Source organism: Chrysoperla carnea, chromosome 1 (assembly GCF_905475395.1).
Source record: "Chrysoperla carnea chromosome 1, inChrCarn1.1, whole genome shotgun sequence".
Lineage (NCBI taxonomy): Eukaryota > Metazoa > Arthropoda > Insecta > Neuroptera > Chrysopidae > Chrysoperla > Chrysoperla carnea.
In genome coordinates this window covers 86,089,122-86,211,017 of record NC_058337.1, presented here as the reverse complement: position 1 = coordinate 86,211,017, position 121,896 = coordinate 86,089,122, and the positions used below count along the sequence as shown (strand labels likewise).

The 121,896-nt window shown below is 28.4% G+C and overlaps 5 protein-coding genes and 1 pseudogene across 5 annotated transcripts; 4 read left to right on the top strand and 2 right to left on the bottom strand.

Annotated features, from left to right (window-relative positions):
* Positions 1-15,510: 15,510 nt before the first annotated feature.
* Positions 15,511-30,103, bottom strand: LOC123304999. Its single transcript, XM_044886582.1, has 5 exons — positions 29,974-30,103; positions 19,749-19,841; positions 19,466-19,613; positions 17,345-17,637; positions 15,511-16,032 (listed from the first exon to the last, which is right to left on the bottom strand). The coding sequence occupies exons 1-5, from the start codon at positions 30,068-30,070 to the stop codon at positions 15,884-15,886; spliced, it is 780 nt and encodes a 259-aa protein (XP_044742517.1). The 5' UTR covers positions 30,071-30,103; the 3' UTR covers positions 15,511-15,883.
* Positions 30,104-36,639: 6,536 nt separating this feature from the next.
* On the top strand, positions 36,640-55,088 carry LOC123291745 (the record flags this gene model as incomplete). The annotated part of the gene is made up of 5 exons (XM_044872150.1): positions 36,640-36,667; positions 50,299-50,539; positions 50,602-50,735; positions 54,163-54,315; positions 54,875-55,088. Coding segments are annotated over 5 exons (717 nt in total), but the record flags the coding sequence as incomplete, so codon positions are not given.
* A 7,042-nt stretch (positions 55,089-62,130) lies between these two features.
* Positions 62,131-75,813, top strand: LOC123305311 (protein takeout). Its single transcript, XM_044886998.1, has 5 exons — positions 62,131-62,412; positions 69,871-70,111; positions 70,696-70,829; positions 70,896-71,045; positions 75,665-75,813. The coding sequence occupies exons 1-5, from the start codon at positions 62,337-62,339 to the stop codon at positions 75,811-75,813; spliced, it is 750 nt and encodes a 249-aa protein (XP_044742933.1). The 5' UTR covers positions 62,131-62,336.
* Positions 72,795-72,978, top strand: LOC123291158 (annotated as a pseudogene).
* A 13,412-nt stretch (positions 75,814-89,225) lies between the features above and the next one.
* LOC123305023 (protein takeout-like) lies at positions 89,226-103,626 on the top strand. Its single transcript, XM_044886622.1, has 6 exons — positions 89,226-89,429; positions 95,657-95,752; positions 95,811-95,952; positions 102,155-102,288; positions 102,510-102,659; positions 103,329-103,626. Exons 1-6 carry the CDS (start codon positions 89,345-89,347, stop codon positions 103,478-103,480), a joined length of 759 nt encoding a protein of 252 aa, XP_044742557.1. The 5' UTR covers positions 89,226-89,344; the 3' UTR covers positions 103,481-103,626.
* Positions 103,627-107,140: 3,514 nt separating this feature from the next.
* LOC123302705 (protein takeout-like) lies at positions 107,141-114,578 on the bottom strand. Its single transcript, XM_044885754.1, has 4 exons — positions 114,417-114,578; positions 108,286-108,517; positions 107,929-108,212; positions 107,141-107,339 (listed from the first exon to the last, which is right to left on the bottom strand). The coding sequence occupies exons 1-4, from the start codon at positions 114,490-114,492 to the stop codon at positions 107,185-107,187; spliced, it is 747 nt and encodes a 248-aa protein (XP_044741689.1). The 5' UTR covers positions 114,493-114,578; the 3' UTR covers positions 107,141-107,184.
* Positions 114,579-121,896: the final 7,318 nt, after the last annotated feature.

Below are 121,896 nucleotides of genomic sequence, written 5' to 3'. Positions count from 1 at the left end.
GAATGACGTTCACCATCTCTATGAAAAACTAATATAATGTAGAATACTATATTTAGAAAATATATAAATAAAAATAAAAATTATTTACCATATAGTTTCGATAAAAAACTTAAATAAATAACTCGTTTTAGCGATGATTTTTGTGGAAAAGATATGAAGACTAATGTTAAAGGCATATGTCATAGTGTGTGTGTGTATATGTATACTAGAAACAGTAGTGAGGAACTACAGTCTTATGAAAATAATATATGGTATATGTATAATAGTCATAGCACAGTTAATGCACTGAATGATAGTATTAGTCCAAAACTTTTTGACTGGACGGTCGCGGAGGAACTACCTTAAAGTGTCAAAGCACTTATTTGCGTTTCCACCAACAAGAACAATAATATTTAAAAAATAAAATTTATATTTTTAATTTCATAATTAGGGATTAGGTTAGAGTGGCTGTCCTGGTGTGGGACACACTTATTCCATAGAGTCCATTGTGATACTGAAAAAGGGTTTGTCCATTCCCGGCCACTACTCCATGAACCATTGTGGCTATTTAAGAACAGCAGGAGAGCTTTGACGTCGACGGACTTTAGGATGGGCAGGTCGTCAAAGAGAGGCTGACTCATAGTCCATCTCCTCATGACAAGAGCTGGGCAGTGACAGAGAAGATGAGACATTGTCTCCTCCTCCTCACCACTGTGACAGCTCCTGCAGTAGTCGTGATACACTACCAGGCCCAAGCGTTTAGCATGCCTGCCGCCCAACCACATTTAATTAAGGCTAAACAACCAAAATATTTACATAAACAGGTCAAAGATCTTCAAATGGTACGGAGTCCTTGCAAAATATAATTTTATATAAAAAATATTGTTACGATTGTGTTCTTATTTCTCTGACTAAAAGAAAAGAATTTTTTTTAAATATAATAATAAATAAAAAAAATTATAAAAATATATTGTAGAGTTCGTACAAAACGAAGTGGCACCGAGCAAGAGAGAGTGTATGATGTATATGTATGTGCACTCGTATCTACACTCTCTCTTGCTCGGTGCCACTTCGTTTTGTACGAACTCTATATGCCATTAGGAAATGAAAACATATTACACACATAGTTAATTTGTACGAATGAATGTACATACAAGAATGACGGATGTCTTTTAAATATAACAAGAAAAATGTTATCTATGATTATCATCTCTTTTGTTAATTGTTTCATTGCATGACAATATTGTGGGACATTGCAAAAAAACAGAAGTTATGATGATTTTTACGTACTTAAAATTTGAAAATTATGTCTATTTTGTAATATTTTGCACAATTTTGTGAAAATTTTATTTGTTACATCTTGAAAAGATCATACATAAGTTTTATAACAAAACTATTTAATGATTTTTTTCTTAAAAATTTGCATGGATACTTGATCTGAAATTTTAATAATATTAACATATTCTTTGAGTAAAAGCCTATCGATAAAAAAATTTTGAACCTTGAAATCAAACATTGTTGTCATGCTCGTACATCCTTAAAAGGCACCTCAAGCTTATTTACGGTTAGATGATTTATTTCTGAATCGCTCTTTTTTTTTACTTACAGAAATTATTTTCTGCTTTTTAGTTCAGCTCGTTACAAAATATAAGAGTGTTTTTAAATTATTATTTGTTATTATTATGGAATGTTATCTGCGCTTCCACCATCAAAGATATTTTAGTTAGTCGCTAAACCTGAAGATCATGATCTGGATTATCGGACAAACTTATTAAATTATTGTATTTTCGTCAGTCTTTGATAAGTGTGCCAAGTTTCAATTCAATCGGAAGTTCTAAGTGGATGAAAATCACGTTCAAAGTTTCCGTTACATAAATACATAGTCAAACCTGGGTAAGTGAGAACTGGGTAAGTGAGAAAACTCTATAAGTGAGAGTAATAGCCAAGACCCGTCATTTTAAGCTCCCAAAACCATCATTAGCGAGAAACAGAAACCTCTGCAAGAGAGAGTCGTTTTTCCCTTATGGAACTCCGTAAGTGAGACTGTTACTTATCTATACCTCTATAAGCGAAAGTCGAGCTTTATTTATTTATATTATTTATGAGGAACTATAGCTACAATTTACTACATTCGTACTTGCTGTGACTTGTTATTGCTACGTACCTCTATAAGAGAGAAACGCTATCCATGTACCTGCATTATCGAGAAACTCGGGATAGTGAAAAAACCTCTATAAGCGAGAGTGGGATTGTATTCCCTTGAACTCTCGCTTATCCAGGTTTGACTGTATTTATTTCATTTTAGACTTTTTTGTGCCCCAGCACTAAAAAAACCCTCCCATTATACCATATTGAAAATTTAAACCAATTTATTCTTCCTAATTAAATTTAAACATATAACTTATATTTTTGTAACCTCCTTTTAATTTCCTTTAATTATTATTAGAATACTTGGGTGTTTGAGACAAATATAATGATACCTTAAACGTTGAAAGCCACTGAGCCGTTTGGACGATACGAGGTGATAAATAAATATATTTACAAACAAATATATATACATACATACAAGATACGTGCAAAAAACATAACCATTCCTTGACAGTCGGGTAATAAAAAGCGTATTAAAAATTTTTTTTAAGGGTCATTGTATACTTATAGTATGTCATAACTGATCTGATCAGTGATGTTTCTCAACTTCCCAGAATTTATACGCAATGAAAACTTCTGTTTATTTTGATAACCATTATACTTTAGCCTAGTCAATTATTTTATGTTTTTAAAGAGCAAAAAATGAAATTTTTATTATGTTTTTAAAGAGCATATTATTTTCAATATTTTTATAACTTCAATTAATAGGAAAATGCAATTGAGTAGTTTTAGTTAAAACGTATTATACAATAAATTAATGAGTAAAAATATCATAATTAATGTTATACGAAGTACATATTTAATTTCATAATAATTAATATAATTTAATAACATTTTTAATAATTTGTAATTTAATACCTGCATACAATTTATTAATTAATAGAACATTAAAATATTTGTATTTCAATATACACAAAACAGTTTAATTTGAAGTTTTTATTATCAAAAAAATACTATTCTGGTACCAAGCAATAATTTATTAAATAAAATAAAAGAGCATATCTAATTAGTGAAATACTTCTACAAGACCTGACCTTGAATGCAGTATCGTATGCAAAAGGTCAGATCGACCTTAAAATTTGTGTATGCAATCTTTTTGTCAAAATTGAGTTAATTTCGAGATACCTACTGTACTTTTCATTTAGAAAAATAGAGAAGATTTTAACTAATTCTAAACGAATAAGTTTAATTTGAAATTTCGGCTATAATCACAATTATTCAGCCATGATGATGCTTATATAATCAAAATTTTAGATAACTTAAACCAAGAAAAATCATAAACTTAAGAATAATAGCAATCTTCAAAAACATAGGTCGATAAATGTTAATGAGTAGGTGCTACAACTTTAGTGGTGCAATAATAAATTCGAAAAAATTTTAGTGTCAAATTTTTATGGAATGGAGAAAATATTCTCAAATACTAATTTTAGGTAAAGATTAAAACGCTATACGAAAATTAACGCATTTTTAAGGAATATAATTGATACAGTACAAATTTTAAAATGAGCTATTGAGGTACAAAAATTAATGAGTTTTCGCAGAAATACAGTTAGTTGAAATTTTAATTTTTTTTCCATTCCTTCACTCCCATCCTCTCCCTTTTTGAAATTTAAAATGGCACTTCCAACCTTGTGATACTTCATTTGAAAGCGCATAAAATTCTCTATTTAACCATGATACCGAAATAAAATCGATCGATTGGTTCTTAAAATGGACTACACAGAAGATGGAGTAGATTATGTTTTATCATCTCTCAATTTAGGAATATGCCACAGAATGCTGAATCTTTTAATAATATGTTGCGCATTACCTCTTTTATATTTTCTTGCATGTAGTGGTATCGAAAATTATCGCCTGTGGGAAAATTTCTACAAATCTTTATATGTAGATAGAGGTTATGTCACATTTAAAAATAAGGTTTTTCTTTTTTTACCGACTTCAAATAAAAAAGGAGGAGGTTATCAATTCGATTGTATTTTTTTTAATGTGTGGTACCTCAGAACTTTGAACTGGGTGAACCGATTTTGATGATTCTTTATCTATTTGAAAGCTGGTTCTTTAGCCCATTTCAAGTATGCACGACAAGAGGACGAATAACTCAATATCACGCCAACCGATTTCGATGATTCTTTTTTTAGTGATAAATTTGTTAGTGTACTTCAGATTCACTAAAAATCACAAAATAAAAAAACTTTTAACAAAATGAAAACCGCCTTCAAAAGAAACATTTTCCAAAACAAATTAATTATGCACTAAATAGTAAAAAAATAACGATAATTTAATGTAGTTAAAATTATTGTTATTTTTGGAGTCGGTGTTAGCCAAGCTAATGTAGCAAACTGTTCTGTCAGAGTTGTTTCCTTGGCTGACATCGACTCCAATAATAACAATAATTTTAACTACATTATATTATCGTTTTTATTTTTTGGTGCATATTAATTTGTTTTGGAAAAGTTTTTCTTTTGAAGTCGATTCTCTTTTTGTTGAAAGTTTTTATTTTTATTTGGTGATTTTATAACAAAACAATAGAATTCAAAAATTTTAAATTGGGGTCATTGCTCATTACACCAGTAACTTAAAAAGAATTAACAATACAAAAATTATTAAGCAATTCTCTTACAGTACATGGGTAAAAAACATTTTTGAATTAATTAGTATGGCTCACATTGTTTGGTATCACTAGTGGTGGGTAGTATTAGTATTGTTATTATATTTTGTATACTTTTTTGATAATGCCATGCGTAGGCTCACAACTATTTTATTAATGAAAATTTTTGTTTGATAATGAATCAATAATTATAAATTTTTAAGCTATTTTTGACTCATAATAGCATGTAAACTTAAATATTATAGTATTATGACGTCATCGAAAAGTTATGAAATATCGTTGTATTATTACGTAATGAGGTAAATGTACCATACTACAGGATGTTTAGGCATAACGCGCAGAAGTGTCGATAGTGGAAAAATTGGAAAACAGCGCCGATTTTACTGAAAATTATTATAACATGTTTATAGGACCCCAAAGAGCATACAACCAACATAAAGTAGTCACGGGGGGGGGGCATAGGGTCACAGCGGAGTGCATATGTAGCCCAAATGATTATTTTGAAATCCTTATTTCGTCTTAAACTTGTCATCTAGTAGATATTTTTTGTAGCTGATTGTGAATTCGAAACACAACAATCTGTACCGTATTTCGAAAATCGTGAAATTTTTTATGTACACTATTATATCAAGGTTTTAAGAGTTTCTAGAGACTAAGTTTGGAAAAAAATATTTAATTTTTAGTTACTGGCAAAAATGGCACGATTTTCGGTTTTCCGAATAACAGAATCCGTGTAATCTGACATCGGATTCGTATTCAGCAACCAAAAATACCTACTAGAGGCCTACATTAAGATACAATAAGTATTTCATAAAAATTTTGGGCTACATATTCCCCCCGTTGGAGACCTATGCTTTCCTATACCTTGGTTAAGTTTGCTGAATGTTCCTCGGGGTCCTGTAAATACGTTACAAAAACTGTTTCATTTAATTCGTTCGGTGCTGTTTCCCAACTTTTCCATGTATCCCGGCATATTAACTGTATTAACCATGATTTGGTTTGTGGTAATGATTCATTAGTTTTTGACATTTTACCACGTCTAACCCTTTAATTTAGTTATACTTTTAAATCCTTCATATTTCCATAGTTTTTTTTGTTATCCAAAAATTGATTTAACAATAAAAAAATTTTAGGACCAAGGCCTATTGCATTTAGAAATTTTCTAGCACTGCTTATGATGTATCATAAATGTAAAATTGTAAATGTGATAAGCCATACATCATTGACAATTACCAAATAAATAAATAAGGATAGTAATAATAGTTAAAATCTTTTGTTAACGCTAGTTTTATTTCCGTCAGTCGAAGTATATCATTGTAACAACCTGCTTGCAATGGCTTGATTTACGTTAGTTAAAAAATAAAAAAAGTTTTATTTCTCTTAATTCTTATATCCGCTTTAACACCACAGATAAGTTAAAAAATAGTATAAAAATTTGTCCGATATCTTTAAATTTGACGACTCACTAGTAAATGTTTTTAAAAAAACTAAACCATAAAGATCACGTTTTTTTTCCAATTTTTAGTAAAATTGTTAGATTGAATCATAAGTTACTAAGAGTTAGATAGTTAAATACAATTGAATTTAATCCTAAAGCGAGTTTTAACGCAACTAAAAAGTGATAATCGAAATCTGATCAAAACTGACCCGGATATGATGGAAGGAGCTCTTTTCAAAAATCAATATTCCATAAGGCTAGACACATATGTGTTACAAAAATAAGTGATTAGAATGGCACCATGTACTTTTTTTAAAAAGATACCGCATATAAGGCATTCATACATCAATCATTTTTATAAACAATGATGTTCAAACATTATGGTATTACATAAGAATGTAATGGTGAAAAAATTTTACTTAGCACATTTAGATTGAATTCAGTTCATAAAAATTTCCGCAATTTATATCATTTTATTACTATTTACGACAATTATCCTCTTCCCTTCTCTTTTCATTTAAATTTATTAAAGAATTTTTGAATAATCTGTTATTTTTTTAAGGTACGGAATTTAATATCACTAATTATGACAAAATTTTCTGAATTTTGAAATATCCAATTTTTGCCTTTTATGTGATATTATAAAATAATGTAGTATAAGAAAAGAAAAGAAAAAAATTTTACAAAAAAAATTAAGAAATTAAACCTTTAACAGAACTAATTGCTTTCATCTTCCAAAACCCTTTCTTATACTTAATGCTGGATAATATTCTTTAATGTCCTTTCATCATAATTATAGTGATAGCTACGGTTCCTTAAATGTCGAATTCGTCATATTTGGTTCTTAAATACTGCCCAGCTCGGACACTTTGATATTTAATTTTTATGTATTTTTCATTATCAACGGTAATGTCACCAATCTGGTAATGGTGGCCAGCATGATTATGAAACGAAAGCTTCGTTTAGGTTACCATCAGAATAAAAATTTTTATTGATAACAATAGGAAAAATTACCTTTCGGGTGGAGTATTGGGCCTTAAACACCCGGCTTTTTAGCTATCAAATTGTAAATTATCCGCATAGAAAACACAATTCATTCAAACAAGAATTTATGAACGTGTCTAGGTTGGCTCACATCAAAATCATGTATCTAAGAAGTTATATCATTCTTTATCAGTGTAGGAGTAGCGTGTTTATAGAAACTGCATTTATTTCTGAACAACACTGTATATATATTTCATATTATTAATAAGTAAGTAACATTGTACTTAGTTCAATTAATTTCATTCTTATTTGGTTCATAACAGTGTTTTTTTTAAAGGAGATAGAACGGAAATGACGATATAAATGTAATAACAATTTATTATATCTTTTTATATAAAAAAAAAGAACGTGTGTACGTACAGTTTAGAATTATTATTATTTTAAAATTTGAATTTCAAATCATATTTGTTTGAATCTCATTCATATAAAAAAAATGTGTAATTTCTTTAATATCCGATGTGTGATAATAAATGTACAGAAAATGTGGATTTTGTAGGTAAATCCAATAGTTACAAGGAAGCACATGAGTTATTTTAGACTGAGAACTATTGAACTGCTCTTTCTGTTGTTGTTTATTGTTTGAAAATTTACATGTATACTCTTTGCATATATATTTCAAGAAAAATCAACCTAGCAGAGCTCTTGCGGTTGCTAATTGATAAGAAAATACCATAATTTCTTAGTACGACAGCTTTCTATAGTACGAGTGCTGAACTAGTAAAAACAAAAACGTATTTACTAGTAATAGTCGCAGAAACGAAACACTAAAAACAGCCAAAGTTCGAAAATTTTGAACAGTAACTCGGTTTTGAATGCGGTTTTCGGCATTCGATTCGTTAGAACGTCCGAAAATTTGGTGACCTAAATTGATTTATGAGAAATCAAAATATGCAATTTGCATAAATAATATGCATTTTATAATTGCATTTTAAAGTAGTCATAATATATACTAAATTCACAATTCGGTTAATAGTGAGGAAAATGAGGAACCTGGTGCGCAGGGTAAACGGTATCCCCGTCGCGTCCTGGAGTTTTCGGAAATTTCGTTATATAATCGGTCCAAACTTGTGACACGGGGGTTTTTGAGGTCGCTGAACACGAATAGCACGACAAAATTGATGTCTGAGGTACCTGGTGTCTAATCCTGTGGCAATATTCGTGTTCAGCGATCCCAAAAACCTCCGAGTAACTTTTGAATCATTTTTTCACAAAATTTCTTAACTCTTTAACGAATCGAATGACGAAAACCGCACTCAAATCCGACTAACTGTTAACATTTTTTGAAATTCATTGCTTCGTTTCTACGACAATAAATGCAATAGCAACTGCAATCACAACCAGGTGCCAAATGATCTTCATTCTTACCTTATTTCGATAAGAAAATTCCAGCCATTTTTTAAAATTAACTTTTTTGTGACGAAAGGGTAGGCACAGAGTTGCGTTTCGGGTAGGAACAGAGTGCTTTCGGTTAATTTTGAGTCTCTGATAGAATTTACTCAATGCTCCAGTCATCGACTCGTTTCTAAAAATAACCAATAATACGCAATTAAACTATGATAACTGAAAAAGAAATTTCGGCGCTCGCGTTCTAGTTTTGCCTGCTTTAATTAAAAGTATTGTCATGTTAAAATGTTTTATTTTCTGTATACCAACTCTTTATGTGTTTCATTGATTATTCGACGATTTATTTTGCTCATTTATTATTAATTTTATACTGAATAATATACTTACATCTTGTAAATAGTTTAATAAATCAGCGGCGACTGGGAAATTTATAAATCTTTTGTTATTTTAAAAAAAATTTTACCCTTTCTCTGTTCAGTAAAAAAAATTTATCGCTCTTATATTGAGAAAATAATATTTGTGAAGGTCTGCTTTTGAAAACACTGTAGGTATTTTCTAAAACTTAATACTTTATACAAGGCAATGTATAATAATTCTTCAAAACGTGCTATAGTTGCTGCCCAATATCTCGGCAAGGCTATATTAAATTAATAAAACTCACCTAACGATTACGCCCATTAAGTAATTCAGTTAAGAAGTAAGAAAGTTACGAGTAGTAAATTACCTCCATCGAGTTTCCTTACTTATTGCATATAAAAAATATGTGGAAAATAATAAAACCGTGGCAGCCCTAATATTTTCCTACTTTTACTAATAGAACCCTATACCATCGTATTCGTAATGTAATAATTAATCGTAATTCGTAATTAGCTTCATTTTGATATGTAGGGTAAGACCTAGTTTCTAGAGTCAAATGTACTTTGAATCATTCGTTATTTTTCAGAAGATATTGAATTTAATTGAGCAGCATTTATATTGAAATGTGAGTGTTTTATGAGAAAGCAATTAGACTGAAAACTGATTGTCAATGTGGTGTTGTTTTCGAATAAACTAAAAATAACTTTTTTTTACGAGAAAGTAAAAATTTTATTTTTTTTGATTTTCTATTAATATTAAAAGCTGTTTATAAAAGTTTAGTCCCAAGTTTGTAACGCTTAAAAATTTGGATGCGACGAACAAAATTTGATGATTCGTGTCCATAGTCTGTCTGTCTGTGGACACGATAAATCAAAAACGAAAATAGATATCAAGCTGAAATTTTTATAGTGTGCTCAGGACGTAAAAAGTGAGGTTGGGTTCGTAAATGAGCAATATTAGTCAATTGGGTCTTGGGTCGGTAGGATCCATCTTGTTAACCGTCAAAAGTAGTGGATGCTTGTAAGAGAAACGTGTAGTGTTTTAATGATTCAGTCACACACATTTTATGATACTGTTCCCTTGGGTGAACTGTAACGATTACATGTTATAAGATCAAAGGGTAATCGTTGGGCGAATGCCAATCATAACGCATAGCCTTGAAGTGATGTGAGGCGGCAACCCTAGTACGCTTTGTATAATTAGTTATTTAATTTTGTAGGTCCAGGTAGGACGATGCATTAGCGTATGCATTCATTGGACGAGGTTCAACAAAAAGATTTGTTGCAAATTTCAGATAAATATTGGATATGGAACCTGTGTACAACTTACCTACTAAAACTTTTACGTTATAATAGTGTGAATATACGTGGAAGTGAAAAAGTTTCTTAAAATGATTTCCGTTATTAGAAAATTAAAATGATTCACGATCAGCAGTTTGTAATAAAAATGAAATACTGGGTATTAATAAAAAAAAAAATTACATATGTTTGATTCACTTTATGTGGAATGATTAATAATAAAATTCTAGTTAATTATGTGATTGTTTTCTGTTGCTGCTGTTATTTAGCTAAAAATTATGATGAACTCTTTTGTTTATTGTTTTCATTCTTTATATTTTAATATTTTTCCCTCTTTTTTTATTGCTGTATAAAATCATATTAAAACCATATACCTAGCTATCATATCAGATAGGTATTGTAAATATTAACATTACATTACATGAGGTATTACAAAACTATGGAATTTACAATGATTCTAATCTAAATGCAAATCTATGAAAACTTTTCTTAGTTGAATTTCTGCCCGTATTTATTTTTACTCTACGTCCAAATGGAGTAATAGAGATTACTGATGAGCCAAAGATGAAATGGATTCTTTATCGGGAAAATATGTTTAACCTTCATGGAAACTCTTATCAGAACTTTGTCCCCTCTATGTGTTAGTGAAGTTACACACTGACTCAAGACAAAGAGCCACCCAGTTTTCAAACTCCAGAAGAAGGGGTTTGTAAATACAATCATTCTTCATACTACCTGTGTCTAGTTAAATGCGAAGCAAATTAAAAGCTAGTAAGAATATGTATATCATTTATTCATTTAGAGACGCTCCTATTCACCACTTACACCCTCCATACATCACCCAATTTAGAAAATGCCCTTATAATATAAAAAATGTCAACTTTTAAGACAAATGAACCACATCTAATCCTTAAACCCACTTGTCCTCGCTTAGTCCAACCTCTTAACATTGACATTACTTCCATCGGACAATAAGGCAGGCGACTTTCGGCTACGGAGCTCGCTGGCTTGCTCACAAGCCTGACTCCCCGGTCGAACATTTCCCCATATAACAGGAACAAACAGTCTATGATATGTAAAAAGAGCAAATTAAAAACCAAATTAGTAGGGTATTAAAGAGGGTTTGCGGTGAAAATTATCGGTTTTTAATATAAGATGGAAATTTACGTCAAAAGTAAAATCGACTAGTTTGGTTTTTAATCTGCATCTTTCTATGAAAAAAGGAAATTTTGAAGGTGTTTTTACTCATTTTTGGAGTAGTGCGACTTATCTTAAAATTTTTCGAAGCAATCAGTTAATTTAACTCTATTACGCGTCGAATAGAAAAACTTCATCATTCTGGCGAGCAAGGAAATGAAATGGGTAGTTTTAGGTGTGTTTTTTCTATTTTTAAAAGCAATGAAAAACGTTTACGTCGAAAAATTTGTAACAAGATTAGATCTATGTTAAGTTTAGTCTTTTTGAACATGAAATCTTGAATTTTTTCTACTTCTGTGTTAGTTGTGTGAAATCAATGTTCTACGATAATGAAAATTTTTGTATTACTCTATCTGTATAATTCTCATATAAGTTAATTATTTATGTTTCTAAAAAAATGCAAAAGAAATGTAAGTGCCTACAAAGAGTACTACAGTAAGTATCATGGTAAAGTAATATATTAATTTCTCTCTTGTATTGTAGGAAATACTTAAGCGTTACATTTCTTTTTTGTCGTCTTTTTGTTATAAAAATTAATAATAATTGTAAGTTAAGAAATGTTAAGAGGGAAACAGTTATAATTTTAATAATGTGTTCATTTTTATTAGAAATAATCTTTAAACATACATGTTAAGTACAGATTACTATCTAGATTGCATGATATATTTCTTCTTCTCGAGAGTTTGGTACCAAAACTTACCTATTTTATTTTTGATTCTAGAATATGCATTAACAATATTTTTATAAGACGAAAAATTTCTGGCTGTTTTTCGATTTGACGCTTTGTTAGCGAGTTATAGGGCTTTGTTAATATCTTTTTTAATCTTTACTTGACGAATTTTAGGAAACTGAAATTTTTATAATAAACAAATACAATTTACTATATTTTACAATCAGACCATCTTTTTGCTGAGCTTAATATTTACAGAACGGGAATATTCTAGAACACAAAATTTTAACATATTTCCGAAAAAATTGTAGTAATTAAAAGTTATTTAAAAGAAGATATCAAATTTCGAAAAAAACTTTTATGTTTGGAACGTAAATGTAAATTTTTCTATAAATAATAAACCTAGAAAAAATGATGTGACGGTAAATTGTAGTAAATTTTATTTCCTGTAACTTTGTTTAAAATTTTTTTTTATCATTCAAGATCTTCGTTAGTTGAAGAAGATTTCGTTAGATCCATTTTTCCACCATTTGTCTGTTTTACATTATTCCTATATAAAAATATAGCAATAGAATTCAATTTGATTGAAGTAATATTTTGAGACATCACTTATCCAAAGTATGTACCAACACTGTAATTTGATTCAGCTTTTTTCCAGAGTTCCACAAAAGAATTTGAAGTTCCAGCTATCAGGGTACCGCGGTAATATTAAAGATAAAAAAATTGACATTATTTGATGCTTAAAAATTATTTCATGGTAAAGAGGATTTCATTTAAATCACTTCAATGAATGTAAAAAAATTTAAAATATCCCCACACAATCTCTAAAAGAAGTAGAAAAAAAATTCATAACTTAGAGACTTATAGGCAATAGATATAACAAGTAAGTTATGCTCTACATATATTCATATATATTGAAGTGATTATTTCACATGTATTAAAATTTTATTTATTTCACACTTTAGACAATCCGTTCTACTTTTGGTGAAACCGAAAATCCATAAAAAAAACTTTATATCAAAAGAAATTAAAAAAGTTCTAAATGATCCAGTATTGCTTTATTAAAGTTTTGGAATTTCAACCATTTTGGAAAGTATGGCTTTACTATTCGATAAGGTGCTAGCTTCGAGTTTTCAGGTTTTATATAAAAGTTTAAATAGTGGTTAATTTTTATACCATGTATATGAAATATGCATAGTATATTAAGTTTAGTCCTAAGTTTGTAACGCTTAAAAATATTGATACTACGAACAAAAAATTGATATGGGTGTTCGTAAAATCACCTAATTAGTCCATTTTCCGTTGTTTGTCTGTCTGTCTGTCGTCTGTCGGTCCGTCTGTCATCACGGTTACTTAAAAAAGAAAAGATACATCAAACTGAAATTTGTATAGCGTGCTTAGGATGTAAAAAGTGAGGTCAAGTTCGTAAATGAGCAACATAGGTCAATTGGGTCTTGGGTTCGTACGACCCATCTTGTAAACCGTTAGAGATAGAACAAAAGTTTAAATGTAAAAAATGTTCCTTATAAAAAAATAAACAACACTGTTTATCCGTGAGAGCGCAAATTATTCGCAAATTGTATAGTATGTATATATGGGAATATCAGTTATAAATGTGTGAGATGTATGTATGTGTAATGTGACAGAGTAATCAACACTGTCTATACATGGTATTTCAACAGTTAACTCAGTCAATTGTTGGTTTTCACTTGTTCAATAATTAAAATTTAGTGATATAATTTTTTTAGAAAGCGAAGGTCTTGTTCTGACAAATGATAACATAATGTGTCTTTAATATATTTGATTTTTAGTTAATTTTGAATATCCTAGCTCTTATTGGTCTGTTGTGTTATTAAAGGATGGATTTCTTGGTCTATTTCGACAAGGGGTTTTTTAGCTAAATTTGAATTTAAAAATCTTATGAACTTTTTGTTTATCCATAAGATTTTACAAGTTCTTAAAAAATTTTGAATTAATTTTTTGCTCGATTTTTCTAGAATTTACTCTGGACATTCGAATTTAGGAGATAAAATATGTATACTGCTCCTTTTCATCTGCTGCAATTTAAATTAAATCTCAAGTATCAAGTATGAAAAGATTTATACTTGACCCAGTTAACTTTCTGAATAGTAAATGGTATGACTTGCATACACTAGTTTGCATACATATTTATTACAAAATTTGTGTGGTCAATATGTGTAAATAATTTACCAAAACCATTTATAAAAAAATATTTTATTATACAAAAAAAAATAATATTTACATTTTTGATTAAACAAGTATATAACAAAAAGATTTATAAAAATTATCCTTAATAAATATGTAGGCAATTCAATTTTTTTACATAATTAATAAGAATCTAGATACATTTTAAATAAAATTTCAAATCCGCCTTCAGAAATTTTAACATTTATAGTGCCGCAGAAATCAGAGAGTCTGTAAAAAGAAAGCAGAAATACTACTTTGGTAGGAATATTTTTTTGCAAAATTTTGCTCATAATTTGCTGCACAGGAAGTTTACAAGTTTTGCCTTTTTCCAAGATCTCTTTTCGGATTGGTTTTGTGAATTTTGTTTACATATTATTACTACATATGCGTAATATTACTTGAAAAATTAAAAAAGGTCGACAACCACTGAATATCTAGTAACTGATTTATATGCAAAAAACTTTGCAAATTTTTTCCTCGAACCTTAAAGAAAAAATTTTACAAGAAACATTTTTTTGAATATGAGCCGGGAAATGTAAACAGTTAAAAAAAATATGTAAAACAAATCTTGGTAGATCCGTGGGCCTTAATGAGTTACGAAAAGTCTTCTGGCAACTTTTGAACTGGTATTTGACACGAGTTCCATTACAGCATTGCATTTAAAATATGTGTTTCGTGTACAATGTAATCACCTGAATATCAATTATTATTCTTCAAGATCTGTTACGTCTTGATATATGCCACTTTTTGACCAATTATTATTGAATATTTGGTCTTGCCCAATCAAGAAAGGCTCGATCAATTGATATTATCTCATTCAAAGAGAAAAGCAGCTGGGCACTCTTGATAAGTTTATTATCTAATTAAATTAAAATTAGAAAAAGAAGAGCAAAATCGCTAGAAATTATATCGTCTTGAACGTGTTATATGACTGGTGATAGTCGGAATATAGTCGAGATACGATTTATTTGAATTAAATTTGATTTGGGTATAGTGGAGGATTTGAAATTTTACTAAGAGTTAAATTAAACTTAAATTGTCTTGAGCTTTTAAAATTTGTAAAAAATCTTAAGACTAGGTTATTTAATTATTTATTCTATCTTTAAGTAGAAAGTATTTTTAGTTTTCGTCGTTTTAATGAATTTTTCACAGAAAACAGGCAAGATTGTTTAATTATTTGCGTAACAAAAAAATATAAGGTACAAGAAATCAGGCACCATTTGGTTTTTATTTAAGTACGACGCATATGCTAATAGTTTTATATATCAACAATAAGCATTTTTACAACAATACATACATATGAAAGAGAAAAAATATCTCAAAAATCATTGTAATCGTTGGAGACGTTGATTTTAGATCCATGGTTTCTGACGGATTTATTTGACTGAAATATGTTTATATTTTGTAAATTTACTGAAATAAGACGTCAGATATTTGATATCGCAAAGTTTGAAGTAATGTAGGTACATTTTACATTAATTCAGTGTTTTTTATTTTATTTTAGGAGGCAAGTTGACTGTAGCCAACTTTTAAATAATGAGTAATTATTTACAACAAGGATGTTTCACGAAGCTAAGCTTTCAGTAGATTGTCTAGGGAAATAAAATATTGAAATCGAAATCCTTAAATGATCTATTAAATATTTCTGTAAATGCTGTACTGACTAGATCATTAATTAATGGCCGTGTAACCACAAAACCTGGTTCCCATGTTGAATTAATTATTCGGTCCAGAATAGTTTCTGTAAATAAATAAATTAAAAATTATTAAAAAAATTAATAATAGAATTAAAAGCAACCCAGTGACGACAAATAATATTTTTTGTCATAAAAGTAAAATGATATTGAATCTCCAATTAATTCCATGGATGCATTTTTTGGGTAGAAATGTAGGGTGTTTGGTTTTTGGATGATATCTTTAAATGGGGTTTTATTTAAACCCTTTTCAAATGGATCTTGATTCATTGATAGAAAATGGATAACAAATTTTAAACAAGCTATTTTTCAGACCTGAACAATCTGATGGCAAAATAAAAACCGACAAATTCTCAATATCATTTTTGGAAATATTAAACTCTTAACGTAGTGTTGCACTAATTTAATATGAAGATAGCACGATAAGTAAAGAACAAGCTTTCATTGTACTAAAAAATAGAATTCTTTTTATGAATCACATGAATATTTGTACAAGTTTTACCTTTTCTAGTTTTACAAATAGTTATGTATGAATGACTCATAGAAATAATAATTTTCTATTTTTAAGTACAATAAATGCTTGTACTATAAAAAGTTATTTTTTAACTTTTAATTTAAAACTAAAAAATGTATTTATACAAAATATGGTGGAAGCGATGGGCAAATCAGGTCATGCTTATCATAAAAATACATTGTCATCCAATTTATGCATTATTTAATGCACTGTCCCCAAAGAGGTTATATATAACATAGAAGCTTAAAAGCATAGGAAACGCAATAAGTGAATTATTGACCGTTAAAAAAGGGACCGTCTTCCCTCTTTGTCTTGCAGCCTATCAAAGCGAGAATATTAATATTTTGAATTATTGTATAAATAAGTGCATGTCTGTGTATTTCATAGAGGTAATATTAGACAGACGAAGACAGCTATACGCATACTTTTTTAGGTCTCTCTCTATGACGATTAATCTTTTGATGGCCACATTACGGTTCTATGTTATTGCTTCTTTGACTATCCCTCATCTTGGACAGTACGCCATATTGGATTAAGAATGACATCACTTAGCATTGTAATCCAAACTAAACGTGTATGTAAATTTTCATCGATTGTGGAAAATTACTTTAATATTCAGTAGCTATATTTAATCTGATCTAACATACATAAATACGTACGTACAAAAATTAAGTTAAATAAAAGCTTATAATAAGCTTATAATAGTTACGAATAAAATACATTCATAAAGCGGTTCGGCTTATGCTCTTTATGCTGCTAACTAAATGTTGGTTAATTTTTAAGGACTACAATTTCTCAAGGGCTTGGGCTACTTAAAATGATTTTAAAAACTAATCTCTACTTACCAACAAAGTTTATACCTCGTACTAAATTACTGATATGCAAGCTTAAATTTTTAATTGTTTGAACATTTACATTTACTTTTAATGGTGTATTATAATTAATTTTACCGCTGGACATTTTTACTGGTTTTCTTGTAATGGTTGTTGTTTGTACCAGATCGTATAATGAAAGGTTCCAGTGTCCTTTATTATACATTTTTCTACCTAACATAGTACCAACGAATTCATATTCCCCAGACAAATGTTTATCTGGGAAACTTTGTGTATATTGTATTAAATTTTTTGTAAAATCACTCCTAAAACAGTAAACAAATTTTATTAATTATCTTTCAAGTCCAATCTTAAGGAATAGGCGTGAATCCAGGAATTTTGGGATAATTTAACATGTTTCCAGGAAAGTGTGTAAATAGAAAAGGATGTTACTATTACGGTGACTTCATACACAAACCGTGGATGACTTAGTGTAAATAGTGTATACAAAAAAGCATACTTAGAGATCAATTAATTATCCACTTTAAAAATATTTAGCACAAATTTACAGAAAAGAGAAGTTGCATGTTTTTTTATTTTTTTCCAAAGATTACTAAAAATAACTAAGAATTGAAAATGGTTTTTCTAAACTATAAATTCAAGCGGCAGTGACGTCAACATCTTGCTTTCGTAGCGCCATAATATCATGAATAATTACAAATGGTTTGTGTCTTAGCTGGCTTCCACTATATTATAACGCAAATTTCCATAGGAACCGATTGGATCACAGCCTCAACGGAAATTAATACGTCACTGCCGTTTTATTTATTCAAAAATATAACTATTTTTTATTAATAATTAATAAAAAAACGGAATTATTAATTTAAAAAAAAAAAAAAATATTTTAATGTACATACTTTAGGTGAATTAAGGATGTATGAGCATGGTAGTGGGGGCACAAATTTAAAAATAGATATTTTCAATTTTGATGATAAATTTATATTATTACTTGACGATATAAGACGAAAAGTAAGAATAAAATTTTTCGATATCTGGCTTAATTTTCAAAATATCAAAAATTGAAAATTTTGTTTAATTATTTAGCTTTCGATATTTCGAAAACCAAGACACATATCGAAAAATTTTATTCTTATTTTTCGTCTACATTCATGAAGTTATAACAAAATTCATCATCAAAGTTGAAAATAAGATAAAAATAATTTCAACCCTTAATCTACCCTGCTCTTACATCCCTTATATGGACGGTGACACTTAGTTTTTTTTCTTTTCTAATTCATTGCTAATATGTTTACTTTCTATAAAAAGTTTTTTTTAAATTTGTTTTCATTCATTCCAAATGAAAATTATCAAAAACTTCCAAAATATGTCGTTTTTTGAGATTCCTCCATAAGAGCCAATGTATTTTATATCGATTTTTAATGACTTTTTCTTAAAAATTTGCACGGTTACCTAAGCTGAAATTTTAACCACATATTCTTTGAGTAAAAGACTACCTACAAACAAATTTTGAGCCTTTAAATCAAACATTGTTGTCATGCTCATACATCCTTAAGTATTCTTTCATTTATATATCAATTTGTCACAAAAAAAAAAAAAAAAAATTTATGCAACTTCTCTATTATGGATAAACAGATATGAATATTAATAAATTATAGTTCGCGAGTATAGAAGGTTTCAGTGGCCGGATATGGCGTAAAGTGCTTCCAATAAGTCTAATTTGAATCAAAATTGTCGAATTTTGATAAGAGTTCATAATTATTAGTAGTATCTTCCATGAAAATATAGACTTGTGATGACAATTCTTTGATGATGACAAACATTTGATGCCAATTCTAATATAAGGTCAGAAATGAACAGAATCTCTTAAATTTGCCTACAAAGATTTTTTCTATGATAGATAGGTAAAGAACTACATCAAAACAATTGATATTAGGTTCCATGTGGATGGTCAGTTTCATTGTTATCTCTCTTCTGATGCATCTTGGTGTTAAAAAGGCTGTTAAAAATCGTAGCTTTCCTTCTTTATCAAACAAAGTTATCTTACTTATTTAGTATATTGGGGCACCTTTTTATCCTTGTTAAATTCTATGCCTAATTTTGTTTTTCATCTTTAACTCTTTACCATAAATTTACCTAAATCTTGTAACTTGTGACAAAGTCCATCCTGATTCCGTAATATTTTTCAATTTTAATTTATAATTTAAATTATTTCCACCACGTATTTGGACAACTTCGTCAGCGTAAAATGGATCAAATGGTGGTATATTATACTCTGGTACACCTAAAAAAATAAAATAAATATTTTGAAGAGTTAAATTATTAGATCAGAACATTTTAGAAAGGTAAAATACGGAAATCTTACAAACACATATTTTATGTATAAGGAAGTTTGTAAATGTTATAAAACATTAAATACCTGTTTTAAAAAATGGCCGTACAGCATTTAATGCATCCTTGACACAATTATCAAAATTGGATTGACGTTTATTACATCCTCGAAAATAATCAACTGAAATATTCAAAAATTTAACTTGTTATAATTTTGTTAAAGAATAAAAATATATGTTAAAGAATTCAAGCCTAATACAGGGTAACGAATCGAAACGCTTTTATTTCAAACAGTTATACTGAACATAATACACAAGTTTCACAATTTTATTAGGTACTAGCAGATACCCACCCGCGTTGCTGGGAAAGTTCTCCTTTAGACTATCTCGTTATAGCCCTCACTTATCCACCCTTTTGTTCACAATTTTATGGATTTTAATTTTTTGGTGGGGAACTCTTTTAAAATTGAAGTTTTGCCTATGATACTGACTGACATTGTAAACTCTATAGGTCCAATCATTAAATTAACCTGATTTTTATACTTTTTGGATCAAAATTACCCCATCCACCGAGTTTTATCAAATTTCAAAACAAAATTTTTTTTGCAATTTTCTCGATTTTATCAAAGGGGTAAAAAACCCCTTAAAAAAATTGCAAAAAATAGAGAAATTTTTGTCATTTCCAATTTCGATAAAACTCAGTACAAAAGGTAGTTTTGACACAAAAAGTTAAAAAATCAGGTACATTTGACGACTGGTCGAATAGTTTTTGAGATACAGGCTAAAATCTATCCAAATATTGGGATATCTCAGAAACTCTGCATCCAATCATTAAATTAACCTGATTTTTATATATTTGGATCAAAATTACCCTATCTAAAAATAAAAATTTTGGAATTTGCAAGTTATTATATACAAGTTTTTGATATTTCTTAATAAAATAAGAAAATACCGTTAAAAAATTTGACCATAAATGTGGAGTATTTATGACTGAGATCGGGTTTATTTTCTGACTCATATTCTATGTTTGCTATAAGAATACGTTGCTAAATTCTGTTTTGCTAGAAAGCGATACCGCTGTTTGTTACATGAATGAGATTTTATTTAAGCTACAAAAAAATCATCGAAATTCCCTAATGCATAGTACGTTACGCAGTTGAAACGTACTATACATACGCGAACTGTTTAATTGAAATAAAATAAAGATGAGTCTCCATGCAATAAGTTACAATAAATTTCTTAAAAATAAATTGTAGATATTTATCTTCTTAATTATATAATTCGATTATAAAGTCCAGTAGCAGTGTATATAATAAAAATAATTTGAAGAAAGTAAAAATATGAGAAATAATTTTTTATGTTAATATAATTATTTTGAAAAAAATGATCAAGTGGGAATTAAAATGATATACAGATGTTTTCATTTTAGCATTTAATAGTATGCAAAATATGTCGAATCTATTGACTGTTTCGTTGAGGCATCCATTAAGGTAGTTTGGCTATACATTCACTTTTCTTAAGAATTTGATGAAATTGCAATATAGCGTTAATATGTATGTATTTAATTTGTCGAAACAAAAAAAAAAAAAAAAAAATTCCCATCGATGGTGAAGCGAAATATTTATAATAAAAGTGCTCATAATTAACATACAACGGGACCGATAAAGTAAAAAAAGGCAAGTTTCGTGTATATCTTAAAAACTACTATTTAATAAAATAAAGATTTAGGAAAATTTAGATATGCTAATTTTAATCGACTTGTTTTTCTTGTTTTCTCGAGATAAACAAAAAAAAAAAAAGAAGCTTATAAATAAGCTGCTATGTACATGTACTAAGTATTATGTACAGTACCATTAATGACTGTAATGACGCACTACTTTATACTCAAATTACAAATTTTGTGAGTAAATATAACATGTTTCTCGATAAAGAAGAAATCAACATTATACATTTAATGAAAAGTATTTGAATATATTTTCGAAAAGCAAAGGTCATAAAACAATAAGGAGATTGGAACGTTTTTCCTTCCTCTAAGGTCAAAAGTAACTAAGGTTTGGCTCATTGAACCATTTTGTCTCCAAAAAAGTTGGGATACTGTATACAAAACTAGTACCTACACGAAATTTTTAATAGATAATAACTTCACATCATTGATAAGATAAGATATAAATATGTACGAAAGTCAAGCTTTTTATTTTGGAGAATTATTTTAATTTAATAAATTTAAAATCCGTTTTTTAAAATGAAGATAGAAAAACAAAAAGATTTCTGACAATAGGTACGGAATCCTTAAATACAACTTGTTCATGTATGTGTGCAAAATTTATAGATATTTATTATAATAAATATTTATTCTTATATCATATATTATAAATAACCAATTTTATATAATAAAATTATAAAAAAAAAATTAAAACTAGCTGTACACACAAATAATACTTTTAAAATTTTTAAATTATATAGGTTTATAAAACAACTTTTACATTAGGTTCATATACCTATTAATTAATTTAAACAAATAATTTATATTTTTAAGAAATAAAACAATTATTTTGATTTTGATCCATTTGTAATTTCTGAAATTTCGGTATTGACGAAAGTTGATTTCAACGATCATTCAGTTTAACAACACTCGTTATTAAGATGCACTATATTTTAAATAAGAAATTATTTTTTCTCTCCTTCAGGCGGGAAATGTCAACTTTCGCCTCGTTGTGCTAAACGCATTTACCGCATTTCACATTCCTCGAGCAGAAAGACAGTATTATACTCAACACGGAAGCAAGTAAAGAATGTCTCAGATCCCAATGTTTGTCAATGAATATGAGAACTGAGACATTCTTTACCTTTGCTTCCTAGATGTGTAATACACTATTGTTTTTCATTTATTAAAAATTCCATGTTAAAAATGTCATTAATTGATCAACTAGATCAAATATTCATCATTTTACTTGACTACTCTCATGGTCTACTCGAAATTTCTAAGTTTAATAATTAATTGATAGCAATTTGAAAATTTGAACTAAACATTTTCTTCAACTATTCCATTGAAATCACAATCTTAAATTGTTAATTATTATTACAGTCCATAAAGGACATACTATGTCTATGTACATGCCTTTACCTATGAGCTACTCCGCGATTCTGAGTTTTAACTAAAAGTCTGTAAATAGATTGAGAGCCAGACCAAAAAAAAATTATCTCAATTTAATAAAACTGATCATTTGAGGATTTGTTATTGTACATACACATACTCGGTCAGTCAAGCGAACGGTAGAACAGAGATCAGACATATGCTATCAAAACGGTTATGATTGCGGGGTATTTAAATGAAGTTATTAAAGCTGAAAATTTTTATACAGATTGTATATTGCATATAAATAACAGTTGTGACAGTCAGTCAGTAAAATGTGAGAACACAGCTGGCCAGTCAGCCCTATAAATGTATATACAATAATTAAATTAGATGCAATTAATTTTTTAAACTTGAAAATTCTTTTAGAGGAAAAAATACACTTTTTTGTGCAATAAAACGATGTCAGTATATCCAATTTTAGCTAAACCGCGTAGTCTGTTGTTTTATTCAAACGTCTTACTGCATAATGCAACGTAAATATATGGCCAGAATCGAAGGGAATACCAAACAACAACGAAAATGTGCAAATACCCAATACTATATAACATCGTAAAGTGAATACAAACAATTAATTAATTCATTATTATGCCCATTTGATAATAACCTATTTGCGGTGTTGTTTGGTGTTCGCATTTTGACTGACCGCAACATTACACATTTACATCATTAATTATTATCAAAAATTTTCAAGACAAATTAAGAATAAACTAAACTAAAAATTAAAATAATTAACAATAAGTATAATTTCTTCTATCAGGCTAAATCTTATTTAATGAAGAACAAAAATTAAATAATATATTTTGAAAAAGAAAGTGTTTTCTAAAATGCATGCCATAATATTTTTATAAATATTATTGACCCATGTGTTTTTTTGTTGTTGTTTATAAATATTAATAAAATAACCAATGGCTATTTTTTTTTAAATTACCATAATTTGTAGTATAATAATATATAAAAAAAAAACGTAAAAGAATTAGAAGAATTATTTTTATTCATAATCGCGTGATTGATAACCACTTTCATATAAATCTTCATTTTCGCTTAGTGTTATTAGTTTTGTGTGTTAATTTCACTTCTAATTTTCATGTCTAAGCTCAGAGAAGGTGGAAAAGTATCTCATCTAAATTGATAGTGTCAAGGGAAACATATTGGCTATAGCGATATCGGTACCTCAATGATAAAATGAGCAGGAAAAACAAATAAACTATTCTCTTTCCTATGCTAAATGCTAGCCCTTTAAGAAAATGGTGTACAGGTTTTGACTTTGTTGTACTCTGAGTGATTTTTAACAAAAGAGGTATTTTCCGAAGTGAGATGGATGATACTCATTGAGAATATCTGATCCTATACCTGCTCCTACCTTGAGAGCTAGATCCTCTGAAGAGTAAGAATTGCCCAGCACTGCTTTAAGCCATTAAGCACATTGTGGACCAGAAACACAATGTAATATATGTATATTAGTAGAATAAGAAAATTTGGAAATATTAATTGATGAGTTATAGGATACTCATTTAGGAGTGGCACAGAATAACTTGTCCTGAAAACTATACATTCATTTTTTGTTATCACGCGAAAAAAAGTACTTACGAGATTTCAATGGGATTAAAGTTATCCGTGGACTATTCGAAAGCTATTCATAAAGCAATCACGGCTTCGAGGATATTAGACTGTTATTGTGTAAAATAATAAAGGGCCATTCATTAATTACGTATGGGTTCCGAGAGACAGGGAGGTGGTTTACAAAATCTTAGATAGCCTTAGCGTAGGGAGTGAAGCTAAACCCTTTCTTACGTTATATTTTGTCGTAATTTAATACTAGAAATATAGTTCCATTTCGGATGCCGAATGATTCTACATTTTATAGAGTACACTTTGATTAATACTTTTTAAAACCTCAATTTTTTTTTTTAAATTTAACTTACGATTTACGGAATTAATATTATCAATATTGATAATTTTTTAGGTCGTTTTCTTTGGTAACACACAAATTTTTGAATAAAATTAGTAATTTTGTTTGATAAATGTCATAAATATTTTTTCCTTAAAATTAAATAACTTTAGAGATTGATTGCTTTACAATGAAAAGGTTGCTCTACATTTCAAAATGTGTAGGACTGATTTTAAAATTAAAATGTTAATCAACAATCAAAGTTCATTTTTCATTATTACATTTTATTGAAAAGTGGCCGCATAGTCACTTGGGCACCTACTAGTCGGAACATCACTAATAATGAGACTGACGCAAAATAATATATTGATTTAAATTAGTAATTTCTACAACAAAAATTAGCCAAATATTTGGTTAAATATTACTGTTTACGTAATCATTTGAAGTTCTAAATAAATAATAAATTTGTTAATAATAGCTTTTATTTAGCATAAGTAAATTCCAATATGTCATTCTATATTGACGAAAATACTTAACTTAATGTTCGAACAACATTGTGAAATATATTTAAAAATATTGCTAAATTGTTAAGAGCCAACTCAAAAAATAATAATTACGTACATTTAGAATATTTAAAAATTTAAATTTTAATAGCGTATGTCATGGACAATTTTATACCGAAAATACCTCTTAAGCTTTTGTCTAAAGCTCAATCAATATCAAATAGACTATATGACTAGTACGATCTACTATTTAATTTATTAAATTTATTAAAAATTCCAACGAGCGCGGCGCCTAATAAAACTTTCAGAAGGAAAGAAAATTCATGAATGTTTTTATCTATTTTAGATTCTACATAGTTTATTTTTTTATCTATGAGGTAGACATAAACATTCTTTGATTATAAAAAATATAAATAGAAAATAAAATTATTTTCTTGGCTAAGATCTGTAAGTAGGTACAGCATTCAACTTTTGATTTTCAAATGGACGACGATATCTTTTTCGAAAAACATTTTTGTTGCTGTGTACAGAAGGTCAAGTAATTAAAATAGTGGCCCATTTGAAAATCAAAAGTTAGATGCTGTAATTCCTAAGATGAAAGATGATAAAAGATTTTTTCATTTTTTCGCTTTTGCTCGTTCAAATAAACTAGATTGAAAATGACTAAATACATAAATTTTATTTTTTCAAAATTTCCCACCTAAAATAAGGGGGTGGAACGTTAAAAACTGTTTATCTGGTATAATGGAAATCACTGCACTCTATATCCCGAATATATTCCAAGGTTTCTCTGATTCTTTTTTCATGTTTTAGCGGTATAATGGCAAACACTTACAATCCCCCGATTTTCTTTAATTGCTTACTCTTTGGGCACTAGGAATATGACGGAGACACACTGGTTATACAATTTCGAATTCAAATACTTCGTTGTTTTGTATGTTAACATTTATTTCATCAATGTGCGTTGGTTATTAGTAGATTTATGTAAAACCACTTTGCTCGTTGTGTTAATTTTAAACTACTCAATCGGGTTTCATCCTTGGTTCGATTACACTGAATCGAAAATACGTAAAACTCAATCACTCAACAATTAAATACAGCTATTGTTTGTATATATAAACATCGAATATGTGTTTAATCCTAATAATACGTGTTTAATGTTGTGTATACAGTCTCGTTTAAATTCGTGCATTCCAATGCTGCTTTTAGATCGAGATTCTATTATGCGTATCCTTGCCGGGATGTAGGACAGTAGCCCAGGCATGTAATTGTACGTTAATTTTAAATATAATATCTCGATGAGGCTATATACTCCGGAAACTGGACCGGTTTTCGTGGCCGATTAAGTTCCATGAAATCGACCTATGGTTTTCAGCCTATTTTTTCTGCTGAAGCAAAAAATCAAGGTTGTTTTTTCGAGTTGAGGCGCGGTAACTTTTTATAGGAAATTTAGTTATTTATAACGCTACCAAGTATGCTAGGTAATGATTTTTTTTACTGTGAAATCGATAATACTATTCTCTAAAATTAACATCTCGAATTTTTCAAAAATATTGAATAGAAAAAATTTTTGGGAGAATACCGGAAACTAGCACTTTGTTTTAGACATATTTGATTATATCTCGAGTTCTAATGAAAATAGGAAACTCTACGTCTCATTTTCAAGCTAATGGTCGAAACATTTAATTTAAGTATCTTACAATACCCAAATATTGTATAAAAAGATATTACACCGGTTTAAATTAGAAAATTTTATGAAAAAATTACATGTAATTTAACGGCCAAAAATAAAATACCAATAATATGAATATGCCATCTTGTAATATAAATGTAATATAAATGAAAAATTTTCCACTTAACTCTAATTTGATTTTTCAAACTTAATCACTAACTTAATTTTTCCCGGAGATATGATCATTTGAAGTTAGATGCCGGCATTTGAATTAGGTGCATTTACTGTAGAAAACCATGGGTCGTTTTCGTGGAACTCAATCGGCCATAAAAACCGGCTCAGCGACTGGTGGAATAGGTTGAAATAGATCAGGATATTAGAATTATAGAATTAGACTATTTCTATATTAATAATTTTAAAATGCTTTATTTTCCTGCGCTTCTATCAACAAAGTCTTCGAAAATCGACCTAAAACCGTTATATATCTTTTGTCATGAGGGAACTTTTTATTTCTCTCAAATTTTTTAACATTTGTAAAGAAATTCAATACAATTTTCTCTTGCATTATAAGTAATCTTTCTTTTAATTATAATTACCCAATAGGGGAAAAGCCGTTAACTTAATTACATTCAATGACTTTTACATTTGAATTAAATTAATTATTTATTCATTTGTGCCTTTTGTTGCTTTTCTTTACTTAATTATGATGCGTACAACTGATGGATAAAATGAAAATGACAAATGTCAACATACCTATTTGGTAAATATATACTGATTTTTACAATTGTTTTAATATTACAAATATAATAATTTTTAATGAGTAATTAATGTAATAAGTAAATAAATAATCTTATAGGTTTTAGTAACCTATAAACAAAACAAGTTAATTTATACTTTAAACTAGTTTTGATTCATTTTTTTTATGGAAATTATACAATTATTATATAAATTGGTGGTATTTAATTTCCATAATAGTTTTGTGGTTTGAATCAAATTTAAAACTAAAAAATTCTAATTTTGATTAATAAATTTTTAACTGCCTAAATTTGTTTAAAAAGAAACAGAATAATATTTTGGAAATTATAATAACAAGAACCAATTCTGTCTAATTTTCATCATGCTGCTTCTTTTAATCTTTCAACCTTTGCATTTCATAACGGTAGTATAAGTCGCTTATCATTTCTAAAGACGTACGCTGGACTAAAGGAAATTGGTTGAAAATTATGATACGTCTAGTATATTATATTTTTGTTTATATGAAATGTCGTTGGATACATTTTTAGCTTAAGCCACAGAAAAGTGTTACGTGTTTAACGTGTGTATTTGTTTATTTGCGTGTTTCTCCGCGGTCAAGTAGCTTCCTAACGAATGAAGCGATTTTGATTTACTGTTTTATGTTTGAAAGGTGACTTGATCGAAAACGTTCTTATCTAAGACTCAATCTGGTCAAATTGGAGGTAAATCCAGGAGAAAACGCGTTTTTTTACTTTTCAAAAAATAGAGGATTAAAAATTGGAACAGATTAAATCTCTAAAACCTTGTTAGAGTTGTCAATTGGTACTTTTATAGAGAGCTTTGAGAGAAAATAAAATTGTTTATTTTAAAGAAATAAAAATTAGAAAAACTGTATTATAACATGCGGCCTTATGACCTAGAGTGCTCATGCATCTACATGTATATTCATACAAGTATGACCTGTGATCTCATCGTGACTTAATAAAATAAAAGTTTGTAATTTTCCAATTTTTTTATTTCTTGAATGAAAAAATCATCAATTGAGTTTAACATGTATTTGAGATCTTCCTTTTTGCACTATATATTTATATGTTCTTCACTGCACTTCCACCATAACTTTCATTTAAAGTAGGTAGTAGATACATTACATTGAGCCCTCTTAGACCGTGAGACTTTAAGGAAACAAAACTTTCACGATTATTTTTCCTTTCCTTAGCTTTAATCGTCGCTCGAGTATCGAGCTATAGAAATCAAATTGTTCGAAAACGTTTTTCTATATATGATGATGATGGTGAATACATTTGTTTTTTAAAATTGCATTTCATTTTTCAACCCTTTCGACAGTTGCAAACTTCCTGTCAATTTTTACCACATATCGTCTTTTCAATAATTTTGTTTCGAGCAATGATTAAAATTGCAAATTTCTTAATTTTTTAAACATGCGATCACGGTTTAATTTTCACCGCGGAATTTATATTCGTCTGCATGTTTTCCAAGCTCAACCTTAAACTTTTCCAAATTTTTATAGCAATTTCAGATCAATTTCATTATAAATGATTTCAATAAAAAATATTCCCCTTTCAAATTACCAACGATTTAGAACTTATCTGATGACCTAGTATTTTTAAAAAAATTGAAACTTTTCCAATTTCTATTTTTCAATTCGATTTATCGAATTTCCAATTATATTATCTCACCAAAATTTAAATTGTACCAACTTATTATTAACATTTGAAAAAGACTTTTTCGGCATTTGATATTCTGAAAACTTTGTAAAGAAAGCATACGATATCTGAACACTAAGAAAAAATAAGATGTCTAATGCTACAGCATTCAATTACTGGAGTTTTAATAGAAAATTGCGAAGAATGCTTGTGCATGTGCTGATAATTATCAATTGTATAGTCATTGTGTCATGATTTTTAAAATAAATTTCGATTTTTGTTCCAATTTCCTATATCAATTTTTGTATTATATAAATAAGTATTTCGTCTACCATGTAGTCATCATCAGTTTGAATGAGCTAATCGTAATTACTCTTATATTGTATGATACTCGTTGCTAATTTGGTAGCGACTGCGTTCATACTGACGATCAATAAATTGTGTTCAAAACACGTATTTAAATAATACAAAAATTGATCTGAAATTAGGGCAAAAATCGAAATTTATTTCGAATTATTCTAGAGTTTCCATTTAATTTTTTTGATAATATTCATAGCACGATTCTTGGTTTGGGATAAACACCAAATACAATTATTTAATTTTCAATTATTTGAAACTCTTTAAGACTTTCTCAAAATTAAATAATATTTAAAAAATAATAAATTGAACGATTTTTCAACAAGTTTATTATTAAATTAAATTAAAACGCTCCTTACCAAATTTTAAATTTCGTTGTTGCCCACATACGGAATGTGAATTTAAAACTATAACACATGTTGTAATAAAGATTAACAAATTTAACAATGGTCCCATTTTGCACTAAAATTATTTATCCAACCAACAAGCACACTATTTATAAAATAAAACTTACAATAAAAAATAAAGTAATAATACAATAATTTAATTACTTAAATAATTAATTACTGCATGTAATTATAGTACAAAAAATTAATAACTATTGATTTACAAAATCATAATATTATTAAATAAATAAATCTGTTTATTAAAAAAAAAAAATGTGTGCCTTCTTCTTAGTGCAAATGTAACTGCCATTTTCTGGTATCCCTACCATAATCAGTTTTAAATAATCAGTCAGATATAAAGTAAAGGTATATTATACCTATGTTCAATCACTTTTTCTTTCTTACAATAAAAATTAACTTGTTTGGCCATTTTAATTTCACCATTCTTATTATTATCGTATCAATTGCACAAGACTTAAGTAGTTGGAAGTAAATTCAAATAATTACATACTTAAAGAATGCCATCTATGTGTACATCTTAGTAACATTGTATGCCTAAGATGTTATGTATAACGTAGCATAATATTTATTGTGAAAAGGAATTGTTCACTATTGCAATAATGCGGTAGTAATATACTCCAAATATATGCATGGAATGACATGCACTCTAAACATTCATCAAGATACAATAATTCAATCATATTGGCAAAAGTAAGATAAATAACTTAAAACAAGTGAAAAAAAGACAATTGACTGAGTTACCATGTATAGACAGTGTTGATTACGCAATCGTTTGTTTTTTTACGTTGTAAGTAAGGAAAGATAAACAAACAAACACATACATAATATATGTATCGTATAAATTTAAAATTTAAACAGTAGGTACCTGTATATACATACCGTATAAAGTTTCTAAGCTAATTTGCGCTCTCACGGTTAAACAGTGATGTTTACGAAAAAATGTTTCAAAGAAAATTTGTTTATATTTTTTTATAAGAAACATTTTTTTTTAAGCTTTGGTTATATCTTACGGCTTACAAGATGGGTCCTACGGACAAAAAAACCTTGACCCATGTTTCTCATTTACTAACTCGACCTCACTTGTACTCGACCTCACAAACAGTCCAGCTATAATCCTACCACATTGAAACGTTACAATGGCATTGATAGCGTTTTTCTATGTTTGCAATATTCTGATGGAACCGCTCCTCATCCAGAAAAAAGTCCAAATGAGAATGTAAAAAGTGGATTTTCAAGCACATGTTTCAATCCAGTATTTGGAATGATGATAACATATTTTCTATGAGTTCAGCATAGTTGTCACTCCTTTTATTTCCTAAGAAGTTTTTTGCAACAAGGCGAAAATCATCTCAGGCTTTTTTTTCTATAAATGGAATATACCTTCCTTGACCTTCTTTGGCGTCACTTTTTTGTTCATTGTTTTTACGAAATTTTTCATCAGTCCTACTTTAATATGCAATGGCAGAAGTACTACTTTTTGTGGGTTAACTAAAAGAACATTAAAAAAAATTTTTTTTTCAGGCGGATGGATCTGGCGATGGAGCCACAACTTTTTTTTTATAATGCTCTTTTCTATCACGACTATCCCATTCACAAATAAAGCAACAAAATTTCGTATAGCCTAATTGTAGTCCAAGCAGCATAGCTACGACTTTCAAATCCAAGCAGATTTGCCATTGGTGTCATTGGTGTGCCACCATACTTAATCCGTAACAGAAGGGTTTTATCTATTTTTTTAATTTATAGAATTATCAAGTTCAGTGAGATTAGAACCATTAAAATCGGAATATGTCAAGTATCGTAAAAACTTAAACTAATAAATCATTTTTACTTGTCAATTTGTATTCAGCATGGGTAGTTAAGTAGAAATTTGTTAAAATTAGGTTAGGTTGGGTTATATTGGCAGTCCACGAAATACACACTTAGGCTATAGAGCCCAATGTGATACCATATATGTGTTTTACCACCTTTCCGCTGATAATTTCAATTATCAGCTCCTCAATTTCAGAGGCTGAGTGCACCTCCTTCATGCATATACTATGCACTACTTCAGCCCATTACAACTATTAACTAAATTAATTTTGTTGTGACGGCGGGAATCGAACCCGCTACTCTAAGCATACCGCGGACGGAATTTTTGTTAAAATTACTTTGAATACTTTTACGTTGTAGACCAGTGAATGATATAACAAATAATAAAACAGACATTGATGTTTAATTTTCCTATTTGACACATCTCTTCTCATATTTATATTCATTTTTTTATGTGTTCTGAATATGAATAAAATCAAGTTTAAATTAAAACATGATAACAATCCAGAAAAATTGTAAACCAATTTTCAAAAGTATTTAGCTTCTTTAAAATTGTAGACACGCATTTTTTGATCTTTTTATTGTGTAATACGAATTGGTAACTCTACTTTCACTGAATATTTATGTTCAATCAGTAATAAAATATATATAATATGTATATAAGTTCATGATCTTAAGATATTAGATAGCGGATTACATTACTGTCTGATATGAAGAGTATGTATATTGATGGTTAATAGAGTCTTCAAGATCTTCCGATTTTCCAATGGGATTTATTCTAAGTGCTCTTTTTGTATATAGATCTTCGTTTTTAAGACTTTTTTAACGTCAATTTGTTACTCACGAGAGATGTGAATGAAAAACAATTTTTTTCGCCGTGCCATCAATTCTCAATCCTCATATACATGTGTTCAAAACCCAATAGTTAAGGAGTGAGGTGCACTATTAAACTTTACCAAGAAAGTAAAGACATCGTTGAGTAGCGTTCATAATTAACGTTTTTTGTATTGCTAACATAAATATAATTAAAATTTTGTGTTAAAATGTCGCCCCACTGCCTGTCAACTCATTATTGCTCTTCTAAAAATTGAAGACGTAGCTCTCAGAGGAGGATCTGGGTCGTTTCGTATGGATGAAGCTGCAGATAAATAATTTTTTTTTAAATTTACTGTGAACGAACAGATGAAAGTACACAAACAGAACCGAAAACTTCCAAAGTTAAAATTTTTTGGTTTACACCTTTACATACTCACAAATTTCTCACAGTAATTTTTTTTTTTAATGGTAGTTAGTTTGAATAAAATTGAAAGCTAGAAAAAGTTTCAACCACATATATTATTTGAAAAATAAAAGTTTTAAATCGGGCGTGAACAAAATGCTCATAACGCGCATGTTGACGGGTTAATTATCTGAAAATATGAATATGATATTTTGTATGGCATTATTGATGCTACCGTAAGTTCTGGTTTATTTTTTCAAACATTCTACTAGTAAAACAACAAAAATAATATTCCTAATAAAAATTAAAACCTAAGATTTTTCGCTAAGTTGATATTTGATGAATTTTCGAAAGGACCCACCTAATCAAACCCACCATCATTAGGATAATTAATCAAACCCACCTTAGTAGATGTGTATTTGTATAAAAATTTTTTTAACTCTTTTGAATACGATCAAAATTCGAAATTTTTAAATATGAATAAAGAAATTTTTTTATTTACTTATGTTGTTTGAAACTTTACCCATAAAAATGTTAATTATATTTACTAGGCAACTTTCAATACCGTGTTGATGTACACTCTGTAGTAATCTTGTATCAAAAAGAAATGATGATACTATTTATCCTTTGGTGCGGTTTTCAATAATCAAATTTCGAAATATTCCTGAAAAGGGAATACTTTATGTTTTTATGTTTTTAGTACAAAGTTTGAAAATAAAATCAGTTTTTCGAAAATAATTGGACAAGGATGATAAATTTTTTGTAGGATCAACATTTATCAAACCAAAATTTTTTTTTTGTAATTTGATGAAACTCGGTGGATGGGGTAATTTTGATCAAAAAAATATAAAAGTCAGGTTAATTTAATGATTGGTTGCAGAGTTTCTAGTCCGTATCTCAAAAACTATTCGACCAGTCACCAAATGCACCCGATCTATGCACTTTTTGGGTCAAAATTACCTTATATGCAGAGTTTTATCGAAATTGGAGATTAAAAAAATTTCTCGATTCTCTGCAATTTTTTTGAGGGATACCCCTTTGATAAAATCGAGAAAAACGCAACAAAATTTTTTTTTGGAATTTGATGAAAATCGGTGGATGGGGAAATTTTGATCTAAAAAGTATAAAAATCAGGTTAATTTAATGATTGGATGCAGAGTTTCTGAGATATCGTAATATTTGGATCGATTTCAATCCGTATCTTAAAAACTATTCGACTAGTTATTAAATTCGCCCGATTTTTGCACTTGTTGAGTCAAAATTACCTTATATACTGAGTTTTATCGAAATTGGAGATTCGAGGAAAAAAATTGCTCGATTTTTTGCAATTTTTTTAAAGCGTGTAGTTGTGACAATCACATCACTATTTTGTTATAATATTAATATTATTAAAAACAACAATATTTAAAATTTGTTAGACGTATGGTAGTTGTATCACATTCTTGGCACCATTCGCTATATTTGATCTCGCGATGAGATTGAGACCAGTGTTCCCAACTTAGTGGTTTTACCACTAAAACTAGTGGTTTTTTTCTACTATTTTTCTACGTTTAGTGGGAAAATAATTTAAATAATTTAATATTTTAATATCATTTCTGGCAATATTATTGTTCTTTAGCTGTTTTTTAGTGGTTTTTTATCGCCTGTTTAGTGGGACTTAGAGTTGAAAGTTGGCAACACTGATTGAGACTACCTCATATTGGTTGGTATAAAGAATTTTTTTTTCAGTGCGTATTTTCGGGCAGTAATTGACGTACATTTTTATCTTTTGTATACAACTGACAGCGTTTTCGTTGTACTAGTGATGTGTTCATTTTGTAAGACTACGATTCAGTAACTTAATTAAAGTAATTGCACGTGATACTGTTTAGTCAGATATTAACAAGTTAATAAAAAAAGATGTATAAAAATTAATATACAAAAGATATTTAGAGCTAATCAATTATTTCAATATGATATTCATATACAGCATGAAAAGCGTGATATACTGAACAGTTTTATGATCTAAAATACTTTTTTTCAAAATAGAGCTTCGGAAAATGTATAGAAAAATACTTTTCTAAAAATTTATTCAAAATATTTTTCTTTCGCGTGGTTTTTGAATAGGATGTATTCTTGATTTAACAAGTGAAAACACACAATTGACTCAGTTAATTGTTGAAATATCTTGTATAGAAAGTGTTTAATATCAGTGCTCGCATTATTTTATCATTATAAATTAGAAGAGTTTAAAAAACCAACACAACAATGGCGACTTTTCGGTTGCATTTGTTGGATTTTCGAAAGTTTCGCAAATTTTTGGAAGAATTTTCTTGAATTTAAAAAACCACGTTTTCGTCATGAAGAAAATTTATCTCAGATTCTGTTTATACAAAAAAAAAAAAAAAAACTTTACCTTACGGCGCGTTACAAAAATAAAACATAAAAAAACTTTGATTTTTGACGTTTAAACTTCAAAAACTAATAAAATTGACGTATAAATTTTATCTTTTACGATATTTTTAAAGCATTAAAAACATTTACGTGATACAAATATTATTTTTATTCATAATTTTATTTATAACTTTAAATTCAATGAATATAAATAAGTTGCTAACTTGACTAGTCATGTGACGTTCGAACTACTTTGAAAGAGTTGACTTGAAAGATACAGAAAGAGGAAATTTTCATGATAAATTTTCGTTGCTGGTTTTGGATACTACTTACTATTAACGGGATACAGTTTCGTTAATTATCTGTGAAATTGGATAATATTTCGATTAATATTAGGCAAAACGGAATTTTTACAATAAGTTTTAGAAAATAAACTTTTCTACAATTTGTCTTCTTCTTTGTTTTTCTCTAAGTTTAATAAGTTTAATGTTTACAGCACTACCAACACTAATTTCAATTTTACAAAAATTAATTGAGATATTTTCAATATTACAAAGATAATTAATAGCCGGCTCCAAAAACTTTAAAGTAACCTTTGAATTTTATTCCTCTGCTCTTCGAATTCAGTAGTTTTAGACACCCTGTATAGGTTTTATATTTAATCCAGAATTCAGTGGTAGACATATTTGTTATCCTGCGAGCCGTGTAAAAACTAACAGATCATCAATTAGTACTCTAGCTCTATTTTTCGACATGTGTATACTACTGCAATTGTAAATGAAATAAATAAATGTCAATATACTTACTTACAATAGAAAATACTTATAATTGAGAAGACTTTTATGTATTTATTTATAACACAATACTAAAATGACGGTTAACAAGCAGTGAAAGTGGGATTTTCAGTAATAAACACAAGCTAAAATAAAAAAAATAAAAGAGAAGGAGGCAAATTTAATCTTGTAATATTTATAAAATAATATAATTATTCTTATCACTTTGTGCATTTTATTAAATAATACAATATTACTTTAAGAGTTCGGATATATTCTCATCTTCCGAACAACCATTGTAACAACGAAAACCTACCCATAAAAGTTTAATAATTTTTGGGTGGCTGGTTTTATAATTTTTTTGTTTTACTTCTGTTTTTTTGAGGTTTTTATCTTTCAAAAATGCTCCTTAAATTTAATTTTTTATGTTTGTGTGTATTTATTACAAAAATTTCTTCGACAGAAATTCGTAAGTATTTGCTTATTAATTTTTTTTATAATTTCACTAATTAATTAATTTATTTTATTGTATATATTCCAAATTAAAATGGGAAACACAAATCAATATAGCTTTTAATTTTTCTTCAATTGTTATTTCGAGATGAATAGGATCCTTATATTTCTACCATGAAATAAGTTGAAAAATCATACAGTTAGTCTATTGAGATTTTGTATAATTATAATAAAATATTGAAATGTGGTTTTCTGCGAATATTTTAAATTTATATTAAAGGATAATTTTAGAAATAAAAATTATAGCAAATTGATATTAAAAAAGTTTTCGGAAAATTATTTCCCAACTAGTTGAAATAATTTTTTTGTTTGTAGCCGGTTTTGTAACATGATTAAGGTTTAAGTTACAAAGCCGGGTTAACAAATTTTTCCTGAAATGAAATATTTGCTATTGCAAAAATATCCAGGTGTCTGTTCATAATTGATATTAGATAATTAAAAAATAGAGTTTATAAAAAATTTATTACATAAGGAAGATATAACTAAGCTGTAACGTCAATCAAATCATGCCACTTCTGTATTTCCCAAAATAATATATTTTTTCGACACAGATCATTTATAATAGATACCGTTAAACAATTTGGGACAGTTGAAGATTTCATTGGAGAATGGTTGAGTGTTATTATTAGGTATAATAAAAAATATTATTCAGTGAAAAATCTAGAAAGATGTACGATTTAAATGGCAGGACGGTTTTGCCAAATCTCCCTTAGATAAGTACCTATATAGAAATACATTACAAACTTTTATAAACATTATTTGTACTATTTACTGTAAGCCCTTTTTTTTTCTGCGTTAAATAAAATCTGAAAAGAATGAAACAAGCCAAGAAGTTTTTCTAATGATTTTAATAGTTGGGACCAATTTTTTAAAGTATGTAAACTACTGGGCTTGTTTCTTTCTTTTCAGATGTTATTTAACTCACTCCGGCTTTTTCATTTTTTTATTATTTATTTTATTTTAGACTTATTAGTGTCCCGGCACTAAAAAAACCCTTTTATTATAATTTATTAAAACTTTTAAAACCAATTTATTATTTCTTATTTTAAACATAACATGATAAGTCCCCGGTCTGACACATATATGGCGTCGCTAGTATTAAATGCATATTATTTTTATATAGTACCAACCTTCAAATGATTCGTGTCAAAATTTGACGTCTGTAAGTCAATTAGTTTGTGAGATAGAGCGTCTTTTGTGAAGCAACTTGTGTTATTGTGAAAAAAATGGAAAAAATGGAATTTCGTGTTTTGATAAAATACTGTTTTCTGAAGGGAAAAAATACAGAGTCCGGAAACTCATTATCAAGCCAAGTTTTTGCTTCCACTGTATTTTTTCCCTTCAGAAAACAGTATTTTATCAAAACACGAAATTCCTTTTTTTCCATTTTTTTCACAATAACACAAGTTGCTTCACAAAAGACGCTCTATCTCACAAACTAATTGACTTACAGACGTCAAATTTTGACACGAATCATTTGAAGGTTGGTACTATATAAAAATAATATGCATTTAATACTAGCGACGCCATATATGTGTCAGACCGGGGACTTATCAGCCAACCTATTAACTTATATAGGTATATTTTTGTTATCCCATCTTAATTTCTTTTATTTTGAAAACCCTATTCGTACCAAAAATTTGATATTTTGTCGATTTTTCTATCTAAAGAACACCTCTATCTAAGGACCCTTCGATTTTTAAGACGAATAAAACGATACCCTTATTTCCGAAATCCATTGAGCCGTATGGAAGATACGAAGGAATAAAGAAATTTATAAAACAATCACCACTCCTAGCGAAAAAAATAACCACTCCTTGAAAGTCGGGTGATAAAGAAAGGTACAGTTTTTAAAAATTTATCGACACCATGAGAAAATAACTCTTTGAGAAAATAATCACTTAAAATTTTCGTTGCTTAAAAATAACACATGAAAGACAGACATCACATAGAGTATCACTTAGTAGAGCCTTCCAACCTTCCGGTTTTACATGCTACAATTCGGAAAAGCTTAGTTAATATTTTTAATAGGGCTTCACACGAGACGAGACAAGGAGACCTTAATCTCCTCGTTCGCATAAAATTATTTTACTCTCGTTTTACCCTCGTCTCTAACACAAAAAGGCAATTTAAATTTATATCGGCTTTTTAAATTAGATTCTCCTTGATTAGGTAATTTACACGGTTTTGTCTCGAATATTATGATCTCGAGTAAGTCCCGGCTAGTTTTTTAAACAGTTCGGTCTCGATATTGTCTCTATTATTGTAATGAGTTCTGTCTCCCGTTTCTGCGAAGTTAAGAGTCAGCATTTGAAATCTAAAGCAAATAATTTTCGTTAACTACACGGTAAAAATTTTTTTTGTCGATATCACTATGTAAGTATAGTTGTGAACGTAATACTGTACTAGAATGGTTTTTATACTGTACAGTGTTGTTAATAACACCATAATTATGGATTTTACGGCAATATCATATAGAGTATTATCAGATACTTTTTGAGTATCTATCGATATACCATACCAGCATTGTAATAAAAGCCATAAATTTCTTACCGTGTATGTAAGTAGGCAATATATTATGTGTCTCATATTACTGTTTGTTAAGAATTGGTGTTTTAGTACTTTTGTTCGAAGATACTTTTTAGGACAAAGGATATAAATTTCTTAGTCAGTAAAAAGCAAAGAATAAAGCTAATTATGCAACCAATTGCATCATTATATTTAATAAGTGTAAAGAGTGACACTGAATATAATTTTACTAAACAATGTTTTGATACATTAGTAAAACCTGTTGATATTTTTTATCCTTTTCGGTTCATTCAATCTATGATTAAAATAACTACTATTTCTTTTGATTCCTAAAATAGAGTCTTGCATTTGAAAAACATTAATGTCAATAACCTATAGGGTTAGCAGCAATTTGATTCGTTCCAGGTAATTTTCTATGACTTTTCATTATGCCTGAATATAATAGGGTATTCCAATATGTTTGAAAAAGTACTTCAAAATGTTGATTTTGATAACAAAAAGCCACAAAAAATTATATTCTGGCAAAATTAACACGCTTTCTTGTCCTAAAACTAAATTTTAAACCTTTTTTATTCCGTCAAAAACGTTGTCATCCGTTTTGGTGACGTAATATTGGTAAAATCAACAGTCATTACTTCAAAACATTTCGAAGCAGTAAATCACCCCATAGCGGAACTCATACCACAATCCACTTCTATGTTGATTTTTGGTTGTTGATTCTCTCTTTCTGCGTTTCTAATATTTATGTCATTAAAAAAATGTGCTATCTGTTTCAAAAATTCTTCGCAATCATTGTCTTTTTTACTACACATTAGGTATCGTAATGAGAGCATATTAATTTTTTTTCCAAACAAATCATTTTCATTTCTTTAGTATTGACATTAGAAATTTTCCTTTTTTTTTTTGATTCTGTCAAAAAATCTTCTACCGCACTTGTCACTGTATCAACTATCAATACTTTCACTTTCATCAGTTTTTACCTTCTGTTTTATCAGGCCCTTAGTGGTTATTATTTGCATTTTTATAATAGGTGCAAATGAAATGCACTGATGAAAGAACACGGTTAAATTTGACAGACATGTACCCAGATGTTAACACTGAACTGACAGTTTTTGCCTTTATGACATTGTATCAGGACTCGCCCGTTTTTTAGGTCACATGATATACAGTTTAAAAAATACGATTTTTAATTTGAATATAATAAAACAATGATGTGCTTTTATGACTCAAAATCAGAATATTCAAGCATATTTCAACAATAATTTTTATCAAATTTCATAATTTAGTTTTCACTACCGAAAGTACCCTATACTGGAATATACCTTTAAGATTATAGTATTGGTTTCGTGTATTTCTGGCATCATTCATTAAAAAATACGCACCACTAATTGGGTCGGACCAGATCAATCCAAGAGCAATCCAAAATTTGATTTTCGAGGATAAAACGACATATCACTTACGTGGGTCTTAGATTGGACAAAATTTCGACACATATATAGAGTAAATTGAGTAAAAGCTTCCCACTGGAAAAAGTGTTGACAATTATTTACAATAGATATATTTTCGAAAAAGTATAGAACGTAATTATTTTGATCAGGTAAAAAGATAAATATTAATGAAAGTGAAATAAGAAAAGAATTTATTTTCATTGGAAAATTCTAAGATTGAATGTCCTAGAAATTGAATTTTTAGTATACAAAATATCTGAATTTAATTTCCTCCAGATAAATCATTTTATGAAATAAATACAATATAAAGTGCATTTGATTAACGAACAATTAAAAAATAAAATAATAAATATTATAATTGTAATTATGATTATAATTGCATAGAACAAATTTTTTATATAATTATTACGAAATTATAATTATTTAACATTCTTTTTACTTTATGTTTTAACTATTTTACGAGTACTTTAAAAGAACTCGTTAACCTTATTTAAAAATTCACTATTTTTGTATGTTGATTTTCTTTGTAAAAAATTTTAGTTCAACATCAAATATAGATAAAACATAAAATAACGTGTTTCAAAACTTGAAGTAGATTAAGAAGTTAAGGACCTTCCCTTCCTTATAGATGATTCTACGAAAATTATTATATTTTTTTTCTACATTTTTTTATATTTACGAATTAAATGTAATTCATTCAAATATGATTTTAAAAATGGTCAAATTCCAAAGAAATTTTCCATAGGTGGCTGGAATTTTATAAAATGAATGAATTCCTAAAATTCAGTAGAATCGGAGCAGAAAAATTTAAACACATCTTCTCAATAAAGTGAAATATAAGTTGGCACTTTTGACGTTGCACTTACATATAGGATATATCATCAACTGATATTAAGAAAAAAGTGTAATATATAAGAAAACTTCTTCGAATTTTTGTTATTGTACCCTGAAACTTCAAATTACGAATATTAAAATAGTCTTTGGAAGCTGTATTTTTTTTTTTTGATTTTTGAGCCTTTTTGGATTTTTTAAGAGAGCTTAACCTAAAAGCTTATGCTGCTATTCTCCAAAATACGAAAGTAACAATGTTCAAATAACATTTTAAAACACCTCAGCTTGTAAGAAACACCCAACTCTTTTAAAAGTATATTCAACATCGTAAAGAATAAATTGGCAGTACATAGTCAGTGTGGTACTGCAGTCGTGTAAGTCCGACCCCTGTAGTCCACACGACTAGCTTCCCAGAGGGGGAAAAACATTAAAAAAAGGTCTTTTTAGCCTGCCTTCATTGATTATTCTTCGAATGACGAAACACGATGATGTGTTTTACCCACCTTTCAGATTCTGTCTATTCATTTTTTTCCGGTTTTTTTATTACCATTAAAAAACGGCTCAACTAATTCTAAAACTCTTTCAGTTCTTAAATACGCGATTTCGCGTCGAATAAGCCCACTCACGTGTTAATGTCATAACTGGTTAGCGAGATAATCGAGGCGAAACAATCCGAACGAACATACGCACATACGTACACACACACACACACACACACACACACACACACACACACACACACACACACACACACACAGACATCACATTGAAAAGGTTTGATTCGGATATTGCGGCCTTGAAACCGCGGAAAAATGTAAAACTAGGTTTTTTCAAAAACGGCCCCATTACATTAACTTCCTCTGGGAAGTTAAAAATTATTTTATACTTTTTAGTCCACACTACCTATACTTGAGTATATTTTTATTAGTTATAAAAACCATAAACTAGATATAATTTACTAGATCCCTCGCTCAATAAACATACTTCTTCTTATCACCTATATCGTATTTCATTTATAATACTTTGCACACAAATTCGAACAGCGTATTTTTGAACACAAAATTTTAAAGCATTGTATATTAATTATAATAAGAGGTAACGCGCATGAAAATGTAAACTAATAACAAAAAATGATGGTTGAATTACAAGTCAACGTAAAATAAAAATCGGTGACATTACGGAATGTTCTTTTTGCTTTGCGCTGTCTAAACTTTCCGATATCTAACATGTTGAATTTTTCAACGATTAATTTATTAACGATTCGTGAAAAAATACACGACTTATATTCCTCGAATCATAGCGCATTCGCTACAAGCTGAATTTTTAATTTGCATTTCAAAGAAGTGATTAATCTCTTGTAGTAGTTACAGCATGTTGCAGGCAATGGATTGTAACATAATAATATTATCGTGTGGGTCGGGGTCATCCTTGTTGCATAAACATATTTATAAAGAAATAGATACATGTGTTCACTAAAGTATTAATTGATTAAGTAACATGATTACTTATTTCATTTATATATTGAAATTTTCATTGTTATTTACAACAGTTACTGTTGTTAATGATTAGAATATTAATTAATTATTTATTTAATATAATAAATACATATTTATTAAATAAATAATCAATGAAAAATTTTATTTATAAACAAAATCTATAACGTACAGTAGAGTCTCGGAAAACTGGATATTCGCAAACGCCCAGTAATCGAAACACTTTTCATCCGCCTGCACTTAGCACACATGGATCTATCAATCTATCAAAAATTGCATTGCTTGTTTGTTTATACATCTAATATATGATTCATTTTATAACAATGACACTTGTTAAATGCTGTGTATACAGTCTCGCTTAAATACATACATTCCAATAACGACTTTGTTTATAATGATATTTTCTATACAATGCAAGTAATCGGAACAAATACAGTATTCGGAAAACGCTCGGTTTTTATGAAGTTCCGATTATGTAGACTCTACTATATTATTATTGTTGATGTTTAGATAAACAATAAAAATAATTGTTATTTTTAAAATGCTTTGGTTTACTAGATGCGCATAAGTTTCAACATATTTCTATATTTATTTGTACATTGTGTCATAGGAACGACTAGACACACGAATAGTCCTCCATCCATACTCTCGCAGAAGATCCTCGCCGAGAATATTCACCAAAGTTAGCCGAAGTGAAGCACTCACCACCACTTTTTTGTTTTACTTCTCAAGTGTCTCATGGCTTTTTCTGAGCCCGAAGTGCCAACAGCTGCTCCTGCGGTAGCTCTCTGTGCATTATAACAAACCACAAAAGTTTATGAGCTTCACACGTAATCACAAGAATGTGGAGATGATACTTGCCTGAAGTCGGAAAAGGCGAGGTAACGACAGGCGAGACACCAAAAGTATCGCCCGACTTTGTGCTACTTCGCGGCAGTATGGTAGAGGCTTAAGCTTTTAGGAGTTATGGAATTGATTTACCTTCTAGCATTTTAATAAAATTATGTATTTAATGCGTATTTAAAAATCTTTGCTGTTTTACAAACTAACTAATTTAAGTACAAATCTTTTTTCATTTGTTTATTGACCTTACCAAGGATGTCTTGAATGCAGGTACAAATGTTTTTTTGTAAAGATGTCTCGACTATTTGCTTCTTGAATTTTTACATTAAAAAAAAAACTTGGCGTGATTGAATTTAAAACCTTTCTGTATCTAATTGAATTTTGGAGTGTAATAATACAGTCACCATTAGCAAATTTTTGATCTCAAGTTGACTGTTAACATCGTGAAATGGACGAACTGATTCCAATATGGTTATGAAGGTTGTCGAATGGGGATACATCTAAGCACAGGGTTGAATCGCTTACCTTATAATGACTTCTGGCAAACAGTAAAGAAACCAAATAGGCAGTCTGCAGTAAAAGCATGCGGTATCTTTTCTATGGCCACCGTAGATAGGTTGTTTGCTATCTTTTGTCCAACGACGAATTATTTTTTTCAGTCTTTGCTATTTTCTTTCAATTTTTTTTAAAATTGCACTCGTTGTTAAGAATATTCGTATGATAAAATTCATCAAGATTTAAAAAACTTAAACGGATCATTTTACTACAAAATCTTACCTATATTTCATTATATAAATTAAATAAGCCTTAAGAACATTACCAAGCATTAAAAAATTGTATAGTCAGTAGAAATATTGGAAATGACAGAATTATATATAGAAAAATATCTCCATCAAACTGAAATAGGTGAGTCAAATGAAAAAAAAAAAAAAAAATCAGAAAATTCTATTAAATAAATAAAAAATGAAAATATTAAGAAATTTAAAATATTCCATACATTTTCTATGTTACACACTGTATGTATAGCATTTAATTGTAAGAGTAATGACACTACACATTTAGATTAGTCACTTTTAAATTGCAATTCCTTTCAAAAAGATATTTGGTTGCATTTTTAGTTCCCACATTTTCTTACAACTACATGTAACTAATTATTATTTCAATGTTTGGTAGTACCTTTATTAAGTCTTAAATAGAAAAAAATTAAAACTTTTTATCGGAATAACTTCTAACAGTTTTCTATTTTACCAAATTACGTTTAGTCAGTGTAAAATTTTGTCACGCAGGAGATGTATAAAATATATAAAACTGCAGTTAGAATTTATAATATATTGAGGCATTGAGAATGTACTCTGTAAGGGTGGAAGAATCGGGGACTTGCGCTTCTTTTATATGGATCCTAAAATCATAATCTTTTAAATACAGTATGTCGCATTTAAGATGCAGACACGTTCATATTTTCGTTACTATTAGGAATATCGATTTTTACGAGATATTCTATTGTTTAATTTGAAAATATCTGAAAACTAACAATAAAAGGCTTCTCCCTATCATGAAGTTTTGCTACTCACAGTTTTATTACCTCAAAATATTACAAGATAATTATTTACAGTACTATTGATTACCAGCAATAGATGTGACAAAACTGTAGCCGCCTGTAGGAGTATTTCAAATTATTGGTTTGAAAATAATATCTTTGATATAAGGGCGAGAAGACCAATTAGTCCACTTGCCATTATTTTTACATTTAAACTACATTTATTTCATTTTTCTCAAGATGGGTACCAAAACGCTTTTTCAATTCCGCTTGAAATCGAGCACTGATTTCTTATAACCTTTTTATTGTATTTTTAACTATTAAAAATTAATGTTTCTAAAGAAATATCACAATAGAAAATAATACGATTATTTATTTTTTCCAAATATTGATTACATGTGTTCATTGATATGACATATCAATCTTGATACAACCTTATGTCACGTGACACAAAATTTCCTTTTCGCACCTCCACCATGAAAAATTTGCCAACTCACCACAATTTTTTAATTTTTATAAAACTGTGACTAGTACTTTTTTAAATACCTTTGCAACCTATCTCAATTGAGTTTAAATGAAATGTAAGTAAGAAATAAACCTCAAGGTTTGATGCTTTTGTTTGTATGGGAAATTTTAGTTAACTGTTCTCCATACATAAAGAGTCGTTTATAGAAATGCATATAATTTCGTAATTAATTGTGTAAACAAAAGTAATTAAGGAGATAAATATTTATTATTTCTTTATTATTATTTAGTGATCACCTTCAGTTTGTATTGATTTGTTCTTTTATTATATTTATATTGTGCAATTATTTTATTTGCACTTTGCAAAATTTCTTTTGTCAATTGTAAATTTTGATTTGTTTGATTGGGAACGGTTGTATAAATATATAAAGAGCACAAATATATTGAAACTAAGATTAAGGTATTGTGGACTTTGTCAAAATATACTGGAAAAATGTAATGATATACAGATAATAGTAACCCATGTAGAAAAACATTTTATATAGTATGTATACAGGCATTATATATATTAAAAATAATAATCATAAATTTATACGTTACATATATTATGTATGTGTTTGTTTGTAATATCATAGACTATATCCACTGAGGAATAGAAAGAAGAAATTATAGAAAAATGGTGTAGATCAAATATGTAGTTCAAGTATTTACTATTTTAACCACAAAATGCCAGTAAAACTCATTTCTGTCAGTTAAACGATTTTCGTTAAATTCTCAGATGAGCAGTTTCTCAAAGCCTAGTTTTTAATTTCTAGAAATGAATTTCCGGGATCCGTATTCTCACAACACCTGGTAAATTATCTAATCATTTCAGATGTTAATGTAAATCGTAAGAAAATGACTAATTTTCCAAGTCTAATATTAACAATAATTAAATTAGTGAATAATTATTAAATAAATACATTTTATAATATGTTTAAGATAGCCAAGTAATATAGGTATAATAAACTATTGTATTCTGTTGTATGTTGTAACTATTGCAGATCTAATATTTAATTTGAATAATTATTATAATAATTTATATAAATATATTATTGACATAAATTTATTAGCAAATATTATTATTTACTCTGTTATTTAATACTGTTCAGGTGTATGAATATATAATATATAAACTATAAACATGGTTTTAGAATGGCGAAGACAATTAATTTTGAATCGAAATGTTACATGAAATTGCTTGAAAATAGAAGATAACTATGATAGAAATTTTGTTATTATCAAAAGTAAAACTCTAAAACAAAATTCATAAATTTTCCCAAATTTTTTTTACCATCTTAAAATAAATAAACAATTAATTTGAGAAACTTGTATAAATTGTATATTTAAGTGAATTATATATAAATTGTATTTTTAACTGGATTAAGTAAATTATTTTTAACATCTTTCATAGTAAAATTACAAAAAAAGTATTTAAGAACATTAAAAATAAGTTAGAAAAATAACTCTTATTCTAATAATTAAGTTCGATTTCGATCAATCAGGCGTATACATTCTTCTAGACCGCTTAGAAAATTTTAGTTCTTAGAAAAATTATAAAACTACTAATACGGATTCCTAAAAACTTTTCGGCTACAAAAATCTACAAGCCTCATATTTTTTTTTGACACCCAATATTTCGGTTATCAGTTCAAACAAACATCGCAATCTCTATTTTATTTAACCATGAAATTTGCCGTAATTTGATATCACGATGATTGGCTGATTGATTGAATACAGAAGTAAATAGAAGTATCGCACTGAAAATTTATTATTTTTAGTCATGGCCTTAATTGGTTATCAAAATATTTTGCCTGCGTGATATATCTGTGAGCTCCTACATTAATGAGTCACAGTTATTTTATGTCCGCTCAGCAACACTCCCTTTATCCGAAGAGAGCAAAGCAAGAGATGTTTCTGAAATTTTAACATCTAAATGAGAACTCTAGGATATATCGAAATTAATTTCGATTTTTACCCCAATTTCCTAGATCAGTGATCTAGAAAATCGAAAATCAAGGAAATTGGGGCAAAAATCGAAATTTATATCTAAATAGATGTTATAAAATAACTATGTTTCTTAGGTACTCATACGTTCGGCGGAAGGCTGGACCAAAAAAAGTGTCCGACCAACATTTTTTTTTATAAACTTTATAAACTATTTTCTTGAAATATTAATAGTTCATTCAACGAAGCCGTGGTGGTGTATGTTAACATGTCTCGCTCCTCATGAGGACGGTAGTCGTATCAAAACCTATTCACATCAATAGATTTTGTTTAAAATTCTACTTTTTGATCTTTTTAGATTTTGATCTTCGATTTGGCAACCTCTGATTGCAAGTCATAGATGGTATAAATTATTAAAAAAGATTTTATTAACATTCCTCCATTGTTCTAGTTATTTAATTATACTTAATTTCTAACGATAGAGACATAGTTCGTGTTGAGCGTCCACGACACTTTTCATTATTTTTTATCCGTGAATAAGTACATAGCCATAAAGAAACATACTTTGTAATTAAAATAAGTAATTTGTGGCCCTGCAAGCTATTTTGTTTCACTAAAATAGTGTGTTTTAAAAAAAAAACATTTTGAAAAACAAATTTTTACAAAATTATTTTTCTAATCTTTAGACAGTTTGTTTTAGGTTCATCTTAATTATTATACGGAACCCTAAAACCAAAAAACTATTAACATTTTTAATGTAAAATTATTTTAAGGAAAAATATTTAACATTTTAATCAGGAAATTGTCAAACAATTCTTCACATTATTCTTAATTTATATAAAACAATTAATTAAAATATATTAATTAAAAAATTGATCTTTATTATAGTTTGAATAATTAATTGAAAAATTGATCTTTTCGATCCAAAATTGAAATAATTTTAATGGCATTAATAACATTTTACTAAACTTACATGTTACTAATATAATAAGTACAGCAGGTACTTATAAACACTTACTTATTGTTAAGTCAGTCGCTAAACATTGGTAACTTTCACCGTCATCATGTGTACACGCATCGAATCATACGTATTAGAAAGTCATTTAAAATTGTTAAAATTGTATTATTATGTACTTGCTTTATTTGAATGCCATTTATGACTTAAAAACATAGATCCAAATCGAAAAATTGGTATAGTATTTCTTAAATGATAATAATCAATCCTGTGCTTGTTGATAGTCTTATTGTAAAAAAAAACATTGATGCTATTTTGCAAGTTTAGTTATTAAAAATGACATTCATTAATAGTTCAGGTGCCAGTAGAAGTTTTAGAAAATTAGCATTTTTAATCGGAAAAAGTGTTGAAAATAAAATCGAAAATCCACCATACGGGACAAAAAACATAGAGTCTTATATAAAACGCGCCATAAAGGTTACAAACCTCTTCCAGCACCTGCACTAAAACGTAATAAAACAAACAAAAATAGGTAATCCATATAAGGTAACTGTTCAAGAAGTATTCCTCTTAATAAACAGGAAACGTACCTTCTCATGTTTTGAGGAAATGAAAATAGAAAATTTAGTTTTTTATACGTGCCCGTTTTTATAACCAGAGATCAACTTTGGTTATTAAATAGAAACACCTAATTTTATAAAAAATTCTTATTCTTTGTATAAAACAAGTAACTTTTGATAGAAAAGGTTTCTTCTTAGACAACATTGTTTTCGACATCAAATTTACTCTTACTGCTGCTAAATATTTTAGGAAAAATACAGGGAAAAAACTGTTTGGCAAAAGTGATTAAATATCGACAAGGATTTAAATGCCTGTTTAAAAATTAAAAATTTTTTTGGTGTTAAAAATCAATAAAAGTGGAAACTTTTAAGAAATCACTCTATATACAAATTAAACATATGACTTAATGTAACTTAATTGATTTAATCAATTAGTAAAATTAAATTATTCATTAAAATTTCCCTCTAAGGGCTTAACATGGAACGAAAATGGTAGATTATTAATAAAGGAAAAATTTAAATGTTATACGGAATATGTGACTATTTTTTAGGAATTTGATGACGTTATCGTATAGAATTTGATGACGATAAAACGAAATAATCATTTAATAACTTCGTAATCTTCTTTCATATTCTAAAATTACATTTTAAATCCCCTATTTTTGGATCATATTTTCATTTGCTGAAGTTAAGCTCGTTGATATTGTCCAGAATATTCAAATCTGTAATAAAAAATGTCTGATATATAATATTTAAAAAAAATGTTTCTAGTTTTTTTTGGAATAAATATAGCCTGTACAATTTATTATTTAAGTTGCAACCCAAATAGTGTCTTAATCCTGCTTTTCAACAGTGGCAATTCACCTTATTTTTCATCCAACCGTCATCCAGTTATGATATTGTAAGAAATTTCTTAACACAGTTTTCATTTTTATTACAGCCCCATATGTGAAGCAATGCCACGAAGAGGATCCAAAATTAATAGATTGTTATATCAAAGCGTTACATCATTTAAAACCATATTTAGCAAATGGAATACCAGAAATTGAGCTGCCATCAGTGGAACCATTTCAAATGGATGAATTGTCCTTATCATTAACTACTGGTCCAAATGGATATCGAGTATCATTAACTGAAATGGATATTTATGGTGCTAGTAATTTTACAGTAACTAAATTAAAGTAAGTCAATCTAAGAATCATATTTAAACATTTTAATTAATGATTATATTATTTCTACACAGGCTAAGTGAAAATGGTAAACCATTTGAAGCAGTTATTAAAATTCCATATATGAAAATTTTAGCAAAATATGCTAGTACTGGTGTATTAATTATTTTACCAGCAAGTGGGAATGGAACTTTTCATGGATCATTTGGTACGTTAAAATTAAAATTGCTTGGTATGCGTTACTATTTATAACCGTAATTTTGATCTAGTACCCGTTTTTATCATTCAGCGAACTAGCCCGCGTGTTTTTTCCCCAATGTGGCAATGGTTTACAGCCAAAAAATAATAATTGATTTAAATTGTAATTGTGTTGCTACTTACCATTTTTAATTTATTATGGGCATACAATCTTGGTAAAAACAATTACTCATATGATTTTAATAATACGGGTTACGCAAATGACCCTGGATAAATGATTCCATTATTACTAATTAAACATTTTTTTAAAAAGGAAAGTAAGTTTTAAAAATAAGATTTAGATATCAGATTTTAGATCACCGATATGGATTGGAATACTGTAATTTATTTAACCTGATTAGCAGTATGTTCCTAGGAATTAATTAAAAGAGGGAACTTTTCAATATTTTTAGTCATATTTTGTTGTTGCAAAAAGTAGAACCGAAAAATGTACAAAAATAGAAAAAAAAAACTAAATATATGGATAGCAAGAACTTTAACTAAATATATGGTTAGCAAGAAAATTATTGATTTGAGTCGGTAGTATATTTAAATTTTTTTTTACTTTTTAGTACATTTTTCGTCGGATCTATTTTTTACAAAAAATTTTACTTTTTATTAAGTTTTTGTAATACACAACTCAATATTAAAACTTTGAACAATAAATAACCTCTATGTACCCATCCTTAGAGAAGGAATTTTTTTTCCAAATTTATACCTATGGGAGCAACTTCAAAACATAACCTATCTAATTAAAAAAGAAATCTCAAAATCGGACAATTCTGTGAAAAGTTATGCGTGGCCATAATCAATATACGTAATTCAATTATAGACTGCAAGTTGAAGTGGCTTTGAAGATAAGCTTTGATAATTTTAAGTGGGGTAAACCCTAACGAAGCTCACTTTTATTTTGACCGTAGAACAGAGTTTTCCATTTAAAAAAAAAAACAACTTTGATACTTTTCGTGTTTTTTGACATCCTGCACATTACGAAAATGATTTTGAAATGTGTAGCCGTAATAAGCCTCCATCTATCTCAGAAAGAAAATTTTCTTCAAATCAAGCTAGCCTTAATCTTTCGAGTCAAATAACATATCGAAATGTATATCGAAATCAATGGTTTTTGAACAAAGTCTTATAGCAAAGCTATGGATTTTAAAATTTTCGATTCATAGATGGATACACATCGCGATTAAATTTATGTTTACCTAATCGAAAACGAAAGGATTTGTTGTATTCGTTTTTATGCATGTAGTATTATTTATTTTCACGTTATATCCAATCGCCGTTATTTCGTTATCAGACGATATATTACATTAAAAAAATTAATAACGATAAATTACGTTAAAAAAACGTTATCTCAGTAAATAAAATTTATTCTGCCATTTAGATGCTACGAGATAATGAAAAATATCATTTAAACACATTCGATAAAATCAATTAACACTTCCTGGCGTTCAGATAAAAGCAAATTTAAACTAATATGAATTGAAAATCTCCTACGCTTCAAGATTTTGAAGTCAGTCAAATTATTAAAATTGCTTCAAATCATTTTGAATGGGTCGCTGACTTTTGGAACATTCTGTATTATTATTACAGTATTAAGGTCCTATAACTCATATCTGCTCATATAGGTCATTAAATACCTGTAGGTAAACGAATATAATAAATATTGAAAATTTAATAATCGCAGATATACGCCAATTGTATAAAGATAAACTAAAGAATCGCATGCAAATATAATAATATATTGTGTACTACTTATATTAATGAATAATAATTAATATTATGCAATTTTATTTGAAAATATTAACGATTTATTATTATATTCTTTTCTAAATAATGTTAGATAATAAGCAATTACAATTATTAGTATACAGGCTGCACTTGGCAGCCTTGTCATACATTATATGAATAGGTACCTAGTTATTCGAATTGTTTATTATTAGAAAGTTTCGAGGTAAAAAATACTATCAATTCGCAAGTTGATCCCTTTTTATTTCAAACCCAACCAGGTAAAAATTGCCACGATAAGCAGGTAATATTTAGCATTTTTTAGCAGGCAAGTTTCAGTTCAAACGGAAGAAAGCCAGAATTTCAAAAATTGCAAATAATTATTAGGTCACTAATAATTGCGAAAAAAAATTTTTAAATTATTATTTAAAAAATTCAATTTTTTTTCAGAAACTTTGTTAAATTTTGATTTGGATAAACCAAATAATTTAAGGATCAATTCTATACACATTTTTCATTGCCGTGAAATCATTCTTTGATTGGCGTAAAACTTTATAGTTTCTTTAACTTTGGATATGTTATAGATTCATATTCTACATCCCTGGGTTCTTTTATTTTTCGAAAATAATGTATAATTTTCCCAATTTTCATTGTTCACACCCACGAACTTTTTCTAATTCCTCTGTACACTCTGCCCCAGAAAGTGGGTACAGGTTTTACCATTCTAAGTGATATAGCTGTAATATATCATACAGTAATATCACTTAGAATGGTAAAATCTGTGCACATTTTGTGATGCAGAGATACCTTGATGTGAATATGAATACCTTTAACATATAAAAATTTCAAATAATCGCAGTGCTTGAATTTCATTTCTAACTTTAACCATTCTTATATGGAAAACCGCTTTTCTTTATAAATTTTTTGTCCATATCAATTAAGAGGATTCTTAAAAAAATTATAAAGTTTCACGCCAATCAAAGAATGATTTCACGTCAATGAAAAATGTGAATAGAACAGTTTTAACAAAAACTTACTTATAAAATTCGCTTAAAAAATGAAGTTTTCTAAAATCGTATCTACAAAAAACATAAATTGTTTTATTGTTACCCCTTAACATGCATTTTAACCTTGTATCTTTTTTGATGATATTTTTTCCCCATTGCGATCCAAACATTTGAGCTTATTTATTATTCATTTTGTTTATTTTTTACTTAGTATTTTTTTCAAACACCGCTTTGACTCAAAATTAGAATATATCTTCACACAATACTCCTTTGACACTGAGATGGAGACATGAAGAATAATTAGTAATAAAAAACTTATTTAATATATATTTGCAACATTTTCTCGAACACTCTGTTTAAATTTATGTTGCAAATGAGTAATTTATAATTTTGATTGTACGTTTATAATTAATATTCAGGTTAATGTATTTTTTCAATAAAGTATTGTTTCATCAACATAGTATTAGGCTTAGTCAGCGGTGACTAAATGTAATCCCTTGGATTTATATTTAATGTTTTGACCACTAAAATTCTGCCCAAAAAAAAAAAAATAAATAAAACAATTGCAAACCTTGAAGAGTTAAATACATTTCTTATAAATATATATTTTAAGTAAAAAATTTTTAAATTAAAAAATGTTCTTTCTTATTTTTTTAGAGGATGCAACAGCTATTGTAAGAGGAAAAGTAAGTAATAGTCTACGAGATGATGGTCTCAATTATTTACATGTGGATACATTAAATGTGGACTTAAATGTACGTATGGCTAAAATGGCAGTGAAAAAAGTTTTCAACAACAACAGAATTTTAAGTACGTATTCTTTACATAAGGTATCCCAAAATTTTGTGACCTTTTAGTCACAATGATAGTAACCGTTTTCGAGATAATCAGAAAAGTATTTTATTTTTATACTTGGTATATTCTTTTGATTATTAAATATAGAATTACTTTTAATCTTATATTTCAATTTTATTGAATTCCGAAGAAAAGCTATTTCTCGAGTGAACTACCTTAAGTATTGGGATCGTTGACCCAAGAAATATTTACTTGTTAAAAGAACACTAACAGCCAAGTAATCGAATTTTTTAAAATTGTATATTATGTAATTTCTATTTTTTAATTAAGGATATAATTAAAGATTCAGAAAAAATTTTTAGGAATTTTATTGGATTTCATAAGATATTTCCAAACGAATTTTAACTGGTAGGTTTAAAATGATCTCCCTCTTAGGGAAATATAGCCTAAAAAATTCAAATAAATTTTTTTTAAGTTGGAGTATATAATACATTTTTATGAATATTTCTATCATTTATTATTTAAGTATGTCTTTCAAATATTTAATAAGTATTATGCATTTTTTTTGTTTTAGTTGAAGCAACAAATTTATTTTTACGAGAAAATGGTAATGAAGTATTAAAAGCAATGACACCGCAGCTACGTAAAAAATTGAGTGTTGTCTTCCAAAATATTGCTAATCAATTATTAACACATGTCCCTGTACAAACGTTCCTTGTATCAAAAGCATCATAATTTAATGAGAAAAAGATATAAGGTTGTAAAAATACTATTAATTAAAATTATAAATTTAAAAACTTATGTACCCTTATTTATATCTATAGATTAAAAAAATGTTACAAAATTGATTCGAGTGTTTTACTTCTAATTATCATTAATTATTTTAGTGAAACATTATTGATTCTCTTAAAGGCCATTTAAATTAGATGAAGCATAAAGTTAGCCTGTACTGTTTTATTAGCCTTATACTGGAGAGTCTGTAATATCTGATGAAATCAATCTAATCGTTTCAATAAGAAAAAAGCCGGTCTCTGGTATATAAATCAGAGGAAGGGGAACATCATAAAATTGCCTAGGGGACGGTATATGGTTGGTTTCACCCGTCTGATAACCAGGTGAGACGTATTTTTTATGAAATTTGATTGATTTTTAAATATTCCTATTATAGTTTTGGGAAGCCTATACCATTCTTTTCTTTATTAAATTATCATTTTCTTATTTAAGTCATTTGTTACCTATATTGACTTATCTGTACTTATGGTATGAACAGACCTACATCGATCTGTCAACCAATCGAAATTGGTATCAGAAGAAAGATAATTTAATTATCAAAATAATGGCATAGGTGCGTGCCTAAAAAAAACCGTTCATGAAAAAAATTAATTAAAATTAATTTAATTAGAAATAGCCATGCTAGGAGTCGATAGAAAAACTATGATAGTTATGAGTGAGTATGAGTGTTGAGTATGAGTTTTTATAAATCAATAAAATTTCATAAAAAATATGTCTCATCTGGTTATCAGATGGGTTAAGATCGATCTTATACCGTCTTTTGTACTTAAGTATTTTGAAATTTAAAAAAATGTACATTTTTTGGTCTGAGAGACCAGTGCGGGTAAGTATTTAATGTTTCCAAATAAGACTTTGTGTCTACAAACTGTGCATGAAAAAAAAATCACAAAAATAAAAAATATATCTGAAGTTTTTTTTTTAATTTAAAGAATGATTTTGTACATGTTTTATTCTAATTTAATTTTGAAGGGCAAAATTTTATGAGATAAAGAGCATGTTTTTATCAATTTCGATATCTAAACTAATTCTCTAATATTTTTTCTGCCTTAGAAATATAAGCCACAATTTTGGTCTCAGAAATCTGCACTGGTAACTGGGAAAGGTGTTTCGGTTTCAGGCGAGTGTATAGAAATGTGAATGGGGGGGGGGTATTTATTTTACGTTAGGTTACTGTAATTCTTTTGAATGATTGTTCATTAAAGGAAAGTTTGGCACTTGCGAAAATTCAGATTGGAAGCTGATATTGTAGTGTTATAAGAAATGAAGCACTTCGATTTTCTTTAAAAGACAATTTGTAAAAATATGACAAGTTTACAAGTGAGTCCAGTTTTTTAACCCTCCAAACACTTGAAACGTTTCTGCTTTGTTTACGTGTCAATAATTTTGCTTTTTCTGCCAATCTACAAAAAAACTTACCTTCTTGAATCCTCCAAAACGCTGGTAAAAACAAACCATTTTCACTCCATTCTTGGCTCACGGACTGCTATAACTCTCTCAATGAAAATAGAATCTGAGAATAATTATAAGTTCTACTCAATTTTATTTGATGGTCGAATCAAAATTAAATTTATTATTTAGATTGACGCATTTTAAAAAAAACATTTTTAGAATAATAATTAAAATTTTTTTTTCACTTCTTATGACGTATTAAGGAAAACAAATACCTAAAAATAAAATTTTAACTATTTTGTTCACGTTTCCTAAAATCATAAATTTTACTACAATTTAACCTACAGAAAACTTATCAATGAACCGACATAAAGTCCTGCTGAGAAAAGTGTCCAAAATTTTATGGAAATACATTTAAATAAACATTGAATTATTTCGGCTTTTATTTGACTACATTTTCATGTTTAAATTTTATAACTATTTTATTACCTGTTTAACTAAAAGTAAAACATTCTATTATTCTATTCCAGATATAGAGAACCTCTTAATTTGAATGAATTGACGATAAAGTAATTTTTATGTGTTTTTTTTTTTTTTTTGTTCCATAGAACAATGCCAACCTATATATCTTATTTTAGCATTTTGCATTTGGAATTAAGTTAAACTAAACGATTTCAAAACTTCAACTATAGAGCCGCCTGGCTCCAAAACAAAGCAACTTGGTACCAAGGTAAATTTAGCTAAATCGACTTATTTTGAGATGGAAGAACCGACTTACTAAGAGACAACCAAAAATTAATTTAGTTGGTTATCAAAGTGATTGTGTTTATGTATATTAAAAATGTACCTGCGTGTAGTACCGGCTACCTACAAAAAATCAGTTTCTGTCGGTACAATTAACTTAAAAACTGTTAATTGGAAACACAGCTATTATTAAGTTATAAAATCCGTGCTGAAATTTACTAGAAATTTACATTGCCCCCCGGAGGAAAAAAATAAAAATATAAACAATTAAAAACAATATATTAAACGAAATATTTATAAACAACACCATCAAAATCGGAGCTGTTATTGAGTACTGCCTAAAAATGCCTATAATTTTTGACCCTTGCAGTACTGATTGATTTCTTGGCTTATGATTAATCGACATTTATTTTCGAATACATTATAAAAGTATAAAGATTTATTATCGGTTGTTTTTTATTCTTTCAAATAATTGTCAAAAGAATGGAATTTCAATGAAGTGTGAATGTTGAATAAATGAATATTTTATAATTTTAGCAGACGAGCCTTATCACACGTAGGACAATCTTTCGATGCAATCATTAATAATTCGATACAAATATATTCATAAATAATAAATTATTGACATGTTTTATAGGATCCTTAACATGTACCTACAAGTATTCGTTTTTAATTATACAGAACCATTCATAAATAAATTCGATTTAAAAAACATATATGTACACGTATTCGTTTTTAATTTATTTTAAACATCGATAAAATTGACGTCAAATAAAAGTAATAACGATTCCTGCGAGTAGAATAATAAGGTGTTTTTTATGTATACCACTAGTTCGATTTACATCAAGGCATATAACTATCACAAGTATGACAGAGTACATGAGTTAAGCAATGCATCTAAGTAAGAGAAATTGCAAAAAGTGTATCGTGGCTTCGATGTCTTTTAAGTTATACAACAGTTCTTCTGTTGTGTGCCTGCAGAGAGTGGGAATAACACTTGTATGTAATATCTCTCACTTAGGTGCATTGCTTAACGTATGTATTCATTCATACTCGCGATATTTATATGCCTAGATGTAAATCGACCTAGTGGTATATCAATTTTTTTTAAGTTCATATGTAGCTAAATTCAATTCTTTTTGATTAATTCTTTTTTTTTTAACATGCTTTTATTGTCTGGGTATGTATCTATGAATCTATGTAACGGAATTTTTGAACGTAGTTTTGACCCTTTTCAAAAAAATCGGAATGAATTGGAACTTCTCACCCTTATCAAGAACCGGTGACAATATAATAATTTAATAAGTTTGTCCGATTATCTTGATCAGGAAAAACGAATAACTACAAAATCTTTGATGGTGGAAGCGCAGATAACATTCCATAATATTAATAAATAATTGATAAATTGGAACTTCTAATAACGGGCCCACTTCTTGTTTCAATTAATACGAAATGTTTTCGCCAGTTAGAGGGTTGCAACTTCTAGTTGTCAATAGGCTAAAAAACTAAAATGCATACTTTTGTAGCTAGCTGAGTAAAAAAGTAGAAAATAATTCCTATGAGTTCAAAAAAAAAATCAGTAACATTTTTAAATGTTCTTAAACAAACTATCGCTTGTTCTGATTTTTGCAATTCGACATTATTTACTACATGTTTATAATGAAATACATACCGTGTGATCATTTCAAAAGTACCCACCTTTAATAACTCTTGACTGTATGTGATTATTGTTTTGTGTGAAAACACGTCGATTTAGATGTCGGGGGAGAAGTTCAAAAATGGTACGTAGAGAATTTTAGGTTTCATCTCTTGACCCCCAGCTACCTCAACTTTGAAATTTCAAATCGCACCCCCTACATGACCATACTGTTTAACCATGATAAAAAAATGAAACAGATCGAATGGTTCATTACATAGACTACACAGAAGATGGAAGTTGGAAGGGTGGATCCCTTAATAACTCTTGTCCTGATATGAATATTATTTTCAGTGAAAACGTGTCGATTGAAATATCGAACGGATCGATTTTATCCCTAATTTTACAAATTTTTATCAAAAAAAATATTTTCTGCTATAATCTTCGTAATATACCGAAGATTAATTTGGTTATTTAAGGAAATCAACTTTAATTATTTGAAAGTAACCACACATTTCAAGCATGAAAAATCATAAATAAGTAATAACACACTGAGTAAGTCATTTCTCCGATGTGAAATCTCTGTTTCAACTTATTTTAAAAACTTTTGTAAATTTTCTTTAGATTCTTTATCTACATTTAGCAGGATGGTTGATCTATTTCCCTGTTTAAAGTAGATCATCTGAGAATGCATCATCTGCATTTGATATACTACTACGAAATAAATATCAATAATTTAAGGACGAGTTTTACAATATTAAATAACCTTAGTTGTAAAAACAAACTACTTTCACAACATTCAAAACTCTCTTAACCATGAATCGTCTTCCTTCTAGCTAAAACAATTTTTAAAACCTTGAATATTGCTCTATAAAAATATCTGTCAATACGCACGTATACAAAGTTTTTGAATTTATTACTCGTCAAAAATTCTCGTAACTGTGTATCGTCTTACTTCTGTCTAAGACATTATTTATCCTTGGTAAATGTCCTATAAAATAAAATAGCTGTGAATAGGCACGTATTTAAAATTTTCGAGTTAATTGTCTCAGTAAAAATAAAATCGATCTTTCTTGACTCTGAGCGATTTAATTCCGAAATTTCTCTTCCTGAAATTTATATTGATTGGTTAACTTCTACCGTGGAAAATGTCAGACGATATAACGACCGTATTCTTGACCTCTTCAACGTCAATGTTAATAATTGGTTGCTTTTAAAAATTGAGGTAAACAAAAAAAACCTTTATTTTTTAAATTTTATTGTGTTTATTTAAAGTCGCTTTGACAACCCAGGTCCTTGGCGACTGCACTTAAATACAATGTTTGGATAAACTTATAGGTGAACAAATTACAGGCGAGAACATTTGGTTTTATATATTAGCAGATTAGTTTCATCGATTTTAACAATTTGATCGTTTGAAGGCAATGGCGTTTTTTGTTGAGTGTAGTTGAAACGTCGGTTGGAATTTTGTGTTGATTTCTGAATTGGATGAGTCCTGGGCATGTCTCAATGATGTGGCTTACGGCAGCTGGTTCGTTGCATGCTGGGTATGTTTTGGGGTTGGTCTTACTCAGGAGGTGTCCATGAGAGAATGCTGTATGTCCAATTCTCAGTCTAGTGATATAGCACTGGTTCTCTCTTCTCTGAGTGTATGGTCTTGATTCACATACATTGTTTCTGCTTTTGTGGAAGTGAGACTGACTGTTAGACCAGCGAGTGTTCCATTCGTTGGTGATGTGATTCTTTACTGCTTTTTTTAAGTCGACGGCAGTTGTAGAAAGTTGTTGGGTTAGATCTGTACCTGTGATGTTGCTTCTTTAGCTTCTTTATCTGCTAATTTATATTAAACTTAAAACTTGTGCAACCATTAACATACAATGTATAAAACAAAGACCATAAATTAGCTAAAAATATTATGCAATAAAATCTAAAAATACCTAAAGGTTTTAATACCTAGATTGTGATTTGAATATATTTCAAAATTTAATAAAAGTGAATTCATCAAAACTGTATTCACTCAATATAAAAACAGAACGGTATAAGATGACGCTCACGTTTCCGAAATGGTAATGACGTTATTTTAAAACAATTGGCTCAATAAACTAGCCTTTTTTATTGTCAAGATCCGGGTTAATAGAAATTATTAGCTTTTAGTGTCCGATCGTGGGCCAAGCCAAAACCTATTTATCTCATTGCCGATTATAGCTTAAAAGTTCTAAGAATTTTTTTTTCAAAATTAGCTACAAGCAAAGCTTATTTAAATCATCTCTAGAAGTTGATCATAGACTTCTCTAGATGAGTCTCGGCCTAAAGCCCAGCCGAAGCCGAAGTGCAAGATTCATATCGCTGATCAAGATTCTCTGTATATATTTATAACAAGGTATACTAATTTTAGCCACAAGTTTGTTACGCTTAGAAATATTGACGATACCAAAAAAATTTGGGTATAGGTGTTCATAAAATCAATTAGTTCCTTTCTGTTTGTCTGCCTGTCCATCCGCAAGTCCGTCCATCAACATGACGACTCAAAAACAAAAACAGATCAAGTTGAAATTTTTATAGCGTGCTCATGACATAAAAAATGAGTTTGAGTTCGTAAATGAGCAACATAGATCGTCATCAATTGGATCTTGGAAATCAATACACATGGCTTGAAACATTTTTTCGTAAACGTAATGGTTTAATCGTGAGGGCGCAAATTAGTACCAAACTTTGGTGGTGTACATTTTCTCCTAAAGTATAAAATATAGGGAGTTGGAAATTTACAGGTAGCTCCAACCAGTGGTCTTGTGAAAGATTCTCGAATGAAGAAAAGTAACAATACAGACTCAGACATTCAGCACTTTCTATACAGGGTATTTCAACAGTTAACTCAGTCTTTTTTTTTTTTTTTTACTTGTTTTACTTTTGGATTTTTTCAGCCTACTACTTATTTTCCCATAGATATATCCATCAAATTAAGGGAAGACATCGTACCTGGCTATTTTTTCCAAACATCAGCTCTACTATACCTTCTAAGATAACTTTTCGAATAAAAAAAATTCATAAATTTATTATTATGGATATTTAAACCAAAATTGAATTTAACCACGGTCGCGTACAAAAAAACGTAAAATAAGTAATAAAAAAAATGTTTTTATTGATGACGCATTAAAGAATTGTAAAAATGGTAAAAGTTATGTGTATGGGAACAATTAATAACGCAGTGGGACTTCTCAATATATATAAAGACAATACCCCACTGTTAAGTGGTGGTACTGATATTTGTAAAGTGTCACGGTCAAGATCGTGTGTGGATCGAGTGAGTTGCATTAACACCCATCTAGAGAGCAACTCATTGTGGTAGAGAGGTCGATGATCAACAATTTCTTTTTGTTTATATTTTATATTTAAAAACTCAAAAGACGCCAAGAATTATAGTTTTTTTTTAGTATTTTGATTTGTGAAGTTAGTTTTTAAGAATTTTTTTAGAACAATGATTTATCCAATTTTCAAACAAGTTCATTTACTTTTGGTTGTTTTTGTTTCAACGACGTTAGCGTTTGATCAACGTAAGTACAAATTTTCGTTTATTTTCCTAGTTAAGAGCATAAAATTAAGGTATATTTTTGAACTACTAAAATTTTCCAATTTTAATTAAGGTACCTTTTGAAATTGTATCTGATAGCCAAAACATTAAAATGGCATAAGCAAAACTTACTATAAAAAAATAATCGCTTAGCTAAACTTACATTTAATTCCTATTACATCACTTTCAAGGTTTTTTCCAAACCCTTTGCTGCACAGTTGGAAAAAGTTTCACCCTTTTATAAGCTGAATAGGCTAACTATTAGGAATAGGCTAACTATGATTATTTTTTAATTTTGATATATAAACAGAGTTTTGTAAAATAAATTGACAAAATGAATGAATTTTTCGCCAATTAATGAATGTAAAATATTTGAAAAATGTTTTTTTAATACCCAAAAGCGTTTAATATTTCAAATATAATTTTAAACAAAGACAATATTATTATTATTATTTGAACTATTTAAAGTTTGAAATTAGAAATTTTATCGTACAATTTAAAAATTCACATATTTTTAAAGAGAAACTATTTCTTAGTATTTAAAGTGAAATAAAAAGATATCCGGAAGTGATATTGCGTATATTTTCTATAAAATCTTAATATTATTTATAATTTCTAGCAAATTCGATTTACCTAGTAATTTTCTTAATTTTAAAATTTTTTGTAGAAATTACTAATTTGATTACAATCTTGACCTATCATCAAAAATGTTTTTTTATAGCAACCGATCGAAATAATTAGTTTTTACAAATTGTAATCCCTGGTGGAAAAAATATTTGAAAAAAGAATAAGTCTTAATAAGTCTTAGAAACTTTAAAAAAGTATTAAGAACTCTGAATAACTCTAAATTAGACTAGCCCGAAAACGTTGAGAAGTTCCTAAGACTTTTTCAGAATTTCTTATTCTTTCTTCAAATATTTTTTCCACCAGGGATAGTAGAAAAGCATACAATAATGTACAAATAAAATTTTAAAAAATAAGAAAAACCCTCAATGTATCATATCAAATCCGAAAGAGTGCCAAAAATATTTGATGAAAATATACATAATTGTGTTAGTACGCTGAACAGTTTTGTTTTTAAGAAGAATAAATAAAATTAATTTCGATTATTGTAGAATCCTTTCAATCAGCAAGAACAAAGGTTCCCAAATTCTCAAAGTCTCATTGAGAACGTATCAATTAACAAATCCGTTCATGAATCAGTTTTGCCAATGGCATGTACTCTGTATAAACTAAATTTGCTAGAAGAGAATTTTAAATCAACTGTCTGTTTTAAAAATTTCTTAGCCTATGCCAATATACCAGACTTCAAATAAAAGAATATATTTTTGAGGCTTTGTTTTGATTTTACTATATATTTTGTTCTCATCTCATCATATGGTCAAAGATTTATTTTCACCTTGATTTATTTTTAAATAAAAAAATTTAAAAAGTTGAAAGTCATTGACTTTTAAAAAATATTGAATATCTACAAAAATGTTGATAATCACAGATAATGTGTTTAAATTATACAGTTATGTCTTGTATAATACATTTCATTCTTTGATGTATATTGTAAAGGTATATTATACCTTTGATATTTATTATTATTATTATTATTATTATTAGTTTTAAATAAGGCAAGGTTTACACTTAATTAATTGAGATTTCATTAAATATGTAGGGCCATTATTAGTCTACGTCACTTAACAATACCTACTTTAGAAATCCTCAAAATTTTTGGTGATTGCGTTTCATGGGACGAATAATTCAAAAATGCAAAATATTCTGTTGTAGAATCTTTTGTAGATACTTGAAACTGTTTCAAATTTGAAGCATTCAATCTGTTTGTCATTTCATACATGAAAATTGCTGTAGTAAAGAGGCAGCTTAAATATCGAGAGCGTCCTCGGAAAGCAACTGGAACTTATATCATAACTAGGTCTTTGTTTAAAAACTTCCATGCATATTGGCCGTCTCTGTGATCTTCGGTTTTTTTATTAGTTGTGTATGATTCACAATCATATATATTAAATGGTGGAAGCGTCGGGAAGAATAAAATATATTAATTTTTTAATTGTGATTTGACATTATTTGAAATTGGTGTTTTACATCTAGGAATTTTTTGTTTGGAAAATTTTTCTTCGTAAAAAAATATAAAGATTTTTATTATTTGAGAGGTGTTGATTAGTTATTGAAGTATATTAGCTCCATTGGAACAAGGTACAAACAATCGAATTTTTTTATAAACGATTTGAATCACTCATGCCAAACCTTGCATCCCATGTACACCAAACGAATATTAAGGTATTTAAAGCAGTGCAACATTTATGACATGCGCATATAGTGGGTCCTTCTGGCTTACATTAAAACTTTTTTATGATTCAAGCCTCAAGGATGAGTCCTATATGCATGTCAATAGTTTTACACTGCTGTTTAATCTCTATAGATACATTTACTTGATAAATATATTGGGACGTGGTTCGATTCGGCCTATAGTATAGACCGAATTTTAATAGAAATATTATAATGACAGATTATACTCTCCCTTTTTAATACTGAGAGGTTCAAATGATAGTTCTTAGTGTAAAAAAAGTCAGAGATAGTGCTTAATACGGAATGCGAAATTTTAATGGAGTTTTGGGTGCTACACGGTAAGGAATTTTTTGTGATCAGTGTGTCAGTATCAGTGTAAACACCATTCTAAGTACTATATTGAGGGAATAGTAACATTAGCAATAAATATGCCGAACCAGTCAATGCAGTATAGGCGTCAGGCCCATACTGGTTGGTGATATCCACAATACTTCTGGCGGATTGCCCTATTCAATTTTGTAATATTAGTCATCTAACATAGATACCATATTTATCTGTCTCCATAATATTCCAGCATTGTAGTAAACGCCATGCATTTGTTATAATGCCGTGTATATAATGCTGATATATAGGAAAATAAGAAAATTTATATTAGAACTATCAATTAGAGCTAAGAATGACCTATTTTTTCAGTCTCCAATATTCCTTCCAGTATCATAAAATAGTGCATTCCGCAGTAAGAACTATCTCTATTTTGGTTGTTCAATAAGGCAGACTGTAGTTTACTATTCCTCGCTCTATACAAAGGTATATTAAGCCCACTCAACTCTCTCATATATTCTGTTAATAGCGGATGGTCTATTGGTAGACATAAAATTCTGAACATTTTTTTATAAAATATACAATTTCAAAATAATAATTGATAGAACAATATGTAGGAATGTTATTAAATAATGTAAAGGAAGAATATGCAGTAGGTATGCTATATCAAAATTTATAATAAAATTGAATATAAAATTTCCCTGTTTTATTAAAATGTATAAGTAATTATGTGACATCATTATTAAAGTTACAAATACATTTATATTTCACTTTCACTAACTTAAGGAAACAACATATTATTCAATTAAATATTGTATAAAAGATAACTTTAAAAATACAACATTAATCACTGCGTTAATCACCAAAAATAGCAAAAACTTAAATTTTTTTTACAATATTGTCTGAATTTTCTTTTTTTAATGTAAATTTTAATAGCCATCACTTTCATAGCGTAAAGTTTTTTGTGTTAAAATACAGAACCACGAATCATTGAAATTAGCAAAAAATATCAACTTTTTGTTATCTTTTTTTCTTTTTTTATTCTTAACGTGCTATTTATCTTTACACTTTCTAGTGTAGATTTTTTTTCTTTGATTGTGTACTAGGAATTTTTTTTGTTGATTCCTTTTTTTATCAATTATTTTTCCCTAATTTTTTTACGTCATTACAAAGTGGGCCGAAATACAGTCTAATTTTTAGTAAGTTGATATAAAAGCAGTAACGCAATCTGACTTCACTCGTTAACTGTTTCACTCTTTAACGTAACTTAGATTTGAATGTAAATAAATTATCCAAATTGCTTTTATAAAAAAGATCAACCTTATTACCTCTGTATACATAAACCGTGCCTGACTGATAATTTGACATACAGATTGTTAGTAGCTAAAAATGAGTAATTGGAGTTCATAAGCAAATTAATAAATGTTTCGTGTTTTTTCAAAGTCGATCATCAAGCCCTTCAGAAGTTGAAAGAAAATAATATTAAAACTTATTTATAGAGAGAAATAAACAAAAGGAATTTAAAGAAATTAAACAAAAATAATTTAAAGGAATTAGTAACAAAAGATAGGTTTTCAAAATAGTAAAATAGATGTTTGAATTACAATTTTTAATTGCATTCCTACTGGTTTTCATGAACTTACTACATGACTTTCAATTCGGGATTTTTAGGTGATGGCAAACGTCCGGAGGATAGAAAAGAAATCAAAATTCATTTATTGTTAATTAAATTTCGAAAATTTTAGGACTTTTTGATCACTGGCTTCAAATTCTTCAAAGTCTTGAGCAGGAAATGATTTTCTTAGAAACTTTGAAATTAACAATAAAAAATTTTATTTTTGATTTATTCCTTATTGAAATCAATTTGAAATTTTAAATCCAAATAAAATAATTTCAAATCGATTCAATATTCATTTTTATAGAATTCTATTGGGACTTTGGCTTCTTTGGCCAAAATTCAATAGAAAATAGCTCAAGATTAGAATATTTAAATCCTGCTAAAATTCGATAAACTTAGATACAGGTATTAGGTACCAACATGAAATTATGTCATTAAATAATGAGTCCAAATCATAAATAATAATGGTTACGAATTCGTATTTTTTCTAATTGTCAAATGTATTTGACAGCCAGTTATATATCATAGGGTTTCTTTGAATTGAAGAATAGAATTTAAAAATTCAACTGTCGCAATTCAACGAATTCGTACCTATCCATAACCAAAATTAATTCTTTGATCAGTGTGCTTACCATATTTTAATAGTGTGTAACAGGCTTTAATCATTAAGTTTAATGTATTAATACTGCATTGAAAATAGTTATAAATATACAAAAGTGATTCACCTGCCTCTTTTTAATGTAGGTTTGTATGTTACTTAACCGCTACAATCAAAAAAATGATATTTAATTTGCCGTTACTATATGTATACTTTTTAATTATTGTTTCCTTAATAAATTTAATTTAAATGATGATTAATTAATTATTTAATCAATATTATGGTAAATATAGATTTTATTAGGAAATCAATCAAATGAAAATTTTTAATTATAATCTTATATAGCACAAGCACATGCTATATTTAGCACATCGAAAAATAAAAATATTATTTGAAAATAATTACAGGGTTAATATTATTTATGATGAATATTGATAATTAATTAATAAATACATAATGATGATTAATTCAATATTCAATCAATATATTGTAATTATATATTTCATTATTATTTTTAATTCTAATCTTATGTATCAAATACTACAAACATAATTTATTAATTAATATTCAAGAGCATAAACAACTTAGATTATTTTATTAATCCTATTCAGTCAATTTGGGTGAATTTCATTACACCATTTAATTATTCAATAACTATTCAGTTATTTGAATTTTGTTTGTTTTTAATTTTAAATTGTCTGCGAAAACGAAAAATTGTGACGCACAATTTGCAAACTTCACAAGTCGGTATTATAAATGTTTCAACCACGTATATGTATAACGCTTAATTACGTATTCTGCTGAAAAGTTAGTAAAAAAATGGTGAAACTCAAATAAAATATATAGTATTTATTTTTATATAGCAACAAAAACTGTAAAGTTTGAGGGGGACCACGTTCAAACATCAGATTTGTACTAGTTCTTCGGGTTTCTATAACAGCCAATTAGGAAGTTGATCTTAATAAAAAAACTAACATTTTCCAATGAATCTCAATCCCTTGAAAATATCTCAAAATCTTGAAAATACTCGAATCTAGCTCATACAGATATAATAAGTTCTACAAAAAATATTTTTGGATATTTAGCTTAGAGTTGATGGACTCACAAATGCATTATTAAGCATAAAATATTTATTTAAAAATAAAACATCTTTTTTTTATTTATTTTTTGTAGCGAAACTTTCACTATCTTTTTTATATCTTTATAAATTTTTATTTCTTATTTTTATAATTTTTTGTTCATGGTTTTTAAATTTGATTATAATAAATATTGTTATTTTTAATCTAATTTTTAGTATGTTTTTCTTTCTAATAAAATCAGTATCAGAGTAACAAAAGAAATTAAAAAAAAAAAAAAACATTCGCCACTATTATATTAAAATACAATTCATTCAGATAATTTCTTATTTGGAGTGATGATTGAACTTTTATTTGTTTCCGAAACGACGTATAGAGGAGAAATATTATTTGATATTGGAGTGTCTCCTTGTTTATCCTTGTATCTCCTTAATTATTCTTTACAGAGAGACAAGATTGATACATATTTTGTTTGTGCATATTCTTTATACATATACAATTATAAATAAGAAGCCATTATTACTATTATTGTTGATATTGAAAATTCATAATTTTTATAATATTTAAATAAATTTTGTTGAATTTTATTAAAACAAAGTAATTTTCACCGTTTGGCGAGTGTGGTTTGACGGTTTTTGTTTAGTTTACTTCAAAATAAAATACATTAATTGGCTTTAGTAAACATTTTTAAAATACGTTAATTACAACTGTCAAAAGAGCAAGAACTAAGACATTAATTATCGATAGAATAACACATATACCTAGAATAAAATTTGCATAATAAGCTTTGATTTCCGTTTTTTTTTTTTTTTAAACAATAACAGGATAATTAATAATTCTTAAAATATAAAATAATGCATTATATAATAATAAACTATAAAAATTTAAAATTTAAATTATATTTTCCAATAAAACTGACATTAAAAAGAAAGTTGTTTATTTCACGGTAATACCTTCTTAGCACCAGCTAACTACAGTGATGCATAATAAAAAATTTCTTTAACAAAAATTTCACTCTCACTTGAAGTTGGTACAAACTTTTTAAATATAAACAATAACAGTTTAATTAATTTGTTTTTAGTATAATTTAATGTACAATAATAAATGAAATTGCATTGATTAATTTCCCTAAATGAAATTTTTTTTACGAATTGATTTGATAATTGGTACCCTAATTATATTTTGTAGTTGTCTAATATCTTATAAATGGTTCCTTGGGTAAGCATCCTTACATGCCCTTAAAATTTTTACCAGCATAGATCATCCTCCTCGTCTTTTGGTGCCTGAGCTTATTAAATAAGTAATGAAATAAACTTAGACTGAGCTTATTAAATAAGTAATGAGATAAACTGAGTTAGACAAATTGATTATTCATTGATTCTTTTAAATTTTGACGTTAATTAGACATTAATATAGTTTTCAAAGTGTAAGCGATAACTACAAAAATTTAAATTTGATCTTTTAAAACTTGTAAAAAATATAAAACTATTCTATGTATAGGCAACTTGTTTAACGTAAATGTAATTGTTTCAGCGTATTTTGTACAACATTGTTATAAAGCAGATCCACATGTAAATGAATGCTTAAAAGATAGTGGAAATTTATTAGCAGAATACTTTCGGCGTGGTATACCAGAATTAGGTGTTACAGAAGCTGAACCAATTTTGATAGATGATATTGGAATATCTTTGGGTAATGGTCCAGATGGATATCGTGCCAGTTTTCATAACATTGAAGCTTATGGAGTTAGTAATTTAACTGTAACAAATGTGCGGTGAGTAACTTTACATTCATAGTTTTTATATCGAAAAGTGTTCATGGCTATTTTTAATTAAATATATTTTAATTAATTTTTTCTATGAACGTTTTTTTTATGCACTTTTAAATTTATTAAGGGCTAGAAATTCTAAAAAAGTATATACACATTCACAGTTTTTCACCTGTCACAAAAAAATTCATATAAAACACTTTTTGAAACTTCATAAAAGGCAAAAAATTAAGTTGTTATTGTTTCGTCCATTTGTTCTATTTTAATGAAATTGTTTTAGTCTTGAAAGAAAAAAAGAAATACGTGAATATTGATTGTGATATAAGCTCTCGAAATTGTAAAATTTTTATCATCTCTCAGAATTTTGAACTATGAGCTTTATTTGCTAAAACTAAAAATATAAATACTTTAAAAAAGGTATACTTGAATGAATGAAAAGGTATCCATGCTTGAAGTTACACTATAATGAAAATTTTGGTTCTGACCATCATGTTTTTTCGTAGTGTTTGTGATTAGAATTACTGAGAAATTGTATTTTTTATTTAATTAATCTACTTCCAAAATTTATTGGTTTATATTTTATTTTACAGGAGTGATTTAGACACATATCAATATCAAATAAGCTTCTACATTCCACGCATCACAGCCAAAGCTAAATACAAGTCAAGTGGTGTATTAATTTTAGTTAAAGCATCAGGATCTGGAGATTATTGGGGCGAATATGGTAAATAAAAAAATTTTCTAAGAATTAATTTGAAAGTTTGATTTTTTTTCTGTTTTTGTTTTGTAGAGGGTGTAAAAGTGAAAATTTACTTTAAAGCACAACCACATAAGATTCAAGGTGACACATATTTAAGTCTTGAACAAATGAAACTAGATTTTAGTGTAAAGAATATTAAAATGGGTGTTGAAAATGTTCATGATGGCAATACCGTATTACGTAAGTACTATATCAATTTTTTTCCTTATTGATCAATTCAGTAATGAAATGCTGTACTTAGAAGAGATCAGTCATAATTCATTGGTTATAAGACTCGTATTAGTAACTAAAATGTACTACGGGTGGTTTTCTTTGCACCGAAATATGAAGTTCCGGTAATCACATTATTTTCGACCTGTTTATTCATCTATCCGTCTATAACGGACACAGCAGATGATTCCATAAGTTATGATAAGTCCATTAAAACCATTATCACATTCAATCATAAAAACTTATCTAAATAAATAAGAACTTGGACTTAATTTCAGTCTTTTGGGTAGTCTCTTAACTTAACTTGTCTGTACAAATTTGCATGCAACTTTTTGTTGACTTTGAGGATATAAATTAAAATATTGATGACGATGTATCTACACTTAACCCAGATTTAGTAGCTGTTGAAATTTTAATTAAAGCTCGATGGAATGGGCATTTAAAAACATCTTGATGCATTATAATAATAATAAAAATAACGTCTTTTTACTGTAGGCAGCAAATAATAAGGTCGATGATTTTGATTCATCGTTCAATTGTGTATTGTATCACTTAAAATTTCTATAGGCAAAGCAGATCAAACATTGTAATTCCTTACAGTTTATAGAAAATTGAACTCATTTGAATAGTTTTACTTTTAATTAAAAGTTATCCCAAGCAAGGTTTAGGTATACCTCTTAAAATTTGTTTCCCTATTTTTGAGTCTTACAAACATAACAATAAATCTGTTACGTTGGAGTAAGGAGAGAAATATCCAAATTTGGTACTTAGAAGAAAAACAAATGAATAATACCTCTAATTCGTAAGACTGGTAGGCTGTAGGAAACACGTCTTTATTATTAATTTGTGAGTGAAGGAAAATAAATGAATATGACCTCCAATAAGGAAAACTGGAAGGCGGTATGAGAAGCCTTTGCTCAACCGCAGGTGGACTGAAACACCTTTTTTTATTAATTTGTAGGGGGAAAAAATAAATGAATAAGACCTCTCCAATTGGGAAAACTGAAAGTAGTAGGAGAAGTTTTTGCTCAACTACTGGACTGAAATACGTCTTCGTTATTAATAGACTTTTTATTTATATCAACTTCTGGCAAAGTATCAGAGAAAGGTTACGAACAAAATGTTCCTATTTTCCGTTCATTAGATAGATTTAAAAAAATATTGACTTCGTGTTTCAAGATAAAGTACAAGATCATTTTAAAAGTCACGGTAAAGTTAGCGGCTCCTGTGAGATGTTCCTCTACAAGTATAACAACTTTTAGTTTGGCATTTTAGAACTAAAATATAGATTTATTTGACATTCTAGTGATAATTTTACTTAAATTTTAGCATATAATTCTTTATTTTTGTGTCTTCCATTGGGCCGACACAAATCACGCTTTTTATCTATTGATCACTCTATTCATAGTTCTTATTAGAACTGATAATAGTTAAAATTAGGACGCTAAAAAAAATGAAGACACTTCCTCCGCCTATTTTTGTAAGAATTTTGTGCATTTACATTTAGTGCGTAATACTGAATCTATGCAAATAAAAAAAATAACTCTTGTAATTTACTGCATTATGGACAAGAGTCTTCTAAATAACCTATAGTAATATAAAATTCATGATAATTATTATAATGATCATTGACTTACGAGAAATCAATAAATATACATCATGAGATCGGAAATCAGGAATATATATATAGTCCACAGGCCCACGCCGAAATACTTGCTGATAACATTACTCTTGAGATTTTTTGTGATATGCCTACACATTATCTTAATGTATCTACGATAAGGAGCGTGGTTTTCTGAGCGTGAAGTAGATTCGACGTTTGATTTTATTAAAATTCCAATCAGCGATAATCGTTAAACTATCTGTTTAACGATGGCTATGGAAACTACAAATGCGGAGTGGTCCTAATATTGTTTCAAGTCCTGAGAACATACTGAGTGAAAGTCAAGGCAACGATACTGATTTTCATTTCAACTTTCAGGCGAGCTTGGGTCAAGCATAAATTTCTGGCTTAGCCTGGAGTTAAAAAGCTTAGAGCCAAGCTTGGGCTCGTTGTCATCTTTTGTATGGGTTGGGGGTGAAATCGAAAATTTATCAATCCTCGTGAAAAAGAACGATCAACTTCTGAGAATTTTTTTATGTAAGACGCTTTCCGCAAGGATATACACAACACATACACAAAATCTCCACGGTAATCAAATTAATCAGAATTTTGGGCGTGGGTCTACCGACTGATAAGTAAATTAAATCGGATATTGCATAATATTGCCAGGGTAAATTAATTTTTCTGTATATATTTAAAAAAAAAAAACAAGTGAAAATAAATAATTAACTGAGTTAATTGCTGAAATACCCTGCATCGACAGTTTGAAATGTCAGTGTTTGCTTTATTTTTTAGAGATTAGAAGTGTTTAAAAAACCAACACATTTATGGCGGCCTTTCGGCCGACATTTATTTGGTTTTCGAAAATTTACTTCTTCGACCTTTTTTCCATTTTTCAAAAACTCTCCACAAGATCACTACATGAAGCTTCCAGTAAATTTTTAATTTCTAATCTTTTATACTTTTTAAGAAAATGGGCACCAAAGTTTTGTCCTAATTGGCTCCCTCACGGGTCAGTCATTTTTATAAAAAATGTTTACCTCAAAAGTTGTAAATTTTTTACAACTTACGGATCCAAGTCTCAATTATCTTGTTCATATACGAGCTCAAACTCACTTTTTACGTCTTGAGTACGCGATACGGATGGACAGACAATTGGACAACCGGAAATGGACTAATTAGCTGATTTTATTAAAGTATATACCAAAATTTTGGTTCATATCATCAAAATTCATAATGGTTACAAACTTGGGACTAAAATTAGTATACCTTGATATATATTTCATATATATAGGGTATAAAAAACTTTATTTTTATTGAAAATAATAGTGGTCTTGTTAATTTATTAATTATTGCTGAATCAATAAACTACTTTTATTTTATTTAATGCTCATTTACATATTACAAATGTACATAATGTAAGATGTACTTCGATATTATGTCTACTTTATTACTGAAACATTTAAGGTTGGAAAATTTTGGTCTTTGGTTAAATTAAGTGTCCTAGAGTTTTCTTATTCTGAAATTATTCTAACTACTCTAGTTAAGTTAAATTTCGTTTTCAGAGATATTCTATAATATACATTGTTTAAAAAAAACTCCACAGATTGATGAATGAATTAAAAAAATTAGCTTTTCTAGTTTTTCTGAAATTCGAAAGTAATTAAGGTGAAATTTATTTTTTTTTAATTGCAGTATGCGCTCTATAAAAAAATAAAAAAACAAGTTAGAAAAATTAGTTTCAGTAAATTGCCTTCTTCTTTGAAATGTAGAGTTCAAACCTTTCTGAATAGAGTCTATACCCAGTGTCATAGCCATCCAAGTCATAATTATCCACTGGAAGCGCTGACGTCGATCTGATTCTTCCTACCATGACTACGTGACTAGAATCATTTAAAATCGTTTGTGTTTTTTTTTTTTTATAATTAAATAGATTCATTTGCAGGTTTTTTTTTTTAATTAAATAGATAGAGGTATGAGAATAAGTCAATGTATTTAATTTTTACGTCAAACTATTGATTAACAAGTTTATTAAACTGCATGTGTTGCAATAGTTTGTATGTCATACAAAAAAATAAGTAGTAGAGGTAAAAATTAATGAACTAGTTTTTCTTAAACTTGATATTTATAAAAAAATGTATTGCATTAAGTAATAGTTATTTTATTTTATTTACAATATTATTTAATCATACATGTACAGGCCCGGTGTTACGGTCATATTTCTCAGGTGATATTTTAAAGCCTGTAAGTAATTTAAAATAAATAGCGTTGTGTGTTCATAAGGAATTTCATTTTTTTAATGAAAACCCATGAAAAACCCATGATTTTGGTAAAAACTATGAAAAAACTGTTTTGAAAAATATTTGGTGTTTTCCCAAGCTAAAAGTACATAGGAGACTTCAATATTCTTAATTTGTAAGTTTCAACGTAAAAAGACAAAAAAAAAAATTGAAATTGAGAAAAAATGTTTTAAAAAAAATAAAAGTTTCTAATATTGATAACTGTTGCAACTCGCCAACTGATGACAATAATTCGTACTAAGTATTTAAAATAAGAAGTAGACCCGAATTCAGTAGTTACAATTTCGACTATCAAATGGCAATATTTGTACTTACCATTTTTTAAGGCCAATAAAAATATTCCAATTCAACAATATTCAAAATTAGCTCATGCTTGCCACAAAAATGCACCTGATTGACATATGCAAAAATTTCAGCTCAACCAAAAATCGGGAATGGGGTGAAATTTAGCTTGCAAAATTTGATTACAGAAACCGGGACAGATAGAACTAAATTAAAGCTTTTACAGAAAATTGGTTAGTTATATAAACAATCTTTTATTGCTCCGGTCCTGCTATTCTACTCACGTGCAATATAATTGTACTGAATAAAATTGATCTAAATAAAAACTAATGACCACTAAATTTAAATTTGTTTAATTTAATTGGCATTTATTTTTAACATTTTTATATTTTTGTTTGTTATAGAAGCTGCATTAAATTTATTTATTAATACAAACGCACAAGATTTATTAAAAGAAATGAAACCAGATTTAAAGAAGAAATTAGTTGCAATTATGTCAAATTTTATACAAAATCTATTTGCATACATTCCATATGAAGCATGGGTTTCGTAATACATAATAATGATAATTAATTATTATTTGATCTTGAACTGTAATGTAATTTATTTTTTATTCGTTTTTTATTATATTAATAATAATTAAAAAAAATAGAAAAACTGACTACATATATTGTTTTATTACCCAACTTCCCAAAATGATAATAATGCCAATAATCCTAGAATGGGTGTTATGTTTATGATTGTTTGACTTCTTTTTAAAATTGAAAAAATTCTATTCAAAGTCTAAGCCTTTTGAATATTTTCAAATGATTGTTGCATTATGCATGAAAATAAATCTTTTGTTTTTTACTAATGGCAACAAAATTCAGTTCTACTACAGCTACGGCAATGATCGCCGGATTAGTGGCCTCCGGATGTGCTGGGGACCCCCAACAATCAAATCGAAAAAAATGTGAAAAAAAATGTAAAACAAATCAATCAAAAAATGGTTGATGAAATAAGGGAGCATGCGTTCTTGAATCGTAGACCTTCAAAACTACATAGCTCTTATAATAAACTTATAAGGGGCTTATAATAAATGCATAATAAATGCTTTTCTGTAAAAATCAGATAGTCAAAAAATTTTAAAGCATTTTAACATCCAATTAACCGTTTAAATTACTTCAGTATAATTTTTGATATTACACGTGATTCCTAAAATTAAAAAAAAAAATCTGCCTTACATGAGGCCCGTATGATTTTCGGCCCAAGGCTCCTCAAATGTTTAATGATACAATATAGGAAAACCAAGCATGGCGTTACTCATTACATATAACGTGAAGAAATCGAAAATATATACTTATAAGCCAGATTTAAAATAATTTTGCCGATAGCAAGCAAATTTAAATAGTTCCCTAAAGTTTCAAGCTAGTTCTGGCTTGAGAAAATTTAGCTGTAGTATAAAAACAATCATTTATTCTGAAGAAAAAAATATGGTAAGGAAAACTGAAAATTGAAAAAAAAAAGGTTGATACGTAGACGCTAAGATAGTAATACACTGGATTGAAGACAACGCCACTGAGCCATCGGAGCCATTATAGTGTAATTTAGTGGGAATGTAGACTAGAGATGTTTGATGATTTATGGAACTAGTAAGTATATTTATGGAATCTTTTTTTAGTTAGAGATAGGAGGTATGTTATATTTACTGGATGTGCGACATTTTGGGATTTTTTCTGTATAGTGTGGCCCTTTGATACGAAAGTAGAGGACATTCAAGGAGTGCATGGTTTGGTTTTAATCTCAACTGGAGTACATACAATTTGGTAGACAGTTGTGACTGCTTACTACTTACTTACAAAATGTTACGAAAAAAAATTTTTGTAATATGCATTATTTAACAAATTATTAGAACAGGTTTCCAATTTTATAATGAAAGAGAATTTGCTTTAAGTTACAGGAGTCAATGGAGCCTATCTAATAAGCGGACGAAGGCGCTAATTGATCTTTTACCTTTGGCTTAAATTTGCTGGCTTAAGCTGAGATTTGTCCCTACTTTTGGATAGAAATTACACGTTTACTTTTTAATCAATGAATTTTTGTAATGCTAGTTGTGGCGATCCAACGTAAGTGCACTAAAAAAATAATTATACAAGAAATCATTTCGGGTGTTATGGTTATTTGTACGGTGGCATTTTTTTAGAAAAATGGCATTTCAAATTACTTTCCCATGGCTCTGCCGCAGCGAACCTTATTTCAAAGTTTTGTTACTGAGAGTTCAGTTTGAGAATCGTGTCGCTCAAACCGTATCTTGTCTTTTCACCTTCTTACTAGAAAAACAAACAAATAAAACAAGCAAAATAATGTTTATTAATTTTAAACTTGTGATGTAGTTAAAATTTTCGGAGCCCCGCAAAAAAAAGCATTTTTGATACTTTTGTAAAAAAAAACAGAAACTTGCCATAATGAAGACACCTGCAAATGTACTGTTTATAAGAGTCGATTCAAATCTTAACTTTGAAACAAAGATTAGTGTCACCTCAACTCGATTGCTGATTTTCAAGCCGTTTTACCTCATAAACAATTCATAGAATTATGATAATTCTGTTAATTTAATTATCTGATTCAATTCTGATAATTCAATTATCCGATTGAGTTTGTATACTATAAATTTAATAAAATTATAGAGTATGAACACTGTGGAATACTTCCCAGAAGCTAGAACTTTTTGGAACATTTGAAACAAAAAAAAATTATTGCAGGTATACTATAATTTTAATAAAATTATATACTTAGTAAGTTAGTACCTTCACCGTCGAACACTTCCTAGAAGCTAGAACTTTTTGGAACATTTTAAACGGAAAACTTTGTTTTCATGAATATTTAAATGAAGTAGATTCAATAAAATAATTGAGAAAAAACATGCAAATTTAATAAAAAAAAAAAAAAAAACACAAACAAAACAATCTTTTTACCATTTCTTTGAACTGTCATCAAAATAAATGTCTGTAATTATATAACGACAAAACGCTTATTATTTTTATAATAATTTGATTGACGTAGAATCCATAGAATAGGTATTTTATAATGCTAGATTAAGCTAGAAACTTAGGAATTATATTACCATAATATTTTATTAAATTACAGCGAAAATTTAAAAAAATTAAATTTTTCAATGTCAAATTCTATTTGTGATTAAATCAATTTTTTTTATTCATGGTCCGTAGATTTTTCACCAAATCCTAAATAAGAGATACCAATATAATCGAAATATAGCTAGTATTGATTAAGTCGAATAAATTAAATTTTGCTTATCCAGAACTTGTGCAAGTCTAAAGAACCAAATCTAAGAACCTTTGTTGTCAATTTTTATTAATTTTGTTTGTTTGTACTGTTATGGTTGTAGAGAGATCGCCTGAAACAAAAAGGCATCCCGCCCGACATCAGCAGGTATATATGCTGTCAGAAAAATGTAATTATTAAATGACGTAGTTTCAACTTGTCCGTTTGTTATATAAATCATTGGCCGAATTTTGAATGTTTCTTTTCTTGAAATTAGGTGACGATGAAGTACTTGTTGCCCCTTGATAGTGGTTAATTAACTAAAGGGGGGACACGTGCTAGTAAGGTAATTGAATTTCTGCCGGGCAAAATAAAATTACATTATATGATTTGAAAAATAAATCATATTGAAGCCGCAGTCATTATAAATAATTTACAAGAGTTTCCGGTGTGCCGGTAGCTACGACCAAAATGTCAGTTAAAAATTTTAATTTTGAATAGGAAAAAATATTTTGAAAAATTGTATTAAAACCATTTTACAGTGAGCAATTTTAGCGCAGTAAATTCAACCACTCTTAGGTGTCAGATGTATTTCATTCCTACCTAATCTATCTAACCAATCTAAACAATTTGCTTAATTTTGGTTTTGATGGATATATTTGTCATCAAGAATTGGATATCACCTTACTTTCATCCTTATGATCCTTCTCAAGTTATACTAAAACCATAATTTCCTTCTGCACATTTTTTATGCTTTCATAGAACTCTTTCTCTATATCTCCGGTTCTACTTAAGGTATGCCGTTTGCTTTGATCTAAAAACATTGGTTAAAATGACCTTTTTCATTTGTGTTTTTGTCATCTTTAATTGGTTGAGTTGAAAAGAAGCTAGGTGTAAACATTCAACTTCAATTTAAATTTTTGTTTCAAATTTGAAAATGTTTCTATAATTTTTTAATGCTACTATTAACATGTTTGTGTGAAAAAGTTTCATATATTTCAAAAATTTTTAGATGTAAAAGTTGTCTGCATGTAGAAAATCTTATAGGAGTTCAAGAAAAAAAGGTCGACTGCCTAGGTGATGGTAAACCTTATGCATGCTTGGGGGTGACTACTTGAGGGATCGAAAATTTACTACTGGTCATGGAAATGGTTTGACGTTGGGCAAAGGTTTGACGTTGATAATTATTTTCATTGAGATTTAACAGCTAGCTGGTTGCATAACATATTATTAAAGATGCCCTAACAAATAATGTCAAATCAGTTCCGTAGCAATTATGTTTTGCGTAGGGGAGCCAAGAAATTGTTGTAAATTTAACGGCTACTTTTTAATTCTGATTTACGTACCTACCATAATTTTCCAAATATCTTTATTAGAGCCAAAGCTAAATTAGATCCTGCGCGCAACGCATAATTCTGAGCTGTAATCATAAAATCGAAGCCCCTTATATTTAACACATTTGTTGTGCGTCAACCATTCAACGAGCGGAACAATTTTCATACAACGCTACCTTGTGAAGCCATCGTATTTTTGCTATTTGCTTATTAATTTAATTTGTATTGTGCCTTTTTATTGACTTTACTTCAGCTATTGAAATGTCCTCAAAAAGTGTAAAAATTGATTTGTTTAGTTATTTAAAAGTATGCATAAAGACAATTACACATTTAACTAAGATAGGATCAAAGTTTACAGTTATAATAATATATTACGGCAATAAAAATTTATATTTTATGGATTACAAAATTCTTATAAATATTTGTTTAGGAGAATTTTGCAAATGAAAAATTCAAAATTACAAGGTAAACGACACACAAATTTGAATGAAAGAACGAGGAGGTTCGTGAATATTTTGCTGCAGGTCTTTTCGATAACATTTTAACTCGATTTGAGTTTTATAAAAAACCTTTCAGTCTTTAAAGATGCCTAGTATGACCAAGGCAATTTAAATATAAGTTGCCAATTATGAACTTTTCAGGTAAAATAGAAAGTTGGCCAGCCTGATATAAAAGAAAGAAATATTATTGAACCATGTAGGAATGAAATATTATTTCAACTTTATTGTGGGTGGCGATATTGTACTAAACCAAAATTTTCTATGGTTGGCCAATAATTACCGGGACTAATTAACCTTATTTGGCCTTTCAAATTATATATGCATTTTGTACAATATAGGGGCTGCTTGAATTCTATGGCCGAATTTTTCATAATTCCTTACCGAAAAACGGAAATTACTACAGAGTTATACATAACTAGAGTGATACCTACCCGCTTCGCTGGGTTTAAAAGTAAAGATTGATAAAGATTGCTCTCGTTTATCCTCTTTCTATAACACTCGAAATAATGGTAAGGATTGTTTTACACAGGTAAAATATATGTATGGTTTTCATATGGTGGTAATTATTCACTAAGTAATTCAGAAAAGATGGCCGTGAAGTATTTTATATTGGCAATTTTTACAGAAATCTGTAATTTATGGTAATGTCAAATGACTACTTTTAAAGAAATCTGTAATATATGGTAATGGCAAATGACTACTCTTACAAAAATCTGTAATTTATGGTAATGTCAAATTAAATTAATTTTTAAGTTTTTTTTATTTTTTTATGAATATATCTTTATAAATTATATCTCATGTGTTATTCTAATATATCAGCTATATTGCTGTACAGTTTCATTAAAAACCATTCGCTAGTTTTAGCGTGAAAGCGTAACAAACAAACAAACAAACATGCTTACTTTGGAATTTATAATATATAGAGATTTACATAATTTTTATAGAACAATAATTGCGATTTATCAGTCATTAATTCAATAACAATTATGTTCTACGAATATTGTACCTTGAAATTTGAATAAATTTTATTTTGTCACGTGTATTAATGACACATGTGCGAGTAAGTAACATATTAAAGAACTAAAGATATTAATTTGTTGTTTGTTTTCGCTAATCTTAATGTGTGTTATATGATTCATTCTTAATTTGATTTTAATAAACACTTTTGGTAAATATATATTATTTGATACATGCAAATTTGTTCTTAGGTTAAAGATATATGCAGTTGTAAACTATTAACTTTTATTTAAGTAAAAGTAATTATTTAGTTTTTTATTTATTTAATCTATAATATTAGATACAAATGACTTTCTGTCAATTTTTCTGTTTGGGCGAACATCACGCAAAACTACAAGATAGATTTGAATAAAAAATAAAATTAATCATAAAAATTTGACCCGAACATATATAAACGAGAACGAGTTAATAAAATCGTGGTTAGAACAATTGGGTCGAATTTGGTTAAAATCATATACACCGATATATACTTGGAAAAAAAGTATCTGCAAAAGACCAAGATATTTGCTAATACTATCTCGCCACACGATGGATTGAAAAAATTTTTAGTTTTGTTATAAAACTTGTATATCTACAATCATTTCATTTTTCTCAAAAATAAATTTGTTTAACAACTCAATTTATAAAAAAAAAATGGAGCTGGTCCGCCAACTTAAGTAATGCCTTACCACTTAAATAAACGCACTACCTTTAAAACTACTACCTGAAGCAATTTCTCAATCTTACTATACTGAGAATTTGATAGGTATTTCCGTTCACTTACTTTTCACCAGGGGGTTCTCCAACATTAAGTTAACGAGCCGCTTATTTAGGGTATGAGAATTTCCCAACTTAACCAATAATTTTATTCGTAAATTATTTTTTTTTACCGCCCAATTATTTAAATTTGGCTCTCTAACTTAATAATAAGTTTGGTTGACCACTACCTAAAGAAATGAAAAATTGGGTCGAAGTTAACCATAGAGTTAACCATACTGAGAACCTGCAGTTTTTTATTCGTGAAATTTCGATTTTGCCGCTCGCAACAGGCTCGCACAGGGTGGTTCGCTAGCATTAAGTTAGTTGACCACGAAAAATTCGAAAAGTGGTCAGTTAACTTAACACAGTTGAATCTCAGATATTTGAATATATAGGAGACAACTCCATATGATTCACAAGATTAAATATGTAGCATCATTCCCAAAAATACAAATATTTAATTGAAATTTTCCGAAATTCAATCACGGGTTTTAATGAAATTTTGTGCCTTGACCTAAACATTTGATATTCGTAGTTGACCTGAATGTTTGTACTATTTGATTTGTTTGCGTTTATCCAACCAATTATTTAATTTAAAAGTAGAAAATATTTTTTTTTATTAATTTTAATTTACTATTTCCGAAATTTATAATAATATATAATAATAGAGACAAAAATGTGATACAAGACAACACATTGCAAAAATAATTTTGGTCGCGTGACGCGTGACCATCAACAACTTGTTGGTGAATACTAAATTACTAATTTATTTTATTTTATATTTTCACGGATGAGATCAACTGTGATCAAAATTTATGTACATTCTTAGAAAGAACAATTGTTAATTAAAGACCTCTAATGTTATATTATTCCCTATACAGACGCTTCTTATTATAAGATCAAGCTTTTTATTGAAATAGGACTTTTGTCTTCTAACATTTTTGAAAAGAGCGGGAAACAGTATACATAAAAGACAAAGAAAAAAGGCTGCGGAGTTAAAACTACAATTCCGTAACTCAATTTGAAGAGGCTTTCTCTCTCTGTTACTCAAGAGGATGTGCATAAACGAAAAGATCACGAAGGAGCTTGAAATTTCAACATAAAAAGTTGACAATTAGTAAGGCATTTCCTTGAACACGGGCTATATACAAATTTTTACAATCACAACGACACTCTTTTTTTAAAATTACTCCCAAAAGACACTCTTTTATCACCAGCTCAACCTACATACAAATTGTCAATCCTCTAGCTAGGCTCTATTTTCATTTGGAGCGCCTGTAGAGATGTGCAAAGTATCAAGAACGTCGGAAACAGCGGTTTTTCCCATACAAATCTCACAAAAAATTTTGAAGTCAACCCTCATTTTTTACTGCCTGGTTAAGGCACCACGTTTTAGAACCATAGGTGACTGACGGCTTACCAAAATTCCCAAAGCAACCCTGAGATAAGCCTCTTTGTTAGCTCCATCCAAATATAAAGTATAAATTTACTTATAATTATTATATGTTTTATATTCTAATTTCATAATTATGACAGCTAACTATTATTCAGTCTTGACCGTAACAAATAAATTAAAAAATATGTCATAATAGTTTTCTGATCCATCTTCACAATAATTTTTATAAATTGAATTCACAATAAAGATTATACCATTAAGACTGTCCTAACTAAACCAATTGTTTATATGAAAATATAATTGAAATTTTTAATTGAATAATTTTTTTTTTTTTTTTTAAAGAATATAAGTTATTTTATGTAATAATAAAAAATTGTGGGCTGGGAGTCCCATTTGGAAAGAAGTTCCTTATGAAACCTGTACAAAAACAAATGTAAACGTTAAATAAACACTTATATACAATTTTATTAGCTTACTTTTGTAAATCTGTATAATACATATATTATGTTTTTGGTTGCTTACCTAACTATATTTATAAGCTAATTAGTTATACTAATTTATTAAATAATTATAAATTGATGTTTGTTTGACAGTTTACATAATAGTAATGAATTAGGGCACATAATTTATCACAAGAATTTGATCATTTTTGTACTACTTACATCCAAAACTATATATAAATATGCATATGCATTGTCACGTAACTAGTTTTGGATGTAAATAGTTCAAAAATGCCAAATTCGTGTACTATAATAAATAAAAATAATATCTATAAATGAGGGAAACATTCGTTGTGATGGATATGGCACACACATACACAAAAAATATCTCACATTGTTGCGTGATGAATTCTTCCAATACCAACCATGATTTCACTAGATTTTTGTTTTGCAAAAAATACAATTCTTCGGAGACTCGACCATAAATGTTGAGTTTGATAGCATATCTGACGTCGTTTGCGTTTATATTTAAGGGCACTGCATCAATTAATTTATTTAACTCGAACTGAGCATTCTCACTTATACATGAAACGTCGTATAAAACTTGCAGTTCGGACACTCTTAATGGAAAATCCTTTATGAAAGATATTTAATTTGATAATTTCATTGTCTTTCTGAAATGGTATTTTTTCGTAAGAAAATTAGATAATTGCGATAATTATTTATTTTGATGTTTTCTTCCTAAGGTAATTACGACTGATTTTGTGTGTGTGTGTGTGTGCGTGTTTTCTGGTGATGCAAATTGTCTGTTTATATTTAACCTATGATAAAATCACTACATAGATTTCCAGAAATATAGATTTCTGGAAAACCTACTGAAATGGTTTCCAATTCGAGCAAATCTCATCTCTTTTGAATACCAACTCAATTGCAAAAAACTCTATCGGAAAAAGCTTTGCTTCGAACGAATTAATAGATTATTACCTATAACCTTGCACTTGACATAATAAAACTATGTAAAATAAATTTTTTCGTCAAAGAATCTGGTTTAGGAAGAACGGGCAAAGAAGTATAAACAGTTATCCTCTGCAGTCCGAATTATTTTTGCTTTTGACAAATATTCTTCTTCCTTAATCGAAAATAAAATTTCAGTTTTAACGACTATAGTAAAAAAAAAAACATCTTGAATACTTTTCAATACGTTCAGCGCTTCCACTAGAATCATATCCCATGTCATTTACAGGTTTCTAAAATAATGCGTTCATAAGCTATCACAGAAATAAAAAACGAAATCTTTATAAATCATTTTCAGTCAAAATTTTGCTTAATTTTCTTAGGGTCCTTTTTATTTCTAGAAAAAATATCAGTTGTCAAATCAATTTTTGAATTATATTAAGAGAGCCATTAATTGAGTCTAAATGAAGATTTCCAGGCCTCCAGTAACGATCCTAGCTCCTTGGTTCGCTAAGGTTTAATAAATAGCAAGAAATATTTAGTGTGTGAGATCTAGCTGCCATTAAAATCAGTTCTAGAGTTGCCGTGGCTAGAGATTCAAATCGTTTTAATCAAACGAGATCCTTCTCAATCTCATTTCTCAAGAAACTGAGAAATGACAGACTTCAGCAATCACAATATCATAAAATTTCTAATTATAAATATTCATGTATTATTTACGTTTTGGGCAGAGGATATATAGAGATGAGGAGACTACAGATATGGGAGCAAAATCGGTTTAGATGTATCTCATGACTTCTTCTATGGAACAAGACCAAGTTTCAGTCTCACCAAAATCCTTCGAAATTTTTACAAATGATTTATCTGCTTATTTTTTTCTTTTTTTCATCTAAAATTTTTTAAAGTAGTCAAAATCTTAGAAATATAGTATTTCATTGTTAACAATTGTACAGGTACATTTAAGGTAGTACGAGCACCAAGGCAATTTTAGATTTAGGGTTTAAATTACCTTATTTTCAATTTTGATGATGAATTTTATTATAGCTTCATGATTGTATACAAAAAATAAGAATACAATTTTTCGATATCTGCCTTGGTTTTCGAAATTTTGAAAGCTAAATAATTAAACAAAATTTTTAATTTTCGGCACATTGAAAATTAATCCAGACATTGAAAAATTTTACTCTTACTTTTCGTCTTATAAGATATAAGATATGGATAGATTCGGCTGAAATTGAATTCTGTTTATCTTGTGTGGAACCAAATTATTGGTTTTAAATTCGCGTAGCAGAAAGCCATGGAGAAAATTTTAAAATTACAAAGTTAGTCTCTATAAAAATTATCGAATATTAACTATCATGTGGTGATTAATACCAAATTAATTAATTTTAATTCGAATTATTAGTAGATTAAATATTTCTAAGATGCTGTACTAAGACACTTAAAAAAAATTATTTCTAATTTACACAATAAGAACTAAAAAATTAATGGATAAGTTTTTAAAAAATGCATTATTATTTTCAATATAAATTTAATATTGCATATTCGTGGTTTTCTTTCCACTTCATTAGTTTGTACAATTTCAACATTTTTATTTTCTATTTTTTTCTAGGACTGTTTTAACTCCTTGACATATTCGACACCTCTTACTACAAAATCTAAATAGCGAGGTTAGTAAGTATAAGATAATAAAGAGAATTATGATTTATTTATGTATTTGTGAATCAACTTTAAATTAAAAAGTTTAAATTCATAATGCAAAACTGATGCTGCCTTGGTACAGTTCATAATACAGTTCATAATAAAGAATTATTGATTCATTAACGGGTTGCTTATTCCTGCCTCTATAGAATGCATATAAACGTATCCTGGTATTTGTAGCGCCGAAAATTCAATTATCATATTGTCGTTTGAAGATTGGTACGTTTGTCTTCAAAAAAAAAAAATGAAAATTTAATCCTAGCGACGTGAATTTAACCATCGTGTGCGAGTGTCAAATTTCAGGAGGTCAAGTTTTTCAAATTTGTGTTTGAATTTTCGTATGTAGAGAATAAATTTTTGCCCACTCTTTATGATAAAAGAAAGCCATTGACAATATAATTGGTACAAAAAAATAGTAGATCGTTGGAAACCGTCGAAAGGGTTGAAAATGCAATTTTTATATTATGAAACAATTTTTGAACTTTTTCAATAGTTGCAAACCATCTGCCATTTGTTTGCCCATCTTGCGCTATCAATGGCTTTGCTTTAACATAAAAAAGATATAGACAAATAAGCATCGTCGAAATACGAGGATCAAAAAGAAAAATTTTTCTTTATTAGCAAATTTCATTTACCTATCTATACTACCAAATGGCAGACAAATAGAATTCGATGGATTTTACATCCTTATGGGCTGACGTTATATTTAGTAAATGCCTTTATATGACTTTTAAAGTAAGAAATTTGATTAAAATTAGATAAAAATAAATTTTTCTTGATATTAGAAAATCTCAGAGATATATCAATTGAATTAGTCACATAGTAAATCATAAGATTAATATTTGTAACCCCCGAACTAAAAAAAAGGGGTGTTATAAGTTTGACCGCTATGTGCGTATGTGTGTGTGTGTCTGTGTGTGTGTGTGTGTCTGTCAGTGGCATCGTAGCGCCTAAACTGATTAATCGATTATAATTTTTTTGGATTCGTTTGAAAGGTAATTTAACGGAGAGTGTTCTTAGCTATGTTTCAAGTGCAAGTTTAAAGTTCCGTGCTCGAAAAAAATTAAAAAACTGACGACGATCTTCAAAATACTTTTGGGAAAGCCTATTAACTCAATTGGGTTGCCGGTATGCTCACCACATCCATAACGATTGGTAAATTATCTGAACTCTGAAGAAAATGAGCTTCATAAAATGATAAAATAAATTATTATAATACATCGGTATTAAACAGAAAAATTATAAATATGCAAGCTATTTGTATAAGCAGTTTTTAAAAAAAGTTTGACAATATAAGTTATAAAAATTATTTATTTTGGTTTGAAGTTCGGTAATTTTAAATATATAAAAATGTAACATTTTTTCATTTAATAGGCCCCACATTCTTGGCAAACGAATTTATATTAATCATGATTTTGACAAGCGTTGTATGTATCTGATAAAACAGTATCATCATATCAAATTTGAGCACGTTTCGGGTATTAAATTTTCGATTACAACAAAAAATTCTTTTTACTAAAATCAGCTTAGCTAATGAAATTGGCCTATTTGGAGCTAAACTGTACGTGGTATATTATTGTACAGAGCATTCTTAAATATTTTGTATGATTAATTTTATCTTTTTAACCGATTTCAAACAAAACTCAGTTACCTCAGAACAATGGACTGGGTGAACCGATTTTGATGATTCTTTATCTATTTGAAAGCTGGTCCTTCCCGTGTGGTCCCATTTAGATTTGGTTCAGTTCTGACAACGGCTCTATGAGAGAGCCATAAAAGTCTTCAATTTGCATTAAGTATGCACGACAAGAGGACGAATAACTGAATATCACACCAACCGATTTCGATGATTCTTTTTTTAGTGACAAATAAGTTAGTGTACTTCAGATTCACTAAAAATCACAAAATAAATAAAACTTTTAACAAAAAGAAAACCGACTTCAAAAGAAAAGCTTTTCCAAAACAACTTAATATGCACTAAAAAGTAAAAAAATAACGATAATATAATGTAGCTAAAATTTTTGTTATTTTTGGAGTCGGTCTCAGCCAAGGTAATGTAGCAAACTGTTCTGTTCAGATCAAACTGTTCAGATTTGTTTCCTTGGCTCACACCGACTCCAAAAATAACAATTATTTTAGCTACATTAAATTATCATTATGTTTTTTCTTTTTAGTGCATATTAAATTGTTTTGGAAAAGTTTTTCTTTTGAAATCGGTTTTCTTTTTGTTAAAAGTTTTTTTTAATCTTGTTTTTGATTTAACGTGTTAAATTTACTTGTTACTATAATCGCGAATAAATAGTAACACTTAGGTGATTTTATCGCATATTGAAAAATATTACATTGTAAATATTACATATTGTATTGAATATAATACGAATCTAACTAAAATAATAATAAGAATCCACTCTATCTCTCTTATAAATGATTGTATACTGTTCTACTCTTTATTTTACCGAGGTCATTTAATTATACATATTATAAAGCCTTTAAAATATAGCGAAGAAAACTTATACGCTTCGAGGAGGGTATAAATACATCTTGTTGCAATTTGTCACAAAAGACTTCGTTTTTTGTATCCTTTCGCGTATGTAATAATAATATAGGCACATTTTTTTTGCCGAAAAAAAATAGTGTGCCGAATTAAAATAATTCTTTTAGCTGTGATTAATTAATTGCACAGATTAATAGTGTGATTGGATTTAATTTAACTTTAACTCATAATTTTTTTTAATTTTAAAAAATGAATTTTGTAATCGATAAGTCGTGTTTATTTTCTGTGATTTTTTTCATTGTGGTGGTAAACGTTTGTAAATCAAGAGAAATTCGTAAGTGTAGAATTATTATTGTTTAATTGAAATTTCTTTGATAAAAATTAAAGAATTGGTTTTATTTATTGATTAACTTTATTTTTTTTATATATTCCTAAATTTTTATTTTTAAAATACAATCCGAAAACATTGATATTTAATGCTTAATTATGAATACCAATGTTTCTAAAAACATAAATAAGTATAAAGGTAGAAGGTAGTGTAAGATTATTATGAAAAGTAAGAAAAGGTCCAAGTTTCTCCAAAATAAAAATAAAAAGCTTTTGAATAAAATTTGTATCCATCGTTATGAAAACCAGGTGATAATTATTTTGTCAACTACAAACAACCGTATTTATCTTTTATTAAAATAAATATTTTAAAAATCTTTTAGATTTTTTTAGAAAATTGAATACCTTTTGTGACTTATTGTGATAATTAAACCACATTATATGTGAGATAGTTCTCGGTAATGGACGCAACATTTTCTTTCAAAATACCGGAAAACTTTTAATTTGGTGAAATACATAAATTCATATACCCTTGGCTTTTAGTGTAAAAAGAAATAAATTTAATTAGCAGACAAAATTCGCCAAGCAAAAAATGTTGATTCATTTACTGCATCTATCACTCCAATGGAAACGTGCTGAATTCATTAGATGGGCATTTTTGAGATTCATATATTAAATTAGACATTTTTCATCTTTTATTTTTGAAAATTTTGATTGCTCGTTTTTATGACTCGTGAAATATGATGTTCCTGGTGTATATTATTAGTTGCTGTTCAAAACAATCCTGATGTCATTTAGGAAACACTTGTTTAAGTATTGCAAATAAATATTATAGTAGCTTTATTGCTTGGGCATACAATTCTTTGAACACTCTGTCTAATAACGTAAAATTATTTATTTTATTATCTCATTAAAATTCAATAATTTGACAATTTGAAAAAGTTGTTATTTTTAGGTATTATTATTATTATTATTGATAGAAAGGACTGACCTTGACCGTATTTTAATTTGAACTTAAAAGAATAATATTTTGATTATTTAAAACATATTATAATAACAAAAGTAATTAAATTTTATGAATTAACTTCTTTCATTCATAAATTTCTTATTTAATTATTTATTATTTTATTATTTGCGTTAACCTGCTTTTAAATAATGCAAAATATATTATAAATTTATAATTAACAGATTTGAAAATTTTAAAAATTTTGTTTTGAATTTAAATCAATTAATATACCAAATCGGAAAAATAAGAAAATCATATAATTCGAATTCGAAACATTGATTTTCAATATATAAGCTGATTGAATAACGCATTAGCAAAATTCGGGCAAGGATTTTTTGGGTCAAACGGTACAAAATAGTTCATATCAACGATATTTTCATTTTCGAGATACAGGGTAAAAAGAAAAATATGATAACGCAAGGAATGTGAAAATAGTTTTTTTGGAAAAAAAAGATCATATTAAATAATGGTTAAAGATTTTTCATCAGAAAAATTTTCTGATTTTCATCAGATTTTTGTCAGAAAAATAATTTTCATTATCAGATTATTGTGTACCACTCTACTTCTCGGAAATAAAAAGAGTTACACCATCATAGGTATATATGAAATGTTGTCCTCTTTGATGAAAGAAACCAATGTCCGAAGTTTGATAATGTATTATTGAATCATTTTAGCTATTTTATCGAGGCCAATTTTTTTGACTTTAAAGTGTGTTTTGGAGTTTAATAGTACAATTAAATTGATTCAAATTTGTATTTTCGCTAAATATGTTATAAGTTATTTTAAATCAGAATTAAAAGATCGAACTACTTAAATTAAATTGCGTGCTTTAAAAATGTACTTTTTTTTAAATGTTTAAATAATTTCTGAAAACGTACGCATTTCTTCAAGTTTTGAGATTTAAAAATCTCAAAAATAACAAAATTAGGCCATAAAAATAATTAATATTTAATTTGGACCAATTAATATTCAGAGTGATTCCTTTGGGTGATAATTTTAACGGCTAATAGCTCGTTTTGTAGTAAACCGCAATCAAAAAGTGAGTTAAATAAACAAAAGTTGCCGATTTGGATGGGGTAAATGTTTTGACATTAGATTGAAACTAATTCTTCGGGTTTCTTTCATAGCTTATTTATATCCTAAACAGTAAGAGAGAGGGAAACACTTTAAATTTGAAAGTTGGTCTCATAAAAAAAACTGACATTTTTATTCGAAACAATTTTTTTCGAAAAAACGTCAGGTTTCGTAGGAAATGCTCCTTAAAATTTATAATAAAAACATTAAATACGCAAAAATTCTTTAGCCAAACTTGTCAAGAGTCATAAAGGATATTCGCCTGTCCATAACTTTGATCTATACAATTATCGAACTTTAAGCGTATTTGTTTTCGATTAAATGCAATGATAATATATTTTTAAGTCGCATTTCCTCCTAATGCTAACGTTTTTCGAAAAAATGTTTTAAACAAAAATTGTTAGTCTTTTTATGAGCATGATCTTTCTAATTTAAAAAAGTTATTCTATATTTTACCGTTTAAAATCTAAATAGGCTATTAAAGCAACCCGAAGAACTAGGTCCAATCTGATGTCAGATCATGTTGCTCTCCATCAAACTGTCAATTTTTGTTTTAGTTATTTTTTTATCGACTAACTACAAAACGAGCTATTAGCCGTTATAGCTTAAAATGACCCACCCTGTATATAGTACTAAACAATTTCCCATGCCAATTAATTCAATTTCTGAAATATTATACATTGGTTAAGTAATTTTCATTCGATATTTCAGTGAAAATTTGGATAATTATTAAAAATTCAGAAAAGAAGAAAACAAGATCAGTAGTTTACATAGCATAGCGACTTCAACAGTCGGGACCCATTAACAATCTATTCCAATCGTCCCAAAAATAATGAGCCCCAACGGTTAAAGACGCTATGTAAACTTTTCAGTAATTATTATGACACAGTCGGTTTTTTTATTTTTTTTAATTTATTGTTTTTATTAGTTAGAATTTTCGAATATCGACTAAATGTTACCCCAATTAACATGGTATTCATTGATATCTCTCTTTCTGGCGCAGTCGAGTAATTTTTATAATTGTGATATAGCCAGTGTCACTCCCAAAATAAAGATGACTTTAACAACACTTCCATCTTAAAGCTAAAATCCAACCAAGACGTTTAGACTACAGAGCGTGCCAAAGAAATGCCAAGCCTTGGCATATGTGGTCGGTGTGATTTTGTAGCTTCAATCGAACCTATTTTTTTTTAAATATTTATAATATTTTTATATATTTTCAAATTTATTACAAATGTATTGTTAAAAACAAATGATATAAATTTTGAAGGGCATATGCGACTCGATTGACACCAACAGCGTGTAGGCTGATACTCTGATCTATTATATAAAAATTTAATTGATGCTGTTTGTTTTCTCACAACTCAACGTACGTAATTACGATCTTAACTAAAAGATATAAATATAGAGTACATGTTCTAAGAATTTATCACTTAATAATTTAATTTTATAAATTAGAATAATTTATGCAAAATGTAAATTATATGGAAATTGTTTATTTAGGGAAATGAATATTTGTTTTTTTCTAATAAAATTTAAATTACGTTGAATCACTAAGTTGAATGACGTTAAACAAAAAAGTGGTTAGGTGTGTGTAAAAGCTAACTTCAATAATTATGACTCGGAAAAATTATTAATTCGTGATTTTTTTCTCAGAATCTCAGAATTTCTCCGTCTATTCATCCATTGGGCGCTACAGCCCGGGGTTGGCTTTGGCCTCTTCGACCACTACCCTCCAGATTTCTCGGTCCTTGAGAGCGTATCCCCGTCCTGTGACTCGCATCATCTTCAGCTCGTCGATAACTTGGGAAAACCATCTGAGCCGAGGCCTGCCTCTTCTTCGTGTGGCGTACACTTTGGCAGGCAATATTTTCTTGGACATCTTTCCTTTATCCAATCTTTGCACATGTCTGAACCATCTGAGCCTCTGTGATTTAATGAACTTCACAATATCTTCTCCCGTCAGAATCTCTTCAATTTCCCTGTTGGTTCGGATGCGCCATTCTTCCTCACTCACTCGGATTGCCCCATATATCCTTCTTATGATCTTTCGTTCAAACACAGAATTTCTCAGCAAATGATTAAAAATGGGATGGAAATAATAATGATAAATTCTTCGAATTTTCCAGTTTATGAAAATTTTCCATTTTTATTTTTTATTCTGCTACTTGGTTGAAAGGGTTAAATTTTGTGTACAACCAAACGGGATCGAGTTAGCCAATGTTTGATTTTTTGGCTTTGTAGCTTTAATTCTCCGTAAAAATCTCTCAAGAGGTTCAGTTAAAGTGAGTCTTCTCACGTTGAGTCTTTGTTGAAATTTCATTTTCATCTCCCAGTTTTCATGAATGATTAGAAAAATATATAATTTAGAATAAAACAACGTATCTTTCCAAATGAATTGGAAATGATGATTTGTAAAAATTTCAAGTAAATTAGGAGTGAAAGAGATATGCTGTTTACTCAATTAAATTTTATGGAAATATAAAAATAATCATATATCATAAGTGCTTTCAACTTCTCCATACAAATTTTCCGCTACTTTGCTTTAATATATTTTACTTAAGACTTAGCATCTTCATTTAAAAATAGTTTTTTCAAGTGATAATTTATTCAAAACTTAACTTACACGTAAATATTTAAGAATAAAATTGAAACTCAAGGTTTATTATAGCGAAGAAAAATTATCTTTAAATCGTAATAGACAAGTATCCTATTTAGATTTTTTTTAAATTGTATTTCGATTCATCCTGATGCTTTAACAGTCAACTATCGATCCAAAACACATACTTATGTCCCGAAAATCCCTTGTATTCGATACCATAAACAAAATACAGGCATAATAAATGTATTTAATAGGATTATGGTGGGAGTGCAGAGTATATTCAACTTGTTTACAAAAGCATATTTTATTTCACTAAATAAAGTCACATATTATCTATAAGTACTAAGTTTATACCATTTAATTGACTTTAAACTTTATGAATTTATATTAATCACGAGGATAGTAAATGGCAAATATGTAAAAAAAAACCCGAATTAATAATTTTCGATTTAAAGTCGATTATTTATGTATACAATATACAGTGTGTCTCCGGATAGAGGTAATAGGTAGGTATACTTTTAAATTGTCTTATTTTGCATTTTAAGAAAAAATGTCATTCTTTATAAAAATTTTGTTTTCTCTGAAAAGTATATAGGAATAAAAAAAACTTCTACATAATGTTCTTTCTCTACATAATGTACAGGGTAGCCAAAAATTTGGTATCACGATTTTTTTTTTGTTAACTACCCATTCTTTTATAGCTTGACAAAATGTTAGCTAAGAAAAGTTGCTCGAAATTATCAATTATGACTCAAGATGACTGAATTACCAGAAGACCTTTCCAACTTTGACAATTCCATTTTTAGTGAACGTATATCCGCGAAAATAATTTTTCTTCTTAATTTTTTAACCTAGTCCACAAAAAAATACATCTCGAATAGTATTTGTTAAGAGATTTATTATTATTTTCTTTGCCACGTTTTATTATAATTGCAACTTTTGCTCAAATAAAAAATGTTACTGTAATTAAAGTACACGGATCTTCTTGATATTTTGTTTAGTCATAATTGTTATTTGCGAGCAACTTTTCTGAAAAACATTATGCCAACATACTTTCCAGAATAAGCAAATTTTTTTATAAAGAAAAACTTTTTCTCTTAAAATAAAAAATTAAAAAATTAACAAGTATAGTTACCTGTATCCGGGAACACTCTACATATACTTATGGGTAAAAACCGAAAAACCGAGCATAGTTTTTTAAAAGAACTGCCGAGCTTGAATTTTTAAAATTTTATCGCAATCTTAAAAATTTTAGACCATATTACATATACGTGATATAGTTCACCAGGTATTATATTTTTAATATTTTGTACGTCGTTATGGGTGGTCTTAATCTTTTCATTTTTCGAAAATTTTCGAAATTTCCTGGTTCATAATCTTTTATGGGGTTTCAAAAATTTTATTGCTCTATAATATTAAAATTGATTAATAACCATTGTATATTATCATAGGAAGATATAATTCAGTAAATGTAAAATATTTCTAGGTATCTCTCTGTTGATCGGCACTTTCTTTTCAACCCTAATTAATATTCTGAAATTTCTCATTACAGCTGAATTCTTGCATATATGTAAAAATACAGGCGATGCTGCACAAGAAGAATGTATTGGTCAATCAGCAATGTTCTTAAGGACATACTTAGCAAAAGGTATTCAAAAATTTTAATTCCATAATTTCTTTCGACTAATGTAAATATTTGTACCTAGGAATTCCTGAATATAATCTTCCAAGTTTAGAACCATTATATATGGATGAATTAATAGCATCGGAAAATAGCGCGGGTTTAAAAATTACAGCGAATAAAGTAAAAGCATATGGGGCTAGTGATTTTTATGTGTCCAAAGTAAAGTAAGTATTCATTTTTAAATTTTTTGTAGAAAAAAAAATTTCTATCAGTTTTAACGACTAATATAAACAGATAATGATTATTATAAACAAGATTGGCTTAATATTTTAAATAGTTTTTTATCACACTCTCTAGATTTTTTTATATAGAAATATCCAATTGAAAAAGATAACCTATATAATTCATCACTTTTTCAGCCAATTTTGGACAGTAAAATAATAATTAAAAGCCCGATGACCTAGGATTTTTTTTTGATTTTTGAAAACTTGTATGTATCAAAAAATCTTAATATATATATTTCTTGTGTGTGTGTGTATGTGACTGAACTCCTCCTAGACGGCTGGACCGATTTCGATGAAATTTTTTGTGTGAGGTCAAGGGGATTGGAGAATGGTTTAGATTTACCATTCGGTCCACTACAACTGTTTTTGAGGGCTCCGTACCAAAAAAATGAAATTTCATTAAATGGTGGGAGCGCATATAAATCATATCACATTATGTATACTATGTGTACTATGTATTTTTAATAGTATTCAGGTATTGTCAATAGGCATTTATTAGAGCCATATGCGAGCGCAGCGAGCTCTACTATCAAAGGTCAGGCCAAAGGTCGAAGGTCAGGCCACTCCAATAAATAGGAGTTAAATTGGGGTTTAGCGGGATGGGTTTAGCGGACAGGCTAAACGTAGTATAGGTATTCATGAATTGGAGTTACTTTAGATTTTTTGCTTCAGTCAATTCTGTAGCAAAAATGCTGTATCTTGGAGTCAGTAACATTATTATACACAACGCGATAAAAACTATTCTAGCTATGGTTTATACTTTGATGCACATATGGATTCATTCGATAGGGGGTTGTTTGAAGACCTTAAATATGATTTTGCGTATTCGGGAAATGAACCCTTTCGCCGCCATCTTGGCAATGACTTTTCTTACGTTTTGGTCTATATCTTGCCTTTTATTCATTCAAATTTGATGATTTTGATGTCGTTGGACAGGCCTGAGTTTTATCTCCAAACCCTTTTCTATGAAAGGCTAAAATTTTGATCCACATTTATTAGCCGCAATGTAATTTGTTTTTAATAAAATTTCTGGGGAACAGAGAGTTTTGTGAAGTAATAGAATCAGAATGTAACGTAAATATGAAAATTAATTATACAATTTTTATTGTTTTGTAAATATCATAGTAGGTGCTAAAAACTGAATTTATTTTTGTTTTGATACAGCAATTCAAATACTATTAATTATTAATTTATAAAGTAAATCCATTAAATAAATTCCTTCAATAAACATTAATCATTAAAATATTGGTATATTGATACTTTTAATATTTATTATCTATGATTTTCATGGTTATAAAAATTATTTATTGATTGTTGTAGAAAAACAATAGCGGCCATGATTTTAGTAGACAATTATTGTCAATTATATTTTATTTTAAAATTTATTGTAAATATGTGTTGTGTGTTTATAAAATCAATTTACCTACTCTAGCAAGGATAAATAGTTTTTTTAAGGATATTATGTTCCTTTTTGAAATGTTACATATTAGAATCGAGCCCGTTTTGATCAAAATTGCGAATGGATAAAAGTACCTTTCTAAGGAGTGTCTCTTCGAGGTGAGGAAAAAAACAATTGGAAATTTTTAAGCGCAAAGTTTTAATTAAACATGGAAATTTCGCTTGAGTCTAGCTTTGAACAGAGGGATCAAATCCAAAAAGTGTTCGGACAAAAGTTGTAGTCGAGTACATACGCATCAATTACCAAGACGGGGAAATTTGAAAGGTCATGGGGTCCAGATGTGGTCAATTATGCCCATTCTGACAATTTTTTTGCATTTTTTCGAATTGAGCCTAAATATAATATATATGCCGAGAAAGATAATGTCATTTCAAGGTCATAAGGCCCAGATGGCCATATTTTTCCCGGTATATATATTATTTTTAGAGTTAACCACCTTTAAACCACCATTTAGAAAAAATACTTTAAAAAAACGGTAAAAATGGGCATTATGGGTAATATCTGGGCCACATGACTCTCAAATGACTTTTCGCTGGCGGTAAATTGATGTGTATGTACTACTATGGTTTTGGGAGCTGGAAATGGCAATAGTTAAAAAATCAAAATCAAGGTGTAACATAAACACCATTATCTTTCTCGGCATATATATTATTTTTAGACTCAACCCCCTATTGTAAAAAAAATAATTCAAAAAAATGGAAAAATGGGCATAATTGACCATATCTAGACCCCATGATCTTGAAACATCTTGGAAATTGGTGCGTATGTACTCTAGCTACAACTTGTAGCTGAAAGCTTTTATAATCTGATCCCTCTGTTCAGACCTAGACTCAAGAAAACCGAAATTTCCATGTTTAATTCAAATTTTACGCTTAAAAATGCCCATATTGTTTTTTCCTCACCTCGGGGAGCAAAGTAACAAAAATTCGTGGTCATTGCACCAAATAACATCTTAGAAAAGTAATTTCCAATTACAAACTACGTTAGCTCAAACTCCTTTCGTTTTCCGTTTCTCGATCTCCCGGTTTATTGATCAAATATGTTGTTGATAAACATTAGTTTAACTTCCTTCAATATCTTTATAAATGTAGTAGTAATATTCATAGGAGTACCCAGACATTGGCTCAAGAAGAAAAAAAGCTTGGTTAGCAATTATAACCAGGTGCCATAGAGGGGGAATCCATGGTAATTTTAAGGTCCTCATATATAAAAATGTCATTTTGAAGAACGTCAATATGAGCTTGCAGCTATTTTTGTATGAGTTCATCAAATTACTCGCTCATAATAAGAAAATCTCACCGAATTATCTTAATCTTTAAGTAGAAGGCTTATCCTATCAATTGAATACCGCTAATCTGATTTAATGCCACTAACAGCCAACTAATTAACAGCCAGTTAACAATTGATGAAATTCTCTCTGCAAAACCTGCAAGAATATAATATTAAACATGTATAAAAAATTACCTTTCCTTTATCATACAGCCTACTCAATAATTGTAATATCTCGCGATTATGGCAAGCATGTGATTTAGAAAAAAGGAGTGGTTATTATCACGAAATATGCATGTCACAATTAATTAAGATGGTGGATCCTAAAGATTTAAAAAAATTGAATAATCATAGTAATTTGTAAAAAAAAAAATGTATTGCAAAACTGCAATTTTGAATTCATAAATACCTACTAATAGTTCGTAATTAGATATTAAAATATTTATTAAATAAAAATATTGAACAATATCATGGGTACTACATACTGCAATTATCTATATTTCAACTACAAGAAACCTGTTAAGCAATTAACAGTAAAACAAAAGATTTATTAATTTTAACAAAATAACTGTCTTAAAAAATAGTAAAATATTCTCAAACTTGAACATTACTGCATTTAGTGTCTGTAAGTGGTATAAGACCTCTGCTTGGGTTCTTTTAATCTCTCTAGCTACCGAAATCAAGTTTTAAACTACTAACTCAAGTCTTAATCCAAATCAAGCACTAAATACGTCTCAGCTAAGTTAAGCCTGTGACACATTCCCGGATTGTCGAACCGTGGCGAACAAGTATTTTTTATAAAATGTGAAGCTTTGACTAGTGTCTGGTAATTTAGTATTCCTTTAGCTTGCCGGCTTTTACGTTCGCTGTTAGTGTGAATGCTCGGAGAACTATTAAAATCAAATGTTTTAGAACTGCAACCTTCTATTGAAAAGTTAAACAATAAATCTTTAAATTAGTAAAAAAAATTTATCTTTATTTCAATGTACTAAAAATATGATCCCTTGCAATTTTTGATCCGTCAATACGTTCCACTTTGCTTATATTGTCCTTTGGCCTGCGAGTATCTTACACTGTATAGTTTCTTCTAAAAATAAGGGATAGTATACAGTTTCGCAACCATCTCGTTGCAATTTAAAATATATGAAGTAAGAAGAGTTTTTATGGACGTTCTTATGTATATAACAAAGAGGAAATGTACTGTGTGGGGTGCGTATCGTATGTGTACAACTTCAAGTGATGTACCTGCAAGTGATGAGACTGACCGGCTGTGTTTATATATACACATATACAACTACAGATCAAATGATATGATTACGCGCGCATCACACACAATAGATTTTCTGAAAACTCTTTCTTTTCCTTTCTTATACATAAGAACGTCCAAATAAAAACTCTGGGCTGATCGATTTTCTCAAGTTCAGTTTCACCAGTGACGGTACAAACAAAGTACGAGAAAATAAAGTAATACAATTCATGTGACGTCTAGTGATTAATTAAAAGTTATCATTTTAAACTTGTCGCTGAAGGTATTGTTGATCTAAGATGTAAAACACAGTTTTAATTTTAAGTTGTACTTCAAAAAGCTTTCATGCTTATGATCAAGGTCTTTTAGATTAAAACTAGGGTAAACTTCTATACTAATCATCTTCTGATCTCTGGCCTCTGTTCTGAGAAAATCACTAGTTCGGAACTTTTTGAACAGACCATATATTGTCAATTAACCCTTTTTGACAGAGATTATTTTTTTGTTCAAATTATATTTTTTGTTCATTTTGATTTTTCTTAAAATTAAATAGAATTCTACGATTTTCTGGCAAATATAAAAGACCATGTTCCTCATACATGCATTTAAAACTTTTCATAGAAATCTTAGTTGTAAAGATATTATTCACTTGACAGTGATCAACGTTTATTCAAGAAAATTGTATATTATTATTTCAATTGTATGTACAATATATTATAAATAATATAGAATTTTCGTGCCGGAAAAACATTAAGCTATTATTTAATAAGATTATAGCTAGTTATAGCTCTTACTAGACAATACATACTTTTGTTTATCATCAAATTAGGAAATGCATACTTTTATTTTTATTGAAATAAGAAAACGTTCACTTCCGATTATTTGTTGGGTCGACTTACTGAATTCTCAATGCCAATAATAACTATTATTTCAAAGAACAAATACATTAAAAAATGCTTATGTAAATTCATGATCAAATAAATTGAACATTTTTGAATGGATTATTGATAAACGGAGATTGAGTGTCATTACATTTCTGAAAGCGATAATATTCCATTCTCGAAGATCGAATTTAAAATCTTTTTCCAAAAAAAAATGACTATAAGGCAACAATATTTGGATTGTTTTAAACGTTATCATCACTATGATAACGTTTGAACGTACGTTAGGACTTTAGTTTGAAAATTTTAGTTCTACGATTTTCTTCTATAATATATGAAAGTAGAGATGGTTTCTAGGTGAGAGAAAGGATGTATGAAACAAAAAAGTCGTTTCTTTCTAGCATTTTTTGTTTCTGGATTATTGATGAGCAAGGTCAAGCTTGGAACTTGTCCCTCTTCTTGGAATCTTGCAACCATCTTGTTTTTTTACTTAATCGCAAATGTTTATTTGTAACATGCACTTAGGTATTTTATTTTGAAAAGAAGTTAGTTTACCATTTCAGCAAAAATAAAGTTTAGGTAACCTGCCACTTCAAAATTTTCGAATTTCTATTTACAAGGCCGTTATGAGGTTTTTAGGTTTTTGTTCTTGTAAATTTGATTGAAATTGCAGCGATCTTAAATATATGAATCATTCACTGGTTAGTTTTCTGATTTTCTGATGATGTGATGCAATACTCACTTAATGGTAAATGTTAAGGAAATTAATGTTAAGGAAACTTTTTTGTTTATTTTTAAATTTCAATTTTAGAAGTTCTAATAATAAAGTAATTTATACAAAATCTTAATGTTTTGATCAATTTCACAAACATCATGTTAAAAAAAAATGTCATCATGCAATAGTCTCGCAAGTCTCTTGGGGCATTTCTCCTTATGTAATCAGCATATACCGAATTATAATATTCACAAAAAATGGTCTATATACCACCATAAAAGATGATCAATAACTGCTTTCAAAATAACCATCACAACACGATTTACAATCCTGAGTCGGTCCAAAATATGATTGTTGCAATTATTTCGTTGCCAACCAGTCTGTACTGATTTATCAGCTTGACAAATCGGGCTAATGGAAGTCGAAATTTAATTGGGTTCTCGATTCAAAATGGTGTAGACATAGCGCTCGCGAGTATCATTGATCCGAAAATATTCATTATCAGATTAAAAAATTATTTAAAAAATTTATGTTAATTACGAAAGTTTCATTTTCAATCGTTTATGTTTTAGAGTCAATAACGAGAAGCAAACTTACGTTGGTGATGTAGATCTCCCACATTTGTATATTGAGGCTGATTATGGACTTGATGGCCGTATTTTACTTATTCCTATTCGTGGTAGTGGTCCATTATTTGGAAATTTAAGTAAGTATAGCCTTAAAAAGTATTCATTAAATTTTCGTTAAAATCGATTTGTGTTGAATACCTATTTAATAGTATTAAGCGTAAGTAACCGACGGACGACCTTTTATCAAACACAGAAATTATATTCGAAATTATTGCGTATTTTCATGAGGAACATGCAATAGACAAACTGTTACCTTAATAAATCGAAAGATTAAATTTAAAAAATTTTTTTTTTTTAGCAAATTGTAAAGGGCGAGTTTCAGTTCAAGGTGAATTATATGAACTAGATGGAGTAACAAAAATACGTTTTACATCATTAAATTTGAAAATTAAAGTTGGAAATGGTAACATTAAATTGGAAAATTTATTTGGCGGTGAAAAGGTCTTAGGTTGGTAATTTTCAAAAATAAAATATAGAGAATAAAAATTATCTATGTTTCAAAAAAAATTTTCGAATCGAAAAATCGGCTTAAATAAAAAAATCATTTTATTAGTCCGTCAGCTCATTACAGAAAAGCATAATCAATTTTTTACAGCCTGCCCTTATTATTTTATAAATTTTTCTGTTGCTTGCAGCTGTATAACTGTTCTCTATCATTGGCAGACTGTAAAAAATTGATTATATTTTTCTGTTACGAGCTGACAGGCTATATGATTGTATTTGCCACCATAATATTGTAATTTTCGTCAGATTGTAAATTAACTAGTAAAATTGTAAATTCGATTTCCAAAAAAGGGCCTCTAGCCACTCCTGCCTGTGATTACTCGACCCAGATCAACTAAACATAACGCAATAAGTTGATTTTCATTAATAGTGGAGTTAACGCTGATTTGAGTAACTTTTTGTTATCAGTTTCCAATATGACGGAAGTCAGAATATTACGTTGACATATTCATAAACACAACGATATCCAAGATGTCAACTACATTGGTATTATTTTGCTCCCTTTACGCTTAGCGTAAAACCACAATAGTTTGCATTTTTTATGGGCCTGGAACAAAACTTGCTAAAAAGAAAATTATTGTACAAAAATTTTTAATATGATTTTATATTCTAGGTGATGTTGTAAATGGCGCTATAAATTCCAATTTTGATGCATTTTTAAAAGAGTTATTACCTGTAATTGAAAAAGCATTATCAAAAGTATTTTTAGATATTGCGAATAATGTGGTGGAACCATTTACGTACGATCAGCTATTTCCAAAGTAATATTTTAGGAATTATTGATACCATAAAAGTATTACATAAAAACATTTCCGTCCAATTAATATACATTTTCATATTAATATTACACAAAAAAAAAAAATGTTATTTGTGGATTACTTTTAATTCGAAAAATTCTGTTAACACTATTGTACAAAAATAAAACAAATTGTGATACTTTGTTTGAGATATTATTTCTTATACCGAAGTCCTACGGAGACCTTTTATGAAGAAAAAAAATTTATGATATTCAAAATGTTTCTTCCATTACGTAAATAATTTATTTTACTCAAGTAGATTATATATTCATTAAGTTTGCGAAATCTACACCCTCATATTACGTTAGTTTCTCGTACTTATTGTACGATTAATTATTAGCATATTTGCCGAAATGCTGGATGTGTAACCTCCTATGTGAAAAAATGAATGCCACTTCGACGGTCAATTATCCAGTCACTATCGTTTTCTGCACCTCAAAAATTAACATTTACCTGGAAGTAACGCCTTCCTATAAAACATGTTATATTTATAATGAAGGATGAATCATAAACAATATAATTTTGGTTTTCTGGCCCTGACAACAATATAATCTTAGTATAAAGTTCAACCTAACTAATATCTATAAATATCAGCGCTTTAGCGGCTTTTATAAAAATTCCTCTTTGTAAGTCAGAAGCCATAATCAAAACATAGACCTAATTCCCAAATTTAAGGACAGCCAATTTATTAAAAAATTGGGCCCATTTCATCCGATATTATGGGCATACAAAACATTCACGTCAAGGGCGATTGCTTGTTCAGGATCAATTCAGAATTTAGTACATGCAAGATATTAGCCTGCTGGGCCAAATTTTTGTGCTCTTTCTTGAATAAAAAATTTTGGCTAGTTAAAGTTATTTGTAAGTTTCTTTGATAGCAAATTAATGTCGTCTTTAAGATACGTTACCTGGTGTCAATTTTTAATGAAATCCCAATTTAAAGAATTTCTATTAATTTCTTGACTGAAAATAAAAATTACAATATTTGTAGCGGTTTGAATGTGTGCCCGCGTTAAATGAGACAGCAGCTGATTAGCCAATAGATTTCTGTGATTTGGTATATATGTTGCAATCAAAACCCATAACCTCCCGAATTGATTCGCACTAAAAAAAAGCCGTTCAGATAATAATTAAAAGTGGTTTTTAATTGGTTCTTTTAACCATTGTTTTAAACAATAATATATAAGTGGTTCTTGATTAAACTTTTCATAAGTTTAAAAATGTAAACGATTATCGAGACATAAGTATTCGAAATACTACATTGTGTTTAACAAATCCAGGTCATTTAATTCAACAAATAATTTTAAATACAAACAATGACAATGTTTGTACTATAGTCTTTTGTAACAGAAATACAGTATTTTTTTAGACAGTTAAAGAATCCTTAGACCAAACAATTCAAAATTTAGCTGCTAATTTGCACACAGATAGACTAATTTTGAAAAGACATGTAATTTTTCTAATTTTTAAAAAACTAATAGTATTCAATTAATAATTTTTAATTAATAACCCACTAAAAAAACAAGGAATTTAAGCGTTGTGACTAATTATTGAAAATTATATGTAAAACAAAGCGATATTTGACGGTGACTTATTTATTGTAGGAGTAAGTACAGGTATCGCTGCAATAAAAAACATTTTCCATACAGGCAATATTATGACATAAATGATGAAATCATTGTAAGAAAGTTCAAATTAATGGAAATTTTGCGGGTAAACTGTAATTTTTGTTTAAATAAGGCGCAATATTTTAGCGTTGGAATCTCGAATCATTTTTGTACACTGACCTGTAAGAGCTAAACATTTTTTATTATTTATGTGCAGAATCAAATTGACCGCTGTTATATTAATTGACCGCGGAAATATTAAAAGCTTTGTATATCACTTTGTAACGGACACCACAAGGATTACCACGCAACGGCTCATAATAGACCTTTTCATCATGCCAACGGCGCAAGTGCCGAGTTTATTTTTTCGGACTGACAGCAATTAGTTGGACTAAAATAGAATTTATTTGTTATTCATTTGATCACATTGGTTATAAATCATTTAGTCCGAAACAAAAGAGAATCGTGATTTTAAAATGAAAAGGTCTATACTACTAGTTTGAGTTTTCACACAACGGTTATCTCAATAATGTAATAAAATAGCCTGTATCATTGAATTTATTTATAGGCAATACTATTGCAAAAAAGTTTAAATCAGTCGGAGAAAGCTCAAATTAATAATACAAGCAACGAATGCTGTCAAGGTATTAAAACCCCAATGAAAGCGCAACGAATAAAAATTGTTTAACTTTATTGTAAGTTTTCAGTTCGAAAACTCGAGGTTCTGGAATCAATGACAAGTCTAAAGACAATGTGTATTATTATAATCAAGTCCTATAACACCGTTGAACCCTCTGTGAATATGTTAGAGTACAAACGATATATCAATGACTCGTGATTTAAATTAATTTTATAAGCAGGTATTATAACATATTTGACATAACAGTTGCATATAATCTAAAAAAAATACCTTATAGAAAGCAAATTTGACTTTTCTGAGCATAGGTTAATCTAATAATTTTAAATGTGACCAATAACGACAATTACACAATATATTTTAAGCTACGGTGCAATAATTGCACTAGCGTCATTTTCAAATACTTATTTGAGATATGTATCAATATACAATCTCGGATAATTAGGCTTTCCTGAAGAGACTAGATATAATATTATATGTTAATGAACTATATGCATCTGTTATTTTTATTTCATTAATGTTAAAATAATTTTAACTGTGCCCAATGCGACTTTTAAAAGAAGTATAAAAGAAATAAAACATGTGGTTTCAAGAAGAAATCGTTGTTATTGGATGTAACATTTTTTTTATTACTATGATTCCTATAACAAAAAAAAAAAAAAAAAAATGGGTAGGTAAACCTAATTTTTACAATTTTGTAATTGGTTTGATATCTAGTTCATGCCTACAAAAAAAAATATATTCGCTTCAAGTATTTTTTTTAAGTTTTTCATCTACAGTTTCATTTTTCAATTACAGTTTCGCATATTTTTCTATTTCCATTTTTCGAATTTCGTTTTGCATGGTATTTCATATAACAATCAACAAAAATTAAATTATGTATGGTTATGTAATTAATTATGTATGGTTATGGTAATAAATTGTTGGCTTGCCTTACAAATTTGTTTTTCCAACAAATTAACTTGATACCTATTTTTATTTGACTGTTTCAACTCCTCATTTATTTGACTTTGACTCTCGTGGTGCACCAACTCCATGCAAATATTATGCACTACACTAGCCCATCTCAACTATCTAAATTAACTTTAGTTGTGGCGGCGAGAATCGAACCCGCAGTTCTAGGTATATCTTGCACGAAATTAGTACATTTCAATCAACTGAGTCATCTGGAGTGGTATGCTTTCCTTTTTTTGTCTCGGTGTAATACATTGAGTGTAAAACACATTATTAACAACAATGCTTTGCGCTGCGACGTAACCAAGTAAATCGTAAAGATATGATGAAAATTTCGATATCCAAAATCGGATCTATTACAATAACAAGCTATATTGGGTAGTTAAAAATAAAAAAATAAATAAAAACCAGTAAACATTTGTATAAAAATAATATTTCTCATTTAATTTAACAATATTAATTTAATAATTTATACTAATTTGTTGGGAATAATTCATCGTAAGAGAAATTTTTCACAATTTCTTTTGCTATTTTCAATAAAACATCTGAAGTTGTGTCTTCTACAACTGGTTTTAATGCTTTAATGAATTCTCTTCTATTTTCATTCAAAGCTTGGTCAGTAACTTCACCTGCAAAATATTCAATAGGTATATATCAATCAATATATAAATTGGTTTCAATCGCATCACTTTGAGATTTAGTAATTTATAATCTGTTCACAAGAGGTCAGTAGCTAAGGGTATTGTGTTACAACTATATAATATAAATGGAAGGCTTAAATTTATATTTCCTCGCAATTTTTCATTGTGTAATGACATTATAATTAAATTCTTTTTTTAATAATTACTCAGTTTGACTGCAATATTAATCTTTTGACACTTCCAGACTTCCTTTCATTTTCTTTTATAATTGTACTAATGGCGTGACTTTAACATGTAATTAACGGGGATTATTAATTAACGAAGAACCAGAAACTAGAAAAAATCGATCTCCATCACCGCGACTTTCTGACTACGGCTAGCTCCCCAATTTTATTTATTTTAAAACTTATGTCCATCAATAATTCTCCAGGATAGGAATTGTATAATGTAACACAGGTTTATTACGCGTTCTCCCTTTGATGAACAGGATGTTGAGAAATTTGTTTTTGATTCTATTCACTCTTCGGAGCTCTATTCACTTTTAAAGTTTTAAGACTTAAAAATTTTCAAGACTCACCCAATCGTTTATCCCCGCCAAACAAATTTTCTAGATGTACTTCATAATCACCAATTTTCAATTTTAAGTTTAGTGTTTCAAAGTCTAAATATTCTTTACCATCTTTTTCGTATAATTTGCCTTTTAATACGGCATCTGCGTTGATATTTGTTGCCTTAGCAGTGAGTGGTCCTTTTCCTTTTAATGGAATGACTAAAATACGACCATTTACTTCATATGTTGCATCAAAATTTAATTCCGGTAAATAGATTTTTACATTATAAATTTGATTTGGAAGATCAACTCTGGAAAATATAAAAACTGTTTAAATGACTACTCCAAGGACACCAAAATAATCAAAGCAAAAATGAAACTTACTTTATATCTCGAATTTGCACTGTACTAACGTTATGTACATATACATCTTTGCCAACGGCATGGAAATTTTCACGACCAATTACTACAATTTCGGGAATGTATAACGGTTCAATTGATGGTACTCCTAGCTCTGGAATTCCGTCTTTTAATTTTGGTCGTAGGTTTTCTATGCTTTCTGCTAAACATTTTTCGAATTGTGGATCATTTCGTTTACAAACATGAATATAATCGGCTGTAACAAGAAAATTTAATAAATTATATTTATCAAACCGGTTGCTAGCGAAACATTTCGATTATTTCACTAAAGATGAAATTCTATATAGACCTATCATTTATATGATGTTGTAATATGAGACCTCACAGGTAGAGAACCGCAATTGTGAGCTGGTTTAGTGATGATGGATTAGGAAAAGTTTCGTAAGAATTTTATTATGGGGGTCTCTAAAAGGCCTATACGACAGTCTAACAGATCAGAACAAAACAAGTTGATTAAGCTTAACTTGCCTCAGTAAAAAATTGCTTTGAATTTCAGGTTTTTGTCAATTTGTTAATAAGTCGAATAACTTATTAAAATATAATGAGTGAAACTTAAATGATAGGCATTTATTATCATAGTTTAGAACGGAAGAATTGTAAGTATTAACTACCGTTTTAGATATAGTGAAACTAGTCTAGTCAACAAGTTTAAATTGTTAAATTATAGAAATAATGGTCGTAAAAATACGTTTTATGGCTTTGTTGGATTCGGAATGATGTCTAGAAAAATGCTTCAGAAGCGTTTTGCATTATTTATAATTTCAATTAACGCTGAAAATAGGTCATTTTTAGATGTTTCACATTAAAGAATTTATTACCGTTGGAAATTGATTTTAAAATTAATTTTTCAACAAGTACTAAGGCAGTTGTTAATTGAAAAACTTTATTGAATTTCCATCAAACTGAACAATTTTTTTAAATAATAGGTGTAAAAAAGGCTTCGTGGAGCCCTTATATATCTACTTAAAAAAATAACGTCAAAAGACTTGAAACAAAATATTAAAATTTTATACAAGAGTAAATTATTTTTCTAAAACGCTATAGTTTTTGTACAAGATACTATTTTTAATATTAAAAAACAAAGTTAAAAACTGCGTCTGCTCGAGTGCCGTATATTTTCGACTCAAATATGTTGCAAATAAGCCATTCATATTTGTATAAAATTATAAAATCAGCCATCTATTGCTTTAATTTTTGTAGGTTTATAAACTAATAGCCAAGCGATCTTTTGCCGTTAATTTATAAAAGAACATGCACGCAATCGTTCAATCACTGAATATTGCCTCAGTTATGTCTTACTGTTTGTTATAAATTGTTATAAATTGCACCTACAAATCGAAATGAAAATTATAATTTTTTTTGGGCCTCATGAAGTTTTTATATACATATTTAATTCTTAGAACGTGACGTTTTAATTATAAAAAAAAAAAAATTAATCACTATTAAAATTTTTTTTATACATATTCACTTATTATAAGTATATATGTTTTATTAATTGAACAAAATAAGAAACTATTTAAAAGCAAGTGAAAACAAACAATTGACTGACTTAGTTGTTGAAATACCATGTATAGACAGTGTTGATTACTCACGGGTAAACAGTGATGTTTAAGAAAAAATGTTTCAAACAAAAGTTGTTTATTTTTTATAAGGAACATTTTTTTCATTTAAACATTTGTTCTATGTGTAACGGTTTACAAGATGGATCCTACGGACCCAAGATCCAATTGACCTATGTTGCTCATTTACGAACTTGACTTCACTTTTTACGTCCTCTGCACGCTATAAAAATTTCAGCTAGATATCTCTTTTCGTTTTTGTGTGATCGTGATGATAGACGGACAGACAGACGACAGACAGATAACCGAAAAAGGACTAATTAGGTGATTTTTTAAACACCTATACCAAAATTTTTTTCGTAGCATCAATATATTTAAGCGATACAAACTTGCGACTAAACTTAATATACCTTGGTATATTTCATATACATGGTATAAAAATTAATAAATTATTTGTCATTTTTATTCAATCACCGCCCACTTTGCAATTCGTCATACGCAAAATAACGATTTTATTGTTAAACAAGGTCAGTTTATAAAATTAGGAAAATTAAAGCTTTAGATTGTAAACTAATACAATTGTCCAGTAACAAAAAAATTTTATAATGTTTTCCACCTGAAATGTATTTTCTACCTGTAAATAGAGACTGTGTATAACGTTCACAGCAGATTTTTTTAAACTTAAAATTATATTAAAGCCTTGTAATTTTTTTTTTTTCTAAAAGAATCTGAAAATCCATGCTATGTATTTAATTAAATAATTAGTTTGTAGTATTTATAATAAAAATTAATTATATGTAAAACGTGATTCATGTAAAATAGTATGGTCGATAAATTTTTACTTCCAGATAATAGTTTTTACATTGACGTAGTTTATACTATTGCAAGTGCGTGCACCCAAGAGAGGGGGATGGATTGATAAATAGAAAAAACTGAAAAATAAGAACATCATAAATTTTAGAACAGGTAGAAAATAACTTGTTTTTAGTAATCATTACAAAGATCAAACAGAATTAATAAACTTGTAAAGTTCAAATTTGCTATCAATAAAATGGGGAGCGGTTTTGAAAGCTCACAAATTACTACGTAACCTAATCCATGCTGATTAATTTCGTATGAATGAGATTGAATTCAGAAAATTTCTCCCTCTTCTGTAGGAGCCATGACTATGCTACAACGTTTGAATTTATATGCATTCAAATCCATCATTAACAAATCAAATTTTTTTACTTCTTGACGTTTGACAATTTAATATTTTATTTCTCTTTAAAACTTATGTAAAATGGTTGGTATTTTGTCATTTTATAAGAAATGTTTATTATAGATATTAAGTATTTAAGATTAGAAGCTTTCTGTTCATCTTATAAACTAATCAACGTGAGTCCAAAAGGAGAAGTGTCCAACTAAATTTTACGAGGGAGTTTACTGAATTAATAAGATTTAACAGATCAGATCAGAAAGAAAATCCGAGCCCGGGAGATAAATAAGTTCGACCCCTACTCTCAAACCATTTTTTATGAAGGTTGAGTAAATCAAAATTTTTAAACCCATTAATATCTAGCCCGACTCAAATCTTTCCCATAATGAACCCCGACTGTTAAAGTCACTTTGTAAATAACTGGACTCGTTTCTTTCTTTCCAGATTTCAATTAACAAAGTAGGGTTTTTGATTTTTTAAATTATTTATTTCATTGCAATTATGAGGACATTTCGGAGTTCTTATAAGAATTGTAGTTCGCAAAATTTTTTGGTATTTTTTCTAAGACTAAAAAATCATTATTCCATACGATAAATTAGTTTGTAGAAATAAGTCCCAATTTCGCTTTGAGAGTTTATGGTTTTGCTAGAGAAAAAATACTTTTTCTAGAGAAAAGTAAAAACTTGTTATCGGTTTTCATACAAGCGCTAAAGTCGGTTTTCATACAAAATTATTTGCAAATTTTTGCACTCGGTGTTTACTTTTTATGATCATAAAAATAAATGGAAAAATTTTGCTAGCTCTTCAACACTCGGCGCAAAGCGGTAAGTAAGGATGATACTTTTGAGCTACATTTTCAAAAAGTTAAAAGTGTATCCTTTTGATTGAATCCTATACTGTCCCGATCGGACTTTGTTTCGCAGAAATAAAGATATCGGAAATAATGAGAATTTTTTAAAAAATTGCAATGAATAATGGTAATTGGCTAGTGGAGGATGACTTAATTTTTTTCATCACTTCAAATTCTCACTGAACGAACCGAAAAGTGAAGTTAGTTTTCGATAATCCTCAGAAACATGCGAAATAGGAACGATTAAAACTCCTATTTAAACTATTTAAAAGAGGAAGATATAAATTAGTGACGTCATTACTCGGAATCACCATAGAGTTTATATTTAAAATCCTGTTTTTCCAGAAAGAGACGGACAACAATCTTTGAATGCTTATAATTCTTCGATTTTAATAAAATATGGGTAATGTGGCAAATTTAATTCCAATCAAATACCGTTTTCTGAACCGGTGAGTTTACATTATTTACGTTATATTTGAATATATACACGCATGTACAGATTTCATGGCTAAACCTTTAAAAATGGATTCACGGATTCTAACTTTATTAAAATACTTCCTTTACTACATATGAGGAAATAAAAAGATATTTCAACTTATATTATATGTGTTTCCGGAAATATGTGTTATAAAATTAATTTTAATTTAAGGTTATATAAAATATAGGTTATATAAAATAGGTTATACTAAAGTACTCTCGCTATTAACGCTGAAATTTGGTTAGGGTGAGTTATATTTCAGTTGCATTAGTTAGGCTGAACTTTTTTTGATGGTTGAGTATTAGGAAAATCATTAATGACGTCTAGCAGGCAATCATAATAACTAGAGCATAAAAAGAGTGGCCTATTTTTTATTAGACAATTTATTCATACACTTGAAAAGCGCTGTTGTAAATTACGATGGTTTTTTAATATCCATTTGTTTGTTTAATAAATGCTGAAAACCCATTTAAACATGTTATTGTTGTTATATTCTAAGACAAAGGTTGTCGCATGACAAAATGATTCTACCAAAAGGCTAGTATAGTACAGGGTGGCTAGCTAAGTTGGCTACATATGGAAAAGTTCTTTATTATAAGGTTTACGAAAAAAATGTATTTTTTATAAAAAGTTCTGCTTTCAAAAATATTAACAATCAGCTATTCACTTTTGACATCGAATATAAAGAGTGTTCCCATATAGAAAAAGTTTGATAGGAATGTTAGTGGTCGTTAATAAATGTAGACCATTTAGAACAGATAATAAGGGAAACGGTTCAAGAAATCACTTCCGAGATATGTAGGAGTGTATTTAAACAATTTTGTAAAAAAAATAATTACATGCATGGAATGCGAAGGTAGTTGAGGCACAAACGAACTGGCGATAACCGTTTAGGAATGAATGAGCAGAGCTTTTTAAAAAAAAATTTGTTTTGTAATCCTTATAATAAAAAAGTTTTCCATATGCAGTCAACTTAGCTAGACAACCTGTATATACATCGATTAATTAATAAAATTGGAAATTGTTAGAAGATTATTTTTTACATTACTTGAATAATATTTGGAATTAGCATTCAAATATTACCTTTCTAACAACATGCAATTTAAACTACTAGGTGCATTCAGCTATTAATAAACTTAAAACTTGCTTTTATCTCAAGTTTATACTAATTATTCAATTGACATTTAAAGTTTTCAAAATAACTGTCCAATTAATTGAAAAATTTTGCAAATTTAAATATTTGAATTTACCGATTTATAAACGTTTTTTTCACAAGGAAATTTATTGAACAATTTGAAGCGAGCTTTTATTCGATCACTTTTTTTGTTATTGTACCCGTGTGGTTTATATCAAAAGCAAAAAAAATTTTTAGTGTAACATGTATTTTATTTCCGAGTTCTTTTGCCACAGGCCCAAATCGCATTGACACAGATTTAAAATTATTTGCATTTCTTTATAGTTATTTTTTAATTTTATGGATAAAATTTTATTAAATTTTCAAAAATGAGTAATTTACATTTTATTTAAATAATCACTTATAGAATCACTTTCTTCTTCCTGGTTTTGGTTTGCGCGAAATAGCGTCGATTATATACATCTCTATAATCAATTTCTTGCACTAAGTCAGTTCAATAGACAATAATGCAAGAGCATTAAGTCTATCTTGTTCCACAATTGCACGTAAGTTATTTTTTATCCTTTTCAGGGCGGTAAAAGATCCTCTCTTGAAATACGTAGAGCAATATCTGCATTAGGATAAACATCTTGTAAATGCAATACATTACGTATGTATTGTGCCGAGTCACAAAATGCGATCTATGAAAAACGAAAACGAAAATGAACGTTGCCAAGACGTAGATAAAGTAGATCAAGCTCGTAAAGATAGAAGAATGGATGGTGGGATAGATATTAAATATTTTTGAAACGTCTCTGCTATTTTGAAATGTTTTTCGGTGTCAATAACTATTATCAATTTTTTCGAAATAATTTTTAAGAATTTTGAAAACTTACGAATCACAGCACTAGCAAATCCTATTATTACCAATAAATAAAAACAATTTAACAATTCACTATTTATTTTAACCATTTTTATTGTGTACTATAATTTTAGAAACAAACAAAATTTGATTCCAAACAAAATTATGTATATTTTGCAATAATACTGAAGGACAAAAAATTATTATTAACAATTAGTATTATTAATTAAAAAGATATATATTTAAAAATAATTCCCAACAAATTATGAATAAAAATAGGTAAATAAGTTTTGCCATCTTTTGTTTATATATTCAGTAGATTTTCACCCCCACTTCAAATAACATATTTAATTTTTGCATAGCTCGTTGTACCTATATTTATAATTGGGCAGGGATAATATATATGTAGATATATTATACTTACTGTAATCCTTGAAGTGATTTTCCAAATAACTTCCTTGCTTAGAGTGTGGTATAGTATTATTTAATACCAATGATAAATTAATTAAATGTATACTTAAGTAAATTACAATTCTGAGCGACTATTATGCATTTTTTGACATTATAATCAGTAGAATCTAAGTGTGGTTAAGTGGTGTTTGTTTGGGTCAAACTGTATCCTATAATTGATTAAGATACAGTAGAACCTCGATTAGTTAAAACCATTTTAAACTTTCTGTAAGTTGGCGAAAACAATCTCCATGTAGTTGACACAATCACATATGGACTAGACATGACAGCTATGTGTTCGTAATAGCCAAATCCTATATTTAAAGCAATCGCAAAGAAATCATATTTTGATTCATCGATTCGTTTTATTTACACGATTATATATTCCAACAAAGTACAATTCTATTTTCCATCAATAAAATGCATGATGAACGAAAATTAATCTCTTTCATAGCAGCAATGATTTTGTTTATTTAACTTCAGTCATTTTGTACCAATAAACATATTTTAAATTGAATCCCATTCTATTGCAAATACAAATATTTAGCTGTACTTGTTCCAATCATTAGGAAATTGTTTGTCAATCGTTAGAAGTATTTTTACTTTATTTCAATATGAAACGGACAACTTCGGAATGAGGTGAAACATTACTTGACGCTACTGAAGTTCATTGCCGATATTATTTGCTTAAGTTATATAGGCTTTTTATTTTAAGTAAAAGAGGTTTTCGTCTCTGAGAATAAGGAAAAAATTTATTAATTTGTAGAGGTTTTTACGTTGTCGGTGTTCTACTGTATTTTAGCTCAGATGGAAAACTAGGCGAAAAAACGCGACAAGTGTAAATAATAATAAATGTTGAACGATCCAATTTCTAAAAATTCTAAGGAAATTTTAGAATATTTATCCTGTATCAGAAATTTTGTGATTATCTCACCGTTAAGGCTTTACATGTGTGTTCTTACGTGTCTATTTTGACAACTTTTTGCAAAGTTATCAGTAATATGGCTTTCTCTCATGATGGCATCGAAAATTTTTTACTGCAGCCTTAAGGAATTGATGAATATACGTTTCTTTCTTATTCTTACAGAAAGATAATCGAATAACAAATAGAGAAATCATTTATTACAGATTAAAATTTTTTCAGTTTTAAACTTTAATTGCTTTCTTAGTTTAGTTTTCAATTACAGTGTGTAGCTAGATGAAGATAAATTAGGTACTAGTCTCTGCTTGATTATTGAACTTCTTATCGCAACTCTAAGATTTGTTATTTAGTAAGCCAAGATTGTACCATCGTGTTCGTAATATTAAGCTTTGTTTTGATAGATTTCGATGAGACGATAATCGTTTGATGGACGTTAATCATTACGCATAGCCATGCCGTGATAGGAAGCGGCAACCTTAGCTTTGTTTAATTATACATTACTCTGTATAAAATTTTGATTACATTAGGAAACTCAATGAGGGTAGACCGAACTAGGTCCCGGTCCATTGTGCAGAGTTTTTTTTGTTTAAAATCGATGATAATTCCTTTTTGGGAATTTTATGCCATTATGCAATCTTTAAAAAATTATAATAAAATGTTTAAGCTATCGATTTGAGTTTTTTTGTTGATAATAATTTAAAGTTGTCAATTGATTTTGATTGTATACTGTCATGTGTTGAAAAAAATTTTTTGTAATCGATGTATTAATTTTCTTTAAAAAAATCTTGCATATTACGCAATTTAAATTTTTTATGCGAAGCAGTGGACGTTTGATCTGTTTACAATATGTAACAAAATAAGGAATGTTTTGGTAAATTTTCCATGGTTTATTGATTTCAAGAATCAATATACAATTTTATTTAAATTCCCCTCATATACAAATCAAGAAGCCAAACTACATTTGTACCATAATGCCGACGTAATCTATTTTTATACCATGTATATATGAAATATTCATATAGTATATTAAGTTTCGTCCCAAGTTTGAAACCCTTAAAATATTGATGCTACGAAAAAAATATCGGTATAGGTGTTCATAAAATCAGCTCATTAGTCCATTTCCGGTTGTCTGTCTGTTATCTGTCGCCTGTCGTCTGTCTGTCCGTCAGTCATCACGATAACTCAAAACCGAAAAGAGATATCAAGCTGAAATTTTTATAGCGAAGGACGTTAAAAGTGAGGTCATGTTCGTAAATGAGCAACATAGGTCAATTGGGTCTTGGGTCCGTTAGAGATAGAACAAAAGTTTAATGGTAAAAAATGTTCCTTATAAAAAAAAAAAAAACAACTTGTGTTAGAAACATTTTTTCCTAAACATCACTATTTACCCGTGAGAGCGCAAATTATGCGCAAATTGTATAGTATTTGTCATGGCTATATCAGTTATATGTATATGTGTGACAAGTATGTATGTTTAATGTAACAGAGTAATCAACACTGTCTATACATGGTATTTCAACAATTAACTCAGTCAATTGTTTGTTTTTACTTGTTTTTAATGAATAAACAGGTTTTATTTTGCTAATAGTTATGATTTTTTACAGAAAATATTAAATTGTAATGGACATTTCAAGGTACCTAAAAATGTTTAGAGCACAAAATGATTCATAGGCACATGTGAACATGCCATGACTTCAATCATTTTTTTTAAATATAAAAAAGAGTTTTTGATAAATAGGACGATTTATATGTATAGGAAAATAATAAATTATCTATTTTGTTATAACTAATAAACAAAATTTTGAAAAGAAAATTCTAGCAACAAATCTACTTCCTTCTTACGAAATTAAAATTAATATTAGTAATTTAGTTCTGCGTTTTTATACCATGCATATATGTCATATGCAAGGTATACTAGGTTTAATCCCAAGTTTGCAACGCTTAAAAATATTGATGCTACGAACAAAATTTTGGTATAGGTATTCATAAAATCACCTAATTAGTCCATTTCCGGTTGTCCGTCCGTCCGTCCGTCTGTGGGCACGATAATACAAAAACAAAAAAAAGATATCACGCTGAAATTTTTACAGCGTACTCAGGACGTAAAAAGTGAGGTCGTGTTAAATGAGCAACGTAGGATAATTGGGTGTTGGGTCTAACAAGAATATCTGTTAGAGATAGAACAAAAGTTTAAATGTAAAAAATTTTCCTTATCAAAAAAATAAACAACTTTTGTTTGAAACATTTTTTCGTAAACATCACTGTTTACCCGTGAGGGCGCAAATTAAGAGAAATTGTATAGTATATATTATATGGGAATATTAGTTATGTATGTGTAACATGTATGTATGTGTAATGTGACCGAGTAATAAACACTGTCAATGCATGGTATTTCAACAATTAACTCAGTCAATTGTTTGTTTTCGCTTGTTGAATAAAATTATAACGTCTGTTTACAATTTATATTACTTATACATATTATTTATAGGTAATTTATCAACTAATTTGTTGATTATGAATATACCTATTAATTTCTTAAATTTAATAGCTTGTCAGATACTTTTTTGACAAGAAATCGATCATAGGGTATGGCCAATTCATATTTCAATGTTACAGCATCAGAACCCATGTTGAAACAAGTGAAATTTACAAAATTTTTAAAAGCAAAGACAAATGTTTCGGGTGCAGAACCCTAAATTCATATTTGAAACATATCTTAGAACACTAAATTACCTTTCAATCGATTATTTAAATCCATTAAATTATGTTTCAAACGAGACAAAAAAAATCAAAATCAGTTCATCCGCCTAGGAGACAGACAGACACACACACACACGTAGCGGTCAAACTTATAACACCCCCTTTTTTGGTTCGGAGATGAAATCATAGTAAAACTTAATTATGGTAATAACATACTGAACAAACAATTTGTCTTTAAATATTGCAATACAGAAAATTATCCAATAGAATCAAAAATAATTAATAAGATTAAATGACTTTGTTGCACATAGTTTTCAAATATTAAATTTATCTTCAAATTACGTACATTTATATCTATTGTCATTATACCAAGGTTTCAATAATATATAAAACTCATTATTCTGAGATTTTTGTGCGCGAATTACACAGAATTTAGAAAAGATAATGTTTCGATTAGGTCTGAATCGAGTCTAAACTCGAATTAAACGTTTTATGGAAGTATATTGACGGGTATATATGACGACGAGGAATTGGAACTATATGTATATACAAATACAATAAAATTAAAACAAAGTTGGAAGAATCAGGTAATATCTGTATGATAGTAGCTATCTTAAACCGATGCGATGCCTCTATAGCGCACACAAATGAATTATTTTTACTTGCTTAGAACTGAATAATGTTGATGATATTAGCTGAAATTAAGAACATATATCTGAAATAATACTGAAGATCTATTCATTTATGCAATTTTTCTAATATTAGATCTGCATATTTGAAATGGCAAATGAACCACTGCTACAATACTTTGGAGCTACTAATTATATCCGGAAAGTTTAGCTATTGATAACATAGAAGATAAAATTTCCCATTTATAATACCCAATTTGTTTTCATTTTATCAATTCCTGTTCGTCATAGTTGAGTAAATACATTCAAATTTTCCATAAACAGAGTACAAAATAAAGACTACTAAGTTAATATTACAGAAATCATACTGCGTGCTTACGTATATGCACTCCTCTGGCAGAGCAATTTTTTCGTTTCGGGATTTTTACAGCATTATTTAAAAATGAAAAAGTCCCTAAAGATTTAATGTGATTAAAATAATTTCGTCAAGAGAGGATTTGATAATTTTGCGTGAGCACGATTACGTTATAGCTGTACTATCGTAGGTAAGCAGATGATGCTCCACGATAATATATCTTTCGCCAAAACTTTTTTATATAATATAGATTAATATTTTATACATATACTTGTGTTACTTCTCTTATATCAGTATTTCTGCTTAAACTCTGCTGTATGAAACTCGGAGATAAAAAATTGAACTTACTTCTGTGCGCAGTCTAGTCATCGGTCGTTGCGTAGTTTTTTCTGGGCATCAAACTGTCTAAGTGATTGAAAACAATTGAAATTGTTTTCAATCACTTTCAATTGATTGAAAACAATAAAAAAACTGCTGTGTGTTGTACAAAGTACCCAACGACCAAGGACTAGACCTCACCTAGATAGGCGTCTTTGTTTCTAACCCTCTCCAAGCCCGTTTCTCGTCCTTATATATCCACCCAATCAACACTATTTACATGTTATATTATGTATATTTTGTGAACTAAAGATAGGTGAGAGCATTCAAGCATGATTATTATTTTTGTTATTTTAGTGATTACTTAGTTCGAATCCAGCAACAGTCACAAAATTAAAAAAAAGTTTATTTGCATATGTAACTCGACTTGTCTACTATAGAGGAGTTGATTGGGTTATGGAGTGTTTAGCCCTTGCATTCCCAAGTGGAATACTATTACAGAAAACGGAGATATTATCGTAAACTATATATAAAAGTTCAAGTTAGAATTTGACTTAGAGGTGATTAGAGGTAAGTAAAAATTCGGAACTCAATCTTGATAATGCATATTTAGGTAGTTACAGTATCAGGTAAAGTGGGGTTTTTCGCTATAACCTTTATTGGTCCAACATATATCATGTTTCAATATATAACGGCATCTATGAATAATAATAAACGTACCGTCTATTTCCATACGGAGACAAATTGGTTCAATGGTTAAGGTGTGGAAACGTAACAGACAAACAGAGCTACTTTCACATTTATAATATTATTGATTAATTTTTGAAAATTCTATTAGCAGTAAAGAAATAAACTAACAATGTAAAAGAAATAATTGTAATTTAATATTAATAGTCAGTTTTAAAGTTTTTAATAATATATCTTGTGGTTGGGAAATTTTATTTTATACATCGATGGTAAAAAATATGCTAATTTACCTAGAGTGTCTCACCAGATATGTCAAATTTTTATATTTCAGGCACCCCGAGTAACGAGTTTGGACTGATTATATAACGAATTTCCCAAAAACTCCAAGAGACGGCGGGAATACCGTTCACCCTGGGCATCAGGTACTTCATAGACAAATTCTGTCGCGATATTCATATTTAGTAACTGCCAAAATCTCCGTATAACAAGTTTGAAATCATTTTCATCACTATTAACCGAATTGTGAATTTAGTATATTTACGGTCAATTTAAAATGCAATTATAACATGCATATTATTTATGTAAATTGCATATTTTTAATTTCTTATAAAACAATTTAGATGACAAAATTTCCTGACGCTCTAACGAATCAAATGCAGAAAACCGCATTCAAATTCGTCTAACAGTTCAAATTTTTTGAACTAGTTTTTAGTGTTTCGTTTCCGCGGCTATAACTAAACTAACAAACTAAAAGATATATTACTTTTTAAAAATAATTTTTTTTTTTTTTAATTTTTGTGTTTTGTCCATTAATTATTAGAAACTTTTATCCAACCGATTTATTCTTAGTGGACAAAAGCCTATTATTAACACCATTTTAAAAGTTGTCTACACCGCGCAGGACACTCTTTCTATCAATTTATTATCTTCATTTAACCATGAATATAAATTCTAAGAAAACAATAATATAATTAAACTAAAGTATGAATAAATTTTCAATTTATAATTAGACAAGGAAAATTCATTTGGTTTTTTTATTGCGTAAGATTTTAACTATGGCAATGCTTAAATTGATTAAAGTCATGAAAAGTTTACCCTTTATCATCATATATGAAAGGTAACCCATATATGAATGTTATAAGTCACTTAATTATTTTAAATTTATTGGTTTAAGAATTCAAAAAATTAATCAAAGCAGTTGAGCTGAAAAGTAATAATGGTGCAGTATGAGCGTCGCAATATACCTCAGAATTAAAAATAAAGTTACCCGCCCGGTTTTCCAGAAATTCAGTAGTTTTTAAGAGATCAAATGGTTAGAAAAAATGGAAAAGGTACGAAAAACCGATTTTGTGCGTAAAAAAACCAAAACGCATTTTAATAAAAAAAAAAAAAAAAACAAAACAAGCAAGCATCGGTGCTTCAGAAAAACCGAGTGTGGTCAGTAACGAAGGAT

Bases quoted from the DNA above. Each gene is read 5' to 3' on its own strand.
- LOC123304999 (XM_044886582.1), bottom strand. From the start codon at position 30,070: ATGGGACCATTGTTAAATTTGTTAATCTTTATTACAACATGTGTTATA. The intron at 19,842-29,973 runs GTAAGGAGCGTT...TGAATATTTCAG, and splicing joins ACAACGAAATTTAAAATTTG to TTGATTATTTTCGAGGATGT. The intron at 16,033-17,344 runs GTAAGTAGAGAT...ATTTATTTACAG, and splicing joins ACGAGGTATAAACTTTGTTG to AAACTATTCTGGACCGAATA.
- LOC123305311 (XM_044886998.1), top strand. From the start codon at position 62,337: ATGATTTATCCAATTTTCAAACAAGTTCATTTACTTTTGGTTGTTTTT. The intron at 62,413-69,870 runs GTAAGTACAAAT...TAATTGTTTCAG, and splicing joins GACGTTAGCGTTTGATCAAC to CGTATTTTGTACAACATTGT. The intron at 70,830-70,895 runs GTAAATAAAAAA...TTTGTTTTGTAG, and splicing joins AGATTATTGGGGCGAATATG to AGGGTGTAAAAGTGAAAATT.
- LOC123305023 (XM_044886622.1), top strand. From the start codon at position 89,345: ATGAATTTTGTAATCGATAAGTCGTGTTTATTTTCTGTGATTTTTTTC. The intron at 95,953-102,154 runs GTAAGTATTCAT...TTTATGTTTTAG, and splicing joins TTTTATGTGTCCAAAGTAAA to AGTCAATAACGAGAAGCAAA. The intron at 102,289-102,509 runs GTAAGTATAGCC...TTTTTTTTTTAG, and splicing joins TCCATTATTTGGAAATTTAA to CAAATTGTAAAGGGCGAGTT.
- LOC123302705 (XM_044885754.1), bottom strand. From the start codon at position 114,492: ATGGTTAAAATAAATAGTGAATTGTTAAATTGTTTTTATTTATTGGTA. The intron at 108,213-108,285 runs GTAAGTTTCATT...TATATTTTCCAG, and splicing joins GTGCAAATTCGAGATATAAA to AGTTGATCTTCCAAATCAAA. The intron at 107,340-107,928 runs GTGAGTCTTGAA...AATATTTTGCAG, and splicing joins TGGCGGGGATAAACGATTGG to GTGAAGTTACTGACCAAGCT.